Source organism: Plecotus auritus, assembly GCF_963455305.1.
Source record: "Plecotus auritus genome assembly, chromosome: 4".
NCBI classification, from domain to species: domain Eukaryota; kingdom Metazoa; phylum Chordata; class Mammalia; order Chiroptera; family Vespertilionidae; genus Plecotus; species Plecotus auritus.
The window spans coordinates 147,933,851-148,062,214 of NC_137775.1; the positions used below are offsets into that span (position 1 = coordinate 147,933,851).

The following is a 128,364-nucleotide window of genomic DNA, read 5'->3' on the forward strand; positions in this document are numbered from 1 at the left end:
GTCTGTGTACTAGCTCTTCTTTCCTCCCAGAAAGCTCTTTACCTGTGCTTCCACAACCAGATGTCACTCAGATTTCTTCTTCGCCAGGCTGTATCTCTTTTTCCTGTTATTATTTATTTATTTATTTATTTATTATCTGTGTGTCTCTCCTAGACTATAAGTTTCCAAGAAAATTCCTTCTGTTTTGTTATCCATTACTTAAAACAGAGTCTGGACCAGCCGGCATGGCTCAGTGGTTGAGTGTTGACCTATGAACCAGCAGGTAATGGTTCAATTCCTGGTCAGGGCACATGCCCAGGTTGTGGGCTCAGTCCCCAGTGTGGGGCATGCCGGTCAATGACTCTCTCTCTTCATTAATGTTTCTATCTCTTTCTCCCTTCCCCTTCCTCTCTGAAATCAATAAAAATGTATTTTAAAAAAACAACAACAACACAGAGTCTTACCCTAAATTGGTCCTCCAAAAATATTTGTTGAATGACTGAAGGACTGAACCAATGGGCTCTGGCACTTAAGGGTCAGTGTATGTTCTCTATAAATTGACCTTATTTGAAGTCAAGGGCACAAACTAGGACTGTGCTGTTTTCTGGAGTATACATCTTTATACTCTCTTTTCTTATCCATTTTCCACTCCCAACTTCCAAACCCTAATTCCAGTTTAATGTCTTTGAGTGAGTAATACTAAGCCCCTGGACACTTACCTCACCCGTGTGAAAGTCCATTTTGTCCACACCCTTCCTGCTGCCCTGCCCATAAACGGAGAGCCTGGGGCTTTGAAGTGGGGAAGTGAATTGAAAGGTGGCAAAGTCAAGCACCACAGTACCTGGGGCCTGTGGGATAAGTCTGGAGTGAAATGAAGCAAATCTTCCTCCCAGAGTCACATTTCATTACAGTCCTGCATTGGTGCAAGGCTGGCTCCTAGCTGTGATAGGCTGAGGAAGTCATTGGGTCGGAAACACCGGAAGCCATTGAACAAGTCTCCATTCTAGATTCTGCTGCCGGACAATGAGGCCTTCAACACTGGCATGCTTGCGTCCCCGGAGCCCTGCATGACCACGCCTGGGGCTCCACTGCCGCAGAGGCACCTGGGAGCTGGGGGCTGGCTCTGGGAGACCTAGGGATCAAAGAGCTCTCTGTTATTGGGCAATATTTCTGTCCATTGATCTTAGCCCTTTAAGTTTCACTGGCAGAAAGTTGCTGTTATTAATCCAAATGATCACAATCCTCAGGTAGCCTTTGTAAGGTCAAAGACATAGATTCAACCCGGCATCTGTGATAAGTGGTAGGCGAGATGAGTGAGAAATAACATTTATTTTGTACAGTATACCTTTTTCTGACCAAGGGGCTTTACTTGGCCTCATTTAATTTGCGTATGATCTTTACTTCTTTAACCACAGACTACAAATCATCTCTAGGCTGTCATTGCGGCGGCGGCGGGGGGGGGAGGGTGGGGGGGGGCGGAAGAATTCAAATGCAAATGCATCACTCTTGGAAAAACTACTCAAGGTACAGTTTGAAAGAACAAATTGACAATAAAATCTATATATCTTTATTAGAGTAGTAAAAGAATGGTACATGAAGAAAATAATATGCATTTTTGGATGATTTTTCCCTCAAGTGTGGGCAAAATGAATGAATTTACTCACCTATGCCTCTTCCCATAACTGCCACCTCTCCGCCCTGCCTCTTCTTTGTTTTCTCCATTAATCAGGTTGCTGTGACTCTCAAAAGAAGTAGGAACTCTTTGGAAGTTTTGCTAAAGTAGTTGAAGAGAACAAAAACAATTTAATTTGCTGAACATAAAGGCAAGCATTGCTATACCTCCTCACCTCTCCAGCTGAGCCTTGTCCACTTCTGTCATCTGGGGGATTACATTCTCCAATGACAGTCACCTGAGTCCCCTCAAGTGCAATACCAATGGGAACAGCTCGCTGCTCAGTTCTCAGTTTTAAAAAATAGCGCAAGTGTGTGCAGAGGCGCGCGCGCGCACGCACAGAAATTGTACCTAGTAGTTGTGTTGCACATATGACGGGCTGTTGCATGACGAGTGTTTCCACCTCCTCTGGGAAGACATAGAAAACAAGACAACACATCTTTGAGTTTCCTATATTTTGACTCGAGTGGCCTACGAGTTTGTCTTTCAAACATTATTTCAAGTGGATATAGCTTAATTATTTCAATAATTGTTATTAAAATAATGTTATTTACATGTAAATGTTAAAAAATGACCCATTTGAAATTTCTCTAATAAGAGTTGTTGAGTTAAAAATATCAGTTAATTATGAATACTTGGGTATGATTCTCATTTTTTGATTAGTACATAGGCTATAGATACTTATATCTTCTATATACGTGTGTGTGTGTGTGTGTGTCCTCTCTTCTCATATTTAGTTTTCCATTTGAATGTATTTTGAAGTTACTGGTGTGGTAGTCAGAATAATGACCCCCAGCCTGGTCGATTGAGCATTGACCCATGAACCAGGAGGTCGCAGTTCGATTCCTGATCAGGGCACATGTCCTAGTTGCAGACTCGATCCCCAGTAGGGGGCATGTAGGAGGCAGCCAATCAATGATTTTCTCTCATCATTGGTGTTTCTATCCCTCTCTCCCTCTCCCTTACTCTCTTTAATATCAATAAAAACATATTTTTAAAAAAGAATAATGACCCCCAAAGATATCCACACCTTAATCCCTAGGACCTGTAAAGATGTTACCTTACATGGCAGAGGGACTTTGCAGAAGTGATTAAATTAAAAAAATAAAACTTGGGAGGAGATGATCCTTGATTATCCAAGTGGGGCCAATTTAATTGCATGAGTCCTTAAAAGTGGGAGAAAAGTGGATCAGAAAGATGTTATATGAGAAGGACTCAACTCATCATTGCTGGCTTTTGAGGATGGAGAAAGGGGCCATGAGTCAAGGAATGTAGACAGCCTCTAAAAGGTGGCAACGGCAAGAAAACAGGTTCTCTTTAGAGCCTCCAGAAAGGAACAAAGCCCTGTCACCTTGATTTTTGCCCAGTGAGACCCACATGTAACTTCTGACTCACAGGACTGTAAGATAATTAAATTTGTGTCATTTTAAGCCACTAACTTTGTGGTAATTTGTATAGCACAAACATAAAACTAATATAGTTGGTAATTTCAGTAATGGCATTCCAGCCATTTTCAGCTGTCAGATTGGAGGAATAAGTAGAAAATATAGACATTTCAATAGTGCGAAAGAAATCCTCTGTATTTTTGGCCTCTACATCAGTTTGAAATGTTATATTTCCTTCTCCGTACATCTATAGAAGAAAGGAAATGATCATAATAATCACTATAATTCACTGAGGTCTGGATTGTTTCATCATGTAATTAGCATTACAAATATTGTCTCATTTAATGTTCACATCAACCCCATGAAGAAATGGAGGCTTTAGAATGTTAAAAAATTTACCTGGTATCACACTGTTAGAGATGGACAGAACCAGGATTGTGGCACAAGTTCCTCTAACTCCAGAACTTGATCATAACTCTGGCACTTTGTCCATTTCTCCTAATCCCATCCTTGCTATGAAAGTAGCAGGACAAGTGGCTCCACACTGGTCTGTAGGGCAAGCATACATTTGGATTTTCTAGGACCATGCTACTAGTTTTATTTATTATTTTTTAAAAATATTTTTATTGATTTCAGAGAGCAAGGGAGAGGGAAAGAGAGACAGAAACATCAATGACGAGAGAAAAATCATTGAATGGCTGCCTCCTGCACACCCCCTGTTGGGGATCAAGCCCGCAACCCAGGCACGTGCCCCAACTGGGAATTGAACTGTGACTTCCTAGTTCATAGGCTGATGCTAAACCACTGAGCCACACCTGCTGGGCACACACTGCTAATTTTAAATATTTTGTCACCTTGTCTTCAAAAGTCACCCAAATGTCCCAGAAATTATAATGTTTCTTTAACAGTGGATAAAATAAAATACACAGGAGTCTCCCCAAATCTTCTATCATATCGTATTTCCTTATTTGGGATTCAGAAAATACGACCCATGTACCACCGTGCCACTTAGTCCCTCAGACAAATCATGGAGATTTGATGTCTATTGTATTTGTTCAATTTCACCCTTCCCAAATAAGCTGGCTTATGTAGCATTAAGTGAAGGGTAGGTTGGGTCATAGTTCTGGCCATTTGATCAGAAGGATGCCTCAAACTGGATGACAACTCCAGATGCACAATTTAGAAGACAGGGAAGGACATTCCATTTGTGACCAGAGCCACATGTTTGTCATTTTAGAGACTCCCAAACAGCACAGCTGAGTTCTACAGCTCCCAGGATCTTCTCCTCAATCGTGGGTACTTATGCAGGATCCATAATGTCAAATTCCAGTCTCTGGGGCAGTGTGATTTATCCAAGTTGGTCTGACCCTGAGCCCTGCAGCTGGAGCAGCCTAGGGTATCACCTGCCAGGATGGCATCCAAACCTACTATAAACCAGGCCAGCTTTGAGAATGACCTGAGATAGAAGCAGGGACTGTTGGCTCCTTCCATAAAATTTAAGTGGAACCAAATTGTGTCTATATGTGCTCACAATATCCTTGCCCTGTGCAATGCCACGAAGTGAACAAAAATGCCTCTAAAAGAGGAAAGAATCAGGTTTGATCAATACATTATGCAAGACCTTCTCACAGTAAATTATTAATTAATAAGTTAAAGCTTTTCCTAATGTGGATGCAACTTAAAAAGACAATTTTTTTTTTACTTAAACCATAGTCCAAGATTCAAATATTGATTTCTTCCCTGGTAGTTATAGGCCAAAAGTTTAAACTGCAGGCTTATATTAATTAAGTATTAATCCTCCTTAATCAAAACCACTGTCTGCAGGAAGCACCGAACCACATTTCTTACTCAGGATTTTCTTAACCATATGTTACTAATTTTTTTGTAGCAGACTCTGCTATTCCCTCTGCCTGGATCACTCCTACCCTATATCTCATGACTTACTCCTTCACCTCTCTAGGGAGGTAGGTGGCTCAAAGTTCACCATATTGATAGGTTTATCCCTGACCACCCAATTTAACATTATATCCATCATTCTCTCCACCCCATACTCTGAATTCAACTTTTCTCCAGAGCACTTATCTCTACCTGCAACTCTGTAAATATTATTTGTTTTATTTATTCCATGTCTCTCCTTACAAGAATATAAGCTCAACGAGAACAGAAATTGTTACTCTTTTATTTACTACTAGAGGCCCAGTGCATGAATTTTGTGCACTGGTAAGGTCCCTAGCAGCTGCTGGCTGCCGACCGGGGTCTCCCTCCCTTCCCCTGGCTGGCCCTGTCCCCTGGTCAAACTCCCAGACAAACTCCCAGTCAAGGGGACAATTTGCATACTATGCTTTTATTATATAGGACTAGAGGCCTGACTTGCACAAAGATTCATGCAAGAATAGACCTTTCTTCCCCTGGCTGCCAGCACTGCCTTTGCTCAGGCCAGAGCCGCCTTCCGCCTCTTGCCTTGTAGCATCAAGTTGCATATTCCCTCTTTATTGGCTGCGGGTGCTACCATCTTTGTCACGGAGTTATGATCAATTTGCATATTCTGTCTTTATTATATAGGATTATATCTTCAGGATCTGGAATAGTGCCTGACACATAGTAGGTGATCAATAAATATATGTTAAATGAATATTAGATAGATTGATGTAATTTATAATATTAACTTCCCATTTCCCTTGTGGACAGTATATGTTTGTTTTCTCAGTTGGAGGTTATTGGCACATGCGGGTTCTTGACTCAGGAGCTGTAAACCATAGGGCATAAGGGGATCTTACATTTCTCATGTACTTGAACTATGAGCACCCACCAGGCATTTCTCTGGAATTCTCAGCATAAACAAAGTAAGTCTCAGTTGGAAGCTATGTAAGGGAAAGACCACTGTCCAGGAGCTGTGGTGTCAGGAAAGTCACTTAACCTCTGAGCCTCAATTGGCTCAACTATTTATTCTGACTCCCTCATCAGACTAAAGTTGGTGAAATGAGAACTGTCTCCTCCCTGCCCCCACTTCCCCATGACTCACTGCTTACATTACCCTCTTGGCCCTATTCTATTGGAGAAATCTGATAAAATAACCAAAGATAATGTATTAATGGGATAATGTGCCTAGATTTTAAAAAATTATTTTGAATGGAGGCTTTAAGAAGTCCATGGGCCCTAACCAGTTTGGCTCAGTGGATGGAGTGTCGGCCTGCAGACTGAAGGGTCCCAGGTTCGATTCCGGTCAAGGGCATGTACCTTGGTTGCGGGCACATCCCCAGTGGGGAGTGTGCAGGAGGCAGCTGATCGATGTTTCTCTCTCATTGATGTTTCTAACTCTCTATCCCTCTTCCTTCCTCTCTGTAAAAAAATCAATAAAATATATATTTTTAAAAAGAAGTCCATGGCTTTGCCCAGCCAGTGTTGCTCAGTGGTTGAACATCAACCTATGAACCAGGAGGTCACAGTTCAATTCTGATCAGGGCACACACCCAGGTTGCAGGCTTGATCCCCAGTGTGGGGTGTGCGGGAGGCAGCCGATCAATGATTCTCTCATCATTGATGCTTCTATCTCTCTCTTCCTTTCCCTTCCTTTCGGAAATAAATAAAAATATATTCTTTTTTTTTTTAAGTCCATGGCTTTAATCTGGAAGAACAATTTCAGATTGAACCAAAAAGGGAAATTTTTCAAATAGGGTGCAGGGGTGGTGTTTTAGGACCACTTGGGCACACCCTGAATTAAACTTCAAAATGATCCAGAAAATAGTAACTGCAGACTCTGGAGAATTATTTATTGGATTCTGCAATTCACAACATATCCTAAACACCTTTATGTACCTGGGATTCTGTGAACAAAAGGCTTTGCCGAATTATCCTACCTTAGCCATACATGTGCATTTGGGCCATGTCCTAGGGTTTACAATCTAGTGTTTTCTGCTGAAAAGTAGCAAATCACAGGACTCCTAGGGAGAAGACCCCTTCCCTGCCCTCAGCAAACCCTCAGCATGATCTTTAGATTGATAGACAGTCTATCTCCAATCCTGAGGAATGTCACTACTGTTCTCATACATCTGAAGATACAGTGGCTAAAATTTGCTTAAGCTTCAACATTCTTTTTATATACATACTATAGGCCTGGTGCATGAAATTCGTGCATGGAGCGGGGGGGGCCCTCAGCCAGGCCTGCACCCTCTTGCAATCCGGTACTCCTTGGGGGATGTCCAACTGCCGGTTTAGGCCTGATCCCACAGACATCCCTGCGGGATTGGGCCTAAACCGGCAGTAGGACATCCCTCTCGCAATCTGGGACCACTGGCTCCTAACTGCTCGCCTGCCTGCCTGCCTGCCTGATCACTCCTAACCCCTCTGCCTCAGCCCCTGCTGCAGCAGCTTCCTCTGGAAGGATGTCTGGAAGGTTGTTTTGCTGTCTGGTCTAATTAGCATATTACGCTTTTATTATTATAGATATTTTTATTGATTTCAGAGAGGGAGAGAGAGATAGAAACATCAATGGTGAGAATCATTGATCAGCTGCCTCCTGCACGCCCTCTACTGGGGATTGAGCTGGAAACCTGGGCATGTGCCCTTGACTGGATTTGAACCCAGGACCCTTAAGTCCACAGGCCAATGCTCTATCCACTGCCCCAAACCAGCCAGGGCAAGCTTCAACATTCTTATATTTTATGTCATTCCTCTTTCCTACTGTGTGTTTTTCTTCTCATGTGTTTGAATCCAGGTTGGTGGTTGATTTATGCTGGGAAGAGTGAGTTGTGCTTTATTAATCCTCCACTAGTTAGGACCAAATTTACCAAGATTTAATCTGAAAGAAAGGTTTAGGGGGGGAAATTTATCTCCTCTCTGGACTTCTAAGACTTTGCTTTAGGAGAAAAAAAATTTCTTTTAGCTGTAAACCTCACTCTATTCAGACTTTCTGGCTGGTACACACACTCACAAATGTAATCTTAATATACAGAGCCTCAAAAGCCAAGTTCTTTCATCCATTCAACAAAAATTAATTGAGGTCTTTCTATGCACCTGCAGATAAGAGTGAATAAGACAGAATAAAGACCAGGACGGGGACAGTTGTGGCTGGAGTGGGCAGAACAAGGTCAGGTGGGGCTGTGTAGGCAGGCTCTCCAAAGCCCCCAACAAAACTGACTTCCTCCCAGTGCTTTTAGGTAAAGGCAAGTATAATAAGACACAGAGGAAGCCCCACCCCCATTTTTTTAGGACAACATTGATCTCTTCCCTCCAAATAAAGTTCTCAAGCTAACTCATTGATTTGGTGAAGATAAAGAAGGAGTACAGGGCACAGACATATGAGAGATGTATAAGAGACATTTTGATGTATAAAGCTGCTTCATCAGTTCAATTCCAATTTAATCCCATTTAAACCAAAAGTGCAAAAGTAGTGATCCATACTTGAGACCACTATGTATCGCCTGGATTTTCCCCTTTCTGCTCTCCTCTGCTCATTCCACACCTCCAACAAATACATTTTTCTCTGACTATATCTTAATTGTGGTGTCAGGAGTACATGTAGAAGTTGGTGTTCCTTGCTGAGATCAAAACCCTAAAGACATGACAATCCTTCCCTCTCTTCGTCCACGTGACCGTGGGATATCACCAGGAGAGAAGCGGAAAACAACTTTAAGAGAGAGGAGATGTTCCCCATCTGGGTGGCAGAAATGTAAGAGTGACTGCCTAACACCCTGCCATCTCCCACACCAAGTCTGCACTTGGCAAGTGTTAGCAATCCTCCTCCCTGGAGTTTATCTCCAGAATACGTTCATCAGGATTCCTCACACACCCTTGGGCAGCTTAGGGTTCCACATAAAAGGAGGAAGAGGCAAATATTTCGCAATAATGTTTAATCAGTAATTTCAAGTCAATTGTCAAGTGACCTAGACAGCAATTCATGAAGGATAACGCAGAACACAGTAAACACTTTATAAAGGTAGCCTCATCCTGATAAAGTCGATGTGATTAACACATTGCTGCATTTATGACAAATTTGATTTCTCCTGTTCAGCCATTCCAGGGAGGGCAAAAGATTTTCTCCGCAATTGGCTTGGTATTTGACCTTAACCTCGAGCTATTGAAAATAGTAGCCACTATGTACTGACTGCTAAGCATGAGACACAGCCTGGGCTAACCACTTTATAGCATCTAATCATCTAATTCGATCCTCACAGCACCCCTAGGTGGTCAGTTCTATCTCCATCTCTATTTTAGGGATGAGAAAAATGAGGCAAGGAGAAGATATGAAACTTGTGTAATTTATAACTCTAGTAAGTGATGAGTGTGGGAATCAAACTCAGATATTTTGATTCCAGATCCATCTTCTCATCACCCTTAAACTATTTTGCATCATCTACATTTGCTGGCACCAAAGGGGATCTGTCATGGTTTCTTACAGTCCCCTGAGCAGGGAAGTAGACAGCAGATGGAAAATCACAGGGGAGTAGAGGTGATCTGGAGGCTGAGAAGAAGGTGGAGGGGATGGGGTGGGAGAGGGACGTCTTTTGTGCTCCCCTTACTGCAGGAATAAAGTTGCCATATAGAGCTCCCCACATTCATTCATGGATGCTTCTCCATTCAGGATTTATTTCTGTCCAACTTTTTTTTAACTTTTGGGTTGCAAGAATTGTGCGAAATATGAAAAGTATGGCTTTAAAAAAATAATAAGGTTTGATTTAATGCAGCTTAATGAATTCTGTGAAAAATTAGTGTGTTCTGGCCAGGTAGCTCAGTTGGTTAGAGCATCCTCCCAGAATGCCAAGTTTGTGGATGCGATCCCCAGTCAGGGCACATACAAGAATCAGCCAATGAATGCATAAATAAGTGGAACAATAAATTGGTGTTTCTCTCTCTCCTTTTCCCTCTTTCTGTAAAATCAATCAATAAACATTTTTATTTATGTTTTTAAAATATGTTTTTACGGATTTTTTGAGAGAGGAAGGAGAAGGATAGAGCGACAGAAACATTGATGAGAGAGGAATGTCATCAGTTGGCTGACTCCAGCATAGCCCCTACTGGGGATCAAGCCTGCAACCCAGGCTTGTGCCCTGACTGGGAAGTGAACCTGCGACCTCTTGGTTCCTGGGTTAAGGCTCAGCAGCTGAGCCACACTGACCAGGCAATAAAAAATTGTTTTTGAAAAGAGAACCTCTTGCCCCAACCAGTTTGGCTCAGTGGATAGAGCACTGGCCTATGGACCAAAGGGTCCCGGGTACAATTCAGTCAAGGGCACTTACCTTGGTTGCAGGCTTCTCCCCAGCCTGGGCCCTGGTCGGGGCTCTTGCAGGAGGCAACCAATCAATATGTTTCTATCACATCGATGTTTCTCTCTGTCTTTCCCTTTCTCTTCCACTCTCCCTAAAAATCAATGGGAAAATATCCTTGGGTGAGGATTAACCAAAAATAAATAAATCCTCTTGTTTAGAAAGAAAAGGAAGTATGGTGTGACCTAGTGGTCAGTGTGAGATACCAGATTTCAACTCCTCACATCCATAAGTGACACATTCAAGAGGCAGACTCAGTGAGCACCAAAGCCCCAATGAAACAAGTCCTGCACCATAAGTGTGTCTCCAGGGCAGCAGTTCTTCCATTACAGACACAGCGGGTCCTCACAGCCAATTGGCCTGGAGGTCAATTCCTCCCAGTGTACCAACAGCAATCAAGGCTTAACTGTGGGGGGGGGGGGGGTATATGCCACCATTATTTAGGAAAGACAAAAATACTTGCTTCACTCTTTTACTTCATGTTCTGCACTCCAAAGGATGAACACTGAGTGACTTCCCAGTTGTTGAGCTTTACCAGTATTCTGTCCTCTTAGATGTCTTTCTTATTGTTTTAATCAGCATACCATGCATATGCCACACCCATGCTCCACAAGTCTTGAGCTTTGGAAGCTGTTGCAAAATTAACCCTGAAATTGCTAGACCATTTGTAACTACTCTTAAGATGACGTTGGAAAAGAGCAACCTTTTAAAATCTTCCTCCCAGGAGGTGCTCCATCAGTATGTCCCAGAACCCAAAAAGACCAAGCTATGTATGGGGGGTTCGGAGGTCCTGGTCCAAGTGGACTTGGATGTGGCCTGATGGAGAAGTTTCTTCTAACTTTGGCTCCATCTGGGGCATCTGAGGCTTTGAGACAAGGGAAGGTGGTTCACAGTCGATGAGAGTCTCCACAGGCCAGGCGCTGGGCTAGGAGCTTTTTATTTTTTATTTTTTTTTAATATATTTTATTGATTTTTTACAGAGAGGAAGGGAGAGGGATAGAGAGTTAGAAACATCGATGAGAGAGAAACATCGATCAGCTGCCTCCTGCACACCCCCTACTGGGGATGTGCCCGCAACCAAGGTACATGCCCTTGACCGGAATCGAACCTGGGACCTTTCAGTCTGCAGGACGACGCTCCATCCACTGAGCCAAACAGGTTAGGGCTAGGAGCTTTTTAAAAAAAACTATGTTTTTATTGATTTCATAGAGGAAGGGAGAGATAGAAACATCAATGATGAGAGAGAATCATTGATTGGCCGCCTGCTGCACGCCCCCTACTGGGGATCGAGCCCACAACCCGGGCATGTGCCCTTAACCAGAATCAAACCTGGGACCCTTCAGTCCGCAGGCCAACACTCTATCCACTGAGCCAAACTGGCTAGGGCTGGGCTAGGAGCTTTTACAAATAGTTTACAATCTAATTATTACAATTTATAGCTAATAGTTAACATTATCAAGCACACTTTCGTAAGTGCTTTACAAGTATTAAGTCATTCAAGAGTCACAACATCTAGATAAAGCAGATTTTATTATTCTACCCACCTTAAAACATCAGAAAACTGAGTCATTAGGGGTTAACAAACTTTCGCAAGATCATGCAGCTGGCATATGTCAGAATCAGGATTTAAACCCAGCCCCAGAAACATGGTTCTTCACCTCTCTACCAAGCTATCTCTCAGGAGGAGGGACATGAAGCTCAGAGAGGTTACCTGGCTCAAGGTCACATGAATAGAATGGCAGAGCCAGGGCTCAGAGCCCAGGTTTGTCTGGCATCATAATGCATGCTTCCTACTTCACCTCACTTAATCTTGTGATCGCTGAAATATTTCATCCTACCCTTCAGGAACAAATTCAGATAAACTTCCTTTTCTGTTTCTGTCTTCTCTCTCTCTCTTTCCATTTCTCACTCGACTCTTCCCTCTCCCCTTTTCTCTCCCTCTCCTGTATTCTTTTCTTTCCTGTTTTCTTTCCTTCTTTTCTCCTCCTTTGCTCATGCCTCAAGTCTGTCAGAAACCCTCAGAAAGGGCAATGAAAGTGCAAGAGGTTTCTGAGCGCTGACCTCATTCATTTAAGCGTGAGTGACAGCTTAAGAGTCATTGCCATCTAACAGGAAGTCTGTTAATAACTGAAAAATTAAATGCTTTATCTCAAGAAATGTCTACATGATAAATTGGTGCAACTGTTTCAAAGGGGCATTTTGATTTTCATTACGGTCAGCCTATTGACCAATTAGATTGGATCATTAAGTGCTTACAAGATTAATTGTTTAATGATTTGATCAAGGGTTTGGCTATTGACTTGGGTGTTCAGGTTAACCAAATTACAAGGCCTTATCCTTAGGCTGGATCCCAGCATGCACAGAAGTGTAGGCGGTCAACCAAGTTCCCAGTTGTTAGCTTGGGACAACTTGAGTTTCTAAGAGATTCAAGGTTCTTTCAAATAAAGGCATTTACAGAAGTCATAGACCAGAATACTTATTCATATCTACAGCCCTTTTGGTACACTGCACAGTTTGTACTTCTCCTATCCAAGCACTAGTACTGTCAGTACTGTCCACGGCTCTGATCTTGATTCTCTTCTCTTATCTTTCTGTCTGCCCATCGTCTTTCATAGCTTCAAGTCCCATCTCTTGCTGATGATGTCCAGATTTGTGTCTCTAGACTCTCAACCAATATTTCTAACATCTCCCCAAAGTTTCTACTTGGCTATCCCTCAGGCATCTTAAATTCAATTAGAACTATATCCCTAGACCTTTCTCTATACAATTCTGTTAGTGGTATTTCTCAGCCACACAAGCTAATAAAATTCTTGATTCATCCTTGCGACTTCCCTCTCCTACTCTCCATAATTGTAGATCTCCAAGTTCTGTTAGTGTATATACCTAGAGATGTCTTCCAAATATCTTTATTTCTCTACCCCCCCTGCAACTGCCTTAGTCTACCATCTCTTACAGGATTATGGCCACAGCCTTATAACAAACCTCTGGGATAAATTACACATATGCCTCCATTTTTGTTTCCCCCTCTTAGTCTCTAAGCTACTGAAGGCAAGAACTGTCTCATTCATCTTTAAATACAGTTACTAGCAGAACTGAGCTGGTCTCACTGCTCTTTTGTCCACTATTCATGTCGCTGCAGAACTTCATTCTCTACCAATCAGCCATCCCTGTATTTCCAGTAGTTCCCTATCACTTACAGAACAAAGGTGTAGCACATTAACGCTTCACAGTTTGGCCACAATTTAATTCTCTACCTCCTTATTTCCACCATTCTTCTTCGTGCTCCAGCTGAAACCAGATGTTGCGGTTTCCTGAACACACCATGCTCTGTATGTCCCCATGCCTTTACATGTGCTGCTGTTTCTGCCAAGAATGATGTGCCTTGTCTGGAAAATGGTTGCTTATCTTTCAAACCCAGTCCAATGTCTCCTCCTCTGGCACACTGTCTCAAACACCTCCCATACAGCTCTTTCAAATACACCACCTTAATTCTTATCTTCATGTACGATATTGTTTTGCAAGGACTTACTTGCTGTGTCATTGTATTCGTTTCCTGTGGCTGCTGTAACAAATTACACAGACTGGATGGTTTAAAACAGTAGAAATTTACTCTCTCACAGTTCTGGGGGCCAGAAGTCCAAAGTCAGCATCATTGGGCTCATATCAAAATGTCAGCAGGGCCACGCCCCCTCCAGAAGTTCTAGGAAGAATCTGCTCCTCGCCTCTTCCAGCTTCTGGTGGCTGCCGGCATTCCTCGGCTTGAGCCACCTCATCCCAACATCTGTCACATCACCTTATCTTCTCTGTGTGTTGTAAAAGCTACCTTTTATAAGAATACGTATAATGGCTTCTTAGTTTCCCAAAGTCAAAACAAAACTCCTAAGCACTCTCCCGTGCCTTATCTGAAATTGTTTGTAAACAATTTGTGAATTGAAGAGCAAGAAACTACAGAAAAGATCCAGTCTTCAGTGGACACCCTGCCAAGACTCTCCATTCCCCAGAGTGGACCCAGCACCATCCCAAGGAGAAAGCCTTTTCAAATGAGATAGGAGAGTTGCCGGACTTTCCACCACAGAAATGTATTTGTGTTGTTGGCACCAGCTTCCCCCATTGCTGTTACCGTTATGTGAATCCTCTCCAAAGAAAGAAAACTGTAGCAAGTAAGGCATAGAGAACACGTACTCCTTTTTTTCCCAAATTGAATTAATCAGGGTGCAGGTTTCAAGTGTACAATTCATTAAAACATCATCTGTGACCTAGCTGGTTTACTCCATGGATAGAGCATCGGCCTGCGGACAGAAGGGTCTCAGGTTTAATTCCAGTCAAGGGCACCTATCTCAGTTAGGGTGCATGCAGGAGGCAACCAATGGATGTGTTTCCCTCACATCAATATTTCTCTCTGTCTTTCCCTCTCCTTCTACTCCCTCTCTAAAAATCAATGGAAAAATATCCTCAGGTGAGAATTAAAAAAAAAAAAAAGCAAAACATCATCTGCACACTACAGTGTGCACCCATTGCCCCAAGCAAAGGTCTCTTTTCAGGCCCATTCCCCTGCCCCTTTGCCTACCTCCACCTACCCTTTAACTTGCTCATATACCTTAGTGGTGGTGGTCAAGCTAACAAGTGTGAAAATGCCTCTGGCATTTTTTAAAAAGTGCAGTCTTCAAAGCAGAGTTCTGTCAAGAATGAGTAAGTTGAAGATGGCGGCATAGGTAAATACCTAAACTGCTGCCTCGCACAACAATTTCAAAACTACAACTAAAAGACAAAACGTCTGTCACCCAGAACCACGGGAAAGCTGGCTGAGTGGAAGTTCTACAACTAGAAGGAAAGAGAAAAGAGCAGTGAGATGTTTACAAGTGCTGAAAAGCTGAGGTACGGAGGCGCGCGGGTATCGGGCTGGAGGCGGGCGACTGGGAGCGCTGCTTTTTTCAACCTGAAGGGAGATAAGCTCCCGATTACTCCGAACTCCAGCTTCTGGGGAGACGCGGGGGACGCAAACTCCTACAGGGAGAAGCTGGGCTGTCTGCCATCGGGTCGGAAAGTGAGAATGGCTTGCTTGCAGGGCTGCGCAGGAATAATTGTTTACTGCACTGGGGCGCGAGACACGGGGACACAGTTGGAGACGCAGAGCCGGCTTACAGGCAGCCATTGCTGTTTGCCATCCCTAGCCTAGTGACTCCCTGAGACCCTGCCCTGCACAATCTACAAACCCACCCAAGCTCCAAGCAGCGGCTTTAGCATATGAATGGCCTGCCCTATTGCAGCTTAACATAGCAAAGTTGCAGCCCTGGTCAGACAGCTCCAAAACCTCCATACCCCAAGCAAAGAGGAGAAAACTGTAGTTCTCACTGTAGCTCCTGCTGGGTGGCCTCAGACAGTAGCTGACCTGCACCCCATTGGAGATCCAGAAGTCAGTGTACCTAGTGGTCAGTGTGAGATACCAGATTTCAACTCCTCACATCCATAAGTGACACATTCAAGAGGCAGACTCAGTGAGCACCAAAGCCCCAATGAAACAAGTCCTGCACCATAAGCGTGTCTCCAGGGCAGCAGTTCTTCCATTACAGACACAGCGGGTCCTCACAGCCAATTGGCCTGGAGGTCAATTCCTCCCAGTGTACCAACAGCAATCAAGGCTTAACTACACCAAAACTTTGCACTCAGCCCACAAAGGGGTTTACCAAGAGCGTCCACCACAAGGTGATTGGGGAGGCTGAGCTATTGGCCCCTATAGGTCACCTACCACACAAAGCCACTCCATCAACATAAGGAAGCAGCAAAATGCGGAGACAAAGAAACATGTCAAGAATGAAAGAAATGGAGGAAAACAAACTACTGGATGACATAGAGTTCAGAACCACATTTATAAGGTTACTCAAGAATCTTCTAAAAACTGCTGAGGAACTTAGTGAGACCTTTAAGAATCTTAATGAGAATGGCAAAAAAATGGAAAAGGACCAGTCAGAAATTAAGCATACACTGTCTGAAATAAAGAATATACAGAAATTCAACTGTAGATCAAAGGACCCCAAGAATCAAACCAAAGATCTGAAATATGAGGAAACAAAAAACACCCAACCACCCAGCAAACAAAAGCCCGGGGCCAGATGGCTTCACAGGGGAGTTTTACCAAACATTCAAGGAAGAACTAAAACCTATCCTCCTCAGACTATTTCAGAAAATTCAAGAGGAAGGAACACTTCCAAGCTCCTTCTATGAAGCCAGTATCACCCTAATACCAAAACCAGATAAAGATAACACAATGAAAGAGAATTACAGGCCAATTTCCCTCATGAATATAGATGCCAAAATCCTCAACAAAATTCTAGCAAATCGAATCCAACAGTACATCAGAAAGATCATACACCATGACCAAGTAGGATTTATCCTGGGGATGCAAGGATGGTACAATATTCGCAAATCAATAAACGTGATACATCACATAAACAAATTGACAGATAAAAACCACATAGTCATATCAATTGATGCAGAAAAAGCATTTGACAAAATCCAACACCCTTTCTTGATAAAAACTCTCAGCAAGGTGGGAATAGAAGGATCAGACCTGAACATAATAAAAGCCATATATGACAAACCCACAGCCAACATCATACTCAATGGGCAAAAACTAAAACCATTTCCCCTAAGAACAGGAACAAGACAGGGATGCCCACTCTCACCACTCCTGTTCAATATAGTGCTGGAAGTACTAGCCATTGCAATCAGACAAGAAGAAGAAATAAAAGGCATCCAAATTGGAAAAGAAGTAAAACTGTCCTTATTTGCAGATGACATGATACTGTACATAGAAAACACTAAAGACTCCATCAAAAAATTACTAGACTTAATAAATGAATTCGGCAATGTAGCAGGATACAAAATTAACGCCAAGAAATCTATGGCATTTCTATATACCAATAATGATCTTACAGAAAGAGAGACTAAAAAAGCAATCCCATTTACCATCGCACCAAAAAAATTAAGATACCTAGGAATAAACTTAACTAAGGAGGTAAAAGACCTATATGTGGAAAACTATAGGACACTGAAAAAAGAGATAGAGGAAGACATAAACAGATGGAAGAACATATCATGTTCATGGATTGGTAGAATCAACATCATCAAAATGTCCATACTACCCAAAGCAATCTATAAATTCAATGCACTGCCCATTAAAATACCAAAGACATATTTCACAGACCTAGAGCGAACTTTCCAAAAATTTATCTGGAATAAAAAAAAAGACCCCGAATAGCTGCAGCAATCCTGAGAAAGAAGAAGAAAGTAGGTGGGATCTCAACACCAGATATCAAGCTGTATTACAAAGCCACTGTTCTTAAAACAGCCTGGTACTGGCACAAGAACAGACATATAGATCAATGGAATAGAATAGAGAACCCAGAAATTGACCCAAATCTCTATGCTCAATTAATTTTTGACAAAGGAGGCACGAACATACAATGGAGTCAAGACAGTCTCTTCAATAAATGGTGTTGGGAAAATTGGACAGACACATGCAAAAAAATGAAGCTAGATCACCAACTTACACCATACACAAAAATAAACTCAAAATGGATAAAGGACTTAAACATAAGACGGGAAACCATAAAAATACTAGAGGAATCCACAGGCAGAAAAATCTCAGACATATGCCAAAGGAACTTCTTCACTGATACTGCTCCTTGGGCAATGGAAGCCAAAGAGAAAATAAACAAATGGGACTACATCAAAATTAAAAGCTTTTGCACAGCAAAGGAAACCATCAATAAAACAACAAGAAAGCCCACTGCATGGGAGAACATATTTGCCAATGATATCAACGATAAGGGTTTAATCTCCAACATTTACAGGGAACTCATGCAACTCAACAAAAAGAAGATAAACAACCCAATCAAAAAATGGGCAACTGATTTAAATAGACACTTTTCGAAAGAAGACAGAAGGAAGGCCAAGAGACATATGAAAACCTGCTCAAAGTCGCTAATCATCAGAGAGATGCAAATCAAAACAACAATGCGGTACCATCTCACACCTGTCAGAATGGCTATCATCAACAAATCAACAAATGACAAGTGCTGGCGTGGATGTGGAGAAAAAGGAACCCTCGTGCACTGCTGGTGGGAATGCAGACTGGTGCAGCCACTGTGGAGAACAGTATGGAGTTTCCTCAAAAAACTAAAAATGGAACTCCCTTTTGACCCAGTGATCCCACTTCTAGGAATATATCCCAAGAAACTAGAAACACGAATCAGAAAGGATATATGCACCCCTATGTTCATAGCAGCACAATTCACCATAGCTAAGATTTGGAAACAGCCTAAATGCCCATCAGCAGATGAGTGGATTAAAAAACTGTGGTATATCTACACAATGGAATACTACGCTGCGGTAAAAAAGAAGGAGTTCCTACCATTTGCAACAACATGGATGGAGATGGAGAGTATTATGTTAAGTGAAATAAGCCATGCAGAAAAAGATAAGTATCACATGATCTCACTCATTTGTGGAATATAATGAACGGCATAAACTGATGAACAAGAACAAATCCAGAGACTGAGAAACGTCAAACAGCACGTCATACCACAGGGAAGGTAGGGGAGGGTGGGGGTAAGGGGGAGAGATCAACCAAGGGACTTGTGTGCATGCATATGAGCCTAATCAATGGACACAGACAACAAGGGGGTGGGACATAAGTAGGGGGTGGGGGGTTATGGGGAAATAATTTGTGTTTTTGCCTTCCTGACAAAATTTATATAAGGTTACAAAAAGAAATTGACAGCCAGTTTGAAATTGAATAGCCATGGCCTAGAGCAAAGAATATCCTTACATGATATTATTCTACAATGTTATTAAAATTTTAGATATTTTACAACAGCATATTGTACAATTATCCCAAATAAACTTACAAACTAATTCTTGGAATGTTTGGCAGCAATTAAAAAAAAAAAAAAAAAGACATGAAAGGATATAATCCCTTTCAGAAGGAATTAAGGCATTGGGAAGGCACTTGAGCATTCTATATTGGCCCCTCTTGCTTTTTGTGCCAAGAGGGACCCTCTTCTCACAATCCAATTGCCCACAGCTGTTGCCTGAGCTTTCTGTTCATGCTGAGCATGAAGCCTCGTGGTGGCTGGTACCATGGATCTGTCTCTCGCCCAATCGTGTGAGCTGGGCCCTCCCTGGAGAAGAAACCTGAGTTCCCCGAGATATGTGATCAGTGCTGAGGCCCCGCCAGTAGGCCAGGGGATCCCAAGGCAGGTACTGGGCGTGGAGGCCACGGGGGCATAGGCTACCAAGGAGACAGAACTGAACCTCACATCACCCTGCTTGGCCCCGGAGGATGACTGGTTAGCCAGAGACGGGTAAGATTCCTCAGGGAAGGAACAACCTAAGACAGGCACAGTCGCAGAGGGGCCATCAGGAGAGAACTTGGGGATCAACAGAGGTGGGGCACAGATCCTCACCCCCCCAACCTTGCAGGGGCCTGAACCCTCACCCCGTCTGAGGGAGGTCTCCTGCCCCCATGGCTGCTTTGCTTCCCACGCCCAGCTCAGATCGGGACACAGGTGACAGACAGTGACTTGGCCCAGCTCAGATTGGGACCCAGGTAACAGACAGAGACTTGGCCGACAGCAGCTGCCCTATATCTAAATCCAGCCTAGCACCAGGAATGCTCAGGGCCTACTCAAGAATGCAAATAATCCTTTCCACTAATATTTACAGGGTAAATTAAGATTGTTGGTAGAGTATTAAATTTGACAGTAAAATAATAATCAAGTTTTCAGATTAATTTAAATAGGCTAATTGAAATAAGTGAATATTCAAGAAAATTTAATTGTACTGGACAAAAAGCTGTTCCTAATGTGGTAACTAAAATTTCTATTGGTAGTTCATCTCATGGTAAAATTCCTGAACATGCAATGAAACTAAAGCAGTCATATTGTTGTCAAAAAATTAAAATTTAAAGTCATCAAGACTGCATTATAAAAGTTACAAAAGCCTCCATTAATCAAAAAAGGGGGGATAGAAGGGTAATATCATGTAAGGAAAAATATCCTATAAGTAAATTACACCTAGAAAATTTTTACTTTACAAAATTAGTTTTCATTTGTAATGCTAACAGCAAGACACCCATGAAAAACACACATGGTGTCTAAATAAGACAGGAAAATCGTTTGGGCAAAAATAAAAAGGATCCCAAATCAATTATATAGAAAAGATTCCTTTATTAACTTTTGGTCGAGAATATGTTTGTATATTTTCAGAAAACAACTCCAAGACCATGTGGATTCCTGCAACAGAGAGGAATTGACAGGTCTGCTCCAACCACGAAGACAAGAGGAGAAACAGTCCAGAGATGGAAGACTCTGATGACGCCTTGCCACGCTAGCAGTCAGCAGCTGTGCGACGCAGCAAGTTGCCTAGGACCAAACCAGAGAGGGTCGGACCTGCATTGCCACCATGTGCCCACCATCCAGATATCATTGCTGACATGTACACATAAGGAACTGTTTGACATTGAAATGGGGACTCAGAACTGTTGGACATGGAAATTGGGACTCAAACATTTTTTGTTATTATATGTTTATTTCTAGTCTGCAGAGGCAAGATTTTTTAAAGGAATGAAATGGGGAAAAAATAGATACAGAGGCAAAGAAGCATTGAACAGACTGTCAAACTACAGTGGGAAGGCAGAGGAGGTTGCGGGGGGTGGGGGTGGGCCTGTAAGAGATCAACCGAAGGACTTGTACACATGCATATAAGCATAACCAATGGATAAAAAACACTGGGGGGAGGGGGCAGGTAAAGGCATGTACTGGGGGGAAGGGGAGGCCGGGGAAAGGTCAATGGGGAAGGAAAAAAAAAAGGAGACATATGTACTACTATTTGTAATACTTCAAACAATTAAAAAAATAAAAAATAAAAAATAAAAAATAAAACACCCAACCAGAAAAACAAAAAGAAAAAAAGAATCCAAAAATATGAAGATAGTGTTAGGAGCCTCTGGGATAACTTTAAGCGTACCAACATCCAAATTTTTGGGGTTCCAGAAGAAGAGAGAGAGCAAAATATTGAAAACCTATTAGAAGAAATAATGACAGAAAACTTTCCCTACGTGGTGAAAGATATAGACTTACAAGTCCAGGAAGCGCACAGAACCCCGTACAAGAGGAATCCAAAGAAGACCACACCAAGACACATCATAATTAAAATGCCAAGGGCAAAAGACAAAGAGAGAATCTTGAAAGCAGCAAGAGAAAAACAGTTAGTTACCTACAAGGGAGTATCCATACGATTGTCAGCTGATTTCTCAACAGAAACTATGCAGGCCAGAAGGGAGTGGCAAGAAATATTCAAAGTGATGAACAGCAAGAACCTACAACCAAGATTACTCTACCCAGCAAAGCTATCATTCAGAGTTGAAGGTCAGATAAAGAGCTTCACAGAAAAGAAAAAGCTAAAGGAGTTCATCACCACCAAACCAGGATTACATGAAATGCTGAAGGGTATTCTTTAAGAAGAGGAAGAAGAATAAAAGGTAAAGATAAAAATTATGAACAACAAAATGACATCAAATACATACCTACCAACAAGTGAATCTAAAAATCAAGTGAATAAAAAAATCTGAAGAACAGAATGGACTGGTGAATATAATAGAATCAGGGACATAGAAAGGGAGTGGACTGACAGTTCTCAGGGGGAAGGGGATGTGAGGGGTGCGGGAAGAGACTGGACAAAAATCTTACACCTATGGATGAAGACAGTGGCGGGGGGTAAGGGCATGGGGTGGGGTGGGGTGGGGAATCAGGTGGAGGGGAGCTATGGGGGAAAAAAAAGAGGAACACCTGTAATAATCTGAACAATAAAGATTTATTAAAAAATAAAAATAAAAAAATAAATGGTGATGGGAAAAATAAAATAATGTTAAAGTATGCAAAAACAGTACATAAATGAATGATGTATGTTTCAATAAACTATATTTACAGAGGTTTAAAAAAAAAAGAATGAGTCTTAGGCGACCCTGCTAGCGGTTCTCAATCTGTAAATGTAAATGTAAATATCTGTGTTTTCTGATGGTCTTAGGCGACCCTGCTAGCGGTTCTCAACCTGTAGGTTGCTGCTGTAGAGCCTAAGACCATCGGAAAACACAGATATTTACATTACGATTCATAACAGTAGCAAAATTACAGTTATGAAGTAGCAACGAAAATAATTTTATGGTTGGGGGTCACCACAACATGAGGAACTGTATTAAAGAGTCACAGCATTAGAAAGGTTGAGAACCACTGGAGGGACCTAGGAGGGGTACTGGCAAGGCAAATAATGAGGCTTTGTCATCACATTATTGATTTTGAATTTTATCCTTGACACGATAGGAATTTAGGAAGATCTTTGGTGGGCCTTTATCCAACCTACAACAGTATTATTATAAAAATAGAATGACTGCCCTTGCCCTGTGGCTCAGTTGGTTGGAGCATCGTTCCATACACCAAAAGGTTTTTGTTTTTTTTAAAATATATTTTATTGATTTTTTACAGAGAGGAAGGGAAAGGGAGAGAGAGTTAGAAACATCGACGAGAGAGAAACATCGATCAGCTGCCTCCTGCACACTCCCTACTGGGGATGTGCCTGCAACCAAGGTACATGACCTTGACCAGAATCAAACCTGGGACCCTTCAGTCCGCAGGCCGACGCTCTATCCACTGAGCCAAACCGGTCAGGGCCACCAAAAGGTTTTGGGTTCAATTCACAGTCTAGGCACAAATCAAGGCTGCAGGTTCAATCCCCAGTCAAGGTAGGTATGGGAGGCAACCAATCAGGGCCCCTCTCCCCTTTCCTCTCTCTCTCTAAAATTAATAAACATATCCTCGGGTGAGGATAAAAAAAAATAGACTTAACCTCAGAAATCCATTAATAGGGTCTTGGGGACCCCAGAGATTCTAGTGGGCTGCTCTATAAAGATCCAGAATAATAGTGGTTTAAACAAAACAGGAGTCTTTTTTTTTCCTATATAGAGTTAAAGCATCAGCAGTTCAAGGCTACCATGGCAGTTTCACAGTGTCAGAGACCCAGAATCCTTTCTCTTTGTTTGCCTTAATTTGTAGGATTCAAGATGGGTTTGTCTTCAAAAGAGTTACCTTTACCTGTATAATTACCATGTCACAAGGCTATTCAAGGGGAAGAAGGAAAAGGAAGGAGTGCATGACTCGTCTTTCTAAGAACAAGACTCAGAAATTGCATTCATGTCTTCTGCTCATATCCTATTGACCAGATCTGGTCACGTGGTCACACCCAGCTGCAAGGGTGCTTAGAAAGGTAGACTTTAGCTGGGCCATCATAAATTCAGCTAAAAATTCTTCTGGAATTGAGTAGTCTCACCTCAGTTCTCATTAAAAAAAAAAAATCTAACATGATGATAGAGTTCACTAAGGCCAGCAGAGCCAAGAAATTCTCAAAGGAATGAAGCCAGACCAAATCTTACTCAAAGCCTTTTTAAAAATATTAAAATCTATTTGATTTGGGGTTTCAGTTACTTGCAGCCAAAAGCTATCTGGTTCAGTAATGATACAGTATTTCCCCAACCCAAAAGTGAGAATACTGGATTTTACAAGTTCACATGCATACAGGGAATGATTTAAAACTGGATCCCTGACAAATAAATTAGGGGGAAATGGTCACTAGTGTTAATATAAGCTCCTTATTACTGAAAATTCAATCACACAAAAAAATTTAGAAGCCTTGAACACTATGGATGAATGAGTCTAACAAGCCATTAGGTATAACTCAACACAAAACTAAGAATGTCTTACTGGCACAGAGTCTTCATGGTATCAGGAACCGTGGCTCCTTCCATCTTGTTCTGCTTTTCCTAGAGTGGTTGCCTGTATCCACATGATCCCAAATAACTTGACACCGCATCTGAAGTCTCCTCAGCAGGAAAAAAAAATGAAAGAAAGATCATTTCATGGTCCTCTAAAGGGCATGAATTTTTATCAAGAAAAATAATCTGTTACTGATCCCTTGGGTTTTACTAAAAAGAAGAAAAAAGAAGAGAAACAAGGGTAATTGTTTACATAGTTTATACTGAATTTTAAAACAATCTTTTATTCCCAAAGCTATGAAATCATTGAATTATCATAGGGTGTGGGAAAAAGTTGAGGTGGACACACATTTTAGCAGCCCATGTTGAATGTATAGACAAGAGAAAAATCCCAGCAAATTTCTTAGAAAGTCACATAAAAAATGTGAGATGCTGATTTCTGTTATATGAACCAGGGATCTTACAATCACTATCTTAAAACTTCAAGTAGATAGGGAAATGTCCAATTCACACTCTTGGATGTCAAATTTCCCCCTTTACGGACACAGAAAAAACATCTAATAACTTGAATGTGAGAAAATGATTTTTTCAAATTAACAGAAAAAAAATGATAAGGACAAAAATGAACACTTGCAAGCAGGTGTTCAAGGGGGTCTTAGGCTACATTGCTGAGGCTGGTCTACTAATACCTTAATAGATGCTTTGGAAGAGGAACTATGTAGTCAAATCTCTATTTACCACAACATTGCTTTGGTTGGTGAACAAAAAGACTAGCCAATGTGTGAAGCTGGGGATGTTAGAGCCGCCCGCCCCACCCACCCCACCTGCCCCACCCGCAGAATCTGGCCTACTCTCCTCTTGCCCTTGCTGCCTCTTGCTAGAAACAGGGATTTGCTGAGAGAAACAGGCAGTTTCCCTTTTATCCCTACACACACACACACACACACACACACACACACACACACACACACTCACACACACCAGGGTTGAGAACCTTATGGATGGCAAGAAGACAAGAGGCTGCTGAAACTAAGAGCAAATATTAAAAATGACCCACAGGACCTCCCCCACCGCCCCAACCCTAACATCTACTAAGAGGATGAAGACCAACTTCAGCAATCAGACTGTTGACATTCCAGAAAATGTCAATCTCACTCTGGAGGGAAGCACAGTTATTGTGACGTGTCCCAGAGGTACCCGGAGGAGGGACTTCAATCACATCAACATAGAACTCCGTTTCCTTGGAAAGAAAAGAGATGCTCCAGATTGAGAAACAGTGGGAAAATAGCAAGGAACTGGCTACCATTCGCATCATCTGTAGTCATGTACAGAACATGACCAAGGGTGTTACACTGGACTTCCTTACAAAATGAGGCCTCTGTATGCTCATTTCCTATCAGGAGAACTGTTTTCTTGTTGAAATCAGAAATTTCTTGGGTGAAAAATACACCTGAAGGGTTTGGATGAGGTCAGGCATTGCCTATTCAGTATATCAAGCCTACAAAGATGAGTTAATTCTTGAAGGAAATGACATTGAACTTGGATTCAGCTGTTTTGATTCAGCAAGGCATGGCAGTTGAAAATGAGGATATCATAAAATTTTTGGAGGATATCTATGTTTCTAAAAAAGGAACAGTAAGCAGGCTGATGAATAAGATCTAAGTTGTCTAGCTACAGAAACAGCAAGAGGCCAGATGATTCCTCAGACTTATTTGTGGTATTTTAAAGATGTAATATAAGCCATGTGTTGAAAAAAAAAAGTTCCACAGGGGAGAAAGAAAAAACAAGCCATTGGATGGAACACTCTTTGGAAATTTTTCAGAGCTCTATAAATGTGCAAAGAAGTAGAAGATAACATGTAGGGTTGGTAAGTAATCTAATTAAATTTAAAATAATGAGTTTTTGAGCTAGCAATTAGGTTTCTACGGTATGTAGAATTCACACTAGCCTGTCACCTGATCTTGGCTGCCTTTTCTTGCTGAGTTAGCTTGGATCAGATAGGTGTTGTAGTAAAAGATCTTTTAATGTTACTGGAAGTTTAGAGAACAATGGCAATCCTGTTTCCGTTTGTTTGTTTGTTTGTTTGTTTGTTTGTTTGTTTGTTTTAATAGAGCAATGAAGCACTAACTGCAAATACCTAAAAGTCAATTATTAATTTGTTTTAGTGAATTTTGTCAAGAAAACTCCTTCTTTTTCCGGGAAGGGAGTCATTTTTCTTTCCCTTTCATACCCAACTGCCCATGACTTATGTGTTCTCCCCATTCTGTTCCTCAAATTTTGATTATATGGTATTAAAGTTGGCAGAACTAACCTAATCTCTTCATAATGAATTCAATAAAGATCCAATGATTACAAAGAGTAATACTAGTACAAGAAGTTCCTAAACTTACAATAGGTTGACTTACTCAAAAAGGTATAATAAATCAAAAGATTGTTTATCAACTCTGATTTTCTCATAGGAACAATGCTGCAATAACAGGTCTATACTTTTTCTTTCTAGAACTGACCACAGCATCACATAACCAATTCTAAATTATATGCCTACATACTATACAATAACACACTTTCTAATGTGTACACAAATCAACTGCCAATGCAGTCTAATGGTCAAAGTATAAGAATTGCATTTGTTTAAGAGGGCCTCTGGAGAATTTTGGCAAGATGAGCAGTGAGGCACTGAGGGAACAGTTGAGCACTCCTAGAAATGATCGTGCCCAGGGCTCAGGAGACAGAGTGCTTCCTGGGACACGATCTCTGCCAAGTGAGATAAGATAAGCTCACCATTCAGCATCACACACCAGAACCGGGAGGGCCTGAGGGTTGGTCATGAGGAAAGAAGCAAGAATCTGAGGTACCAGATGGTATCTCCTTTTATCCAAGCTTTCGTTGATTCTGGGAACCTTTTATGCAAGGCATATCTGCTGTGCTCATTTTAAACTACTATTTGCTTCTAGTTTCTCTCTTTTTGGCAATTGGAGTAGCAGTGTCTGCCCACCCTAGGAGCACATACAGAAGAAAAATGGAATTGTCACCTGTTCCCACCAAAACCTTTAAAAATTTTCAAAGGCCAGTGTTTTTTAAACAGATACAAAATGGTAAAAAGGTTACTATAGTTTTTCTTTTTAACTAAATCTATTGACAAAACCAAAAATTTTATCTTAGTTATTTATTGATTAGCCTTGCTTGTTGACAAGTAACATTGGAGTAATAAAAGGGGGCTTCATTATTATTCTTTATATTTCCATAAAATGTAATACTTTTTCTTTTACAATAAGCATATGTAACTTTTGTGCCAAAAGAAGTAAAAATAGAATATGAACAAGGTAGCTTGGATGTTGTTGCTGCTATTGTTTGCAATTACAAAACATTGCTGCAGGGGTTCGATCAAGATGGCTAAATAGGTAAACATGGTGCTCAGAACCTCCCACTATCACATCAAAATTACAACTAAATTACAGAATAACCACCATTCAGAACTGCCTGACAACTAGCTGAACAGAAGTCCTATAAGGAAGGATACACTAGTAAAGAAGAAGCCAGAGACTGATAGGAGTGGCCGAGACTTAGAACAAGCTGGTTCCACACTCATGTGTGGCAATTAAAAATCGGGAGGTATATCTCTGAGACAAAGGTGCCCCTGAGGAGCAATGGGTCCTGGGTGCACACCAAAACCCCTAATCCAGGATTCCAGTGCCAAAACTGCCTTTAAAAAACAGCCGAGATAGTGGCTGAGACGGAGTGCTGCTAGAGTTTCAGGCGTTCCTCTTCAAGGCCCTCTTCAATGGACTTAGTTGGACTCCCTCCCTCTGAGCTACAGCGCTGGGGCAGCAGCTTGAAAGGCACCAGGGACAAATGGGAAGGAACTTAATTGTCTGACATCAGGACAGGGCTGGGAGGGGCAGCTTTCTCTCAGACAGAAGTGCTGGCAGAGGTCACTCACTGTTCCTTTTCTGAGTCCTCACCCCACAGAGCTGGCAGGTGGGCACCATATCTGAGTCTCCATAAACCTGGCTAACACTGTTTGCCCTGCCCTGGTGATTCCCTGAAACCCTGCCCCACCCAACTTACAGCTGTTTTCATGGCTTTTCCTTACAAATGGCCTCTCTTGGCTCATGCTGTGGATTTTCATATAAACCTCTCAGACAAGCAGCATCTAGCCTCTGCGTGCCCCATACCTCCTGCTAAGTGGCTTAGGCCTGGCACTAATGGCAGCCAGCCTTAGTTCGCAGCTCGGCCTCACCTGGGCACCTCCAAGCCCAGCACAAGTAGCAGCCACCTGCAGATCACTCTGTAGCTCATGCCAAGTGGCCCCAGGCAGGTCACAGGTGGTGGCTGACCTTGCACTTCCTGGGAGGCCCCAAAGCCAGTGTACTGGGTGGACAGCTTCAGACATCACCAATAATCATATGTAACTTTTGTGCCAAAAGTTACAGCCCAATGACCTCCATGAGTGACATACTCAAGGGACAGACTCAGTGGGCACCAAAGTTTCACTGAAGCAAATCCTGCTCTGTGGGGTCGGCTTCTGCACGGCAGCTCTTGTGCTGTAGTTGCAGACAGTATTTGCAGCTGATGGGCCTGGAGATCAGTCCCTCTCAGTGACATACCAACAACAATCAAGGCTCAACTACAACAGGAGGGTGCACACAACCCACACAGGGGTTGCACCTGGAGTGCCCAACTTGGGTGACTCAGGAGGCTGTGCCACAGGGCCCTACAGGACACTTACTACTTAAGGGCACGCTACCAAATCTGGGAGACATCACAGCTCTAATACATAGAAACAAACACAGGGAAGCAGCTAAAATAAGAAGACAAAAAAAAAAAAAATAGTTCCCAAATGAAAGAATAGGAGAAATCTCCAGAAAAAGAACTAAATGAAATGAAGGCAAGCAAACTACCAGATACAGAGCCCAAAACAATGTTTATAAGGATGCTCAAGGCACTTAGTGAGAACTTCAACAGCGTAAGAAAGGACATAGAAACCATAAAAAGAATCAGTCAGTAATGAAAGATGCACTAACCAAAATGAAGAATAAGTTACAGGGAATCGCAGTAGAGTAGATGAAGCAGAGAATCAAATCCATGATTATGAATACAAGGAAGCAAAAAACACCCAATCAGAACAGAAAAAAAATATCCAAAAATTTTAGAATAGTGTAAGGAGCCTCTGGGACAACTTCAAGTATACCAACATTTGCATCATGGGTGTGCTGGAAAGAGAAGAGAGTGAACAAGGAATTGAAAACCTATTTGAAAAAATAATGCTGGAAATTTTACCTAACCTGGTGAAGGAAATAGACATACAAGTCCAGGAAGCACAGGGTCCCAAGCAAGATGAACTGAAAGAGGCCCACACCAAGACGCATTATAATTAAAATGCAAAAGGTTAAAGATAAAAAGAGAATCATAAAAGTAGCAAGAGAAAAGCAGTTAGTTACCCATAAGACTGTCAGCAGATTTCTCAGCAGACACTTTGCAGGCCAAAGGGAATTGGCACAGAATATTAAAAGTGAAGAAAAGCAAGGACCTACAACCAAGATTACTACCCGGTAAGGCTATCATTTAGAATCAAAGCACGGATAAAGAGCTTCCCTGACAACAACAACAAAAGCTAAAGGAGTTCATCACCGCTAAACAAGCACTACAAAAAATGTTGAAGGGTCTTCTTTGAGAAGAAAAAAAAATACCAAAAGAATGAAAAACAAAATGGCAAGAAATACATATCAATGATTACTTTAAATACAAATGGATTTAATGTTCCAATCAAAAGACATACAATGATTGAATGGATAACAAAACAAGACCTTTATATTAGCCATCTATAAGAGATTCACTTCAGATCAAAAGACATACACACAGGCTGAAAGTGAAGGAATGAAAAATATATTTCATGAAAATGGAAACAAAACAAAAAGCTCAGGTGGCAAACAAAATAGACTTTTAAAACTAACTCTGCTTCTGGGTATTTATCTGAAGAAACCCGAGCCACCAAATCAAAAAAATATATACATCCATATGTTTACTGCAGCATTATTTACAATAGCCAAGATATGGAAGCAACCTAAGTGTTCATAAATACATGAATGGATAAAGAAATGATGCATATATACAATGGAATATGATTCAACCATAAAAAATAATGAAATCTTGCCATCCGCAACAACATGGATGGACCTAGGCCAGGTCCTAGGGAATATTATGCTAAGTGAAATAAGTCAGACAGAGAAAGACAAATGCCAGATGATTTCACTTATATGTGGAATCTAAAAACCAAAATAAACAAACAAGCAGAACAGTAGACTCATAGATACAGAGAATATTTTTATGGTTGCCAGATGGGAGAGGGATTAAGGAATGGGTGAAAAAGGTGAAGGGATTACAAGGAAGGAAGTACATATAGGTAGTTACAGAATAGTCATGGGAATGTAAAGTACAGCTTAGGAAATATAGTCAATAATCCTATATAATAAAGAGCTAATATGCTAATTAGACTGAACAGCAGAACAACTGTCCAGATGACCTTCTGGACTAAGCCCCGTGCATGAATTTCGTGCATTGGGCCTCTAGTCTATAATAATCCTATCTAATAAAAGAGTAATATGCAAAATAACCACCACTCTGCTACACCCACAAGCCACGCCCACCAGCCAATCAGGAGCAAATATGCAAATAAACCCAACCAGATGCCTAGGCCACAGAGAGCAGGAGGGAGGCTTGGGTTTCCCTGGCAATGGAGGAAGCCAAGCTTTCTGCACACCCTGGACGGCCCAGGCCTCCACTCAAGGCTACAAAGTTTCAATGATAGAAGATACATAAATCCAAAAAAAATGGCTGCCACCACAGAGCAAGCAGAAGGCTTGGCTCCACTCCAGGCTACAAAGTTTCAATTGTAGAAGATAAATAAACCCCAGATACCAGGGCCTCCGCTTGGGTCACCAGGGGGTGTGGCCAGCCTGCAAACCACCATAGGCCCCTCACCCAGGCTGCCCCACGCCCCAAGGGAACCCCCACCCTGATCCGGGACACCCTTCAGGGCAAACCAGCTGGCCCCCACCCTTGCACCAGGCCTCTATCCTATCTAATAAAAGAGTAATATGCAGATTGACCATCACTCCAACACACAAGATGGCTGCCCCCATGTGGTCAAAGATGGCTGCCCCCATATGGACACAAGATGGCCACCACAAGATAGCCAGCAAGGGAGGGCAGTTGGGAGGGACCAGGCCTGCAAGGGAGGGCAGTTGGGGCAATCAAGCCTGCAGGGGAGGGCAGTTATTGGTGACCAAGCCAGCAGAGGAGGGAAGTTGGGGGCAACCAGGCCTGCAGGGAAAGGCAGTTGGGAGGGACCCAGGACTGCAGGGGAGAGCAGTTGGGGGGACCAGGCCTGCAGGGGAGGGCAGTTAGGGGTGACCAGGCCTGTAGGGAAGGGCAGTTGGGGGAGATCCAGGCCTGTAGGGGAGGGCAGTTAGGGGTGACCAGGCCTGCAGGGGAGGGCAGTTAGGGGCAAACAGGCTGGCAGGGGAGCAGTTAGGCATCAATCAGGCTGGCTAACACTGTTTGCCCTGCCCTGGTGATTCCCTGAAACCCTGCCCCACCCAACTTACAGCTGTTTTCATGGCTGAGTGGTTAGGGGGTGATCAGGCTGGCAGGCAGGCGAGCAGTTGGGAGCCAGCAGTCCTGGATTGTGAGAGGGATGTATGACTGCCCGGTGGGATCGGGCCTAAACGGGCAGTCGGACATCCCTCGAGGGGTCCCAGATTGGAGAGGGTGCAGGCTGGGCTGAGGGACACCCCCCTCCGTGCACTGGGCCTCTAGTAAAAGTATAATATGCTAATTAGACCGGACGTCCTTCCGGACGACTTTCCAGACAAAGCCGGGGCTGCGAGGGAAGCTGGGGTCCAGGTGCCAGAGGGAAGCTGGTGCCAGGAGCCGGGGGAAAGAAGGCCTACTCTTGCAGGAATTTCCTGCATCAGGCCTCTAGTATTCTAATAACTATGTATGGTGTCAGATAGGTACTAGATTTATCAAGGCAATAACTTCATAAGTTATATAAATGTCTAATCATAGGGTTGTACACCTAAAACTAATATAATATTGTATGTCAACTGTAATTTTAAAAGGAAAAATGTTTTTTTAAAAACATTGCTGCAATGCAAATTCTTGTATGCATCTTTTTACATATTTGTGAACATGTATCTCTAAGATAAATTCTTAGAGAAGTAGAATATTAGGCCAAATAGTAAGTGTTGTTAAATTTTTTAAAAAATATATTTTATTGATTTTTACAGAGAGGAAGGGAGAGGGAGAGAGAGCTAGAAACATTGATGAGAGAGAAACATCTATCAGCTGCCTCCTGCACACCCCCTACCAGGTATGTGCCCGCAACCAGGGCACATGCCCTTGACTGGAATTGAACCTGGGACCCTTCAGTCCACAGGCTGACACTCTATCCATTGAGCCAAACCGGTTAGGGCGAGTGTTGTTAAATTTTAATAAATGTCTTTTAAATGTTGATAAATATTGCCAAATAAATAATGTATACTAGTAAACACCTGTACTCACAGAACACAAGGGATCCTCTCATTAGAACAAATATTTTCAAACTGTTTCATCTTGCAAGGCTGACAGATGGATAATGTTACTGTATTACAATTTTAAGTTGATGCATGAAATTTTAGACATTCTGAGTTTGAGGAGCCCCAGGGTAGCTTAAAGGGAGCATTCCTGTGGGCGGTTAAAAGTATAAGGTCTGCATTTGAATGAAGGGGAGGAGTAGAGATGCTGATTTTGGAATCATGACCATAGAGAGAAGCAAGTTCTCTCAAAGAGTGAATGTAGAAGTAGAAAAGCAGAACAAAACTGAGCCCTTGGGACAGAAGTGATGGCAAAAAGAAGAACCTGCTATAGGGAGACTGATAAAAGACCAAGAATCAAAAATAGTCAATTAAAATTATAGAAAGCAAAGAATGAGAGTTCCAGGAAGGAAGTAAAAAGTGTAACATGTTGTAGTAAGAACTATAAAAATGGCCAACAGAGACCCTTTGGTTTGGCAGAGATATAAAAATGGATTAATTTAGTCTTATTATTATCCAGATGTTAGAACTCTTGTGGACAATATCTATGTTGGAAACCTTTACTGTTTACTAGAAAATTCGACCATGATAAGGCTGGTGCAAAACCCAGCCAGCTCTTTAAACTCCCTCAAATATGGATTTGACTCACTTCCAAAATATTAAGTAATGTTGGCAATAAAGTGAAAGGTAGTTTCAAATGACCAGTCTGGCCATCCCATCCCAAAGTACTGGCACACCCATGATTTTACTGGGAGTCCTAAATCTAAAATGAAGACTAGCAATGGGAGGGAGGCCGGGAATGATGAGGACCAAAGATTATAATGTTAAATTTAAATTTAAAATGCAATTCTTGCCCTGACTGGTTTGGCTCAGTGGATAGAGCATTGGCCTGCGGACTGAAGGGTCTCGGGCTTGATTCCAGTCAAGGGCATGTACCTTGGTTGTGGGCACTTCCCCAGTGGAAGGTGTGCAGGAGGCAGCTGAACGATGTTTCTCTCTCATAGATGTTTCTAACTCTTATCCCTCTCTATCTCTCCCTTCCTCTCTGTAAAAAATCAATAATATATATATATTTTTAAAAATGCAATTCTTCAATGTTGCTGTAGGAAGGTTTTTTGGGTTTTGTTTTTTAAATCCTCACCAGAGGATAATTTTTCCATTGAGCTTTTTTTTTTTTTTTTTTTTTTTTTTTTTTTTTTTTGAGAGAGTAGAGGGAAGGGAAGAGGGGGAGAGAGAGCGAGAGAAACATCAATGTAAGAGAGACACATCAATTGGTTGCCTCACGCACATGCCCCACCTGGGGCTGGGGATCCAGCCTGAACCAAGGTACGTGCCCTTGACTGGGAATCCAACTCGCAACCCTTTGGTCCTCAGCTGACTCTCTAACCACTGAGAAAACTGGCCAGGGCTATAAGAAGTTTTATCATACAACTACATACAATAAAACAAACAAAAAAAAATAAGCAATAAAAGAAATGTAATTTATGTTTGGAACAAGAGTCATGAGCACCAGGTGACTGTTTTCAAGTTTGTACAAAGTGTACTTCCTGTAAAAGTTTCAGCATTACCATCCACTCCCTTCCTCAACTACCCCTCACCCCCAGATATATCTGAGGATGACTGTGACTCCACTAGATCACTCTAATCCAAGAGCTTCTCTTAGATTATATTCTCTAGGATCATTTCTTCTTTTTCCTTTTCTACTCTTTTCTAAATCGTTTCAAGTTTGATCAAAATAAAAGACATCAGAAAGTTTAATTTGCTTTGGATTGGTGATTACTGGTTGGTTTTACTCTTTTCTCTCCATTCTGAGTTTTCATCTGGTGTCTGGTCTCATCTTGACACTCAGAGGGGTTAATTGAAACTCATATTAAACTGGGAATTATCTTCTTTGATGGGTTGGGATCCTTTTGGGGTCAGCCTTTACGAAGTACAAAAGAATAACTGCCTCATTTCCTAACTCCTTAAGGAAACAGAAGAAGATACTCTGTGTGGGCAAAGTGAGCCTTTGAAAAGGCAGCCTGGGCTCTAGTAGAAAAATCAGTGTAATTTTAAGTCTAGACATAACAGTAAATCTAGGGGAGGTGAACTTTTGTTTTTCTCTCCATGACAAGAAATTTGCGTCCTGGTGTAATTCCTGCCAATTTTGTTAGTGAAGTCTGGGGATGCACCTGCATTATGCCAGGAAATTTGTTTTGATCTTTTCAACCAAACACTTGAAAGGTAACTCAGAAGAAGAAAAATCAAGTTAATTCTTTAAACAAGTCCCGTAATTGTTATACACAAATTGACATCACTGACAAATCAGGGTAGCCAAAATATTAAATCTGTTTACTCTATAATTTTTCCTATTTCTTGATTTTTGAAAATCTGATGGAAACTATGGACCATCTTTCCTGAAAATTTCACACTTGCACACTCACACACACACACACACACACACACACACACACACATTTTTGCAGAGCTTTAATAGAGTTCCTGATTTCTAACCACAGATTCTTGGCACCCAGATAGGCACTTCTGTTACATTTAAATTAAATTTGACTCATGGAAATGTTATCCAGGGACTTTTACTTGGGGCAAATATCTTGCCCAGTCTGGACAAGATCATTTAAATGTCCCTTTATGATATGCACATTTTTGTGATTTATATAAGAAATACTGCTATTCAAGGCTATAATGGAATTCTTTTTTCTTCTAAAAGTTTTAAATTTTTGCTTTTTACATTTAGGTCTCTAGGTAACTTGAAAAAAAATTTGTGTGTATGGTGTGAAGTTGGGATCTAAATTTTATTTGTCCCATGTGGCTAGCCAGTTGTCTCAGCACCATTTACTGAATAGTTAGTTCATCCTTTCTCTGCTATAATGTAGCACAGATAGAGCACTGTCCTAATTACTATAGCTTTGTAATAAGTCTTTATACCTGACAGAGTAAGTCTCCCCATTTTTACGTTTTCATTGCAATAGCATCCTATATAATAAAAGGCTAATATGCAAATAGACCAAATGGCAGAACAACCGAACAACCGGTCGCTATGATGTGCACTGACTACTAGGGGGCATGCGTGGAACATGGCAGGCATTGGCAACAGGTGGCAGAGTGTGGAACATAGTGGGCGTCGGCCACAGTGGGATGGTGGAGCAGGTGAGCGGGGACACCAGACCAAGGCGGGGTGAGGGTCACTGTCATTGAGGCAAGCCTCTTGTGGTTACTGAAAATTCTTTGCTCCTGCATGCTACGGTCCCCCCCGGTGCTCACACCTGCTGCCGGCACCCGGAGCCAGCCTAGATCATTCGGCACCATCAGCGGGTGTGAGCAGCGGCTGCCAGCCCCAATCACTCCCCCTGCTCCTGAGAGGCAATCGGGTACGGCAGCCGCCTCTCGCACCCACTGCCGGTGACAGCCCCACTCGCACCCACTGCCGGCACCCGGCGCTGGTCCCAATAGCTCGGCACCATCAGCAGGTGTGAGCGGCAGCTGCTGGCCCCGATTGCCCCTGAGGGCTTCTCCACCTCCCCCTGCTCCTGAGGGGCGATTGGGGCAGCAGCCGCTGCTCGCACCCACTGCTGACACTGGCTCCAATCGCTCCAAGCCATCAGCAGGTGCGAGCAGGGCCAGCGCTGTCAGCACGTGGGAGCGGTGGCAGCGGGAGCAGAGCTGCCAGCGGACAGGGGACCAGGGGCCGTGGCGGGAGGGGCTGGGCGGGATGCAGAGAATGGGCCGAGACCCGCCCCTGTGCCCACCACAGCCTCCGGCCCACAGTTCCTTTCAAGGTGCACGAATTCGTGCACTGGGCCCCTAGTTTAATATATTAGATTAATTTGAGGGACATGTCTTTATGATATTGAGCCCTCACATCCATGAAGATGTATGGCTGTATGTTTTCCTTTTTATCCTTAATGATATTTTGCAGTTTTCTCCATAAAGTTCTAGTATGTCTTTGGAAAAAATTTATTTCTTACTTACCTTTGGAGGTTTTGTTGCTATTCCCAATGCTATCTTTCTTTCTATTACATTTTCCATTTGGTTATTGTTAGTATATAGGAATGCTTTTGATTTGTCTTTGTTCCTCTTGTATTCTATTAACTTTGCAAAACTCTCTTATGTGTCCTAAAATAAATCACTTTTAATCTGATGAGTGAGATTCTATCTTATATGCATTATTTTCCAGTGTTTTCAGCAACAATTTGATCAATGCATAGTAGTTCTGAATAAGTGCTGTACATTTGTTAAGATAATTAAAAGCAATATTCTATGCTTTAAATGATGCCACAGCTAATTCAATTACAACTTGGTTTAAGTTGGAGCCAAATTTAATAATACAGGTTAGATTATTTTAGAACAAACTAATGTCTTGTCTAAATTCTTTTGGAATTGTGTTATATTGAATGTGATTCATTCATGTAACTGTCATTCGACCAGTTCCGTAATAGATTCATTCTAGGTACTGGGCATACAGGATTGAATAGGACAAGCAAGGTCCCTGCTTACCCGAAGCTTTCATTCTAATAAGGGAGCCAACCACTAAACAAGTAGTTAAAAAAATAATAGTTTATTTTGAAATTATGATGCTATGTTGGAAAAGTACAGGGTGTTATGAGGGAATACCACAAGAGGAGCTCATTTAGATTTGGGGATGGGAGAAAGTGACACTGAAACTAAGTAATAGCCAGAAAGAGAGGGAAGGAGGAGAGCATTTAAGCAGAGGACACACTGCCTGAACAGAGCTGGCAAAGTCAGAGGGCTCCAAAGCATGACAGGGGCTGGAATAGAGAAAACAATGGGGAGGAAGGGGCCAGATGAGGTAGGAGAGTTGGGCAGGGGGATCTCATGCACGACTTTGGAGGCCTTGTATTGTAAGGATTAACATTGGCTCCTTGAAGAGGACTAGCATGAAAAGATCATTCAGACTATTAAGATAGCGAAGAGACTGGAAGCGTTAAAAGAGGAAGCAGGAAGTGAGGCAAGAGGCTATTGTGAGAGGTGGTGGTGGCTTAGGCTAAGGAGGCAAGAGTGGAGATGAAAAACAGTGGCTTTGTAATATGTTTTGGAGGTAGATTCAATGGGACTTGGTGATGATGGTTGGCTGGGGTGGGCAGAGTGTTCATAAGAGGAAGTGCAAGGATGATTCCCAGGTCTCTGACATGCCTAGAGGCCGGCATTTTGTACCAGAATGACAACAACTAGAACTGACACACATTTGGGGCTAACGATCAAGAGTTCAGATTTGGATGTGTCAAGATTGAGATGCCTCTGGAGTTAGAGACTTGAAGGTCACTGGGAACCAATGGACTCCTACCTACAGCATGAGGGTAGAAAGAGAGGAGAGAACGGAGTCCAGGTTTGGATAGAGGACGAGTTGGTGGAGAAGCACGAGATGAAAAATAAAGAGAAGTGGGGCAAAAAAATGTTAAACATTTAAAAAATATTTCCAAGAAGAGTCTTCAGCAGGTTAAACGCTAAGAGGGTAAGTAAGATGGGGATGCAAAGTATTCATTGGCTTCAGAAGCGAAAGGTTTACTGCTCTTAGAGGGAACAGTGGAGGGCAGAAGGGCAGGAATTAGAGTCCAAACAGAGGCTTGTTGCCTGGAGTTGGGAGAGCTTCCTAACAAGGGCCTTTATCATACCAGGCGTTAGCCTGCACAGCAGCTCGAGAGAGTTCCATGGAGTCATCCAGCCAAGAAGCAACATCTCTGAAATCCCTCCTAAACTGGTAGGTAAAATGTCAGAAAGATCGGCTTTGCTGGGATATTTTTCTTTTTATTTCTACATGCACACCTGCTGTACAAATCTCTGCAAACCAATGAAACACACACGTGCAATGAGTGGTATAAACCTCACAAGGAACTTGAGGAAGCTGTTATCATCCCTGCTGCTGATCATAGTCTCAAAGGTCAAGACCACACTGGAGTCTTTCCATTGTTGTAAAAGTTAATGAAAGTTAGTTATTAAAGCTGACAGAAAGGTAATTCCCCACTCACTTACATATTCTACATATAGACATCCTTGTACATATGGATGCATTCGAAGGCTATAGATCTAAGTGAATGGACACTTGCCCTTGGAGTGGGGTTACTTTAACTCAGAAATGGTCCACTGTTGCTGAAGTGCTTCGCTGACTGTGTATCAGGTAGGAACCAAATTTATGATAACCTTACTCAAACTGGTTTTCTGTTTCTTGAAAATGGTATATTTTCTGATCAAAACCTATTTAGAACAATAGGCTAAAAATGTATGTATGGAACCTTGGCAACGTGAAGCAAATATTTGAGTAGAATTTGATTTGACCAAGCAAATGATTATATGTATTGTTAAGGCTTTAATAGCTTTTTTCGAAGATAGCAGAGGTTTGTGCCTTAAGTGTTTATGTAATTTCTTTAATTCTGCACCCAAATCTGACTTTATAGTAGACCATTTGTTCCGAGGCCTGGCAAATAGACCAAACTTTTAGGAAAGGTTTTTCTAGTAAATAGAATAATCTGTTAGAAGGTATTGAAAAGAGCCTTTTGGTCCAGAAGTGAGGGATTTATCTACCAGACACCCCAAAAAGTCCAAGAAGGAAAAGAGTGGGAGGAGAAAAGGGAATAGAAGCAAGTAGGATAGACAGTGAAAAAGAAGAAAAAAATGTCATTGGAAAGTAGCTGAGTGCCACATGCCATGAGTAATATTAGAGTTGACCCTTGAATAATACAGGTTTGAATTGTATAGGTCCACTTTCTATGCGAATTTTTTCAATAAATACTGTACATGTATTTTCTTTTTCTTATTATTCTCATAATATATTTTCCTTTCTCTAGCTTACTTTATTATAAGAATATAGTTTTTAATACATACACAAAATATGTTAATTGACTTTATGTCATTGGTAAGGCTCCTGATCAACAGTAGTGCATTAGTAGTTAAGTTTTGGGGAACCAAAGTTATACACAGATTTGATGCCCTTAACCCTCATGTTGTTCAAGAGTCAACTGTATATCGTGCAAAGGTATTTATCCCACAGATTACCAGTCCTAATAAGATGAAATGTATTTCATTCTTTCAAATGTCAGGAAAAGATCACACAACATACTTTAAATGTGAAAGTGAGGAAAAAAAAACTTACTAAATCATTGGAGTAAATCATTATTTTTTCCCCAAAGTAAATTTGTCATTCAGTAAAACAGTGTAGTGAATGTTGGCCACATAAAGATAATTTCTACTAAGAAATTAAGAAGCAACTATTTGATTTCAGAAACAAGTAGTTTACAGTGGGTTAATAAATGCTTTGCCTGCTCCATCTGGACAAATGAATAAGTATATAAATAAATGAACAAATGTATCAATATCTACAAACTAACTCCTAGTCAAGTAGGAAACAAAACAATTAAAAAATGAGATTGAATATCTTTAAATTACTACAATAACTAAGTAATAACTTAGTCCAGCTTCTCTTCATAGCGGAAGTCTTTGGTTCTCTAAAGAAAGAAGAAGACCCTCATCCAGCCTTTGTTTCACTTTGTTAGGGACCAAAGGGGAGAATGAGCTCATGTACTTCAAGAAGACTGAGCTCCAGGCTACCCAGGCTCACATTTTGTTCGTGGGATGTGACTAGTACGGGCATGGGGGCAGGCTCTTAAGCTCAAGGGCAAGGGCACTGAGGTGCCTCACTGGAGTTCTCTTCTCTTGCCTTGTCTCTCTTGGGATCAGATTAGGGCTAATACACACACACACACACACACACACACACACACACACACACACACTGACATGGCAGAAAAGAGTGTATATTGGAGAGAATCATTCACAAGAACTAGCTCATTGTCCCAGTTCTGTCCCTTGCTAGCTATGCAACTTGGGAAAGGTATTTGTCATTTCTGATCTCAGTTTCTTCATCTGTAAGTTGAGATAACAATGCCTACCTTCTCTGTCTATTGCACATGCCCTGACTGGGGCCAGGAATAGCACCTGCTACCAAGGTAAGCGCCCTTGACAGGGAATCAAACCCTGGACCCTTAATTAGTAGGCCGAAGATCTAACCACTAAGAACACTGGCCAGGGAAGCAAACATTTTTTTTATAAGTAGAAAGAATACATTCTTTTTTTTTTTTTCTACATAAATTTTTTTTATTTTTTTTTTATTTTTATTTTTTTAAAATAAATCTTTATTCAGATTATTACAATTATTTCTCCTTTTTTCCCCCATAGCTCCCCTCCACCCATTTCCCACCCCACCTTCTGCCCTTACCTACCCCCCACTGTCCTCATCCATAGGTGTATGATTTTTGTCCAGTCTCTTTATGAGCCCCCCCATACCCCTTTCCCCCTGAGAATTATCAGTCCACTCCCTTTCTATGCCCCTGATTCTATTATATTCACCAGATTATTCTGTTCCTCAGGTTTTTAATTCACTTGATCTTTAGGTTCACTTGTTGATAGATATGTATTTGTTGTTCATAATTTTTATCTTTCCTTTTTTCTTCTTCCTCTTCTTTAAGAATACCTTTCAGCATTTCATATAATACTGGTTTGGTGGTGATGAACTCCTTTAGCTTTTTCTTGTCTGTGAAACTCTTTATCTGCCCTTCAATTCTGAATGATAGCTTTGCTGGGTAGAGTAATCTTGGTTGTAGGTTCTTGCTATTCATCACATTGAAAATTTCTTGCCACTCCCGTCTGGCCTGCATAGTTTCTATTGAAAAGTCAGCTGACAGTCGTATGGGTGCTCCCTTGTAGGTAACTAACTGTTTTTCTCTTGCTGCTTTTAATATTCTCTCTTTGTCTTTTGCTCTTGGCATTTTAATTATGATGTGTCTTGGTGTAGTCCTCTTTGGATTCCTTTTGTTTGGGGTTCTGTGGGCTTCCTGGACTTGTAAGTCTATTTCTTTCACCAGGTGGGGGAAGTTTTCGGTCATTATTTCTTCAAATAGGTTTTCAGTATCTTGCTCTCTCTCTTCTTCTGGCACCCCCATAATTCTGATGTTGGTACGCTTGAAGTTGTCCCAGAGTCTTCTTACATTATCTTCAACTTTTTGGATTTTTTTTTTTGCTTTTTGCTTTTTCGGTTGAGTGTTTTTTGCTTCTTTGTATTTCAATTCTTTGACTTGATTTTTGTGTTCCTCTTGTCTGTTTTTGGGTCTCTGTATAATATTTTTTATTTCAGTCAGTGTATGTTTAATTTCTAGTTGGTCCTTTTTCATCTCTTCGAGGGTCTCGTTATATTTATCGGCCTTTTCTAGGATATTCTTAAAAAGCCTTATAACCGTGGTTTTGAATTCTATATCCAGTCGTTTGTTTTCCTCCATTTCTTTTGTTTGTGATCTGATTCTTAGACGCCGCATTTTCACTGCTTCCCTGAGTTGGTAAGGTAGATTTGTGTGTTAGGTTTCCAATTTGGCCCAGTGGGTCTGCCTCCCCAGTTAACCTGAGGTGGACACTCTTGGTGCACCCCTTTGTGAACTGTGTGTACAGCCTTGTTGTAATTAAGTCTTTATTGTTGTTGGTATCACTGGGAAGAATTGACCTCCAGGCCAGTTGGCTGTAAGGATCAGCTGTGTCTATGCTGGAAGAAGTCCGGTGCTGGAGACAGCCTAATAGGATTAGACTTGCCAAATTGCAATAGCCTCTGTGCTCAGCTTGGATGGGGTGGGGTCTCAGTCTTGGCTTCCCGTCAGCGTTGCCCTTGCGCGCACGTGTGTGCCTTCAGTCCTCTGCCTTCCCGGCTCCCGATTCTCCGCCCGAGAGTCCAGACTCCCCCCACAAGAGTGTGGGTCCCCAGGGGCTCGCCTGGAACTGGGGTTCACTGCAGTCAGAACTGGGGCTCACTTCAGTCAGAACTGAGGTTCAGTGCCATCAGGAGCCTCTCACTCCCTTCCGCTAGGGAAAGCCTGTGGCAGCCTCCGCAGCCTTTGTGCGCACTGGCGCGAGCGGACTTTCAGTCCTCCGCCTTCCCCGGCTCCTGAGTCTCCGCCCGAGAGTCCAGACTCCCCCCACAAGAGCGTGGGTCCCCAGGGGCTCGCCTGGAACTGGGGTTCATTGCAGTCAGAACTGGGGCTCACTTCAGTCAGAACTGAGGTTCAGTGCCGTCAGGAGCCTCTCACTCCCTTCCGCTAGGGAAAGCCTGTGGCAGCCTCCGCAGCCTTTGTGCGCACTGGTGCGAGCGGACTTTCAGTCCTCCGCCTTCCCCGGCTCCCGAGTGTCCGCCTGAGAGTCCAGACTCCCCCCACAAGAGCGTGGGTCCCCAGGGGCTCGCCCGGAACAGGGGTTCAGTGCAGTCAGAACTGGGGTTCAGTGCGGTCGGGGGCTCCCTTCCCCCTTCCGCCAGAGAAAGTCAGCCAGGCTCTCAGCCGCCCTTCCTCTCCGCGCGCACAAAGACCCTTTGCCGTACCTCCAATTCTCTGTGAGCTTTTCTCTATCCTTCTAGTTGTAGAATTTTCACTCAGTCAGCTTTCCTGTGGTTCTGGATGGTGTCCGTTCTGTCTTTTAGTTGTAGTTTTGAAATTGTTGTGCGAGGCAGCAGTTTAGGTGTTTACCTATGCCGCCATCTTGGTTTTCCTCTCAGAAAGAATACATTCTAAAATAATAATAAAGTCCACCATCCAGAACTGAAATATCATTGCTGACATGTACACATAAGGAACTGTTTGACATTGAAATTGGGACTCAAAAGAACTGTTGGCCCAGAAAGAAACTCACTACAGACTGATTCATTTGCCTCTCACCATAACCATTATTGCTTGTCTCATTTTCAGTTCTTATAAGTGTATTTCTAGCATCACATGATCTTACTCATCTAGGGGAAATAATGAACAACATAAACTGATGAACAAAAACAGACCCGGAGACAGGGAAGCATCAATCAGACTGTCAAACCTCAGAGGGAAGGTAGGGGAGGGTGGGCGTAAGGGGGAGAGATCAACCAAAAGACTTGTATGCATGCATATAAGCCTAACCAATGGTCACGGACAACAGGGGGGTGGGGGCATGCGTGGGGAGGGGTTTGGGATGGGAATGGGGGGATGAGGACAAATATGTGATGCCTTAATCAATAAAGAAATTAATAATAAAATAAAATAAAATAATAATAAAAAGTATAGTTTAGTGCCCTGGCCAGGTGGCTCAGTTGGTGGGAGTGTCATCCCATAAACCAAAATGTTACAGGTTTGCTTCTCAGTCAGGGCACATACCTAGTTTGATCAATTCCCAGTCAGAGGGTGTACAGGAGGCAACCGATCGATGTTTCTCTCTCCCATCAATGTCTCTTTCTCTCTCTCCCTTTCTCTTTCTCTAAACAATCAATAAAAACATATCAAGTGAGGATTTAAAAGAAAGTATAGTATAGTGAATATATAAACCAGTATCATTAGCATTATCAAGTATTATGTACTGTACATAACTGTATGTGCTGTACTTTTATACAGTGGGCAGTAGGTTTGTTTATACCAGCATCGCCACAAACACGTGAGTAAATGCACTGTGCTACAACATTAAGGCCATGACATCATTAGATGATGGGAATTTTTCAGGTCTATTATAATCTTACTAGAGGCCCAGTGCATGGATTCATGCACCAGTGGGGTCCCTCGGCCTAGCCTGTGGGGATCGGGCCAAAAGTGGCTCTCCAATATCCCCCAAGGAGTCCTGGATTGCGAGAGGGCGGGTCTCAGTTCTCGGGTGACGCACCCTGGAATCAGGCTCCCTTCTCTCTGGTTCCAGGTGTATCACTCAAGAACTGCAGCTGCCAAGTCACTGCTGAGTATCTGCCCCCTGGTGGTCATTGCATGTCATAGCTACTGGTCGAATGGTCGGATGGTCACTTAGGCTTTTACATATATAGATGGGACCATCATCGTACATGCGTTCCATCATTGACCTAAATGTTGTTATGTGGTGCATGACAGTCCAAGATATGCATAAGAAAAAACTAGTTAACTCTTCTTGAAGAATCCCACAAAGACTTCATAACATCTTTTTATCTTATACAACTACTAGAGGCCCGATGCACAAAATTCTTGCACTCGGGGGCGGGGGGGGCACGGCGTTACTCAGCCTGGCCTGCACCCTCTCACAGTCCAGGAGCCCTTGGGGGATATCTGACTGATGGCCATCAGTTGGACATCCTTAGCTCTTCCACGGAGGTGGGAGAGGCTTCTACCACCACCGCTGCGCTTGCCAGTCGTGATCCCAGCTTCTAGCTGAGCACAACTTCCCCTGTGGGAGTGCACTGACCACCAGGGAGCAGCTTCTACATTGAGCGTCAGCCCTCTGGTGGTCAGTGCTCGTCATAGTGACCAGTCGTTCCGCCGTTTGGTCGACTTGCATATTAGCCTTTTATTATATAGGATATTAGGAAAGAATTCCTGACAAACAATAGGCCAATAAATGCTTGTTGAAGGAACAAATCATCGTCAGGGACAGCTGAGTGTTTTTCAGGATGAACTGGAATTTCCCAGGTGTTGGAGGAGAAGAACATAGATGAAGAAAGCAGTGTGTGCAAAGGCATGGAGATGCTAAAGGCATGGTGTGCTAGGAAACTGCTCTAATTGCAAAGGAGGAGGAGTGAAGAAGTTTGAAAGATAGGCCAGAGCCAAAATGTCAAAGTCTTTGTATGCCATAGACAGGTAGATGCTTTATAATTAAGTTAAAATAAATGGGTGAGAGTGGAAAACTGCTAATTCTGGAAAAGCTCGGAGTAAACAGGAAGTCACAGAAAAGGTTGCAGCACTAATATTGTCAGACAGGTTCCAATTGACTTTTGTCGTATAAGTACAGTTGTAAATTGGGTTTGCACTAAGTCAATATTAAACTCAAATCTGAGGCCTTTACCTATGAAATGAAAGCTAAATAGTTTCTCCTTACATACTTACTTTCAGTCTTGACAACAGCCCTACAAAGAAGGTAATGGCATCTCCTTTTACCATTAGATAAACTAAAGTTTAAAGTGCTTGCCCACAGCAACACAGTTAAGCAATGGCAAAGCAAGGATGCGAAGCCAGGTCTACTTAGCTGCCATATTCTCACTCTTTTCTGCTGTACCTCCTAAGTAAATTAGGTATGACTTAGTTTTTCAGCAGCATGGCCAATAATAATAATTGCCAATAAAAACAATTGTTGCCTGGCCAGTGTGGCTCAGTGGTTGAGCATTGACCTATGAACCGGGAGGTCACAACTCGATTCCTAGTCAGGGCACATGACCAGGTTGTGGGCTCAATCCCCTGTAGGGGGCATGCAGGAGGCAGCTGATCAATGATTGTCTCTCATCATTGATGTTTCTATCTCTTTCTCCCTCTCTCTTCCTCTCTGAAATCAATTTTTAAAAATTGACAATAATAATAATTAAGTTTAGTGTCTGAACTAAGATAAAGGTAAAACTAAGTTTCTAGTAGATGTTATAAGACCATTACAAATCAAGTCACATAAACAGACTTCTTGAATAAGCAATGCAAGACACATGTCACGTTCTTGCCCACTATGGACACTGAACTGGAGTTGTGTGAATTATCCATATGATTTTGGTTTTAAAAAATCCAAACCTTGCCCTGGCTGGTTTGGCTCAGTGGATAGAGCATCGGCCTGCGGACTGAAGGGTCCCAGGTTCGATTCCGGTCAAGGGCATGTACCTGGGTTGCGGGCACATCCCCAGTAGGGGGCGTGCAGGAGGCAGCTGATCGATGTCTCTCTCTCATCGATGTTTCTAACTCTCTATTCCTCTCTCTCTTCCTCTCTGTAAAAAATCAATAAAATATATTAAAAAAAAAAAATCCAAACCTTTTCCTTTAGTTATCCTGCCTTGGGACTCTCTGGGGGAACTGACTATACACCCTCAGGATCCTCACCTCAGTCCCATCACCTTTAATCACCTTCCATGTCAGCTTCTCCCCTTTCTCCAGGGGAAGACTATGGCTTCAGAAATCACCTAGAAGGGTTTGTGAGATGATGATTGTTTTCAAAGGATCATCACTAAAGGATAGGGAAAAACAGCATGTTTTTTATGTTCTAAATGACAATTTATTTCTCCCAAGAAAATAGCTACTCAGTTCAGGTTTACATCTATAACTTAGCTTAATTAATTACTTAACCTGCTGTGTTTCAAAAGTGACTGAGGCACACTGGAATCACAGGATTTAATTAAGAAAGTATTGCCTGCCCCAGCCCTGACCCCTTCTGACCTCTCTTCATCCACATCTACACTGATATCCTTTTCACACACCCCACCCTTAGCCCAGTTACTCCTCATCACCACCTGGCCCTCTCCAGTTTTGCTTCCTCTGCTTCCATCTTGCTGGGCACCAACCAGAATGTGGCATTTATGTGCCCTTGATTTCTGGCTCCCCATCAGCTGCCGACTGGGGTTCCTCTCAAGGTGCTCACTGGAGCAATTATTCTGCTTATTCCCTACCTCTCCTCCAAGTATAGCTAGCAAGACAGCATGGATGGACCTGGAGAGTATTAAGCTAAGCAAGTCAGAGAAAGACAAGTATCACATGATCTCACTCATATGTGGAATCTAATGAACAAAATAAGCGGATGAACAAAAATAGAACCAGAGACATAGAAGCATGAACAGTCTGTCGAAACTCAGAGGTAAGGCAGGGAGGGTGGGTGGAAATAGATTAACCAATGAACTTGTATGCATATATGCATAACCTATAGACACAGACAACAGGGTGATGGGGGCCTGGGGGAGTGGGGAGGGGTGGAATGGAAACGGGCTGGAAGAGGTCAATGGGGTAAAAGGGGGGACTTGTGTAATACTTTCAACAATAAAGATTAAAAAATAAAATAAAATGTGATGTCTTAAAAAAAAAACAACATTGATGTATTTTCCATTCCCCGAGGATCAACTCATGAAATAAGGCTGGCTTACTTCTGGTTTTCCACTGACTGGCACAGGGGAATTTTCAGATCCTACTGAGGGGTGGGGGAACTAAGTGAGAGTGGTAACTGAGTAGAGGGGGAACTAAGTGAGAGTGGTAACTGAGTGAGAGGGGGAACTAAGTGAGAGTGGTAACTGAGTGAGAGGGGGAACTAAGAAGTGAGAGTGGTAACTGAGTGAGAGGGGGAACTAAGTGAGAGTGGTGGAGGTCACTTGTGTGACTGGGGATGGGCTGGGAAACACCTGCTTGCCTCCTGGTTTCAAGTTACCACTCGTGAAAGAAAACTGCCAGCACTGCTTCTGAGCATGTTGGCTCAAAGTTGTTCTCCAGCAGAAAGGGGAGGCCTCTGCAGGACTAGAACACTGCGTAGATCAATGCTGAGCAGTGGACAGGTCAGGGCCAAAAGATGCTTCCTAGTGGAGCGGGGCAGCAGAGCGGAGGTCACTTGAAGCCAGGCAGTGTTCGCCTACTGGTTGGCCTGCAGGTTGGAGATGGGTGGATCTGGAGATGGGTGGAACTGCACATGACCATCTTCATTGCTGGAAATACCAACTTATTCATAAACCAGAATAGTTAAAACGGAAAAATCTGAACTTCAGAAACTAATCCCAGGATTCAATTTTTGTTCAGAAAAAAAAAAAAAGGAAAGTGTGTATGACTAAGCCCCAGGACCAAGATTATATAAAATGAAGGCAAAAAAATTAAGAAGAACACAGGTAGGAAAGGAAATAATCGTGGAAATCTATACAAACAAAGCTTAGAATTCTAAAATTATTAGAAGGAAAAGTCCCTGAGGATGAGTTTCAATCCCCCAAAAGCCACTGACACCGTAAGGAACCCAGAGAGAAATTTGAGGCACAAAGATAAAACAGAACATGAACGGGTATACATTAATATGGTTCTGATATTTGAAACTGGAATTGTGATTCTAGGAACCAAGGAAAATTTTTTCAAGTATTTCTGGGGAAAAGGTAACTTGTTCAGGTTTGTTTGTGTTTTTTTAAGTTAAGAAATTCATTTTTTTTGCCTGGCTTGTGTGGCTTGGTGGTTGAGTGTCGACCTATGAGTGTCACGGTTCGATTCCTGGTCAGGGCACATGTCTGGGTTGCAGGTTCAATCCCCAGTAGGGGGCATGCAGGAGGCAGCAGATCAATGATTCTCACTCATTATCATTATTTCTATCTCTCTCTCTCCCTTCCTCTCTCTGCAATCAATAAAAACATATTTTTTTAAAAAAAATTCATTTTTGAATTCCTAAGTAAATGTAGGTCATTCTCAAGAATCCTTGAAATGATGAAATGGAGAATGACATTAATTTGTGACTCCCTGCAGTTCTTTCAGCAGGAACACAATTGTGTGGTTGATTCAGTAGCTCAGATTGTTGATTACATGTGGAATATGAGTCAGCAGCTTTGGGAACAAGATTGGCAACAGGTGGAAAATCCACAAGACTGGCATGTGGCCATTAAGCGCGCGCGCTCTCTCTCTCTCTCTCTTTTTCTCTCTCTCTCTCTCCCCCATTTCTGAAAAGATTTTGTAAGCTGCCCTGATTCCTGTTCTGAGCACTCACCTGTTATTCAGCTCCTGGTGTGATGAGGAGGAGGCATTTTTCAGTCTGTGGCAGGATGCTCAGCTGGAGGTATGATGGAGCCCACTACAGAGCCCACTACAGTCATACTCAGGGAAGGAAGCTTAATAGAAATGAAGTTGCTTCTGCCATCATTGTCATTGGCAAAACAATTAGACCATGACTTAGGCGAGAGAAAACATGCAGCAGCAAAAAGGAAGAAAAGAAGTACGTTCAGGGTCTTTCTTAAGGAAGAGAACACATTTTCATAAACTTGGTGAAAATGTGAGTAAAGCAACAAAATAGTAGAAGCACTTTTTTTCTGTTCATGGCGGCATCTGACAGAAATAAAATGCACAGTACCTGAGTTTTCGTCATCTTAAGGTTGTCTAGGTTGGATACCTCAAAAGATTAAAGCTGTTCTTGAAAGACACTCCAGACAACCTTGCAAGAGAGCTTGAAAAGATGGGAGAGGAGATAGAGATAAGAAGCAGGGAGAACAAGCAGCTTGGGGTGGGAGGAGGGTCAGAAAGAATAGGTAAGGGAGTTTAATAGTCATAACAAAGCTCAAAGGGACTCAAGTTCTGGAAGTCAAGCCAGAGGGTGAGCAAGAAAGTCTATATTGTGGTCAGAGAAGGTCAGTAGAGAGGACTTTAAAGAGGCCAGGGTGGGGGAGAGAAATGGGTGGTCAAAAAGAGGTCAGATGGGGCCAGAAGTTGAGGCTAGCATCTGATTCCTGGTTATAACTTGAGCTCTGCAAACATGCTGAAAATCCCTGAGCTATGAGAGAGCACTGTGTAACAAGGTACAATCTAATTTGAGATCATTCTCCCAGCCAGTGTGGCTCAACGGTTGAGCGTCGACCTATGAACCAGGAGGAGTCATGGTTCCATTCCCAGTCAGGGCACATGCTCAGGTTGGGGGCTCCATTCCCAGTAGAGGGTGTGCAGGAAGCAGCCGATCAGTGATTCTCTCTCATCATTGATGCTTCTATCCCTTTTTCCCTCTCCCTTCCTCTCTGAAATCAACAAAAATATATTTAAAAAATAATAATTTGAGATCATTAAATTAATAATTGTGATCATGTCAGGGAAGAAAACTCTGGGTAGTAATAGATAACCAAGATAAGAGGGGGGAAATGTGAAGAGTTCATTAGAATGTTCTTTAATGATGTTCACATTAGACAGTAGAGAAGCTGCATGTTGAAGAAGAAATAGCAAAGAAGTCTGAAAACAGAAGCCACATTTTGACACTACTAACTGTATGGCCTGAGAAAAAGCACTTAGATTTTTGTGGGGAGGAGTATGCTATTATTCTTTCATTTGCAAGAAGAGAACAATAATAATAATTGTAAGTGCCTCAAAGAATTGTGAGGGCTAACTAGGTAATATGCATTAAAAGGTTTTGCAAAATTGATCTTTTAAATTAAATATAATAGTTGAGATAAGAACAAACAAATTAAACATCTTGTGCAGAAAATACAAATAGTTAGAATAATTATTTTCATTTAGTAAATGCCTATTGTGTGCTAGGAACAAGCTAGATGCTTTGAAAACATTCTCATTCAATATTCAAAAATCTCCCTGAAACTTGAGTTTTATTATCCCAATTACATCGCTAAGACTTGGAGAGGTTTGGTAAATTGCCCAAGATCTTTCCTTAAAAAGATCTCATCACGGGTGAACTAAGTAACCAAGTAATACTTTGTGCCAGTTTACAACTATAAATTGTAAAACTCTATTTAACCTCCAGAAACAATAGAAAAATAACTTGAATGGGCAATATTCTTGCATTTCACACATTAAAATGGAGAAGCCTTGACTGGAGTTAGGGGCTATGCGTAGACTTTAAATCTAATCTGTCCCAGTAATCCAAAGCCGTAACTTTGGCAACCTTTCTATGAAAAAAAAAAATTCCTTTTCTTGAGGAGATCTTACTTTACAAGTATAAAATGCACTCACTGATTAGTAAACTGAGTCAATTCTATTGCTCTTTGGTGGTCTTTTAAAAATAAATAAACGAGATCTTGTTTACTTACCCAAAGAAGCCGTGTCCAACTCATTGGAATATCACTGTCGCAAAACACAATCCAGGTCCCTTAATCCTGTTTCTTTTGATCTCAAAAGGTGGTAACATTCAGTCCAGAGCTCACTCATCTGTAAATTGCATCACATTATCTCCAAGTTATTTAAGAAGCAAGCTCCGTTTGGTTTCTGGCATTTTAACCTGTTAAAGGCAAGGAGAGGGTTTGCCACATCGTTCCAAAGGTCTCCCACTAACCACAGCCTTCAGAGGAAGCAAAATGATCGAACACATTGGGAATCGGTACATTGAGAACAGGCCGGTGTATTCTGCAAATGCCTTTAAGGAAGAACATAAGAAGAAACAGAGATATCACAAGACGTTTCTGGATCATCTCAAAGTGTGCTGTAGGTAAGATATTTTTAAAGATACTGGCATTAGAAATAAAGGAAACGCTTTCTCCTTAATTTTCAAACTTTCATTCTCTCCTTTCTGGCTCTAGCCCAGAGCTTTCAGAGTCTTCTTATCTTTGGTTTCCAAACTTCCCTGCCAGAGCTGGAAAGGTCGACTCTGAAATGAACACCGCCTCACCTCTCAACACAGTCTTTCCATATCAGAGGACTAATAGATGAGGACAGAGGGACATTCTCAAGTGAAATGTAGGACAATTCAAACGGAGGATGACAAATAAGCTCTATTACGGCTAAAGAAAAGCAGCATTTTTCTTCTTAAAAATCCTTTGGTGGTGGCCCAGGGGTAGCTGATATGGGCAAGGAGGTGACTGTTCGTGGGAAAGTTAGTGAAAGTACTAGTTTCTTCTTTAATATATTATCGTCTTTACCAATGTTCCACCTATAATGAGGTACTGAACTTAAAATTTGGTTTTAACTGACCTGTGGCTTTCCACTTTTTCAGCTGTTCCACACAAAAGGCCAAGAGAATTGCCCTCTCTTTACTCCCCATAGCATCTTGGTTACCAGCATACCGGATAAAGGAATGGCTACTCAGTGACATTGTTTCTGGAGTCAGCACAGGGCTAGTGTGTGTACTGCAAGGTAAATTTTTTTTGAGATGTAATTCATCTATCACAAAATCCATTCTTTTAATGTGTTTAATTCAGTGTTTCTTGGTATATTCACAAGGTCATGCAACCACCATATCTAATTCTAGAATATTTTCTCCATCACCCCAAAAATCTCTTACTCATTAGCAGTCACTTCCCATTCCCCCCTCCATCCATCCCCTTTGCAACAACTTTCTGTCTGTATGAATTTGCCTGTTCTGGGCATTTCCTATAAATAGATTCTTCTGTATCTGGTTTCTTTCACTTCACATAATGTTCTCAAGATTCATCCATGTTTCAGCATGTACGGGCATTTCATTCCTTTTAGTGGATGAATAATATTCTATTGTATGGGAAAACCACATTTTGTTTATGCACTCATGTGTTGATGGACATTTGGGTTGTTTTTGTTTCTACTTTGTGGCTATCAGGAATGATCACTGTGTACAAGTTTTTATAGAAACAATTCTCTTGGGCGTATAACTGCTGTGTCATATGGTAAAACACTAGCAATATATGAGGGTTCAAATTTCTTCATATCCTTGTGAACACTGGTTATTGTCTGCCTTTTTTATTTTAACTGTCCTAATGAGTATAAAATGGTATCTTAGTCCAGCCGGTGTAGCTCAGTGGTTGAGCATTGACCTATGAACCAGGAGGTTACGGTTCAATTCCCAGTTAGGCACATGCCCAGGTTGCGGCCTAGATCCCTAGTAGGGGGCGTGAAGGAGGCAGCCAATCAATGATTCTCTCTCATCATTGATGCTTCTATCTCTCTCTCCCTTCCCCTTCCTCCTGAAATCAATAAAAATATATTTTTAAATTAAATGGTATCTCATTGTGGTTTTGATTTGTATTTACTAAGTGACTAACAGTGGTTGAACATCTTTTCACATGCTTATTGGAGACTTGTATGTATATCTTTTGTGAGATATCTATTTAAATCTTTTGCACATTTTAGAATTAGGTTGTCTTTTTTATTGTTGAATTACAAGGGTCATTTGTATATTCTAGATATTAAGCCCTTATTCAAGATATGATTTGCAGATAATTTCTCCCATTTTATTGGTTGTCATTTCATTTTCTTTGAAGCACACACTTAAAATTTTTGATGAAGCCCATTTTATGTTTTTAATTTGATTGCTTATGCTGCCGGTGTCATTTCTAAGAAACCATTGCCTAATCCAAGATCACAAAGGTTTACAATTAGGGTTTTTCCTGAGTTTTATAGTTTTAGCTCTTATACTTACATCTTTGATACATTTGAGTTAGTAAAGTAACTTATATTTAGGGTCCACATTTAAATATTTAAAGAATCTAATGAGAACTTCTGTGATTCCCCTTGCATGAAATGTAAACCCTGATGTTTGTGTATTTACAGGTTTAGCATATGCTCTACTGGTCAACATCCCTCCAAGCTATGGATTATATGCAGCCTTTTTCCCAATCATAACCTACTTTTTCTTGGGCACTTCTAGACACATAGCTGTGGGTAAGTGAATTTCTGGGCTAATTAATGCTCCACTGCCTTCCCTTTATGAATTTTATTAGCCACACACTATCCATATCAAATTGTGCATAATTCAGAAGAAGAATCAGTTTCTTGTAAAAATTAGGACTGAAAGACAATCGTGCTTTAGGGAGACATTCACAATTCACCACAATTCACCCTCTGTTAATTAGGTCCGTTTCCAGTTCTGAGCATCATGGTGGGAGCAACAGTTATGAGACTAAGCCCAATGGACAATTCAGATGCTATGGATTCTTATAATAGCTCAATGAGTAATAACTCGTCACCAGGTGACTATAAGGTGATGGTGGCCGCCACAGTCACAGTTCTTTCTGGAATCGTCCAGGTGAGCACTTTCTCATATAAGCTACCCTCCCAATCTGCTTGTCCTGACCTGTACACGTTTTTCTGATTTTCCTCCTTCTTGCCACCCCTCCCCACTTTTCCATTTGATTTGTAGCCCTCCTTCCATAGCCTATAGGAAATAATTTTAAAAGGGCCACTCACCACAAACAGAGTGGAGAGGCAGATCCACATTGCAAAGATGTGTGAACGTGGGTCCAGAGAGAAAGAAAAGTGGGAACAGGAAGGGGTGAAGAGTGAAATGCTGAATTCAATGAAATATAGTCACTAAACATAACTACATGCAATCAATAGTGAAACTGGGAGCTTTGGAACTTTTTTCTTTATGATTCTTCAGGGACTATAATCTAGTTGGAAGGGTTTGTGGTTTCAGACTTTGAATTGGGAAAAGCTGAAGAGGTTAATGGTGGGGCCTAAAGCCTCTCTCCCAAGTAAAAATGTCATGGACTCCTTAAGATGTTGCCTAAGTTTGTGAATAGTGATATCATTGGTTACAACCTTTTTTTAAAGAAAGAGTCAATGTATACAAACACATAAGTGGTGTGTCCTATTGACAAACAGCTTGGTCAGGTCTTTCTAAGACATTTCTGAACCTAGTGCCTCTGTGTGTCCACAGTTCTGGCTCCACTCCAGGGACATGAATGGAAAGGCAGGCCAAGTATCCAAGGGAAGGAAAATCCATCCATTCACCTGATTGCAAAATACTGGTGCTTTGGGGCAATTTACCATTTTTGCCCCCAGTTAAAACCGAGCAATTCATATGTCCAATACACAGTTATGTAATTCCTACAAAAGTCAAGCAACTTGTTTGAGGGAATATGAATGGATGCTCATCTATGCATACTACAGCAGCTAGAATGTGTGAATTAAAGTTACATAAGAAAATTGATGAAGGCTGATGCTAGATAAGATTCTGCTATGAAAGGATTATAGGTGTATCTTCTAAAGATACTGCACCTTGCCGTAGCTGGTTTGGCTCTGTGGATATAGCGTCAGCCTGCGGACTGAAGGATCCCAGGTTCAATTCTGGTCAAGGGCACGTGCCTGGGTTGTGGGCTCTATCCCCAGTGTGGGGCATGCAGGAGGCACCTGATCAATGATTCTCTCTCATCATTAATGTTTCTATCTCTCTCTCCCTCTCCCTTCCTCTCTGAAATCAATATAGATAGATAGATAGATAGATAGATAGATAGATAGATAGATAGATAGATAGATAGATAGATACTGCACCTTTAAAAAGGGGGGTAGATAAGCCTGTTACTTTTGGAGTGAACTAGACTTGCATGCTATTTGAACAGCATGTAACATTCCACCTTGGGGTGTGGGGTGGGGAAAGGGGAGGTGTTCCAGGAGTCAGGGACTCATGCTACTTTAAGGCTTATAAGTACAGGCTGAACCTTTACATTTTGATCATTTCAGCCGCTGATCCCTCAGGTTGCTGAGGTGTACTCCTGATCTGCACTAACAAAGGCCTTTGCCCTTCTCCTTCCAGTTGCTCCTGGGGGTTCTGCAGGTTGGATTCATGGTGATATATCTATCTGAATCCCTCATCAGTGGCTTCACCACAGCTGCTGCTGTTCACGTTCTGGTTTCCCAACTCAAATTTATGCTACAATTGAGTGTCCCATCACACACTGATCCTTTTTCACTTTTCAAAGTAAGTATTACTTTTGCTTAAAAAACGTTTAAATACATGTAATTCACTGTCATGTTTCTGGAAGAGCTTCGCTTTAATGCCATGGGTCTTGCCTACAACATCCAAGAAACAAATGGGTTGTGAAATTTATTCACATTAAGAAAAAGCTAGTGACAATGAGAACAACATTGAAAACTAACCACACCTACTGTACAGCTAATGGGAACAACAGAAATAAAGTGCCACTTCTCTTGTATTTGACTGTTAAGTATTATTAAAAAGAAAAAATCTACACACATTATTAGAAGCTTTCATATTTTGTCCCAAATTTTTAAAAATTTCTCAAAATCTTATTTCGAAAGAAATGTGCTAATTGAGTGAAAATGCTTCCCCATTTCTAAAAAGCAGGTCTCATTCTTTTAGAGTTGAAGTTCTTCTTACTCTTTTATGCTTCTCTGTTTATAAAGCAAAAGGAAATTGGCCAATATGTAACTAGGACAGTGGTTCTTCCTCCTACAGAGGAAGTACTATAGAACAGTATTCTTTTTCGTTTTTTAATTTTTTCCCGTCACCATTTATTCCCTTATACCCTCTTCAACCTCCACCACGTCCCTCCCTCCCATAATCACTGCACTGTTGTTAGTGTCCATGAGTTCCTCCTCTTTTTTTTCTTCTTTTTTTGCTCAATCCCTCCACCCACCTTCATCCTCCCCTACCTCCATTCACAGGTGTCTACCTGCTATCTATCTATGAGTCTGTTTCTATTTTGCTTGGTAGTTCAATTTGTTCATTAGATTCCACATATGAGTGAAATCCTATGGTACTTGTCTTTGTCTGACTGGCTTATTTCACTTAGTATAAAGATCTCCAGGTCCATTCAAAGGGTTGAAAAGGGTAAAATTTTCTTTCTTTTTAGGGCAAAGTAGTATACCATTGTGTAAATGTACCATATCTGTTCTATCCATTCATCTACTGATGGACAATTGGGCTGCTTCCAAATCTTGGCTATCCTATATAATAAAGAGCTAATATGCTAATTAGACCAGTGGGTGGAGCGTGGGGCCAGCAAGCCTGCGCTGCCAGACCAGCCATGGTGGTCCCAGCACCACCCCTTCCACAGAGGCGGCAGGAGAGGTGGTGGCATGGGCCTGGTCCTGATGCTGCGCCTTCTGCAGAGGCGGCCACAGGGGAGCGGGCCTAAACTACAGTCGGACATCCCCCGAGGACTCCTGGGCTGCCAGAAGGATTTCTGACTGCCAGTTTAGGCCTGATGCCCCAGGGAGCTGGCTGGTGGACATCCCCCGAGGTGTCCCAGACTGCAAGAGGACGCAGGCCGGGATGAGGGACCCTCTGTGCACAAATTTTCATGTACCGGGCCTCTAGTTGTAAATAATGCTACAATGAACATAGGGGTGCATTTACCCTTTCAAATTAGTGTTTTGGGTTTCTTTGGATAAATTCCAGAAGTAGAATTCCTGGTCATAAGGCAGTTTCATTTTTTTTAAGTAGTTTCATAGTATTTTCCACAGTGACTACACCAATCTGCATTCCCACCAACAGTGCACAAGGATTCTCTTTATTCCACAACCTCACCAGTATTTGTTTGTTGATTTATTGATGCTAGCCATTCTATTCTGACATGTGTGAGGTGATATCTAATTGGTTTTTATTTGCATTTCTCTGATGATTAGTGATGTTGAGCATCTTTTCATATGTCTATTGGCCATCTGTGTGTCCTCTTTTGAGAAGTTTCTATTAATGTCTTTGGCCCATTTTTTAATTGGATTGTTTGGTGGTGTTGTTGTTGTTTGGGTGTTGAGTTGTATAAATTCTTGATAATTATCCTCTTATCTGATGTATTGGTGAATATTTCTCCCATTCAATGTGTTTGTCTTTTCATTTTGTTGATGGTTTCCTTTGCTGTGCCAAAACTTTTTAATTTGATGTAATCCCATTTATTTTTTCTTTTGTTTCCCTTGCCTGAGGAGATATATCAAAAAAAAAAAAATACTGCCACAAGAAATGCTGAGATTTTACTTCCTATGCTTTTTTTCCTAGGATTTTTATGGTTTCAAGTCTAACATTTAAGTCTTTAACCCATTTAAAAAAGCTTATTCTTTTGTGCAATTTAAGAAAGTGGTCTAGTTTCATTTTTTTGCACATATCTGTCAAATTTTCCCAAAACCATTTACTGAATAGACTATATTTAGCCCATTGTATGTTTTTGCCTTCTTTGTCAAATATAAAGACATGGGTTTATTTCTGGGCTCTCTATTCTGTTCAATATAGAGAACAGTAAAGATTCCATAAAAAAAAACTACTAGAACTGATAAATGAATTCAGTAAAGGAATAGGATACAAAATAAATATCCAGAAATCAATTGCATTTTTATACACCAATAATGAACTACCAGAAAGGGAGACTTAAAAAAATCCCATTCACAATTGCTTCAAAAAGAATGAAATACCTAGGAATAAACTTAACCAAGGATGTGAAAGACCTGTACTGAAAATGATTAGACACTGAAGAAAGAAATCGAAGAAGATACAAATAAGTGGAAGTATATACCATGTTCATGGATAGGAAGAATTTAACATCATTAAAATGTCCATACTACCCAAAACAATCTGCAAATTCAATGCAATTCCTATCAAGATACCAATTTTGTATTTCACAGTAGAACAAATATCCCAAAAATTTATATGAAACCACAAAATACCTCGAATAGCAACAGCAGTGTTGAGAAAGAGAAACAAGATTGAAGGACTCATGTTACCTGATATCGAACTATACTACAGGGGCATACTAATCAAAACAGCATGGCACTGGCCTGGCTGTGGTTAGAGCGTCGGCCTGCACACCAAAGGGTCACAGGTTAGATTCCCTGTCAAGGGCATGTATCTGATCTGGGTTGCAGGTTTGATCCCTGGCCCCAGTCAGGGTGCATGTGGGAGGCAACCAAGCAATGTGTCTCTTTCACTCGCTATCAATCTTTGTCAGTTCTTTTGTTTCAATGCTTATTTTTATGTATTTGGAAATAATTGAGTGTCATAATGAAATTATACATTAATATAGTACTTGGGTGTTTTTGTTTTTATAATTTTAGATCCTAAATTCCATATTCACACAAATAGAGAAGACTAATATTGCAGACCTTGTGACATCTTTGATTATCCTCTTCATTTTATTTGTGGTTAAAGAAATAAATCAGCGCTACAAAGCCAAACTTCCAGTGCCCATCCCAATTGAACTCATCATGGTAATTGATCACCTTAAGACTTTCTCTCATAAGTCATGAGTCTCACAGTTGTTTGTTGAAAGCCCTTCACCATCTGTAGATCAGGAGGATTTGGTGGGGCAGATGCCATCTCTGCAGTTTCTAGGCCTAAAGTTTAGTACAGTTTTATCTTTATTTAGAATTAATAATTTCCTCTTATGATTTTGGGTTTATTCTGTCCATTTAAGACATGGCTGGTGCAGAGGGCAAGATCTCTAAGAAGCTGATAGGTCCATTTGAATTAATGCCTCAACTCTGGTGGGACATTAGAATTGCCTCGGGACTTCTTAAAAAGTAGCAAAGCCTGGGCTTGAGATTCGTATCTAAGAGGTCAAAGGATGGTTTTTGGCATTTTTTGTAAAGCAGGACTCTTAGGTATGTCTCACGTTTCTAACTTGGGCAATTTGCAACTTTGCAGACTGTGATCGCTACAGGGGTATCCTATGGCTTTGATTTCGAAAGAAGGTTTAATGTGACTGTGATTGGGACAATGCAAACCGGGTAAGTGTGTCTTTTAGGATGACATCTCCAAGCACTCATTAGAGAGTAAGCAGAAGTTACTAAAGACAACCAGCTGAAGTGCATTAATCCAGGCCAGAATCCTCCCTGCATGTGGCATTTATGAGGAAGACTCACTGCTCTCCTTCCAGGAAGGAGCCACAAAGTACACATGGGTCTGCAGTTCTTAATATCAGGAAATGTCTCCTTGTGGAAGAACTCCCAAACCAGACGAACAGGGACTCAAACACAAGTAAAAATGAAGTAGTAAAAGTAGAAAAATAGGCACTTAAACCTGCTTCTCCTCATAAAAAAAGAAAAAAAAGAAAAAGAAAGGAAGAAAGAAAACCAAATGAAACCAGATTTCCTTGTCCATAAATTACTACAAACAATATGTAGTGCTTTGTTTGTGTTACTGGAGCCAAGAGCCGACAGTTCAAAAGAGACACTGAAGGAATACCTAGCACACTGCTTGAGCAATCCAGTTAGGCACACCCTGTCCTTTCTTGTGATCAAATTCAAAACAAGGCCAGAGCAACTCCTGCCGCTGCCAAAGGATGGGAGGTCCAATTCGTAGGAGGGATTTGAAAATCGATCTCCTTGCATTTATTGGATTGAGAAGAGAGATCCAAATTTGTGCTCTCTTTCCTTTTGCTGCCCTCTGACCATAACAGCAATTTCTTTCAACTTGCTTACAATGATAGGTTGTATTCCTGTATATAAAAAAACAAAACAAAACCATGCTTAAGGTGTACTTGAGAATTCCAGGAATCAGCATTTATATGCATTGCTGACTTTAAAATAGCCAACTTCTTTTAAAAGTGTATATATATATATGGTTTCTCTCCATTCTGCAGTTTTCAAGTAATTAAATTTTAATAAATGAAAGATCTTGTCAGAGGGTTTTAGAAATAAAGGATAAACTTAACGTCACTGAGTTACAATCTTAGAGACTCTACTTTGTGACTATATTTCAGATGTCAATGGGCCTTTCTCCTCAGTGTGCATGAGGTGGGAGGGGGAAGAATTCACATTTATTAATTGTTACATTCTACAGTGAGGCAGTGTAACTTAGTAGGCAACCTCAGGTGTTCTAGAGGTACGGTGCCTGGGGTTTAGCTCTGACTCACTTTGTGTGGCCTTGGGCTCAAGGAGCTAGGTAAATAATAGCGCCAAGAAATGAACTTAAGTCTTTGGACCACTCTGTCTATGGTGTTTGGAGGCTAGAACAAAAGATTAATAGCTGACTTCTGGTTATTTTGATATACAATGCAAATTTTAATTGTATCACTGATTTTAGATTTATTTAATCAATAAATAATATTCCAAGATAACTTTCTGATTCATGATAGCTGCAGAATGTGAGATAATAGTACTTCTTCAAATTAGAGCTGAAAAAATTTTAACATAGATATTCACAAATCATTAAGAAAGTTGAATGGAGCCTACCTAACCCATCACCAATAAGTTTTAGATGTTTATAGGAGCTGGGCATTTGAGTAAATTGCTGTTGCGTTTGAGATATTTGTACTGTTTAGAATACAATTAGTAAATATCATTTAACTGCTCTAAGTTCATGAGGCATAAGCACAAAAGTATCCTCTATGAGTTGAACGTTTTCCTGGCACATCACTCTAAATGGAAACCCTCTGTCTGCTTCGGGGCCACAGTTGGCTCTAGCAGTTCTGTGGAGTCCGGTACAGAGTCCAAGGCCCATCTGTTTGCTAAGGGTTTTCCATGAAAGGCTATGTTATCAATGGAAAGAAGACTTTCTTGCTGGCCTTGCCTCTGAATTGTGTTTCCTCAAAAGCCTCTACCCATGGATAACTAGTGGAAGCATTGTAGGTGATGCTTTGCATCCTTTGCAACAATGCAAGTGGGACCTAAGGTATTTTGCATGAAGCTTATGGGGATATAAATATACATTATGATATGCTCCTACTAGCAAAATCATATCAGATGTACCACTGCCATTGGGCTGTATTTACAATCTTGTATCAAATTCAAGCAGCATTGCTTTTCAACAATAATATAACAGATTCCAAAGTTGGCAATGATACTAAATTCTTGCTAGTCATGCTCCAAAGTGAGGCACCATTCATCCTAGATTGCATTTATTCATTGATTTGCCCCAAAATTATGGACCACTTGATCTATGCCATGAAGACTGGTCAGTTCTGGTCACAGAATAGTGAATCAGTCACAGTTTCTGGTCAATATCTGGGGTGGGGAGTTGGCAGGGGCGGCGGGAGGTATCAAGAGTTAGGGAAACACAGAGAAGCTCTCCTAACCCTTGATGGTGAGAGAAGACGTGCTAGAGCAAGCATGTCAAACTCAAATGCTAACACAGGCCAAATAAACAAGGTTTAAGTTTATGTGGGCCACAAAAAAACAAAAGCTTCAATTTTCATAGAAAAGTAGATTTATTTCAATAGAGACATGTTGTATGAAAAGGGCTGGCATAAATGAGTAACCATTAACATAAAATAATAGAACATTTTAATAAAAATTAATTTTTTTCTTGAACATTAACTTACCAGACACTGAATAACTGCACAAATTAATAAGCATAATGCAAATAAACCTATTTTTTCTGTTCTCCGAAAGTGAAATATTTCCTGATGCGCACACCAAACAAGTCAGTCCAAGATTAATGACATGGCAATCAGCTGCTAAAATATTCACTGCTAGTATTAGTGGAGAAAAATGGTGCACCTGCATGTAAGGTGCGTAAGGGAAATGAATGCAACACAATTATAGTAATCAGTCATTAGCAAATGTTGTTGTTTGTTATTAATAACTAGAGGCCTGGTGCACGAAATTCATGCACAGGTAGGGTCCCTAAGCCTGACCGGCGATCAGGGCCGATCTGTGGGGTGACCGGTGGGGTGACTGTGGGGCCCCTGCTGGCACCTGCCTTGGCTGGCCTGGGGCCTGTGGGCTGGGGGCAGCTCCTGCATCGAGCATCTGCCCCCTGGTGGTCAGTGCGCATCATAGTGACCGGTTGTTCCGTTGTTCGGTCGATTTGCATATTGGGCTTTTATTATATAGGATTATGTATAACAGGATATTATAAAAATTAAGTTACGAAATTTTTATTAAAATGTTTCTTACATAACATTATATTGTCTGGGCCACAAAAATAATTGTTATGGGGCCATGGGCCGAGAGTTTGACATGCTTGTGCTAGAAGGACAGGGATGAGGGGAATGGTTCAGGCACAGGGAACAGCAAATTAGAGGCTTCCAAGGTGAGAGAATGGGTGGCCCCTTTGAGAAACAAACAAACAAAAAAGCTGGGTATGGGTGGAGCATAAATTCTGGGAAATTGTAGCAATTAAGCAGGAATGAAGGGAGGGGGTAGATGGGGGGGGCGGGACTTGCTAAAAAATTTGGACTTTTTTCTGAGCACAAATGGATGCCATTGAAGATGTCTAAGCAGGCTGGTGACCTTCAGACTGGTTTACTTCAATTTCAGATTTCAGCCACCTATCGCGTATGACTTGGAAATTATCAAAGGAACCATCGGAGACAGCTTCAGCATTGCAATCGTTGGCTTCGCAGTGGCCTTTTCGGTTGCCAGCGTTTATTCCCTCAAACACGATTATGCGATTGATGGCAATCAGGTAAGTTTACAGCCGATGCTGGGTCCAATTCAGCATCTTTAAACAATGTTTCATGTACACAATATCCATGGCGCTGCTCCTAAGGAAGATCCCTTCTTGTTCTCTTGTCAGGAGTTAATAGCCTTGGGAGTGAGTAACATATTCACTGGATCATTCAAAGGATTTGCCGCAAGTACCGCCCTCTCCAGATCTGCAATTCAAGAAAGTACTGGAGGCAAAACGCAGGTATTTCTGGACCTTTGTGTGGAAGGCCATCCTAGCTTAGTCCCCGGGGAATGCCAGACAGGGGGGCCATGGGGGGGGGGCGAGGGCGGGGAGTTGATTTTGTGGTGGGATTGTTTTCATCTACACAGGTTGCTGGGATTCTCTCTGCTCTCATCGTGCTGATTTTCATTGAAAACCTGTCATTTCTTCTGGCGCCACTACAAAAGGTACCAACCCTCCCTCCTTGGATGCTATCTCTCTCCTTGGGGTGATGGATCAAGGACCCTGGTTTCTAAACTCTAGAAACATAAACCAAACGGGAAAATAAGGTAACTGCAAACTCTCAAGCACTCTTCTCAGCCAATACTCTGCGGGCCATGATATTTCTTTTTCCCCTGGTAGCATTTTGTGAATGCTAGGAATGCACATGCCCAAAACACCTTATCTACTCTACTCTTCCCGTGTTCGTAGCCCGGAATATACTTGATGTTTAGACAGAAAGACACCCTGGTACAGCAGCTTCAGTAGGAACTGACTGAGGTGAAGATTTTCTTCAAGGTTGAGGTAATCAGGGCGTCGATCTAAGTCAGAGAGAATGGTGCTGCCAGCCACACAACCTGTTCTTAGGCATCCGCCCTGCAGCTCCCAGGGTTTGGTTTGACTCCAAGACCAAAGCTGTCAGATTGCAGGATGGAAGCAAACAGCCAAATACACTGGGGAGTGTGCCTCACGCTCCTCTGCCCAGCTCTCCTGAACTGTAATTTTTGAGTGTTTAGCTGGAGGCTTTGTAAACTACTGCAGCGCCCAGATGGAAAACATAACGGCCGACTCCGGAAAGCACGGGCTCTCTAGGAAGCCAGATGATGGTAAATATGCAGCTCTTTATGGTGTGCATAGGGTTGTGAGGGAGAGTATGGGAGCACGGGCTCCAGAGTCCTGTAGACCTGCTTCTCATCCTGGCTCTGCCACTTGTTGTCTGTGTGCTTCGGGGCAAATTACTTAACTTCTCTCAACCTCAAGTTCCCCCCGCAAAAATATCCTCAGGTGAGGATTAACAAAAATACTAAATAAATGAATGAATGAATAAATAAATAAATAAATACACACACAGCCCCCTACATAGAGAATTCTGCCCTTTGTGCTTCTTCCGGGTGCATTTTTGGGCTTTCCCTCACCCACATCAACTTGGAGAATTAAAGAAACAATTGCCATATAAAATCATAGTTCTCCAGTGAATAAACAATGCCCAAAGACGTTGTTCAGGATGAATCAGAACTCCTGCTATAAAGGATTCACGTGGCAAGTTCTTAGACCACTGTGTCTGTAATGTCCTTGTTTCACCCGAGTAGCTGCTTTGCTTCTTTTTATCACAGGAGGACAAAAGAACCCACAGTGATGGCTAGTAATCAATGTTTCTTGGGTGCTAAGTATCGGCAGAATTTTATGCATTTTACATGTATTTCGTCCTTTTTATCAATTACACTGTGGATACCAGATAAAATTCCCCTCTGCGGCCCCTCAGTGCTCTGCAGGCTTTATTATTTAAGGGCTCTGTTATGGGTGTAATTCATTTCACATGGTTTTTCCTTGGAATTCTGTCCAGGTGGGAAATAATGCCTAATGAAAATAAAACTATGTCTCTTCTGCAGGTGGCACTGGACATGCTTAATGCTAAAGTCCCCCAAACAATAAGCAGGAGGCTTATTACAGAGAGTCTTATGGAACCCTCCCCCAGCTACCATGGTGATGACATATTTTTTTCCTAAAATATATCTTTATTGATTTCAGAGAGGAAGGGAGAAGAAGAGGTAGAAACATCAATGATGAAAGAGAACCATTGATCGGCTGCCTCCTGCACACCCCACACAGGGGCTCGAGCCCACAACCCAGGCATGTGCCCTAACCGGGAATCAAACCATGACCTCCTGGTTGGTAGGTCGACGTCAGCATGCAAATTCCATAGCCCATTCGGAATGGGGGTGAGGGCTAGGGGCACACATCTACCATTGTGTTAAAATGTAAATAAGAGTCTGACCAACATGGCTCAGTGGTTGAGCGTCATCGACCTATGAACCAGGAGGTCACGGTTCGATTCCCGGTCAAGGCACATGACGGGGTTGCAGGCTCGATCCCCAGTAGGGGGTGTGCAGGAGGCAGCTGATCAATGATTCTCTCTCATCATAGATGTTTCTCTAACTCTGTCCCTTCCTCTCTGAAATCAATAAAATATATGTAAAGAAAAATCTAAATAAGAAAGGGAGCAAACTTGGCTAATCAGCATTTTTCACCTTAACTGGCATCATTCCCCGTAAGACGAGTGATCTCACTTGGGCATGTGAAGGAAGAATCAGGAGCCTGAAGTGCTGCCGTAGCAGAGCTGAGTTCTCTACCCAGAGCTCCTAGCAAATCTACTATTCAGTGGTATCTACATCAGGACTTTTTAAAAGAGGCTGTGCTCCTGGGTGGTTAGTACTGGCTTTGGAAATAGTAACTCATTAGCTCATCCGCTCGCTCACTGAATAATTATTAAGCCTCTCCTGGATATATTCACCATGGTCGGTTCTGGGGATACAGCAGGGAACATGAGAGATGTGGCACACGCTGTTCCAGAGAGTCTGCCTCAAAGATTTGTTCACCTCTGCAACCTTCAGCTTCCTATTTCAAAATGGCATGATTGCTGAGCATCGTTAGAGTTTTGAATTCTTATTCCAGGACCTCAAGCTCCCCAAACTTGTTTTTAAACAAAGAGCAACCCCCCTCTCCCACCTTCAATAAATAGACACACAGTAGCCTCTCTCTGATTGAGAAGAATTTACATCTGTCATAGGTCTTAGGACCTGCCTTTCTCTGTGCCTGTGGTATAGGCTAGGTGCTGTCAGGTCATCGATGCCACTGTCACTGTGGTGGGGAAGGTCTGGTGTGTCTTGCATGGCACAGCACACCAGACAAGGGTGTACACTTTGCTTTGAGGCCCTTTAAAGGACTCACTTATCTACAGCCTTCACCTTTGCTTCTGTGTGGCTTATTTATTTATCTGAAAGTACATCTGCAGCTTATGTCTCTCACAGTCTGTCCTGGCAGCTCTAGCACTTGGAAACTTAAAGGGAATGCTGATGCAGTTTACAGAAATACGAAGACTGTGGCGAAAGGATAAGTATGATTGTGTAAGTAGAGGCAACAGCATTTGAGAGGAAAATCAGGATGGCACTTAATGCTGATGTAAAATGCCTATTTATATTGTAAACTCTGAGAAATTTTGTTCCTATATATCTGTTAAAATGACTTTAGTTTGTTTTATTTGCTATCTTTAAACAGCCTACTCTAATGATCATTCTCTGGGATTTTAATTTAAAAGGATGAGCTTCTTGCAAGTAGGAAATGCTCCAGGAAACACTAGTAGATAACTTCCTTAGATCTGCCCTAAAAATCCCTGCAGTCCTCCCAAATGCCACAGAAACTCTCTGAAGTTCAGGGTGTGCATTGCTTTTGTTCTTCATTACATCATATGTTAGTTACCAGAGGATCGTGAAAAACTTAAATTCTGAACATTCCTTTTGGAAGTGCTCTATAAAAGCTCCCCTTTCTCTCGGCATGCCTTGTTGTGAGAAGCAGAGTCCATAATTATATCAGGGTCAAAGTCTGTGGCATAAAAACGCTTAACATATCCTGTAGTACTTTACAAGCAAAAAGTAATAAACTACACCTGGTTTACTTTTTTTTTTTTTTTGCTAATCTCCTCTGTATCGTTCTAATTTTAGTATATGTGCTAACGAAGCGAGCACTACACTTGGTTTACTTTTGTTCCGGTTACATAATTGTTGGGGATTTTCACAGCCCTTTGGCCTACTGATTCTGATTCTTTTTTTTTTTTTCTTTGTTGATTTAAGAGAGGAAGGGAGAGAGAGATAAAAACATCAATGATGAGAGAGAATAATTGATCCGCTGCCTCCTGCACACCCCACACTGGGGATCGAGCCCACAACTTGGGCATGTGCCCTGACAGGGAATCGAACCATGACCTCCTGGTTCATAGGTCGACGCTCAACCACTGAGCCACGCCGGCTGGGCCATACTAAGATTCTTGGAGAGATCATCACTATTAATAAAATTAGCAGACCAAAAGTATAATATACCCAGTAATCTGCTAATTTTAAGGAACAGCAGCTGGTTCTGGAATTTTAGCTGTGACTGGTAGACTCAGTCATTTCCTTGACCAGGCCAGGGATGGGATTAGGGATGGATACACTCTCTTTGGATTTTTAAAAATATCTGCTTGTGTTTCTATGGTTCAGAACCTGAGCCAGTAGACATGACCTCTGGAGGCAGGTCCCTTCGCCTGTATACTTCCAACTTCTGCTGTGTTCCCTGGAAGTTCATGCTTTCTCATAGCAATGAACATAACACATTGTACTTGAATCAGAGTCAATTGTAGTGTGTGGTGTACATGTTGCCTTCCTTTTGCAGCTCATTTGGATCGTGACCTTCATCTTTGTCACTGTCCTGGGACTTGCATTAGGCCTGGCAGCTAGTGTGGCGTTTCAACTTCTGACCATCGTGTTCAGGACCCAATTGTGAGTGACTGCCGCACTCTGTATCCTTGCAGACTTTGGCCTGCCAGTGTCGGAAGAAAAAAAAAACTTGTCACTGATTAAAGGGAAAGTAGTTTAATGGATAGGCATGCAAATCTATCAAGATTGGCCAGTCTGTTCTTCCTCAGGTTGCTCACCCCAAAGGGCAATAGAATGGCCCAAATTAAAGCAGTAGCCTAGGTCTCTCCAGCTATTGGTCTGCTCTCTGCCTGCACTCAAATTCAAAGAAATCATAGAAATTTATATGCCTTAGACTATTTAAATTGGGGAAATATGTTACTGAGAAGATTGTGAGATTCTCCATGTCTAGTGGAGTATTCTTCCTCTTTATAGGTTGTTAGATTGTATTCCCACCTGAAAAACATGGAGCTGAACTAAGAGAATTTCTGAAAGGCCCTGCTCATCCTAGAATTCCACAAAAACAACAACACTTTGAATGATTGATTCTTAAGGGTCATCCAGTCCAAGCATCTTTTTTATTCCACTCAGCCTAAGTTGGATTATATTGTGACAGAGACATAAGACTTCTTAGCAGCTAAGGAGTTCTAGATCACAGTGTTATCATAGTTAAAGTTAACCCATGACTGATGGAATGCATCTATACAACTGGGTAAACATATCTGTCTTTTTCACCAAATAACTGTGATATTCAGAATCAAAACAGCAAACACAAATAGAACGTCTTTGTAAACTGGAATATGGTAGGTGGGAGGTACTGCCTTAGGAGCTGTGGCAGAATAAGGAAAAGAAGGTGTTGGCCCTCCATGGTCTCTAAGGACATAGTGAATCTTTTACATTTTTAAAATGAGCATGCTTTGGTATGCTAGCAAAACATCAATGTTAGCCTTCTAGGCCTCCCAAATATGTATGCATGATGTATGTGGTGTTCATTTTCCCTACAGTCCGAAATGCAGCACACTGGCTAGTGTTGGAAGGAGCAACATCTACAAGAATAAGAAAGATTACTCTGATGTGAGGAAGATTCATTTTTTACTTTGATTTGCTAAATTATATTAATATGAATCCTCTGGGCACCATCTAATATTACTTCTCTGCCTTACAGATTTATGAACCAGAAGGAGTGAAAATTTTCAGATGTCCATCTCCTATTTACTTCGCAAACATTAATTTCTTTAAGCAGAAACTTATTGATGCTGTAAGTTTAGGGGTTGTTAATTTTTTTTGTAATTCCACTGAATATCTAGAAATGAAATGTTTGTTTTGTAACAAGAGAAGGTCATTGACTTCACCTTTGTTGAGGCTGGGTTTTGTTAGTGTTTTTGTATCCCATGTCTTAGAGCAAGTGGAAAACTGCCTTGTAAAGGGCCTATTAATATGTTGGAAAATAAGATTCTTTGAACAACTTCCAATATACAGTCATCTTTTATTAAATTCTGATGTAGAGTAAAAAGATCACAATGAGATTTGGGGCTGCTGGTTTTTCATAGATATTGTCCTACAGATTTTCCTGAGGAATCAACTTCAGAAAGAGAAAAAGAGTGATATTTAATATTTGGCTGTATCATTGAAGAGAGTCAGAATAGCAAACAAATATTTATAATATAAATGAAATTAATAAACATAACATATATGAATATTTAACATGAAATAACAGCTGAGTGTCCCTGGTGGACTGGAGAGAAGATGACAAAGAAGCAGTCTTTAAGGTTAAGAAACAAAAGCTTAGCACTTACTCTTGAACCTGCCTTTTGACCTACTCTGTACTTTGCATAGAGTTTCTGCCTTAGCCCTCGCAATTATTACTAAACTAGAGGCCTGGTGCATGAAATGCATGCAAGGGGCTCCAAGGGCCGAGGCAGCAGCCCTGGCCGCCACTCCGGCCCTCACAGCAGTAGCAGCCCTGGCCGCTGCCCTGGAAGGATGTACGGAAGGTCATCCAGTCTAATTAGCATATTACATTTTTATTATTATAGATTGGTGTGCATCAAATATTTTTCTACCAAATTTTTTTACAATACTGAATCATATTGTGTATATGGCTTTATATACTGTCCTTTTCACTTAATCTAGTATCTTTCCATCTAACCACATTTTTTTGTCAACTTTTTTCTTTAATTACATAATTTGACTCTCCTTACCTATTCTCTAGAGCTATACGTTGCCACAATAAAAACACATTTGTTTTGAAAAGGGGAAAATGAAGGTTATCCTCTGGTTATTATAAAATAATACAATTATAAGATAAATAAATTATAAAATCTCATAATAATAGATATTATAAAATGTAATCATACACTTTTTAAAAATATATTTTATTGATTTTTTACAGAGAGGGAGAGGGATAGAGAGTTAGAAACATCAATGAGAGAGAAACATTGATTAGCTGCTTCTGCACACCCCCTACTGGGGATGTGCCCGCAACCAAGGTAAATTCCCTTGACAGGAATCGAACCTGGGACCCTTCAGTCCGCAGGCCAATGCTCTATCCACTGAGCCAAACCGGTTAGGGCATATACATTTTAATAGAATAAAATTATATAGAAGCAGAATACTAATTAGATGCCACCCATATTCAATAAATAGAAAATAAATAAAATAAAATCCTTTAAGAGTTGTGTGGACCAAAAATACAAACAGATTCAAATTAGAGTTTAGACCCCATTCATGGATCATTTATGGACATATCCTGGATGGTACACGGGTTTTTAAACATTAATCATTGCATACAGGCTGAGCAGACCATCAGTCTGACACAATGCTCTCACTGATGTTGTTTGAACCACTTACATTTTATTACTAATATATGTCTCAATTCCTTAACCTACCCTACTTAAAATCATTAGAAATATGCTATGTAAGTAGCAGAATATTCAACACTGTTGTAACACAACAATGCGTTTTTCAGGTTGGCTTTAGTCCACTTCGAATTCTACGCAAGCGCAATAAAGCTTTGAAGAAAATCCGAAAACTGCAGAAGCAAGGCCTGTTACAAGTGACACCAGTAAGTTTCTTGACCGCATTTCTGTGTATTATAGCTAAAAGCTCAGTAAAACATAGGTCAAGATGTTGGTTCCATTTTTTTATTAAAAATGCCAGATAAACAAGCTATTTCATGTGTCAATTAATGTATTTTTAAATAGTATCTTTGAGGCTCTCTCTAAAATTTTATCCTCCTAGGACAATTTTTATTATCCAAAGAAAAGAGTTTATTTACAATCTCATTTGCTTGATCCAACTTTAAATCTGTGCTTCAGCAAGTCCCTGGCTATCTCTGACACACAGAACGTATTTCTTGGTCGGAATTTCCATGCATATTACCATCTTCTCTTGCAGAAAGGATTCATATGCACCGTTGATGGCTTGAAAGATTCTGACGAAGAGCTGGACAACAATCAAGTAGAAGAACTGAACCAGCCAATCAATACCACAGACCTGCCCTTCCAGATAGACTGGAATGCTAATCTTCCTCTCAACATTGCCGTGCCTAAAATTGAACTGCATAGCCTCATCCTGGATTTTTCAGCGGTGTCGTTTCTTGATGTTTCTTCAATGAGGGGTCTCAAAGCGGTAATTTCTTTTTTCTTAATGGAAATAACCAATCAGGTGAAAAATTGTATTTGTGGAAGGATGCTCCTTTAGACAATACACATTTAAATAGAAGTAAATTATAATCTTAGAACATTCCATGGAGTGAGTGGGAGGGCGGGTGGGGCACGTTCAGTGACCTCTTTAAGAGTGCATGTCCCATGAGACTGGCATAAAATTTTGAAGGCAACCAAACCTACATTTCTAATCTATGTTGAACCTGCTAGGAGACGACTCTGCTCTCACACCTATGAAATTTCAGGCCTGTGGCACCTTCCTATCCTTATGGACATTGGATCTAAAATGTCCTAAAATGCAGAAGATTTGAAAAGTTCTTGGGAACAAATGAGATAGGGGCTCCTTTGGTTTTGATCTGCATTCATTATAAGCTGATGGAATTTCACTTGGCTGAATAGCAATCTGTTTTTTAAAAAGGAGATGTGTGAAAGAATAAATATGGCAAGTGATTTGTATTTAAAAGCAGGACTGAAACAATCAGGTTGCTGTCTGTTTTCTTTCCACCGTTTTGTGGGCATTTCTAAAATAAGTTAGTTTTTAACAGAATTGCAGAAATAGGTAAAGAAAATTAAGAAATTCCAAATTTTCCTCTTCTTTTGCTTGGTTTTTCACAAAAATCTGCCTACATAAGAACAGAGCTAAGATAAGATCTATTTAATAGGGTGAACTGCAGAAAAATTAGAAAATAGGATAATTTCATTTTGTTCAAACTTCTCTTAAAAAAAAATCTTAAGTCTGCAGACTGCTTGCTTTTTCTTTTCTTTTTTTGTGTGTGTTTGTTTGTGTCAGCTTTGGAGGAAAAAATATGCACACATCATATTGCTTTTTTTTTTATACTAGCATATTGATTTTTTTTTTTTTTAGGATAGCACAAAGGACAGGAACTCTGCCTTACATTTCATTAAAGCCCAACTTTTTAGCTCACTGTCCCATAGATCAACTGTATACGCTACTTCTCTCGCCTTATATGATCTTAATGATATATCTATTGGTATTTGCTCTTAGCCTAGAGACCAAGAAATTTAATAAAGATTGTTGGTGCTGGGCATATCTGGTCACCGTGGACAGGAATAATGAACAACTTATGAGTCCCAGGACTTTCTTATGTGTGTGTATATAGAAAGCTCTAGCTGATATCATCTCACAGAAAAAAAAAAAAAACTTTTACAATTAGGGAATGACATCAGCATCATGGCATGTTGACTCCTTTGTTTCTCCCTAAGTTTAAAATTAAATCAGAGTTTACCTGGTGAGTTACAGCAGGACAGTTCCCCAGCACACTTCCCAGAAGAATGATCACTTTGAACTTCCTCCTTCCGGGGAGAATTCTTTCCTGTGGATTTATCTCTTTCTGTCACAGAGCCTTGTTTTGAATTTGAGTGTCTCTTGACACTATTGTCTCTTTTCAAAATGTAACAGGTTCTGAAAGCGTTATGTCACCCATACACTATAATTATGACAGTTTTCTTTACATTTCTGACAAGTGAAACTGTTCCCCAAGGAAGATCTACTTTCTTTTTAACAGATTTTGCAAGATTTCATCAGGATCAAGGTAGACGTGTATATTGTTGGAACTGACGGTAAGTTGTTTTATTTTTAAATTCCGACAATCACTTCAGGTTCATTGCCAACTCTCAATCTCTCCAAGAATAGTTATTTTTTTATGATCACCAAGAAGGAAGTCTAATTTTTAGCTGAGCCTATAGAAATCCCTCTGGAAATAGCGTCTTTACGTTTCAGTTCTGTCGATATGTAATTAACTGTGCAATTTGAATCCTAGTTTAATAGGCAGCAAAAAAAAAAAAAAGTGGCTATGTAACCATTTTTTACTCTACTCGTCCTGGAAAAGTAGATTTGTCTTCTCTTTTCTTGCCTCCCTTGATTCCACAGCCCATAATAATCTGGTTTCTGCTTCATCTCACTGATGAGGTCATCAGTAATCCAGGTTGTCAAGATCAACTGCCTCCCTCCTAGCTTCATTCTCATGGAGCTTACTTTAGCATTTGGCCCTTTCTTTAGCATTTGTCTTTTCTTTCTTTTTTTAACTTGATTTCAGAGAGGAAAGGAGAGGGAGAGGGAGAGCTAGAAACATCAATGATGAGAAAGAATCATTGTCAGCTGCCTCCTGCACACCCCACACTGGGGATCAAACCCGCCACCTGAGCATGTGCCCTGGCGGAATCAAACCATGACCTCCTGGTTCGTAGATCGATGCCCAACCGCTGAGCCATGCCGGCCGGGCAGCATTTGTCTTTGAAACGCTGTCCATGACTTCTGCCAGACCTTTCTTCTGATTCACTGCTCACACGCTCAGAGCGCCTCAGTGTCTGACACTGGCTCCTCTCCCACTCCTGACAGCCCGTCTTTCCCAGGCTTCACCCTTAACCCTACAGGTCTAATTCCATGACCTCTTTCAGGTCAGTCTTTTACATGCTTGTGACTGCAAGTGTATCTTGTTAATGAATTCCCAAACTGGACCTCCAGCCCAGACCTTTCTTCTGAGCTGCAGATCCATGTATGCAATTGTTCAAAACTAAATATATTATCCTCCTTCCCAAAACCATTCCTTCTCTTTTCCTATCTCAGTCACTCCATCACCACTCACTCAGTTGCCCAAAGTAGAAACCCTGGAGCCACCTTTAATTTCTCCCCCTCCCCTTCCCTCTGCATTCAGTGAATCACCTGTAGGTAACTCCTCTTGAATCAGTCTCTTGCTTGCCACTTCCACAACCTCAGTCCACACCTCTATCATTTCTCATCTAGGCCCTAGGAAAGAAGTTTCTAGCTAGTGTCCTGTCTCTAGAACGTTCTCCTACCCCATTTTCTGACTAGGAAACTCTTTCATGGCCCTAGCCTGTTTGGCTCAGTGGATAGAGCATTGGCCTTCAGACTGAAGGGTCCTGGGTTCGATTCTGGTCAAGGACATGTACCTTGGTTGTAGGCTCCATTCCCGGCCCTGGTTGGGGCGCATGCAGAAGGCGACCAATCAATATGTCTCTCTCACATTGATGTTTATCTTTCTCTGTCTCTCCCTCTTCCTTCCACTCTCTCTAAAAATCAATGGAAAAATATCCTCCAGTGAGGATTAACAACAACAACAAAGAATTTATCCCTCAGGCCCTGGCCGACATGCTCAGTGGTTAGAGCATTGACCTGAGCACTGAAGGGACACGGGTTTGATTCCCAAAGGCATGTACCTGGGTTGCAGGTTGATCCCCAGTGCATGTGGAGAGGTGATGTGGGGTGATCAGAAAAGATGTTTTCTGATAGAACTCAGCAGCTTTGGGAAAATGGGCTATAGTAAGTAACTGGTAAATAATAGGCCTGGCCATCCGAACTACAGCATACCATTGGTTCATAAGCAGATGCTCTATTTTAGCAGAATCCCAATTTGTAAAAATAAGCCACACTTGATGCATCAATCATTTACTAAGGAGATTAACTCATAGGCTCCTGCCTAAAAGGAAGTGGATTGATTTTCTTCAAAGAACTACTAAAAGTTTTTCTAGTTTGTTGTTGTTGTTGTTAATTCTCACCCTAGGATTTTTTCCCCCATTGATTTTTAGAGAGAGTGAAAGGGAGGGGGAGAGACACAGAGAGAGGAACATCGCTGTGAGAGAGACACATCAATTGAGCCTGCAACCGGGGATTGAGCCTGGAACCGAGACCAGAATCGAACCTGCGACCCTTCAGCCCATAGGCCGACGCTCTAACCACTGAGAAAAACCGGCTAGGGCAGTTTTACTCATTTGAACCTTTTCCTTCAGTCTTTTTGTCTTAGGGCATTAAATATGTACTTTTATTGAGAGGTATCCTCTAGTTCCAGAAGACACTGTACTGATGGTACGCTGGCGTCATACCACTGCAAACCCCAAACACTTAACCAAACACCTATGAAATGTAAGTAAAGTTTAAAATTAATTTACACTAAAATTTAAAATTATTCTTTCTTCTCTCTCTTCAGATGATTTCATTGAGAAGCTTGCACGGTGTGAGTTTTTTGATGATGAAGTCAAGGACTCAATATTCTTCTTAACAATCCATGATGCTGTTTTGCATATTTTGATGAAAAAGGATGATAGTACTTCAAAGTTTAATTTCAATCAGGTACTAGCTCTTGGTGACTTTGACGTTTGTATAACCAATCAGAGAGCCTCACCAGCAACCCTCTGCCCAGGAGCTGGATTGAGAATTGTCACCAAGTTTTCGAGGGTAAAGTATAGGAACAGAATTTAAACCTGAGGCCTGACCAAAGCTTTATTTATTTATTTATTTTCAAATTTTTATTAAGGTATTATATGTGTACATATCTTACCATTGCCCCCCACCCCCACCCCACTCCCATACATGCCCTCACCCCCCAATGTTTTGCATCCGTTGGTTACTCTTATATGCATGCATACAAGTCCTTCAGTTGATCTCTTATTTCCCCCACCTCTCCCTAACCTTACCGCTGTAATTTGACAGTCTGTTTGATGCTTTACTGCCTCTGTAACTATCTTTTTGTTCATCAGTTTATAATGTTTTTCATTATCCCCAAATGAGTGGGATCATGTGGTATTTTTCTTTCATTAACTGGCTTATTTCACTTAGCATAATGTTCTCTAATTCCATCCAAGTGCCTACAAATGGTAGTAATTCCTTCTTTTTTATGGCAGCATAGTATTCCATTGTGTAGATGTACCATAGTTTTCTGATCCAGTCATCTGCTGATGGGCACCTAGGCTGTTTCCAAATCTTAGCTATTGTAAATTGTGCTGCTATGAACATAGGGGTGCATATATCCTTTCTGATTGGTGTTTCTGGTTTCTTAGGATATATTCCTAGGAGTGGGATTACTGGGTCAAATGGGAGTTCCATTTTCAGTTTTTTGAGGAAACTCCATACTGTTCTCCACAGTGGCTGCACCAGTCTGCATTCCCACCAGCAGTGCATGAGGGTTCCTTTTTCTCCGCATCCTCGCCAACACTTGTCGTTTGTTGATTTGCTGATGATAGCCATTCTGACAGGTGTGAGATGGTATCGCATTGTTGTTTTGATTTGCATCTCTCGGATAATTAGTGACTTTGAGCATGTTTTCATGTGTCTCTTGGCCTTCCTTCTGTCTTCTTTCGAAAAGATTCTATTTAGGTCCATTGCCCATTTTTTTATTGGATCCTTTATCTTCCTTTTATTAAGTTGTATAAGCTGCCTGTAGATGTTGGAAATTAAACCTTTATCAGTGATACCATTTGCAAATATGTTCTCCCATACAGTGGGGTTTCTTGTTGTTTTGTTAATGGTTTCTTTTGCTGTGCAAAAGCTTTTTATTTTGATGTAGTCCCATTTCTTTATTTTCTCTTTGGCTTCCATTGCCCTAGGGGCAGTATCACTGAAAAAGTTCTTTTGGCATATGTCTGAGATTTTGCTGCCTGTGGATTCCTCTAGTATTTTTATGGTTTCCCATCTTATATTTAAGTCCTGAATCCATTTTGAGTTTATTTTTGTGTATGGTGTAAGTTGGTGATCTAGTTTCATTTTTTTGCATGTATCTGTCCAATTTTCCCAACACCATTTATTGAAGAGACTGTCTTGACTCCATTGTATGCTCATGCCTCCTTTGTCAAATATTAATTGTGCATATTGGTTTGGGTCGATATCTGGATTCTCTATTCTATTCCATTGATCTATATGTCTGTTCTTGTGCCAGTACCAGGCTGTTTTGAGAACAGTTGCTTTGTAATACAGCTTGAAATCTGGTATTGAGATCCCTCCTACTTTATTCTTGTTTCTCAGGATTGCTGTGGCTATTCGGGGTCTTTTTTTATTCCAGATGAATTTTTGGAGAGTTCTTTCTAGGTCTGTGAAATATGCTGTTGGTATTTTAATGGGGAGTGCATTAAATCTATAGATTGCTTTGGGTAGTATGGACATTTTGATGATGTTGATTCTACCAATCCATGAACATGGTATGTTCTTCCATCTGTTTACATCTTCCTCTATCTCTTTTTTCAGTGTCCTGTAGTTTTCCGCATATAGGTCTTTTACCTCCTTGGTTAGATTTATTCCTAAGTATCTTAATTTTTTTGGTGCGATGGAGAATGGGATTGCTTTTTTAGTCTCTCTTTCTGTAAGTTCACTGTTGGTGTATAGAAATGCCATAGATTTCTTGGCGTTAATTTTATATCCAGCTACATTGCCGAATTCATTTATTAAGTCTGTTAGTTTTTTGATGGAGTCTTTCGGGTTTTTTATGTACAATATCATGTCATCTGCAAATAAGGACAGCTTTACTTCTTCTTTTCCAATTTGGATGCCTTTTATTTCTTCTTCTTGTCTAATTGCAATGGCTAATACTTCCAGTACTATGTCAAACAGGAGTGGTGAGAGTGGGCATCCTTGTCTTGTTCCTGTTCTTAAGGGAAATGGTTTTAGTTTTTGCCCATTGGGTATGATGTTAGCTGTGGGTTTATCATATATAGCTTTTATTATGTTGAGGTATGATTCCTCTATTCCCACCTTGTTGAGAGTTTTTATCAAGAAAGGATGTTGGATTTTGTCAAATGCTTTTTCTGCATCAATTGATATGACTATGTGATTTTTATCTTTCAATTTGTTTATGTGATGTATCACATTTATTGATTTTCGGATATTGTACCATCCTTGCATTCCTGGAATAAACCCTACTTGGTCATGGTGTATGATCTTTCTGATGTACTGCTGGATCCGATTTGCTAGAATTTTGTTGAGGATTTTGGCATCTACATTCATGAGGGATATTGGCCTGTAATTCTCCTTCATTGTGTTGTCTTTATCTGGTTTTGGTATTAGGGTGATGCTGGCTTCATAGAAAGAGCTTGGAAATGTTCCTTCCTCTTGAATTTTCTGGAATAGTCTGAGGAGGATAGGTTTTAGTTCTTCCTTGAATGTTTGATAAAACTCTCCTGTGAAGCCGTCTGGCCTCGGGCTTTTGTTTGCCGGAAGCTCTTTGATGACTGCTTCAATTTCTTCCATAGTTACTGGCATATTGAGCTGTTTAGATTCTTCTTGATTGAGTTTTGGAAGGTTATATTTTTCTAGGAATCTGTCCATTTCCTCCAGGTTGTCCAGTTTGTTGGAATAGAGTTGTTCGTAGTATTTTTTAACAATCCTTTGTATTTCGGCGGGATCTGTTGTTATTTCACCTCTTTCATTTCTGATCTTGTTTATTTGGGTCCTCTCTCTTTGCTTCTTGGTGAGCCTGGCTAGAGGTTCATCAATCTTGTTTATCCTTTCAAAGAACCAGCTCTTGGTTTTGTTGATCTTTTGTATTGTTTCTTTGGTCTCTATGTCGTTTATCTCTGCTCTAATCTTTATTATTTCCTTCCTTCTGCTTACACTGGGCTTTTCTTGTTGCTCTTTTTCTAACTCTTTGAGTTGTTGGGTTAGGTAATTTATTACCATTGTTTCTTGTTTTTTGCAGTAGGCTTGTAGAGCTATGAACTTCCCTCTCAAGACTGCTTTCGCTGTGTCCCATAGATTTTGGATGGTAGTGTTTTCATTGTCATTTGTTGCCATGATGTTTTTTATTTCTTCTTTGATCTCTCTGGTAACCCAGTCATGGTTTAATAGCATGCTGTTTAGCCTCCATGTGTTTGATTTCTTTGGGTTGTTTTTATTGTAGTTGATTTCCAGTTTTATGCCACTGTGGTCTGAGAAGATGCTTGATATGATTTCTATCTTCTTGAATTTGAAGAGACTTTGCCTATGACCCAATATATGGTCTATCTTTGAAAATGACCCATTATGCACTTGAGAAGAATGTATATTCTGTGGCTTTGGGGTGAAATGTTCTGAAGATGTCAATTAATTCCATCTGGTCTAGTGAGTGATTTAGGATTGATGTTTCTTTGCTGATTTTTTGTTTAGAGGATTTGTCCAATGGTGATAGTGGGGTATTAAAGTCTCCTACTATGATTGTATTGCTGTCAATCTCTCCCTTGATATCCTCCAGGAGTTTTTTTATGTATTTGGGTGCTCCTGTATTGGGTGCATATATGTTTACCAGAGTTATTTCTTCTTGTTGGATTGCTCCCTTTAGTATTATGAAGTGGCCTTCCTTATCTCTTGTTATGTCCTTCACTTTGAGATCTAATTTGTCAGATATAAGTATTGCTACCCCAGCTTTTTTTTCAGTTCCATTTGCCTGGAAAACCTTTTTCCATCCCTTCACCCTCAGTCTGTGTGCGTCTTTTTTTCTGAGGTGGGTTTCTTGTAGACAGCAGATATATGGGTCATGTTTTCTTATCCAATCCATTACCCTATGTCTTTTGATTGGGGCATTTAATCCATTTACATTTAAAGTTATTATTGATAGGTACTTATTTGTTGCCATTCCTATTCTTTACACCTGTGTTCCTTCTTCGCTTCCTATTTCTTTTTTTTTTTTACAGCAGACCCTTTAGCATTTCTTGCATTGCTGGTTTGGTGGTAATAAATTCCCTTAGTCCTTTTTTGTCTGTGAAGCTCCTGATTTTACCTTCAATTTTGATTGATAGCCTTGCTGGGTACAGTATTCTTGGATTCAGACCCTTCCTTTGCATGACTTTGTATATTTCATTCCATTCCCTTCTGGCCTGATGAGTTTCTGTTGAGAAATCAGTTCCTAGTCTGATGGGGGTTCCTTTGTATGTAACTTTCTGTCTCTCTCTTGCCGCTTTTAAGATTCTTACTTTGTCGTTGGTGTTTGCCAATTTAATTATAATGTGCCTTGGCGTCGGTCTTTTGGGGTTCATTTTGCTTGGGACTCTGTGAGCTTCTTGGATTTGTGTGGGTTTTTTCTTCTCTATATCAGGGAAATTTTCTGTCATTATTTCTTCAAAGAGGTTTTCTATTCCTTGCTCAACTTCCTTTCCTTCTGGAACCCCTATTATGCGGATGTTGTTTTGTTTTGTGTTGTCCCAAAGTTCCCTTAGGCTCTCCTCCTGCCTTCTAATTTTTTTTTCTAGAAGTTGCTCTACTTGGGTATTTTTTCCCATCTTGTCTTCTAGCTCACTGATGCGGTCCTCTGCTTCTTCTAGTCTACTCTTGATGCTTTCTATTGAGTTCTTTACAGCAGCGATGTCATTTTTCATTTCTTCTTTGTTCTTCTTCATTTCCTCTTGGTTCTTGCTCATATTGTCGAATTTGTCTTCCATTCTTTTCAGCCACCTTATGACCATTTCTCTGAATTCTTTTTCTGGAAGGTTGCTTGCCTCCATTTCGTTTACTTCCTTTTCTGGTGATGCCTGCTTTTCTTTCATATGTGGGCTGTGTCTTTGTCTCCCCATGGTCGCTCTTCTCTTGGTGTCTGGTTATGTAGTTCTCTCTCTCCTGCGTTGATTTAAAGGCACAAAATACAGCACTACCAGGTACAACACACAAGGCACTGAACAGAAATGTATTCACGATATTAATAACCTCCACTAAAGGTGACCACCAGAGAAAGGCAAATTAGGGGATAGGAGAGAAATAAGAAGAGGAAAAAGAAAGAAAGAAGAAGAAAAAAAAAAGGAGTGTCAAAATGAAATTGGGAAAAGGGAAAAAAAGAAGAAAAAAAAAAAGTAAGAGAGACAAGAAAGAGACTAAGAGAGAAAGGGAAACATACTATATATATTGGGGATAAAACTCCTATAGAACAATCACTAATCCCACCAAATGCCAGCAACAAGTTCCTGGGGATTAATACAAACTACAACACCAACTAATATTGAGTGAGGCAAGGGAAAACAGAAGCACTAAACAAACAAAAAAATAAACAAAAGAAGAATAAGCAAAACAATCTCACAAAAAAGCATAAAAATTCGATATCATCTACATTCAAGCGAACAACAACAAAAGGACAGAGAGAAAAACAATTTTTTGGATAGTTAAGGCAGCGAAGAGAGAGGTGTGTATGGACTTGGAGCAGAGGATTGAAGATTAGATATATAAGTAGGGTGAAATTTTAACAGGGGTTAATCAGAAAGAATAGGGAAAATCTAAAGCAGGAAAGGGGTAAGATAAACAGGACACCGAAAAGGAAAAAGTGAGGAAGAGAGTGATGGCATAAAGGTAGAGTTGAGATACAGTAAAATGATGCTAAAGGAAAGATAAAAATAGAATGTAGAACATTAATCCCAAAACAAAATGAAGAGAAAATAAAATGACTCTTAAAAAAAAAAAAGATAAAATAGCAGTAGTAATAATACGGATTGAAAATAAAAATGTAATAATTAAAAAGGTAAAATCAAGTGAGGAAAAAAGAAAAAAAATAGTTTCTTGAGTAAAAGATGCAAAAAATGAAAATAAAAAAATAAAAAATAAAAATAAAATGTGGAGTAGTGAAGGTCATTCACTTCCTCTGTTGTTCTGTTTGGCACACCTGTTTCTCAGTCCGGACAGTATTGCAGTTCCCTGCGTTCCACTGCTCTTCAGTGATGTAAGCCAGTCCTGATTTTAAGCAGGTGGTGTGTCTTAATTCGTATTCCTTTATTTATGATTACACAAGAGTCAATTTGTGATTCAGCCCCTGGGTGGCAGTGTTTCTGGATTGACTTCCGGGTTTATCTATGGCCTCTCTAGGGAGTGTTAGAGCCTTCTTTCCCTGTGGCACTCACTACCGGTTTGTGGGAGTGGGCTGCCTCAGAGCTGGCTCTCCGATGGTCACTCCCCACTCCAATCCCCAGGCTCCAGAAAAACAACTTTCCCCTGCAGTCTCTCAGGGTGTCCCCAACTGGGTGATCCTATGTATTGGGCTTAGTAATCAGAAGCAAGAATTTCAAGAGGAAAAAGCCCAAGTGTGCGCACTCCGTGGCTGCGCGTAAGTCTAGCACACCCCTGAAATTCTTAGCGTGTCTCTGCACTTCAGATCAAAATGGATTGCTTTTTAGAGAGCCCTTCTGTTAGCAGCTCTGAGGACCCCCTTCCACATTCACAGATCACGCCAGCCCCAACAGCCACGGATTTTTCTAGGCACAGACTTCCCTGGTCCTCCAGCTCCCGCAAAACGCGCGTTCCTCTCTCGCGCTGGGACCAGAGACCTCACCTTATCCCAGGCGAAATCTGACCTTTCCGTGGTGGAGTGTAGAGCTCCTCTGAACCCGTGTGTTTGCGCCAATTGGGGAGCGTTGTTCTGGAGCTCGCAGCTGTTCCGTGGGTGCCGCAGTTGTGGATTCTCAGGCTTCCGATAAGCTCCACTTTCCGGTTCCAGATGGCGGCGACTCCACGTCCAAGCCTGCAGCTCCGGGAGGGGACCCAGCTGCAGTGGGGGCTGCCAGGTCAGGGGAACCCCATCTAGCAGTCTCCCACCTTCTTCTGGAGTTCAGCTGTCTTCCAACTTGCCAACAAACACTCCTAGTGCGACCCTCAGCTGTTCTTTCTTTCTGCTCCTGGAAAAGGCTCAGAACACGTCTGTCTATTCCGCCGCCATTTTTTTCTCCTCCTGACCAAAGCTTTAGAACCAACATCAGCTCCTTGCGTTATAGACAGGGGTCGGCCTCCAGGGGTGATTTATGTAAAAGCTGAGTGTGCTTGGCCAACAAACACACGTAGCCCCTTGGAGTTTGTGTGTCCCCTGAAACAAATGTGAAGAAATACATTGACAAGTTGTATTGTTTACTTTAAGTTAAATCAGGCCTTTGAAAGATACTTACGTTACAACCTGGTGTCACATGTTTTTTTATGTTAACCAAGTAGCAATGAAAGGTAGTTGATTATTAAAATTCAAGACAAAAAATGTGATGATTCTGTCAAATTCTAGCTCTAATCCTAACCCTAATTTTATCAGATTGACTACATTTTAAATACAAGACCTGATTATTGAAAGGGATAGAACTTAAGTTTTTTTAAAAAACAAAACAAAAACAACAAGAACTTTCTGTCTTCTTCCAGGTACCAGTTGAAACGAAATTCTAATCAAAATATGATCCAGAGGGCTACTCACCTGACCGTCACATACAGAACAACTTTATACCCAGAAAGTTATTGATGTATTCATACATTGTATGAAGAATATTGTTATTTGACACAATTATGTTTCAAACTTTGGAACAAGATTGTTCTAGCTTGGTATATTTTTCACATATGTCGTATAAAATTATGTAAATACTCTTAATTTTATAAGCTTGTAGATTTATCAAAGGAAGAAAATTTTTGTGTTTATATGTATTTTTGTAGCACTAACAGATTTCTATCCAAATCGCTACTTTCATGCATGTTTTATTACACCACTGCTTTGAATCTTGTAATTTATACTGTTCATACAGTATGTAATTAATACAGCTCCACTTAAAAAAATCCACTTATACAGTAGGTGTGTCGTTTTATTAAATTTATTGTTTGCTTTCTGAAATACCCCTGCTGCGAGCCCCCTTTATAATGGTCTGGCTAAAAGCTTGCTACATGAGAATCTTCTAAAGCCCCTGTAATGATACCTCTTTGTCCAGATTTTATGATTATCACTATAGCTTTTTAAAGCATCCAACCTCCTATCCGGATTTAGACACAACCTTTTCATAACTAGCTTTTGAAGCAAATCCTTTTTTTTTCCTTCACCTCTTAATATGAAAATTGTGTCAGCTAATGGAAGATAAACACTGAAAAGGCAAGAAGGTAAAAAGGAAAGAGAAAACTTGATGGGTAGCCCCTCCTTCCTGGTCTTCCTGGGAGGAAAGAAAAGATAGCAGAGGAAAGTCTGACTCTCCCTTCACTGCTGGTCATTTTTTGCAACTCACAGGGCAGAATGACAGCTCTGCAGCTCCGTTTAGCTGGTGAATGAGAGTCAGCACACACATACTTCTCTTTTTCACTGGCACTGTTCTTGGGGCAAACAATGTTTATGTAACCGTGAGAAATTAAACATCAGCACAACAGAAAGAAGATTCAGTGCCCTCTGTTCAACATCAAACCACTTTGTCAATGGGAGATGCTTTCTCAGTGATTTTAGATCTCGCCTTTAAATATTTGTTCTCAAAGTACCTTGTATCCTTTATTAGTGTCTTTACTGCACGGGCTTGTCTATTGGACTTTAAAACCAATTACAGAAAGGTAAAACAAAGGTTTATTTACATAGCTACTCTTTAAAAACTAGAATATCGACACTTTTTATAACAATGTTTCTTAAATTTTGAGTCATGGACACCTTTTAGAGCCTCATTGCACCCTTCGGGCTTAAGGAAAAAAGATATACATACACATATACATTTATATATAATGTCCAATGAATCTCAGGCTAAGAGCTCTTTCTTTATGGAAGGCAGGAATGAAAATAAAAGCATGGGTCTATTTACTTGGTCATTTCTGCTAGGGAATGGGGCAAAAGCCTTATTTATATAGGGCTGTCACTGATGCCTGCATCTTCCCAAGCAAAGGTGCCCTCTGTACACTTATTATCAAATAAAATATCATAGAGCTGGAACAAGCACTCCCGTGAGCACGCTCCCATCACAGGCCATTCAGCCTCAACAACGTTCACTTATCCTCACCCTTACATGCTTTATGTGTGAGGCCTCTGAGATGGATATGCATTGAGCTATGGAAATACATGGGACTGAGCCTCTACTTGCCTGGCTCAGAGCGAATATTGGGGGAGGGGAGGAATTTGACTAGTACAAAAACCTGATCCCTGATTTAGGAAGAGGCCAAGAGACCATGTTGAAAGATAAAAAAATGAAATGTACATAACCCAGAGAAAGATGGAAGGGGAGAGGAGATCCAGTAATTCAATGAAGAGACAGAAAAGCTTGTGAAGAGACAGACACATTACTGAAATTAACAGTTTGAAGCTAATACATGTTAAGCAGTTTATCTTTAAAATAATTTTCTCTAAATATTTTAACTGCGAATTTATGTACATTTTCAGTTTATTTGCTGAACATCCCATCTAATAAAGAGGGAATATGCTAATTGACCCTCACACTGTCGCAAAGATGGCGGTGCCCACAGCCAATAAGGAGGGAATATGCTAATTGACCCTCACACTGTCGCAAAGATGGCGGTGCCCACAGCCAATAAGGAGGGAATATGCTAATTGACTGCCCTACCCTCAAAGATGGCAGCGCCCACCACCAATAAGGAGGGAATATGCTAATTGACTGTCACGTCCTCAAAAATGGTGGTGCCCACAGCCACAAGATGGCGGCACCCAGTCCCCTCAGCCCTGTCGGGGAAGCCGGCATGCGGCATGGCTGGGCCTGCCCCCAGGTGGGCCTGGCCGCTCTGTGCGCCTGCCTCCAGAGACCCCCAGTCCCCTTACCCCCCCAGCCACCCAGGGCCAGCCCGAGGCGCAGGCAAGCCTTGGATGGCAGCAGCCCAGCCACCCAGGGCCACACGAGGCTCAGGTAAACAGGGCCGGCCGAGGCTTGTGCTGCTGGCAGTGGCAGCTGCAGAGGTGTGATAGGGCGTCGCCTTCCCCTGATCGCTGGGTCGCCTCCTACTCCTGAGGGCTCCCGGACTGTGAGAGGGGGCAGGCTGGGCTGAGGGACCCCCTGTCCAGTGCATGAAGTTTCATGCACTGGGCCTCTAGTATGAAAATAAAAAATAACATGAATTAAAGTGGAAAATAATGCTTTAAAAAATAATATCATTTTCTAATAATTTAAGCATTTGATATCTTGTTTAAGCACAGTAACTTCCCACAGAAATATAAATGAAGTGTTTTAAATGCAAGCCTGGCTTTACACTGCATACTAGTAAACAAGAACAGAGAAGTGGAATATTTCATTCATTTTTCTGCCATCTTCATCTGGACATCTACATATCAAAAGTGACCTACTGCTCTTCTCCCCTAACCTGCCATGCTAGTGCCTTTTCCACCTCAGTTAGTGCCAAATCTATCCTTCCAGATGCTCAGGCTAAGAATTCTGTCAGGAAATTCTACTGACCCCACCTTTAAAGTATATCTAGGATCAATTCATTTGATTCTCAAAATAGGCCCCATAAGATGGGTACTATGTTTATCCTCACTTTTTAGAAAAGCAAAATGAATCAAGCCTCAAAGAGGATAAGTAATTAGTCTAAGTTATATAGTTACAGATATTAGAGCCAGAATTTAGTCCAGAGCCCAGGCTCTGAACTATTAGAAACATTACCTCCCAAAAGAAATTAAAACCTGTCTGAAAAAGAAAATTAAAATCTGACTAAAGCTGACATAGTACAAGGCAGGACTAAACTCAGGAACAATATAGGTGCACTCTACAGATTTGTTCCAAAGTCACTAATTTAGCATTGTACAAGTAAGTGTACCCAGAAAAGCTATTAGGAAACACATTAATGCCCAGAATTAATTAATATTTTCCTCTCATTATAGTGTGTGTGTGTGTGTGTGTGTGTGTGTGTGTGTGTTGGTAATACATTTTAAAAATATTTTTTCCTGGCTACTATACTTTGAAAAAGAATATAAAAAAATTTTTAAGGAAATTTAGGGATGACTACCACAAATAATTCCTACATAAGTAAGAATGTAAGCTCCTAAAGAGCAGGGGCTATACCTATTTTGTTCATCATTATATATCCATGTCTAGCATCTATATATATAAAAGCCTAAGCAACTGTTTTGACCAGACGACCAGATGACTGGCCAGTAGCTATGACACTCACTGACCACCAGGGGGCAGACACTCAATGCAGGAGCTGCGCCCTGGTGGTTAGTGCACTCCCACAGCCAACCTCTCACAGCCGGCCAACTTCCCACGGTCATTCCTCCCCCTCGGCCAATCGGGATTGAGCGAGACGGCCCCAATCGGCCCCTATCACCAGCCAGGCCGAGGGACCCCACCCGTGCTCGAATTCGTGCACTGGGCCTCTAGTATATATATAATTTACATTTCACATATTTTCTTATATATTTATGCAATTCATATATATACTAGAGGCCCAATACACAGATTCGTGCATGGGTGGGGTCCCTCAGCCTGGCCTGCACCCTCTTGCAATCCGGGACCCCTCGGGGGATGTTGGACTGCTGGTTTTGGCCCAATCCCCAAGGGATCTAGCAGTGCCGAAGTGGCAGGTGGCCAGGGAGAAGCCCGAGCTGGGGCCAGGCACTCCACTGCTCTTGCTCCCCATTGTGCCTGCCGCTGCTGCTGCCGCCGCCATCAGTAGCACTGCTGTAGAGGTGGGAGAGGCTCTTGCAGCGGCAGCTGAGCTCACCAGCCATGAGCCTGGCTTCTTGCTGAGCAGCACTCCCACTGTAGGAGCGCACTGACCACCAGGGGGCACCTCCTGTGTTGAGTGTCTGCCCCCTGGTGGTCAGTGCATGTCATAGCGACTGGTCGTTCCGGTCAACTAGTCATATTGGTTGCTTAGGCTTTTATATATATACTAGTGACCTGTTGCGCGAAATTGCGCAAGACCTGGGACCCCTCTTCCCCACCCCCCGCGCCATGGGACCGCCCCGAGTCCCAGAGTCCCACCCCGCGTGGCTGGCGCGCTGCAGGATGGCCCCGAGTCCTGGAGTGCCAACCTGATGCCCCGCCTCCAGGCCGCGCACAGTGGCCGCCGGGCCCTGCCTCCACAGGGCTGCAGGAACCCTGGCGGGAGCCGCGCAGAGTAGCCACCAGCCCCACCCCCGCTGCCCCGCCCCCATTGTGTACGCCACCATCTTGTGATGGCGTTACGATGTAAGGGTCAATTTGCATATTGCCTCTTTATTATATAGGATAGATTATACATGTGTATGTATACATATACATCCTTCCACCAGTCACCCACTTCTTGATACCTACAATGCTAATCTTGTGTAAATTTTTAAAGCAAACTTTTGACTGACCTATCTTTGTCTCCCTCATCTTTTCTCAACAAAAGACAAAATACTTTTATTTTTTATTTTTTTAAAATATTTTTATTGATTTCACAGAGGGAGAGGGAGAGAGATAAACATTAATGATGAGAATCATTGATCGGCTGCCTCCTGAATGCCTCACACTGGGGATCAAGCCCGCCACCCAGGCATGTGCTCCAACCAGGAATCGAACCATGACCTCCTGGACCATGGTTTGATGCTCAACCACTGAACCATGCCAGCTGGACCCAAAATAATCCTTTTAAAAGAGCCAGATATTTCACTCCTTTGATCAGAACCTCACAATGTCTTCCCATATTAGAGGAAGGTCCAAGTCCTACCCATGGCCTAGAAAGCCTATGATCTCCCCATTCTATTACCTCTGACCTCCTACCACTCATCTCACCCACCCCACTCCAATCTCCTTACTGCTCCTCAAATATGTCAGTGCAATCCTCCTTTTACTAGTAAGACCCTTACATGCTGGAAAGTTATGCCCCATGTTATGTGCATGGGTCTCACCTACTTATATCTTTGCCCAAATTTAGAGTTCTACCCAAACCACTCTAATATATAAAGTAGCAAATCTACCTACCACCACCTAATTATCTGGACTTTTTTTATGCCATAGGATTTTACCATACTTATATATTAGTCGTCTGTCTCTAGAGACTTGTGCAACCAAAGTGTAGAATAGCATCTAGCATATAAATACCTGAATGATGAATCTTTATATCCCAGAGAGTAGGTACTCAGTATATATTATTGAATAGACATCATGAAATACTACATTTACCATGGATTAGGATGCTTAACCGGAGCATGGAGCCTATTTAGATGTCAGCTCTGTAACTAAATTTATTAGCTAGGTAGACACATAAGTTATAATAGTACTTATCTCTGGAAGGGAAATGTTCATTGTATCAGTGGTAAAGGGGTTCTTTAGCTTTACTTCCCCCCAAAGATGTATCACACATGTAATTGAAACGAGTACAAATTTTATTTATTTTTTAAAAATATTTTTATTGTTTTCAGAGAGGAAGGGAGAGGGAGAGAAACATCAATGATGAGAATCATTGATCAGCTGCCTCCTGTGTGGCCCCTACTGGGGATCAAGCCTGCAAACCAGGCATGCGCCCTTGACTGGAATCGAACCCAGGACCCTTCAGTCCACAGGCTGACACTCTATCCAGAGCTAAAACCAGCTAGGGTGAAATAAGTATAAATTTTAAAACAAACAATTAGAGGTTTTGAAAGTAACAGCAAGAAAAGAGAGCAGGATTTTTCAATCTGAAGGCAAAGGGAGAACAATTTTTAAAAAGTAGATTAGTAAGAAATGGACTTAAATGCAATATGAGACTTGGTGCCTACAACAACTTAGAATAGAAATGGGGTATCCTGGGGTTAATAGATTAACATTTCAAAACACTAGATTTTTAAAAAGACATGGTCCTGTCCAATTGTGAGCGCTAAGCCCATGACCTATCATTGTTCATTTCAATCCTGTGATCCAATAATGCCTAAAAATTCTTAAAGATAGACGAAACTTTAACACTAAATTGTTCCTTTAAGAATTCTACTTTAACACTCTTTCCCTCAATGCTGGGAAATTAAAAGGAGCATAAATCAAAACAAAATCCAAATGTTTTTAGTATCATTACCAAGTATTTTAACTGGCTTAACTCCCTCTCCCCTTAAGTCTAAGATATCCAATACTGCTTTATTAGATTGTGCATAAATTGCAATAAGTAAATTCTGCTTAGATTCAAGGCCACGAGAGATTATACTTACAAACCAGTGAAAAATTCATCCACTTCAGGAAATGTCTGAATATGATTGTCACACTTCAACATCAATATATCAATTTGATGGCTTATCTATTAGAATGCATACTTTTGTTTTAGATATTTGTGAGTTTTCCCCATGTACTTATAGGGCTTTCACGAAATTTTTTATGAGATAGGACTACAGAGCTTTTCCAAAAAGGTGTATGAAAGACACTCTTCTAGTACAAAGCCTAAAGCAGCTCTGTATACTATACTTCACATGGTATGTTCCCTATGTGAGTTTAAAAATATGTGCAAATATCTTTTCCATTTATATTTCAGTGTTACCTAGCTAGTATTTACACAATAATTTTGAGCCAGTGCTTTTTACAGGGCAAAACGGATATAAAGGTGTTTTGTTTTTTTTATGGCCTTTGCAACTACTTCCCCAAATACTACATATTCTCAACAAACATGCCACTGAAGAAATTTAACATTCAACTTGCTGGTTTTAATCTCCAAAAGTGAATCTAATTTTACTGTAAAAGTCCTATCAATAAAAACATGAAAGATTCTGCATTCTCCCAAATGTGTCATCATTAGGTAAGAATTCATTTAGGCAAAATAGTATTTATGCTTCCATTTTATTGTTTTTAAGAATTAAACTGCCACCTCAGTAGTCTTAAGAGCAATATAATGAAACATACATACATTTAATTTAGAATTATGTCCATTATAGTTTCAAAGGCTTCCCTGAAATAAAGCTGGAATTCACATCTTTTTTCTTTAAGGAAAGAAATACTAACAGTAATTTTGTTATCCTTCTACTACCCCCCTCCCCCAACCCCCCGTTCAAACAATAACTGGATGAATTCAAGTCTAACACATTTAAAATTTGTCTGCTAGGACACATTCATCTGATCTGCCTCCCTGCATAACATATTTATTAAACCTAACTGAAAATAAATCACTTTTAAATGCCTATGAGAATTCTTAACGTGTACTTTTATCATGATACTAATTTTTTGTCCAGTACATAGGCTAAGTGGTTTCATAACCACATTCAACTCAAGCGAATTTCAATAAAAACAGAAGAGTTCTTCATAAATAATTGAGCTCTAAAAAATTTGGATATTCTCTTATTACATGAAACAAATAGTATAGGATTTTTAATGGCTACTAAATAGAGGCATGAAAGGGAATCAAGTTTGCACCAGTCCAAGTACCTACAGTAATATGATAGAAGCACTTCCCACCAACTTTTCACACTATTTCACTCCCATGCTTCCAATAACAAAATTTTCTCACTAGAAATATTACATTAACATTGGATTCTCTAATTGATAGGTGTGGAAAAGTCAGTTAAAAGAAAAGTGTATTCATTATTTTCAACTGGTCATGGTTGAAATGGCCATTTGTATTATTTCTAACTTCAACTCTTAAGTTCATAGATGACTTTGCATCTGATTATCCAAAATGAGAAACTGTTTTGCCTGTATCTGACAGAATTAAGTGGTAAATAGCAATGAGTTCACCCTTTGTCAAAAAGAAATGTTCTAAATGTATATACTACAAACTATTCAATAAATGATATCTGCACACTACACAGTTCATGTTTATATTATGCACCATTTTAGGGGGAAGGAAATACTTCACAGGGGTTTACTCAAAGGATATATAATGATATATCCTAAAAATAATGAAGTGTACATGAGTTCTGTAGAAACTGAGTGGTTACCTTACCTGGACTATAATAAGCCCCTACAATGCAAAGGCTGACTCTAAAGGCACCTTATAAAGCACTGAGATTCACAATTTAGTTATTCTTTTTCTCCAATAAAAAATCATCTGATAGTCTTCACTGTTGACTCCATGCTAAAATATCCCAAGTTTTAGACCACTTAATCAATAAAAGAAAAAGGAAATCATTAATAGTTTTTAAATTTCAAGTTAGAGAAAGAAATATTATCACACAGTAATGAAACCTGAGCAACACAAGTTTGTAACTACAAGAATGTCCTTCATTAATACAGTATTCAAATTCCTCCATGGCATTCAAACTGTGATTTAAACCCCAATAAACAAGACCACACTTAAGCACAAGTTCAAACTCTATCATGAACTGAGGAATTACATAAAGCCTATTCAACCCTAAATATTTAAAGACAATGAGCAGAATAGAACACCCTTCATCTAAACAACACCATTTAAACAGTTATATAATGTTACTTAAGATTAAAAAGTGTGGTGAATTATGTGATTCCAACCATTCAGTAAAATGCATTAATGAATAACAACATCCCCTAACAGTTTGGAGACTGTAGTCCGTTACTTTGGCCATATCTTTCCAAATAATTAGTAATGCCTTTAATATTTCAAAATAAATATATCTCAATACTGGAATTTCAACATATTTTGGATCTCCTGTACTGCCTAAAATGAAAAGGCATCCAAGTGAAGTGCATTATATACTTAATATACCTCAAAATTTCAGTGCCTAAAATGTGAAGTAATTCTCTATCATTTAACAGTCTGCCTTACAGTAAATTCTAGTAGATTTTTACTTTTAGGATTTTATTGTAACTTTGGGAAATTAGTGGTAAAACATATGGTTTTAAAAAACAGTATGTGGTTGCACTTAAATTCACATAAAAATAGCATTTTTACAACCATATTGAAATTTAATCCTTTTACACAGGTTAACAAAATGTGTCACAAGAAAAACAAAACTGGGTTTAACAAAAGCAACACCTTTTCAAGTGGAATAAAAATTTTCAATTTTTTTTACAAATGGTCACCTGTGGGTCAATTTACCACACTAGGAGAACAAAGTTGTTAAAATATAGCTGTGGTCCACTGAGCCACTTATCTGCACTACAGTATAGTACTTGGAATCAATCCTAAGGTGAAGATTTAAAACCATTTTAAGAGATAAGACCCTAAGTGTTTTATAGCCACCTCAATAAGAGGCGTTTTTCCTTCCCAGAACAGTCAAAGCTTAATTAAAAGATTGACTACACATTTTTTCATATCTTCAGTTCAAAATACTCTTATCATTGATAATATGGTCTATATCTTGTCTGATCTGGATGATGTGGTCCAGGAAGTGGGGTTTGAGAAGGTGGACCCTGCATTCGTGGAGGAGGAGGTGGCCCTCTTGGTGCAGGCCATATACCAGGACTCATTCCTCCTGGTTGTGTAAATGGAGGGCTCAGAGTTCCTTGATCTTCAGTGAACTGGGGTAAAGAGTTAGGATTATAATGATGAGGAGGGGGTGCAGTAACAGGTGGACCACCATGTTGAGGTGGGGGAGGTCCTGGAGGAGGATGATTCATATAAGGTGGCATCTGGGCAATGATATGTCCAGGGGGAGGGGTTATTGGTGGTGGAGCAGAGGTCATTGGAGGAGGAGGAGCTTGGCTATAAACCAAGTGAGGAGTACCTGCAGCCTGGGGAGGATGTGGCATTGGATGGCTTATTGGTGGTGGAGGAGGTGGGGGTGGTGCATAATGTTGCTGTGGAGGCATAATATGATGAGGGTGCGATACCACTGGTTGACCCTGATATTCAGGATGATGGTGAGCAGGTGCTGGGGCAGGAGGTGGTGGTTCTCTAGCACCTGAATTTGAGTCATCCTGAATAGGGACAGTTATTAAATTGCTGTGTTTTCTTGTTGAAATACGAAAGGTTTCCTGACTGACCGAACGAGGTGGAGGTGGAGCCATGGACAATTCTGCTGGAGGAGCACGAATATCCTCATGTGGCTGATTATAGTGCTCATGTGAAACATGTTGCAAAGGAGGTGGTGGCATCATGATGTGCTGCTTTGGCGGAATATGGCTCATACTATGGTGCTTGTCTGGCGGCATTATAAAACGATCAGGGATTTCAGCTGGTGGTGGGGCAATAGGAGGATGAACATTTTCAAGTGAAGCTCGGGTAACAGGTTTTCCAGCTCTCATATGGCGGTGGTTGATATGAGCCTGTAAGTCTCTCTGAGACAAATACGTTCTCTTGCACCCTTGAACAATGCTACACATGAAGAGAGAACCACGTGTACACTGCTCAATTCGCTGCACAGGATCACTACACCTAAATTAGAAGAAAAAAACTGATTTACTAAAACAGACTTTAAAAATAATGCACTTAATTTCAAAGATATGCTTTATTTTTTAAATTTATGGGAAACTTGCGAAAGTTCACAATTAAAAATTATACTGTAAGTGAACCTTTAACCTTTCCCACTTTGTTTTTTGTTCACTATTAAGCATCAGCATTTCTATCAACTTCAGAACTCTCAATACAAGAAAAAACTGAAGATGTATCAAATAGAATGTTTTAAGAAAAGACCTGATTCTACCCAAGACCTAGAATTTACCTGATTTTATCTAACACATCTATGCTTTCTATCCACTTACCAAAAAAAAAGGGGGTGGGGACCAAACCAAATGTCATAATCATGGATTCAAACTTGTACTACATACTGAGCAACAAGAATTTGCTGAGGAAATAATACTAAGTGGAAGACACTACATAGAGAGGCTACAAGGACTACAAAAACAAGTAAGATCATCTTAATTCTCAGGGTTCTTAACATTAAACAACACAAAATTTAAATTCAAACTCTGGCTATCAAGTCTCTTAAGGAAGGGATCTTTCTGGATGGTCAAATTTACTACTAAAAAGTTATTACATACTCCTGCCTTTCTAAATTGTAAGCACTAATTTAAACTCAATATTTTAACAACTCGGGGTCAAAATTATAACTATTCTTCATTCTCTATATTTAACCCATTCTTGCCTTTAGAGTCTTCTGAAATAGTGGAGAGAGGACTAAACTAGGAATCAGAAGAATTAGGATCCAGTACTGGCTCTGTAATTTTGGAGAAGTCATTTAATGTCTGTTTCTTCATCTATAAAATGGGTTAAAGCATCTATTCTACCTAACTCAATGTTTTTATATATACTTAGTCTGCGATAGCCTTAAGATCTATGGAACAATGAAAATGACAGTATTTAATCACTGAACACTACATATGTATAACTATAAGCTATTATCATTGAATATGTATGCCAGGTAATTTGACACTCTATCAAATGGCTTTATATTCTTGATTTTTGAGTTTAGTCTATATTTCCATACTTGCTGTAAGGCTAGCACTCCTTCTTGATACTAATAGGCTTCCTTTTAATGGTCTTTTGACACACTTCTCAGATCTGGGTCTGTTAATCTAGAGAGGCATATGTTCTAAGTAGCTAAGGACAAACCGGTGAGGTGCTTACTGGAGTTACATTATACACTTGTAATTGTATAATTCTTCTGAATTATAATTCTAGGGAAGAAATATTCTTTACACTCATACTACAGATTCCACAATCTGTGACTTTAAAGAGCTAAATAAAAATATGCCAAGAAAATCAGTTTTAATGACTTGACAATGAATCATCCTTTCTCTCTCAGTAATGCCAAACTTCCTACACCACAAAAGGAAATCATCCCTTACAACTGTCCAGGGCTTTGCTATCAACCAATAAAAGTGTAACTCTTAGGACAGCTTCTAAAACATTTAGAAGGAATCTAGGACAAAGAAGTTTCTCTCAAAGCTTTCCTCAATTCCTCAAGCCTTTTATCAGGGATTCCATATTAATATCAAATTCCTAATTTAATCTGGATCCTTCAACACCATTCCAGTATAGATCAGTATGAACCAATACCTCTAGCTCTTCATAACTTAGATCTGAGTCTATGTCATGATGGTGTTCTAAGATACACTCAAGACATAATAATCAGATTTGAAGGTAATAAATAAGAGCTTATATTTACATATGTACTTACTATATGCTAGGTACCATATATATATACTCACTTAATTCTAATAATAATCCAAGGATGCAGGTGCTATTATTAGCTCTATTTTATAAAGAAACAGTCTATATCACATAGCTAACAAATGGCAGAAAAGAAATTTGAACCCAAGAATTATAATTTCAAATTCTTTGCTACTCTCAATTGCTACTATGCAATACTACCTCTCTATTGTCCCATCAAGACAATAAAATAACTATTTTTGGCTTATAACAAATTTTGTGATGACAAATATATTGTCATTTTGGCCAATCTGAATTAATTGACAACAGCTACCTAGCCCTATCCTAAGGAGAAGGATAAGGCCAACTCTGGGCTCACAGAGAAAGAGTAGCCAACTGATATGCTGCCGCTGACCTTTAATCAAGATTATAAATTTACAGCACAAGCTTTATTATTTAAAAATTTAATGATGATCTTACCCTGGACACATCTTATCTCCCTTTTTTTCATGTAAAATAGCACAGTCATAGCAAAAAACATGCTTGCATGGAATCTGTAAACAGAGATATAGTGACACATTTTAGAACAAATTAAAATATTTTTAAAAATAACAGTTAAGAATAGTAACCTAGACATAGACACTTGAGAACTGTTTGTTAAAATGAGCATTTATTAAGTACTAATTATACAAAAGCAATAGCCTTTTCAGTCACAAGGCCTTTGAGAATGTGATGAAAACTCTGGCCCAATAAATGTATACATGCACATTCACTTATACTTCCTGAAGGTATAAACCCTCTAAATTTCATCATGGTCCCTATGGGTTAAAAGCTCCTGAAAAGTAATGTTGTAACCATGTTTTATCTTATCCTGTTCCTCCTGATACTATTCCAAAGCACTAAGATAACAAATACCTCCTACATTTAACATAAGTAGCAGTTTTTCCTGTTAGCCTTACTATAATCTATAATAAAAGGGTAATATGCTAATTAGACCGGACGTCATTCCAGACGTCCTTCCTGACAAAGCTGGGGCTGGAGGGAGCCTGGGGGCGGCCCAAGGGAAGCCTGTGCCAGCCGCCGGGAGAAGGAAGGCCTACTCTTGCATGAATTTTTATGCATCAGGCTTCTAGTAAACTTATAAAAATCTAAAAATAAATCAGGATGTAGAAAAACGATGTTAGGCCATTTTAAAACTCACAGCCCATTACGGTTATTTAGCTATATCACACAGCAAAGCAACAGTGCACAATCAGTGCTCTCTACCATCACAAATATATTATTGAATTCAATTTTTTTCCCAAACACAAACGTAAAACTACCTTTTTAAAAAGGAGACTATGTCAAAAATACTATAAAATTACAATCAGGGTTATAATTTATTTTAATTATTAGAATTAAATTCTCAGAAATAAAAATATAATTGATTCAGTTTTACATTAAAAATTATAGCCTTCCAAAATGAGTAACTGATTTTATTGTTTCAAATTTTATTGTACCAAGAAAAAAAAAAGCATTTTTCCTTAATAAACAGAATAAATATAAACTAACAGGTATCAAACAGTCCAAAGAAATTATTTCGTTTTCAGAAGTTAGTTCCCTTAATTAGTACTTTACAAGCAATTCTAGAGTTGGTAAAAATAATTATATTAAAATGCATTATTATCCCAAAATTTCCCTTAGCTAAATATCACTGTTTTAAAAATTATTTTATTTTATTGATTTTAGAGAGGAAAAGAAAAGGAGGTAGTGGGAGGGGGCATGAGGGAGGGGGGAGAAAGGAAGAGAAGAGGAGGAGGAAGAGAGAGAAAAATATCGATTTGTTGTTCCACTTATTTATGCATTCATTGGTTGTTTCTTGTATGTGCCCTGACCTGACTGGGTATCAAACCCACAACCTTGACGTATCAGGACAACACTCTAACCAACTGAGCTACCCAGCCAGAACCTCACATTTATTTTAAATGTCACAAACTGGTTATTAAACAGCGAAAAACCTATCTACTTAAATTTCAGAATCTTGCCTCTACAAAAATGTTCACATTTACAAAATAGAATTCAATTTAATTATACTTACCATTCGCCCATAGATCTTAATAGGCAATCCACATTTGTCACAGAAATGAACTGGGGTATCATCCTTTTCACCTAGGATGTTTATCTGTTGAAATGATATAATTACAATTTCATTTTTAAGCATTTGTAAAAAAATCATACCTATAATTTACACAATGAATTTAAATTTTATAAATATTGTTAAGACAATCAAAAATAAGTTTCTTGATATCCTCACATATTCCGCACTATTGGCTGTGCTACCAGTTTTTTGTTGTTTCTTTTTTCTTAGTGTTAACGTGTGTTTTTTTATTTTACTTGACTTTAGTAAAAAATGTTTCAAATTATTTTTGGAAATGGTGGAAATAGGACATTAATAAATAAATGAGTTGTGTGCTGAAAGATACAGCTATAATAAAAGTTCATGCCATTCTTTATGTATCCTCCATTGCTCTAATAAAATAGTTAAAGTATCTTATTGCTCTAATAAATGCTTTTATTTTGGTCGTACCTGAAAGTCCCAAAAAAGGTGTCCAGGAAATCTTCGTTGATTTCCAAACAGTTCGCCACCTTTACAGTCATACCGTTCTTTTTCATTATAATCAAATCCTTCTGAGAAAAGAAAGGGTTACTTATTAACTTTTCATATCTCAAAATTTCATTACGAGGTAAAATAGGCCTGTTCCCTGATTCTTTTCAAAGCTCTTCTATGAACAAGATAATCAAGACTAGTTTCAACATCCACTAGAAATTATCTTAGTGATCATGCAGTCCAACTCTCTTACTTCATAATAGAAAATATTGTATTAAGGGGACTGTAACAACACAGAGAAGGTAAGTGGCAGAGCTAGGAACAGACCTCAGATCTCTTCATTCCCATTCAAGTGCTCTTATTACTGACCCAACTATTTCTAGTATAAAACTTTACTAATTACTGTCATGTTTATCACACAAATTTTCAAGATATACTAGTATATCATTTACTTTGATCTACTACAAAAGTATCATGTACAAGAGGATAAAAGGATATAATGAAACACAAAAAATTCTGCAAATTTTCTTCTTATGACTTAGTAAATTAGGTATCTTCTTCTTCAGCCTTAAACTGAGCCTGATTTTAGAAACATCAACATATTGATACCTCATCCTTCAAATTAAAACCACTCCTTGGTTAATCACCCAAACAGAAAAAGCCATATCTTATCTATTCACAAGTATACTCTCCTATACTGCATAGCAATATGAAGATTGTATGAACTCAATTTTTCTGACCTAATAAAAAGGTTGATGGTAATCCTCTCATCTCATACAAAAGAACCAAATGAACAGTCTGATAGGGATTCTAGGTAGAATCCAATTAACTAAAGCAAGTCGGCAAACTCATTAGTCAACAGAGCCACATATCAACAGTACAACGGTTGAAATTTCTTTTGAGAGCCAAATTTTTTAAACTTAAACTTCTTCTAACGCCACTTCTTCAAAATAGACTCGCCCAGGCCATGGTATTTTGTGGAAGAGCCACACTCAAGGGACCAAAGAGCCGCATGTGGCTCGCGAGCCGCAGTTTGCCAACCACTGAACTAAAGTAAAACTAAGAAGACAAATCTATCCCTCCAAAGTGCTAGGCTTCTCACAACTCTTTTGGCCCTAGAACTGGTAAACAGAGTAGACAGAAACACAAGTTTTTAACTTTACCCATATGGCTAAATTACAGCATCTGTATACAAACACACAAGGACAAACCAGGATAGGACAGACAGATGGACACACACACACACAGCGATGCAAAAAATTTTTAAAGCTAATATAGACACTCCAGTGTACTGCTATCTAATTATCTCCAACCAAATGTAAAGTTCAAAGAGTGTCCCTGAAAGTTACAACTGCGTGAACTTAGGCTCTTATATGGCCCTTTTATACCTTATAAAAACCAGTGTCATCTAAAACTCAAAATAAAAAAATCAATTTTTCTTATTTATCTAAAACTCAAAAAATTATTGAGAACAACAGCCAATGAAATTAGGAGTACATTATCATTTTTCAGAGTAGTTCAACCGACACTGCCATCTATCATTAAACCATATATATATTTGTATATTTGTACCATACTGGCCCCCAAAACTCCTTATTTTGAACAATGCCTGGGAGGACGTGAGGAGGTGTGGTGGGGGGAGAGGAGACTGAACAATTTTTACCCCAAATAGGTGAATCGAATGTATCCAAAAATTATCTTCAGCCTCAGTTTGCTCTATTAAGAGAGAGACTGGTAATGGTAGTTCCCCCTAAAAAGGGATGTGGGCTTGATGGAGAGGGAAAGATGAAGGGATACCTGAGAGGAAAAGGGTAGAAGGGAGATTTTAGCTTTTTTGTATTGTTTGGATTACAAGATATGTACATTACTGTGTAGTTTTTAAAAAAACAAAAAGGCCAAAGGGGGAGAATCTAGTTACTGATAATGCAGCAGTAGCCCTAAGTTCTACTACCAGGATTTATAACATTTGACTTCAAATACTTGTTCAGATAGGGAGAGAAATTCTATAATAAAGGGAACCATAATAAAGGTACAATTAAAACAATTTGATTCTAAAAAAGGAATATAGACAAATGTCTAGAATAGAAAATCTAGAAAGAGATACAAATACTAATAGAACTTTAACATATGATAACAGCGGGATTCCAATTCAACAAGGAAAAGACAGATTTTTTAATAGTTGGGACACATAGCTGGCTGTTTTATAGAGAAAATAATAAACCCAGGTTCCACTTTTTTATTTTAAGTAACAAAATACATATCATCCATAATATTCCAAAGCAGGGGTCAACAAACTTTCTGTAAAATTCCATATAAGTAAACACTTATTTATGCAATTACTCAGCTATGCCAATATACTGTGAAAGAAGCCATAAACAATACTTAAATGAATGCACTTGGCTATGCTCCAATAAAACTTTATTTAGCCCACAGGCCATAGTTAGCTGACCCTGTATAAGGGTAAAAGGGAAAACTATTTTATATTCATGGAATATGGGAAAAGCCTTTCTAAGAAAGTCATAAAACCTAGAAGTCATAACAGAAAAGACTAGATATCTGCTACCTAGAATCTTCTATAACAAAAATCTATATATATAAAAGCGTCAGCAACTGTCCAACCGGTAGCCATGATGTGCAATGACCACCAGGGGGCAGACGCTCTGACCACCAGGGGGCAGATGCTCAACGCAGGAGCTGCTGAACGACAGCAACTTTTCAGAGTGTCCTCTCGCACTCCAGGACCCCTCAGGGGATGTTGGACTGCCGGTTTTGGCCCGATCCCCGCAGGCATGGCCAAGGGACCCCACCTGCTGGAGGGACTCTCCTCACTCCGCAGATGCCCTTCGAGTCCGGCACCGCCCCAAGTGCCACCAGCCCGGCCCATCTCACCCAGTCCCGCCCCGCCACCTTCTAATTAATTTACTTTCAATGTGCACGAATCCGTGCACCAGGCCTCTAGTTTTATATATAAAATTCAAGACAGATGGTGAATATACGTAATACAGACAAAGGGCCAATTTTATTAATTTACAATGAACTCATAAAAATCAAGAGAAAGGCAACCAAACAGAAAATAAAATTGGAAAAGGATATAAACAGGTAAATCTCCTAAGTAAAAGAAATGACCAATACTATGAAGAGAGATAGAATCCCACTCATACTTTTAAAAATGCATAAAAAAACCAAAATTTTTGAAAGGTTAATAGTATGTACTAATATTGGTGTGTGAAAGTATAAAATGATGTACTGTTTTTGAAAAGCCACTTGAAAATATATGTCAAGTTCTAAAATGCACAGTATCCATCAAGTTCTAAAATGCCCAAATCATGCAAAGTTTAAATTCTACAAAGTATACATACTAAGGTATATGTACAATAATAATTATGGCAACACTGTTTTTAACAGCAAAAATTTGGAAAAATTGTTAAATAAGTTACTGATAAATGAAATATCTAAACCTATTTTGTTAAATGAGGTATATCTGTATGTACTAAGAAGACAAAAGAATATGAAAAAAGGGGCAGTTCTATATGAAAAAAGTAAATATAAAAATGTCATAGCAGATCATTTTGGGGGAGACAAGTTATGGGAGAGACTAGTTGTGGGGGGGAGAGAGGGACAATTTTAATTTTAATATTACTTTACTTTTATTTTTATTGTATTATTATTTATTAATTATTGCATTATTTTCCATACGAACCATCACAGACTTACTTTTGCCCTACCTGAATTTATAAAGGGACAGAAAAATACAACATGCCACAATGAGACATCAGTAAGACTGAGGAGTGAAGAGAGTATGTAAGATTTTTAAAAGGTATGTATAAACAAGCAAAATCACGTGACTTATTTGGTGGAAATGGATACAACAAAAAGACTTCTGGACCTGTTAGTTTAACCAAATTACCTTCATCACCAGGTGGAGCCTTTGCAGGCATTCTGTTTATAGTCCTTGGCGTGCGAGGTGCAGCTTTGGCTTTGTTCCCTTGTTTGGAGATGAGCTTTATAGGAATTCTTCTTCGAACATCAAGACCACCCAATGATCCAGAACTATTAGTGCCTTGTAACTCATTGTCTATGTTAGGGGGGAAAAGTTGTAATTTCAGTTAGTTTTTCTTTTTGAAGATTATTTTGAAGATTATTCTACTACAGGTATTAAAGCGGCATACCCAACATTATCAAGGTTTGAATATCTGGGTTCAGATTTTAAATATTTTGTTATATAAGTTTAAGTGCTAATTTTCTCTATTTTGGATAAACCCTTAAAGAAATGCTTTTTGAGACATGGAACCTTTCAAAAAGTTGACAGAAATTATAGAACTCTCCCTAAAAATGTAGACAATAAAATTTTTCATATAATGCCAGAGGAGTTTATAGAAACATAAAATTCTTCATAAGCCCAAGATAAGAACTTCTGTCTTAAAGTAACTATAAGAGATATTTTAAAAGAAAAAGTAAGAGAAAGGAGAAATAAAAAAGCATCCCCATCTCCATCAAGCATGCAAAGTAAGCACTCAATAAATTTAGTAAACTGAATCTACATCAGGGCGATCAAGAAAACTGAAAACACAAAACTAACACTGACAATGGTAAAAGTAAATAAATAATGCATTGAATTGAAGTTTAGTTTAAGGCCGATGATTATTACCTTAAGTGTAAAATAGTTTTTCTAAAACGCATTTGGAAACATAGTAAAAATTGTCATACCATTTACTAGTAGAAAGATGCAATAATGTATCCGCACCGTAACATTTCTTTATGTTCACATATGACTCTTAATCAGCATTGTAATGGAAAATTAGTTTAGGAAGATGCAAGGTTTCTGCACTTCAACTACATCTAAACAACTGACACTTTCTAAGTGCCTACTTGACATTGACTAAGAAATAAATTAACTCATCCCATGAGTAACAGTAGCATTATTTCATAGAACTGACTCCATTTGGAAGCTTGAAAGTCACCTTTTCAAGTCTATGACAAGGTATTACAATACAAAAAATATCTCTACCTACTAAAGACAGGAAGGGAAATACCACAAAGTAGGAAATGAAAGGGGTCCTTAATAATTTAAATATCTTTCATTCTCCTTTCTACTATTACTTACAAAATTCATGGAAAAGGAATTACATGGACAGCTAAAATCCTGAGTTCAGATAAACTCAACTTTCAACACTTCACTAAATGTATTGAGTTGAATAATGTATTTCATCTGCTTTCACACTAGTTGCTTATTTAAGTATAACTACCTACAAGCAATGCAATAGCCAAAAGACAGATATGACAGATAAATTTTTTTTTTTGCTCAAAGATATTCCTAATTTTCCAATAATTAAAAAGCAAGTTGTAGACAGTTAACAGTTCAAATTTTCCCTTCAGATATTAAAAGGACTCTTAATGGTTTTACCTTGGTGAATGATCAAAATACCAACATTCCAAGTCCTTTTTACATCATCACCCTGAACACTTGAAGTCACTACTGATACTTGCTTAGCCTACCAATACTTTCAAGAGCCTGCTGCCTCAGCAGGTTGCCTAGGACCAAACCAGAGAGGGTCAGACCTGCATTGCCACCATGTGCCCACCTTCCAGATATCATTGCTGACATGAACACATAAGGAACTGTTTGACATTGAAACAGGGACTCAGAACTGTTGGACATTGAAATTGGGACTCAAACATTTTTTGTTATTATATGTTTATTTCTAGTGTGCAGAGGCAAGATTTTTTAAAGGAAAGAAATGGGGGGGAAAATAGATACAGAGGCAAAGAAGCATTGAACAGACTGTCAAACTACAGCGGGAAGGCAGGGGAGGCTGTGGGGGGTGGGCTGTAAGAGATCAACCAAAAGACTTGTACGCAAGCATATAAGCATAACCAATGGATACAAGACACTGCGGGGGGCGCGGGGGGGGGGCAGGTAAAGGCATGTACTGGGGGGGAGGGGAGGCGGGGGGGGGAGGTCAATGGAGAAAAAAAAAAGGAGACATATGTACTACTATTTGTAATACTTCAAACAATTAAAAAAAATAAAAATTAAAAAAAAGAAAATAGAAAAAAAAAAAGAGCCTGCTGCCTCTTAATATATCACTGCCTGCTCTTTCTGGATCTGTCTTGGTCTTTTGGTTTATTAAGAATCAGAACATACAGCCAAATTCCTTTTGAATATAACTAAAAACACAAAGCCCATAATAGCAAAAGTCTTTGGGTATTACAAAGAAAGTGAGAACTAAGGATATAACTGGCCATTTAAGGTAAATCCACTTTGACAAAGAATAACTGTTTTATATTATATAGTTTTTTTAAGTATATTTAGAATTTTAAAGGAACCAAGAAATATTTTACAAAATTTAGGCTACACTTACAACTAAGTGCTAATTCTTAGAATGAGGAAAGAATGAATCAAGTGTTAACTACAAGTTTCTTAGAGTAATTTTTCCAGCAAAATTCTATTAGGGCACCAAAGGGTAGCTAGCCTTCATTTATGTTTGACTTTTTTTAGCGTGATCATAAAAATCTCATTTCTGTATAACATTCGAGGGTTTCATCCATTTCAAGGGCATCTCTTAATCCTATATTATTAAAATCATTCTTCTAAGATGCCTATCATATCATAATGTCTTCAATTAATCGACTACCAAGCATTTCCTCACTTGCCAATGATTTTATTTGTGACTCAAATAGTTTATGAATTTCATGAAAACCTGATTCTTTTGTAAGCTTTGTAAGCACAATCTATATAAGCATTTGATACTGCTGCCTGATATGAAACATCAAGGATATAACTATAATAACTAAAAGAATAGAAAAGAAGCTAGTGTTAAGCAGCAGGGATTATCTAGTAGGAACTAATTTTTTAAGTGGTCAGCTCATCGGTGAATATTTTCATGTTAGGTTGACATTCACTTTCTTAGGCAACTTTTTCATTTAGGAGAATTAGGATACCAAATAATCAGTACACACCCACCCATATTATAACTTAACATAATATTCTCTAAACTGTGGATGGGGTTTGACTTCCATTTCCAGTAATAGGTTCAAATGAGAAATATTTTACTAACATTAGATGTTTACTACTCTAACATCAAGATTCCAGACTTTCAATTCTATATTTCCAAACTAGTATGAGAGTTCCTCAGAGCCTGGGGTCTAGGACCTTGTCTCTTCTGTATTCTCTTTCCTTAAGTAATCTTGTCCATCCTCATAACTTAAAATATCAACTATGCAGTACAAGTCCCAAATACGTGCTATTCAGCTCAAATCTTTCTTTTTACATCTCCCTTTGCATGACTCTCAACGTGTATCTCTTATTTAGCAGTCCAAAATATTGTTCCCAAATTCCCACGAATCACCTCTACCCCTTAAAAAAGTTTTTCTCCCAAGTTTTTCCCAACTCAAACCAAACACACAGGCATCTCTCCTTTCTCTCACATATATCCAAACCAATCCATCAGTACGTGTTTAAGTACTATCACCGAAATATTATTAAATCTACCCATTTCAATTTTTACTAAACAGAGCAACCTTTACTAAGCCAAGCCTCCTTCTAGTTTGCTGCAATCAACTCCTAAATTGTCTATTTTCTATTATTCTTACCTCCCTCTCTTATACCATTCTCCATAGAACCTATTATATTTTTTAAAGATTATGTTTCTCCTCACTTCTGTTCAATGGCTTCATATTGCACTTAAAATTCAAATCTTTGCAATGGCCTTCAAAGTCTTGCACAGCCTGACTCCTACCTACCCTCCTTTCCAATCTCAGCCTAGAGCTCTTTCCCTCTTGCTAATAACTAAGCTGCAGCCAACTGGTCTTCTCTGTTTTTTCCCATTTGTCTTTGTACTTGCTTTCCTCCACAGATTTATTCCACAGCTGGCTTCGTCTCACCCATAAGATCTGAAATTATAAATGTAACCCTTACAGAAAGACCTTCCCTGACCACCCTGTCGGAAGGGCCCTCCCAGTTAATCTTTACTACAGCATCCGTTTATTGTCTTCAAAGAACTTATGATCTGTAAATTGGGGATCTTTAAAATTTGTGTCTTCCCCAATAGAATGTAATCTCTATGACAGCAATAACTTACTCCGTCTTGTTTACCATTCTATCATTCTATCCCCAGGCCTACAGGTATCTGCATATAAATATATTTGTTTGATCATTGAAGACATCCCAACCAACACTTAGTACAGGGAAAAGCCCATTTTCCCTCCTAGCCATATGGCTGACACAACTATATGGAGCACTTTTTAACTCCAAACCAAAAGCCACAAGGAAGCAAAAGCCAGAAAAACACATAACGAGGAGTGGAATCATTACTTGGAGAAAGGGACGTGAATGTCTTGATTTTAAGCTCTCCTTTGTAAATGTACCCAAATGATGAGGACCACAGGCGACGCACGGAGCATGCTTTGGGTTTAGGTGGAAAAGCTGATACGAGTATCGTTCCGAAAGCCACATCTGATTCCCTTCTCCCACCTCTAGTCCACGAAGGACCGGAGATGCAATTAACGACAGGCGAAGACCACGGGAGCAGCCGCCCAAAGCGGACTGAGACAGCAGGAAGTCTCCAACCCTCTCGCGCATCGACTCCCCAGCATACCAAGGCTTCCCCGACTCTGAGATTGGAATCTACCCGCCAGTCCCCATAATGCAAGGCAGAGCACCCAGCGCTCTCTCCTCCCCACAGGGCTCGCACCGCCCGCAGTTCGGGCTCGGAGCTCAGCAGAACCAGATAAACAGCGGCTACTGCCGGCACTGAGGCTGTGGGTACCACACCGGAGAGTAGGCCGGGAAGCAGCAGGCGCTTGCCGGGCACGGGGAGGGTTCTGTGAGATTCCTTTCTCACCGCCACACCCCAGTGCTGTAGGGCGACCACAACGCCCCTGTGCCCGCTAGGCGACCAGTCCCAGGCCGGCCAAGGGGGCTTGGTACCGGGACCCCTCACTGCCTCCGCCTCCTTACCAGTGTGATCCATGATTCGGCTCGCAGAGCACAGTGGGAGCGGAAGTCAACTGCGCCGGAGTCGCAGGGAGCGCGTGCGCTCTACCTTCCGGAGCACGGGAGGCGGAAGTGCGACCAGGTTGCCCCGGCTTTGGCTTCCGAGGGCTACGTTCTCTCGCGTACGCTACCCAACTCCGGTAAGGGAGTCAGGCATAGTTCAGGCGAGGAAGAGCGAGCGAGTACGCGAAGAGCTTCGAGGTTGAGGTTGCTAGGGCTTCTGCTCACGTGCTTCTAGAGAAAGTAACCTTTAACTGTGGAAAGGAGGCCGACGGGAACAGGGGAGGGAGAGGGCGGCAGTAACCGGTAGAGTAAGCTCGCGGCAGGTAAGGCGGAAACCCGCCTCCGCGCTGCGTTGCATTCTGGGACTTATAGTACGCCAGAGCCCTTGAGCCAGCCAGGCCCACTGCGCAGGCTCGGCCGTTGGGCTGGCCCCACCCCGCGGGCGGAGCAACGGTTTGGAATCCCCCAGAGTCCTTGAGCGCCTGTCTCCTCCCTCAGGTCTAGGAAAAGTGTAAACACGCGCGCTTTGGAAGGCGTCCTCCGTGCGCAGGTAGTTGCCCAGAGGATGGCTGAGCTGTGTGAGGCGCCCAGCGAGAGAGAAGGGCTCCATGCTTATTGTCTAAAGGTCGCTTTGGCGTGAGAAGCTGCACTGCCCCGGTTCCCACCTCTTAAGTTTCTAACCATTGCAACACATTTATAATGCTCGCCTAGCATTCATTCTCCAGCGGAAAAACGCTCGTGCCGCTAGGAAGCCCCAGAGCGCGTATCCGAAGGACTGGACGCAGGCTCAGGCAAAAGGCGCGTGCAGCGCTGCCGCCGGTAGGGGACACCCGCAGTGAGTGCGGAGGGGCCGAAGGGGCGGACAGACACGGGGCGAGTCGGGGGAGCGTTTAGGGCTGGCGGGAAGGGAGAGGTTAAAAAGGAAAGGCCTGAAAATGAGGAAGAGAGAGTTACCACAACTGGTAGTACCTAGTTCCAGTTCTTGGTCCCAGGGGTTTATGGTTGCTGCTGCTTTCATCTTTCTCGGCCAAAACAAAGGGAAGTGCCAAAGAGTGGTTCCTGGGGAACTTCAACGCAGCCTCCACCTCGCGGACCTGGCTTATTTGTGTCCACTCCCTTCTCCGACCCTTTACACTTGATGCCCTTGAATGAATAGAAAGGAGCACAATTAGTGGAAAACACAGGCTGGGGAGTCAAGGGATTTGGGTTCTATTCTTGTCCTCCCTTGGTGACGACATCATTACTGGGTTATTCACGCTTTCAGTGCCAGACTTCCTAGAGAAGTAAGATTATAGTGACCTCTTTACAGAAATGTTTTTCGTGGCAGTGAATTCCGAATAGCGTATGTGTAGCAATGAGCTCTATCTGTATAGTTACTCAGTAACAGCCTTCAATAATAATATGATCATCAGTACCATCAGTGTTCCGTTATTCGGTTTCACTGGGATCTTTTAAAAGACACTCCCATTCTGTCTGCAGCTTTATAAACAAATTATTAAGTACATTCACACTAAGGGCAATTATGAATCAAAGTTATCTCTGCCTAAAGGTAACTTTTAAAATGTAAGTTTCTGAATTACTGAGTGGTTTACAAGATGCTTTCAATTGCTGGGCTTGTTTTTTGTTTTGGAGGTTATACAGTACTGATGTGATCAGACATTTCACCAATTTGGGGTATAAAAGAAGGTAGTTTTCACCTAGAAAGAGCTCTTTTTATTTTTCCTATTCTCATATTTAACCTATGGGCCATGCTTCAGATTGATGCAAATCCAGGTTCTGAATAATATCAGTGCCCGCTGATGCTAATATTTAAAGAATTACAATGAAAAAGAACCTTCAAACTGCATTTTACATAATCAGTAAATCAGAAGTTTTGTCAGCGTTGTATGGTCCATCAAGTTACGAAAATTTACTGAGAGAAGACTCACTTATTTTAGATTCCCTGTAGATAAAATGTTAGATAAACATTTGTTGACTGATTTGGCATCTGTTGTTTTCATGCATTGCTTTAGCATCCGTGCTTTATATTCATTTCTCCCTTAATTCTAGTTGCCTCATTTACCAGTGCAGTAATAGTGTGACAAATTATTTTCTTTACCTAAATTGATAAGTGAAACTATACACAGACTTATATTTTACTACTACACTCTGGTATCTATTGTTGATGACCTGCATGCTATAATCAGTCGCAGTTGCTTTATTGAAAATTGACATTCACATTTATTTTATAGCATGGTACTATCCTAAGCTTTATAAAAACAAAACATCATCATGATAGACAATCTGAAACACAGAGGTGCATATTTTCATCTTAGTAACACACCTTCTGCTATCTCATGAATTACAAGCCAATGTTCTTCAAGATGTTTTGCTAGCTTTCCATTTACGTAGCACTATTTATGCCATGAGAAATATAGGATGGTATCAGAGAGCTTGTTTTCCCAAGAACTTGTTCAAAACTCCTCAATACACGGTCAGGACATTAACCTTCATCTCCTCCATGCTCTTTCAGTTGTGCCTAAGACTGCAGAAAGTAAGAACTGTATAAATAGTATTCCCTAACTCAAGTACCACACAGGCTAGCATTTGTAGAAATGATTAAAAACACATAATTAAATTCTGTGTGTTTTGAGGGAATGCAGTGCTACCTGCATTCAGAGAAAATAATGAGCAGTAGGACTGAGGATAGTTAAGTAAGCTTTATGGGGGGATTTAAGCTGAGCCTTCATTAACAGGTAGGATTTAAAGAGGAGAGCAATGCCCTAACCAGTTTGGCTCAGTGGATAGAGCGTCAGCCTGCGGACTGAAGGGTCCCAGGTTCAATTCCAGTCAGGGCATGTACCTTGGTTGCAGGCACATCCCCAGTAGGGGCTGTGCAGGAGGCAGCTGATAGATTTTTCTCTCTCATCGATGTTTCTAACTCTCTAACCCTCTCCCTTCCTCTCTGTAAAAACATCAATAAAATATATATATTAAAAAAAATAAAGAGGAGAGCAATGAAAGAGGCATCTCTAACAGGAAAGAGTAACAGCACAGACATGAAAGTCGTTATAGCTTCTAGAGAGGACATCGATCAGCTTGCGTTGTACTGTTGATCCATGCTTTGAAGTACTGAAAAATAGAAGGTATAATTGTAAAGAACCTTGAAAAGTAAGATTTCAAAGTAACAGTACGGAACATATGAACAAAATCTAGCATGATATATAAATGACATAATTTAGAGTGATATATTAAAAAGCAATGAGAAAATCTTAAATGGGGGGGGGGAGGTGAATTAATACTGTTATATGTAAGAGAAAAGCAATTGACTGAAAAGCCAGAGTTCCTTTCATTTTGTTTATGTAATGTATCACATTTATTGATTTGCAGATATTATACTAGCCTTGCATCCTGGAATAAATCCCACTTGGCCATGGTATATGATCTCTTTAATGTGTTGCTGGGTCTGATTTGCTAATATTTTGTTGAGGATTTTAGCATCTATGCTCATCAGGGATACAGGCCTGTAACTTTCTTTGTAGTTTCTTTGTCTGGTTTTGGAATTAGCATAACGCTGGCTTGTAAAAAGACCTTGTAAATCTTCCCTCCTCTTGAATTTTTGTAATAGTTTGAGAAGGATAGGTATTCTTCTTTGAATGTTTGATAAAACTCACCTGTGAAGCCATTTGTTCCAGGACTTTTGTTTGTTTGCTGGGAGTCTTTTGATTTCTGCTTCCATTTCATTAGTTGTTATCAGCCTATTCAGGTTTTCTGACTCTTCTTTATTGAGTATTAGAAGATTGTTTGTTTCAAGGAATTTGTCCATTTCACCCAGGTTGTCCAAGTTGTTGTCATATAGTTGTTCATAGTATTTTCTTACAATCCTTTGTATTTCTGTGACATCAATTGTTACTTCTCTCATTTCTGATTTTATTTATATGGGTCTTCTCTCTTTGTTTCTTAGTGAGTGTGGTTGAAAGTTCATCATTGATCTTTTATATTGTTTTTTTAGTCTTTGTGTCATTTATTTCTGCTTTGATCTTTATTAATTCCTTCTGTCTACTTAACGCTGGGCTTTTCTTGTTGTTCCCTTTCTAATTCTTTTAGTTGTAGGGTTAGATTGTTTATTTGAGATTTTTCTTGTTTCTTGAGGTAGGTCTTTAATGCTATGAACTTCCTTCTCAGGACTCCTTTTACTGTGCCCAATAGATTTTGGGTTCTTTTGTGCTCATTTTCATTTGTTTCCAGGAAGTTTTTATTTCTTCATTGATCTTATTGTTAACCCATTCATCCTATATAATAAAGATATAATATGCAAATGGTTGTTACGCCTTGACATGTAATGACCGACAGCGTAACGACCAGATCACAAATCAGCAGGAGGGTGGGGCAGCGAGCTACAAGTGGGCTGCAGAGAGCTACAGGAGGGGGCAGGGCAGCAAGCTATGAGGGGGGGGCAGGGGTAGGGGGGTAGAGGAAGCTACAGGAGGGCGAGGCAGTGGGTGGAGAGCTACTGGAGGGTGGCAGCGAGCTATTGGCTCACATATTCATGCACAAGGCTACTAGTTGTTTAATAACATGCTATTTAGCCTCCAGGTGTTGGAATGTTTTTCAATTTTTTAATTGTAGTTGATTTATAGTTTCAGACGAATGTGATCAGAGAAGATGCTTGATATGATTTCAGTCTTCAGGAATTTATTAAGACTTATATTGTGTCCTAACAAATGTGATTTATATTTGAGAATGTTCCATGTGTGCTTGAGAAGAATGTATATTCTGTTCCTTTGGGATGAAATGTTCTGTAAATATCAATTATATTCATCTGATCTAGTGTAGTGTTTAGGGTTGCTGTTCCCTGTAGATTTTTTTGTCTGGAAGATCTCTCCATTGATATCAGTGGAGTGTTAAAATTCCCTACTATGCTCTCAATGTCTATATGTCCATGAATATTTTCTTTATATATTTAGTGCTCCTATGTTGGGTGCATATGTGTAGAAGAGTCATAGACTCTTGTTGGATCAATCCCTTTATTATTATGTAGTGACCTTTTCTGTCTCTTGTTATGGCCTTAAGATTCTCTCTTTGTGTTTAACCTTTGGTATTTTAATTATGATGTGTCTTGATGTGGGTGTCTTCTTGATTGGGACTCTCTTTGCTTCCTGAATTTATGTGCCTTTTTCCTTCACCAGTTTAGGGAAGTTTTCAGCCATTATTTCTTCAAACAGGTACTCTGTGCCTTGCTTACTCTCTTTTTCTTCTGATACCCCTGTGATGTGGATGTTGGTACTTTTTTAAAAAATATATTTTTATTGATTTCAGAGAGGAAGGGTTTTGTAGCCGAGATATCCCTCGAGCTTCTCACCTGCCACGTGGATTCTGGGGCCAGTCCTTTCTGCATCTCCACCCTTCTTACCAGTGTCTATGTGGCTTCTGTAAATCCTTATAATATTTCATTTCAGCTAGCTTTCAGTTGGTTATTCAAGTGGATTGCTCTATAATTTAGCTGTAAATCCAGTTTGGAACTGGAGCAGGTGAGTGTAGCTTCCACCTATTCTGCAGCCATCTTGGATTCTCTCTAAAATGATTTCTTGATAGTAGATTTAATACCAACCAGTCCTTCAGCTGAGGAAAATACCAGGCATGGATTTGTGATTCCCATCTTAAATCTACCTATCTAACAAGACACTTGTTCATATGCCACTTTCTCCATCAATTCTTCTCTAACTCATTCTTTTTTTTTAATTGATTTCAGAGAGTAAGGAAGAGGGAGAGAGAGATAGAAACATCAATGATGAGAATCATTGATTGGCTGCCTCCTGCACGCCCCCTACTGGGGATCGAGCACACAACCCCGGGCATATGCCCTTGACCAGAATCGAACCTGGGACCCTTCCGTCTGCAGACTGATGCTCTATCCACCGAGCCAAACTGGCTAGGGCTCTCTAACTCATTCTTGCAAGAGGTAATATATATAGTAGAGAAAGAGCTTTGGAATTAGGCAGAACTGAGTTCAAATGTCAACTTTTTCTGTGTGATAATTTGTCAATTACTTAAGCTTAATTTTTGTATCAATAAAATGAAGATAATAATTTTCCTTACAAACTTGTCCTGATGATCAAAGGCAATAATGTCTGTGAAAGCTCTTTATTGCTTGCCAAATAACAGGCTTTTAATAAATGTTTATTTGCTTCATTCTTTTAGTAATTATTGCTCATTCAGAACATCTAGGCACTGTGTTTCTTTTAAGACATCACACTCTACTTCATATTGTAGCAACATACTTATTCTATTTACTGTACAAGACAGGCTCCTTGAGGATAGGGTTCATTGGCCATCCATCTGTCCTATCTAATAAAGAGTGAATATGCTAATTGACCATCACTGCGCCACAAAGATGGCTGCACCCACAGTTGAGACCAAGTTCCCATAAGAAGCCTTAACGAGCAATCAGCAGGGACCTGAGGCTACGCCCTCCCCTGCCCCGTGGCGCTTGACAGGGGATCTCAGGCCACACCCCCCACCCGGCAGGGCTGGACAGGGGATCTCAGGCCACACCCCCCACCCGGCAGGGCTGGACAGGGGACCTCAAGGTGCGCTTCCCGTCCTGGTGCTATGCTAGGGGACCTCAGGCTGCTCCCCCTGCCCCAGCACCAGGCCAGGGGACCTCAGGCCACGCCCCCCACCCTGGCACCAGGCAGGGGATCTCAGGCCGCACCCCCCACCCCAGCACCAGGCCAGGGAACCTGAGGCTGTGCCCCCCTGCCTGGCTGGGCTTGATAGGGGACCTCAGGCCGTGCCCCCCACTTAGCGGGGCTTGGTGGGGGACCTCAAGGTGCACCCCCCAGTGCTGGGTTGGGGGAACTCAGGCTGCACTCCCGCCCAACAGGGCTTGATGGAAGACCTGAGGCTGCACCCCCCTGCAAGTGGGGCTTGACAGGGGACCTCAGGCCATGCCCCCCACCCAGCGGGGCTTGACAGGGGATCTCAGGCCGTGTCCCCCACCTGGCAGGGCTTGACAGAGGACCTCAAGGCATGCCTCCCCCCGCCCCAGTCTGGGCTGGGGGACCTCAGGCCATGCCTCCTGTCCTGGCGCTGGGCCAGGGGACCTGAGGCTATGCCCACTGCCCAGCAGGGCTTGACAAGGGTGGGACTGGCCGGGTCTAGATCTAGCCCAATGGTGGGGGGGGGCCTGCCGGGTCTGGTTCTCACGCGATTTTGAGGTGCATGTGGGTGGGTGGGGACTTGACTCTGGGTCCCGTGGTAAGCCCCAGACTCTGACAGGAGGAAGGTTTTCATATACATTTTTCTAATTTTCTTTCATCTCTGACACTTCTATTATAGAGAAAGGGCAAATAGCAATATTAAATTATTTCCTCTAATTAATCGCCTTTTAATGTGCACGAATTTTGTGCACCGGGTCACTAGTAATGTATAAAAGCCTAAGTGACCATTACGACCAGTCGACCAGTCGCTATGACGTGCACTGACCACCAGGGGGCAGACGCTCAAAGCAGGAGCTGCCCCCTGGTGGTCAATGCGCTCCCACAGGGGGAGCGCCGCTCAGCCAGAAGCCAGGCTCATGGCTGGCGAGCACAGTGGTGGCGGCAAGTGGTTCTCCCGACTCAGCAACAGCACTACAGAGCAGCGGCAGCAGGCACAGCAGGCCAGGATGAGCACAAGCAGCGCCCAGCCCCCGCTTGGGCTCCTCCCTGGCTGCCTGCTGCTTGGCACATTGCTATATCCCTCGGGGGTTGTCCAACTGCTGGTTTAGGTCCGATCCCTGCCTGGCCTGCAGGGATCAGCCCTAAACCGGAAGTCGGACATCCCCCAAGGGGTCCCAGATTGCAAGAGGGCACAGGCCAGGCTGAGGGACCCGCCACCCCCACCTTGTACAAATTCGTGCACCAGGTCTCTAGTATTTATATAATACACACTTTTTAGCAGAAGGTGCTCACAAAATACTTGTTGACTTACTGAAGAATTTATCATCAGAGATACTAGTAAATGGCCTATCAAAATAAAAATTTAACTTTTACTCACAAATAAATGTGGCAAACAAATGAATAAAAGCTCACAATAAAAAATAGCTAATTAGCCCACCAGCATGGCTTAGTGGTTGAGTGTTGACCTATGAACCAGGAGGTCATGGTTCGATTCCTGGTCAGGGCATATGCCTGGGTTGTGGGCTCTATCACCAGTGTGGGGTGTATAGGATATAGTGGATCAATGATGTTTCTATCTCTCTCTCCCTTCCTCTCTGTAGTCAATAAAAGTATGTTTTAAAAAAATAGCTAATTAGCCCTGGCTGGTGTGGCTCAGTTGTTTGGAGCATTGTCCCATAAACTGAAAGGTGGCAGGTTCAGTTCCTGATCAGGGCACGTAGTTGGGTGCAAGTGGGAGACAGACAATCATTGTTTCTCACATCAATGTTTTTCTCTCTCTTCCCCAATTCCTCTCACTAAAATCATTTTTTAAAGCTACTTATGATAGGAGGTCACTGACCACTAGGATTATAAAGAATTAGTGACCATTTATTACACCAATATTCAGAGTTCACTGATAAAACGAGAAAAGAATATCTAATGCCAGAAGATAATTCACGTCTTCAAACAGAAGGAACTCAAGCAGCATAGCATGTCTGAGCTTTTCTTGCGGGAGAAAAAACCCTATAGTGTGTGTTTGTTTATACATATACACATATACAACAGTGAAATCCAGCCAATTAGAAGAGAAATTAAAATTTTAAAATAAGATTGAATAACCGTGGTAAATAATTTATTCAACAAGTACTTATTAGTGCCAAATACTCTTCTAGTAATTTTAATATATCAGTGAACAGAGCAAATAACCCATCTTGCCTCTGTGAAACTTACATTCTAGTGAAATATAACTGGTTTAGATATATAACTTTACCAATACTAAACAATTATGGTTACAGAACAAAATGTGAACGATATAAACCTGAAAATAAATATGCAATGAAAAATTATGGACAGGTGACAGAAAGCATGTGAGTATTAATTTTTCATGGGTTGTCTACCTTTAATGTCTAAAATTAAAAAGTAGTTTAAAATATTAATAATAACTCCTGAAAGGTTTTCATAATTTCTTAACCCAGAAAGAGCTCTTACAAAGTAATATTCCTCATATTAAAGGAAAATGTTTTTACCTCTTGTTCTTTTGTTGTATCAAATTCAAGTAAAATGAATTAAAATTAGAATATTTCAATTAAAATAGCATCTATCATAGAGCATTGTACTAAATCATCAATAGAATTGACTCAGTGTTTTATGTTAATTAAGGACTCTGGAATTTTAGCTTTGCCACTTCTGAGTGACCTTAGGCAACTCAAGGTTTCCTTGTCTCACTTAACATATTCTGCAAAATAGGGATAGTTGTTCCCACCTCCTAGTGTTGTTTTGGAGGTTAAGTTAGACAATGAATTTAAATAGATTAACATGACATCTAACACAATGCCTAATAAATAATAAGCACTTAATGAAGGTTAGTCACCTTCATCTTTAATCACAAGCAGGGAAAAAATCCTGGACTCAAAGCTGTTTAGGAGATGATGTCCACTAGGTGGCACCAGCTCCCACTTTAATACGCTATGCTGTATTCCACCAAAAGTTTGGAAGTCATATGAAGAGGCAGAAATAGAACTGCAGTGGTAACAAGACAATGTGCATTTATAGATATAAATATATTGTGACCCACAAACTAAGTATTTGATCCATAATAATTATTAAAAGCATATCTAAAGCAATTACCAGTCAAACGTGTTCTGGTTTGATTCCCAGATCGGAGGAGATTTCTCTGCAGAGAGACTTTGAGAAGCCCTCCTGTTTTGCATTGGGGTGTGGTGGCGTGATGCTTGGTCAGGTTTGACTAATAACTGGGGCTTTTGTTTTCCAGAAATGTGTTCCTCCTGCTTTGTTTTGCAGAGCAGGGTGTGACTTGGAGAGGGGCCTTGCAGAAGGCTAGAGATTTTTATGTACTGTGGGACGAAACTTTTGCAGGGATGGACTGAGAAACAGGCAGCTGACATAGGGACAGAAACTTGGAAGTGCAGAAAAGTTCAGATAGGGAAGAGTTTTAGCAAGTTTTTTATGTGGTAAGGAAAATCAATAGTGTGTTTGCTAATATACTTTTCTGACATCTGAAAAAATGATCTTAAGATAGAGCAGGAACAAAATGGGCTGGACATTTCAATACTTTTTTTTACTTTTTTTTCTTGTCATCCCTTTCTATTATCCCTAAATCTTCGACCTATGAACCAGGAGGTCACAGTTTGATTCCCAGTCAGGGCACATGCCTGGGTTGTGGGCTAGATCCCCACTGTGGAGCATGCAGAAGGCAGCTGATCAATGATTATCTCTCATCATTGATGTTTTTATCTCTCCCTCTCCCTTTCTAAAATCAACCAAAAAAAATATTTTTTAAAATCTTGTTTAAAATATGTTCTGTTTTAGGGAGTTACAGGAGAAGTTTGTTTCCATCTTTGGGCTGGATTATTACACCAATTGGAACCAAATTACAGAAGTAAGGTGATGAAGTGTGTGAAATGTGAGAAGATTCTGTGGGAATCCTCATTAATACTTAGAAAAATCAGATAAAAGCCTGGAAATACTACAGTTTCACAGGATGGAAGACTCTGTCATTTGGTATCAAAGGTCAGGGCAGTTCCAGAAGACTGGCCATGTTAATACACTAGTCCAGAGAAGGTCTAGGGCAGGGGTGGGCAAACTTTTTGACTCGAGGGCCACAATGGGTTCTTAAACTGGACCGGAGGGCCGGAACAAAAGCATGGATGGAGTGTTTGTGTGAACTAATATAAATTCAAAGTAAAGGAGCAGAGGGGAGAGCAAGAGAACTCTCCACTCTTTTGGCTCCGCGGGCCGGATCTGGCCCGCGGGCCGTAGTTTGCCCACGGCTGAGGGGCTTTAGGTGGATACAGAACAGGGAGGAGTTGACAGACAAAGCATAACAGGGCAAAAGTGAAGTGGAGATGGAACAAATGTGGAGCAGAATTAAGTTGGTTAAGAGGAGAAATTGAAAAGAACAATTATTTCTGAGGTCGGGTTTCTGAGCTTTCTGTTAAGAAAGAAAATAAAGGCTAGTGGCATTCCCATTCCTTCAGCTTCCTACTCCTCACCCCAACCTATCCTTACTTCTTTGCTATACCAGAGGAAAGGGAATTCTTTGTCTTATATGTGCTAACTTTGCTCTTGTCTACACACCATCAGTTATCTATTCCCTTCCATACATCTTTCATTCTTTCATTACTGGTTCTATTCTCATGAAATATTTTTAAAAAGTTGAAGTTGCTACCTTTTAAACCAAACAAAACTCTCTCTTGTCATTTGGCATCTTATAATTACTGTCCTGTTCTTTTTTCCTTTGCAACCAAGCTTCTATACAGAGCAGTCTCCCTGGCTTCACTTCCTCTCTTCTCTTCCTATTCCCTCCCTGCACTCTGGCCATTTTGCCAATACCCAACTGCAAATGGCCCCACTGAGGTTACCAGTGAACTTCTTCATGTTAAAATCGTGTGGTTTTTCAGCCTGAATCTAAGCTCTCTGCAGCATGTGCAACCGTTAATGTTTATTCAATAATTATTGAGCACCTACTATGTGTTTGACACTGTTCTAGGCACTGTGACATATAGATAGATGAGGTCCTGCCTCAGAGGTGTAGCCAGGTTATGACATCAGAGTTATCGGGCCTGGGCCAGAGCAAGGGGGATGTTGAGCCCCACAACTTTGATTGGGGGGCAGCAAGCACTTATAAAAATCCAACCTTTGATTAGCTTCCCTGCTTGCATTGCAACTGAATTTCGGACTGCTTGCTCATATGTTACTTACATCATATTATTAACAACTCTGCTATCAACATACTATCTTACAACTGCTGAAAATGTAATACTTTAGGAGGAAATGACCACTCCTTATGCTCCTAAACTCCACCTCTCCCCCAATTAAGCTTTCCTTATATCCTCTTGTAGCTTTCTTTGTAGTCGGGAGGAGACTCACAGTGTACATGTAAGGAACCTTTTACAGATCCCTTGCCCACTTCCACCATGTAAAGACACAGTGAAAATGCATCTTCTGTGAACCAGAAAGTAGATCCTCACCGGATACCCAATCTGTCAGAGCCATAGTCTTTGACTTTCCAGCCCCCATAACTGTGAGAAATAAATGTTTGTTGTTTATAAGCCACTGAGCTTATGGCATTTTTGTTATAGCAGCCTGAATGGACTAAGACAAGCACCCATGGCACCAGTTGGGGATGGAGAAGTGCTTTACATAGTGTGATCAAAGAAGGCCTCTTTGGGAAGATGACTTTTAAGCTGAGACTTATAAAGAGATAATTGTTAGAAAAACTTGGGGGGAAGCCTGCCAGGCAGAAGGAAGAGTAAGTGCAAAGGCACTGAGGACTTGGGATGTTGGAGTCATGAAAGGACACCCGTGTGCCTAAAGCTGTGTAATATGACCGTGGTTAGAAAGGCCACCCAAGAGAGTGGAACTGAGACACAAAAGGGGCCGGATCCAGAGCACAGGTACAGGGGTTTGCTCTGATAAGAGCAGAAACACACATACCGTTTAAAGCTCTTTTCCCTTAGTTTTAACAATGTCACTCTCTCTTAATTCTCCCCCTTCCTCTCTGTTCCTCTTCAGTCTCCTTTTCAGAACCCCTCCCCTTCATTTTGGTTGTCAGCAGGGTTCTGTCCACATCTGCCTTCTAATTATCCTCTCCATATTTTCTTATCCCTAACCATCAGGCTGGACCACTCTCTTGGGCTTCACACTCTCATATCCAACTGTAGATATGCATTTTAGTCTCCCAGATTAAATCTCCAGCCCAGGCCTGTCCTCTGACCTTCTGATTTACCTACTTATTTGACACTCCACTTAGATGGACGTATCTTGACTTTGACATGTCTGAACTCGGGATTTTTTTAACTCCACCTCCCCCAACATACAAAACACAACATGAATGGAAGCAGGGCAGGGAGAGGTGTTTGCTTATTGGTGGCCCAAGTTCCACTTCTGTTCATAACTTCTGCCCCATTCTTTGATACAGATTTGAAGTTTTTTTATGTTTTATTTTTTAAATTGATTTTAGAGAGGGAGGGAGGGGAAGAGAGAGAGAAACATCAACGTGAGAGAGAAACACGGATGGGTTGACTCCCACACGTGCAACCTTTTGGTGTATGGAACAGCGCTCCAACCAACTGAGCCACATCAGCCAGTACTGAAGTTTTTAATTATTTTTAAAATTTAAATTATTTATTGTTGAAAGTATTACATATGTCTCCCTTTCCCCCCCATTGACCTCTCCCCAGCCACTCCTACCCCCACACACACACCTGTCAGAGTGGCTATCATCAACAAATCAACAAACAACAAGTACTGGTGAGGATGTGGGAAAAAAGGAACCCTCATGCACTGCTGGTCGGAATGCAGACTGGTTCAGCCACTGTGGAGAACAGTATGGCATTTCCTCAAAAAATTAAAAATAGAATTGCCATTTGACTCAGTAATCCCACTTCTAGGAATATATAACAAGAAATCAGAAACACCAATCAGAAAGGATATATGCACCCCTATGTTCATAGAGCACAATTTACAATAGCTAAGATTTGGAAACAGCCTAAGTTCCGATCAGCAGATGAGTGGATTAAAATACTGTGGTACATCTACACAATGGAATACTACATGGCTGTAAAAAGAAAGAACTCTTACCATTCGAAACAGCATGGATGGACCTGGAGAGCATTATGCTAAGCAAAATAAGCCAGTCAGAGAAGGATAAGTATCACGTGATCTCACTCATTTGTGGAATATAATGAACAACCTAAACTGATGAACAAAAATAGATCCAGAGACATAGAAACATTGAACAGACCCGTCAAACCTCAGAGGGAAGGCAGCTGAGGGTGAGGGGGGCAGGGAGAGTAAGAGCAACCAAAGGACTTGTATGTATGCATATAAGCATAAGAGTGGACACAGACAGTAGGGGCTTGAGGGCATGACATTTTTTATTCTTCTGTAAAATAGCATTGTAAACATTGGAGCTCACCAATACTTGCAGCACTCCTTTCTGACCTAGACATTTGAGAGGACTTTGTCCACATCCTTGAAGTTAGGCATGGCTATTGCACTTACTTTGGCCTCTGAAATGTGAGTGAAAGTTACATGTATTGCTTCTGGATGGAAATATCTAAGAGAAGGCACACAATTCTCCTTGTTACCTTTTTTTTTTTTTTTTTTTTTAACTTTGTTCCTGGTTATCATTTGTTGAGGTGTAGATGTCTAAGATAAAAGAGCCTGGAATGCTGAGCCTTCATATGGAAGAAAACTGCCCAGAGAGTCATTTAGACCCACAGCAAACTCTGAGCAAGGAAGAAAATAGAAGAAAAAGAGCTTTGTTTTATAAGTCACTGAGGCTTTGCTTTTTTAGTTTTCAGGTGTGTGTATTTTTGGTTAGTGTTGTGTAATCAAACGCTATGCAATTAGATACTTAAGACAAATCTCTCCCAGCTCTTACTTCCAAGTAGCTGGTCCCCTCTAAGCATCAACTAAATAGAAATTCTGGAGCTGCCAGGACCCCCAAACAGCCCCTCTTCAAATCTCCCCAGTTTCAGTTCTCCTCACCATTCACTTAGTTGCTCAATCATGAATCCAAAAACAGGATCATCTTTTTTGTTGTTTTGTTAATCTCACCTGAGGATATTTTTCCATTGATTTTTTGAGAGAGTGGAAGGGAGGGGGAGAGACACATTGATTGGTTGCCTTCCACATGTGGCCCTGCCAGCGATCAAGACTGCAACTGAGGCACATGCCCTTGACCAGAATTGAACCCAGGACCCTTCTGTCCATAGAACGATGCTCTATCCACTGAGCCAAACCGGCTAGGGGAGGGATCATCTTAATTCCTCCCTCTTGCTCACTCCCACAATCTGATCACCAAGTTTTCCTGAGTATGTCTCAGATTTGTCCTGGACATATGCAATTGCCTTCTTCTTGTTCCTGCTTCCAGTCTTGGAATATACATAATGCCTTCAAAATCAGGTTCATAAAGAGTCTCCCGTAAAACTTCTCCCTCCTGCCCATCCCAGCCACCGGGTTCCTTTTACTATAGGCGGCTCAAATGACCAGATACTTACGTATCCCTGGAGAGCTACTCTGCAGATAGACACAAACAGATGTAGGTCTCTTTCAGAGTAATCTTCCCAAAACAAAACCGGCCATGTTTTTCCCCAGCCTAAAGCCTTTCAACACCTTCCCATTACAAACTCGAGTTTTAGGACCCTGTGTTGGCAACCTCCCAGTCCTGCTGATCTTTCCATTGCAGACAACCCCCTTTTCAGCTGAGATCTTTGCTATCTTGGGACTTTTACTATGCTGTTCCCTCTGCTTGGACAATTCTCCCCCAGGTCTGAGTTTGCTAATTCTTTCCTTAAATACTACCTCCTCATAGGGGAGTGCAGAGCCTTTCCACCCTGTGATTATCTGTAACAGAAGGCCCTCCATTTGTTACTTTGAAGCCCCTACCACAAGGAGATGTCATTTATTTTTTGGGATGTTTTATTACCATCTCCCATACGTTTCATGAGAACAGAGATTGTCTGTTTTGTTTACCACTCATTGTATAGCCAGCTCTTAGTTCTGTGCCTATTACAAAATAGGTGCACTGTTAACAATGAATGAATAAGGAACTGATGAGAAAACTTAACGTCCTAAAAAGGGGTGTGTGTGCAAATGATACTAAAAAGAAACTAGCCTGGCTGGCATGGCTCAGTGATTGAGCGTTGACCTGTGACCCAGGAGGTCATGGTTCGATTCCCAATCAGAGCACATGCCTGGGTTGCAGGCTCCATCCCCAATGTAGGATGTGCAGGAGGCAGCCGATCAATGATTCTCTCATCATTTTTATCTCTCTCTCTCCCTTCTTGTCTGAAATTAATAAAAAAAAAATGTTTTTAAAGAGAGAAACTAGCCTTAGCTATTTAAGCAGGCAATTTGGCCTTCATGTGGTTTCTCCTCTGAATACAGATTTTTATCCTGAGCTTCCTCACACTGTGTGGCTGACTATGTCTCTGTTTAGGCCAACCACTGACTGTAGAGAGGAGGAACTGCAGTAAATAAGAGCGGAGCGTCACTCCCAAGGGTTCAAGACCTTGAATTCTTTGGGAGAAAGTGACAGCAAGCACAGAGCTTTCCTTTGCCAGACCTTGTATTTTGTCACAGACATCTAATAACTGGTTTAAACAGAAATATTAAGCAATCACTTCTTCCTTTGTTTTTGGAACCAAAAATTCTTTTTGTTTACAAGCAAGTAAAACCAGAGAAGACAATGACTCTTACTATAGAAACAGCATGTTTATAAGGAAATGTTAACTCTACAATCTCAAATCAGTATCTGTTTCTGCCCTAAGTGCTTTAATATAGCACATATTTTTCTAATTATGAAAGTAATGCCTCATATCATTATAGATAATAGAATATTAAAATTGTATTTAAAAGGATAAAAGTAGGGAAATAAAATCACATCCATGGAATAGGCTTGTTTTTTCTAAATCACAAAAGCTAATATGTCCATGTCCATCTGTTACTCTCTCCTTGGAAACTAAACAACAAAAGCTTCATTCATTTCTACTTTAATTACACCTTCTGAATTTATTTCTAGGTATCCAGGTCAGTTGACTGGATTAGCTAAGTAATGTAACCCAGCCATTTTGCCCTTATCTCTTACCAGAGTTGAGGATAAAATTCAAGATCCTTAATGTGGTATACAAGGCCCCTCATAATCTGGCTCCAGTCCACCTCCCAGCCTCATTTCTCACCACTTCCTTCCCTTACCCACTTAATTAGGAGCTTACCAGAGAAAGGTCATGAGCTCCCCAGTGTGTTTGAATGGTCCAGACCTCTCCTATTCACCTCAGTAGTTCTTTGCAGGGGATAGAAGGATGACCAGGCCTTTTTTGTGTATGGTATAGGTGTGGGGGAATGGGTTACACGATCCTGATGTGCTAGATTTACCACAAACTGATGAGCTGGTAAGTGAATTCATCTGGAAGGGATAAGGTTGACTACTTTGATCAATTCGCAGAGATCAGAGTCTGTCCTCATGTGTGGCAGTGCCACCTAGATCACAGGCATCTCGAAGAGAGCAGCAATGACCCAAATGTGTCCCCCTCCAAAATTTCTATGTCAAAGTCATAATCCCAAAGTGATGGTGTTTGGAGGTGGGGGTGATCAGGAGAGTGGAGCCCTCATGATGGGATTAGTGCTCTTACAAGAAGAGGCCAGAGAGCCAGCTATGTGAGAGGACAGCCCTCTCAAACCCGGAGGAGGGCACTCACCAAGAGCTGACTGCTAGGCTCCAGAACTGAGAGGAATAAATGTGTGTTGTTTCAGCCCCCAGTCTTTGGTAATGTGTTACAGCAGCGTGAACTAAGACAAAAGCCATGCCTGGTCTCCCTTCCAAAGAGTCTCCACCAACTTGCAGGGCTGGTTGTCAAGGACTTGTGACCTTCAGATGCTCCTCCTGAATGGCCTAGAGCCCCTCCATGACTGGGCTGGTAATGAATACAAATGCAAATCACAAACAAATTCTAAAATAGAATAGTAGGTGGTCAACTCTTCCTGCTCATAGGAAGTATAATCTGAGAGGTGCTCCTCCAACTCCAGCCATAGGCTGGGATGCTGGGGTGTGAACAGGTGCATCTGCCCTCGCAGTGCTTTTTAAAAAGGGCCCTCAGAAGGAGTCTTATGCTGATGGTACAGTTAAGCATCTTGATTGTGGTGGTGTTTACATGAAACTATAGTTGGCATAAAATTGCATAGACACACACACACAAATGAGTATATGTGTAACTGGTGAAATATGAATAAGATCTATGGTGTGTACCAATGCCAATTTCCTGGGTTTTATGTTGCACTGCAGTTATGCCAGATGTTAACATTGGGGGAGGCTGGGTGAAGGGTGCATGGGAATCTTGCTGTACAGTTCTTTGCAAATTCCTGTGAATCTGTATTTCAAAATACAAATTTTTTACGGGGGGAGGGACTCAGAATACTGTAGTACTTGATCTAAGATATAAAATAGTGAATTAGAGATGGCCTTGAAGCTAGAAGATCCTGTTCCTCTGTGTCCAGGTCCAAAGATGTTCCTGAAGAAAAGAATGAAGGGGACAACTTAGCAGATTCACAATGAATAGAGGCTGGGAGTGCTAGAGTAGGCCTGAGAAGCCTAGGAAACTCTGAATGTCGTATATGCTCAGGTGACTGCCATCCACCATGTTGGCCTTATTCAGCATCACTGCAGCTTATTTTGGTCTTCCAACAGTATTTATTAAGCACCTACTGTGTGCCTGGCATTCTTCACTCTTCTAGTGCTTGGAATATGTCCAAGAATAAAACAAAGAATCCTGCCCTAGTGAAGCCTATGTTCTAACAAGGGGAGGAGGCCGGGAAAGAAAATAAGCAGTAACAAGTGAATCCTAGAGCATTCTAGCAGGTGATAACTATTATGTGGGAAGAAAATAGAGCCAGGTAAGGGGGACCAAGAATCAGAAGGTAGTATGGGAAGAATGTTGCTAAATTATCAGAGTTCTTAAATGATTATATTAAAATTAATCCTCTATTTGAATTTCTTTGCCCACTACCAAATTCTATTATTCCTATTCCTGATTTCTTCTCTCCGTCTTTTATTTTAACCTTCCTTTTTTCTGTTTCTTCAATTAATTCCTTTTTTATTTATCTCCCTTCCTTAATGCCATCAGTGGTTTTTTTTACCTGAGTGATAAGAGTAATTGCAAACTTAAAATTTAGCATTTTTAATTATATTTAATAGTTTTGTTCAGAAGAGCCACAGTCGAGTATTTAAAAGATAACTTTACATTTAATTTAAGAAATATGTGCAGTAATTTCCAAATGTACAATTTGATATCTTTATTTATTGAAATTCATATACAACACTGGACTCATATAGGTTAAAAACATAACAAAAAATTTTAATTTCAAGTAAAATTTCCATTGGCAATACAGAATTAAAATATGTATATTATTTAAAAATGCATGGAAGAGACAGTATTCCTATTGCTTGGGAAACTAGTCAAATATCCTGGTCTTATATAGTCACAAATGGAACCAGGATTTCACAAAACTCTAGCCTTACTGTAAAGGATTACTTTGGTTATTTCCTTCAACTAATAAAAAAATAAGCAGTGCATATTTCCTCTATTGAACAGAGGTATTCATTCATTTTCTGCAAGACTTTTATATTCACTCTTTAGAGAGATGATTTATTGCCATTATAAGCAGGTATTACTGTGAAAATGAGATAACATTATAATCCTGGTTATACTGTACCCAGCATGGGGAGAAATCTGTTCTAAATCAATTAAAGACAGAATAACGCATGAGCATGAAAGAATATTGTAACATCACAATCCATTACAACTCACTCAAATTCCAGTGTGCAGAATGGGGGTGGGGATGGCAATGATGATTCTTTTAACCAATTTGGTATGATCACTGATGATATTCCTTCAGAAGTAGAGACCTTGTTTCTCATTGTTTATAAGAAAAAACAGGTAAGACATGCTGCCTTTGGATTTGGGAATTTCCTACATCTGTGCCAAAGGTAGAATGTAATTCTCAACCAGGCAAGACATTGTGTCCGTTGGGGACCTGAGTGTTTATTTTTCCCTAGAAATGAAGTACAACTTCATTTACTTGAGTGTGAAATGTAGGGTGTTCCCCCAAAATGTATACACACACTTTGAATAATTATAAAGGCAGTGTTTATTAAAACACATTTCATTTTCAAAATTGAACTATCAGCTGCTAAAGTGTGTATACATTTTTGGGGGGACACCCTGTATATGGGAATATACCCCAGGACCACAGCCCATCTACACTAATAAAAGAGAAACATGCAAATTAACCATCACTCCACTACTCCCACAAGCCACGCCCACCAGCCAATCAGGAGTGAGTATGCAAATTAACCCAACCAAGATGGCGGCTGGCCACAGAGCTGGAGCAAGCAGGAGGCTTGGGTTGCCCCGGCGATGGAGGAAGCCAAGCTTCCCGCCCGCCCTGGCCACCGCTCAAGGCTACAAAGTTTCAATTATAGAAGATAAATAAATCCTAGATACTTGCTTCCAGCCAGCCCTGGCCTCTGCTCAAGGAGGTGCTGAAAAAAAAAAAAAAAAGGAGGGGCTGGTGGGATCTTGGGTCACGGGGGGGGGTGATCAGGCCAGGATGGGACGGCAGGGGCCATTGGAGGTAAGCAGATCAGCAGGGGGGCCAGTTGGAGGTGAGCAGGCCATCAGTGGGGGGTCAGTTGGAGGTGATCAGGACAGCAGGGGGGGGCAGTTTGGAGTGAGCAGGCCAGCAGGGGGGGGGCAGTTGGGGGTGAGCAGGCCAGTGGGAAGGGAAGGCGGGGGCGAGCAGGCCAGCAGGGGGGGCAGTTGGGGGTGAGCAGGCTGGCACAGGGGCAGTTGGGGGTGAGCAGGCCTGCAGGCAGAGTGGTTAGGGCAGCCGTGGGCAAACTACGGCCCGCGGGCCGGATCCAGCTGTTCTATCCAGTTCTCTTGCTCTCCCTTCCGCTCCTTTACTTTGAATTTATATTAGTTCACACAAACACTCCATGCTTTTGTTCCGGCCCTCCGGTCCAGTTTAAGAACCCATTGTGGCCCTTGAGTCAAAAAGTTTGCCCACCCCTGGGTTAGGGGCAATCAGGCAGGAAGGCAGGCAGGTTGAGCGGCTGGAGCCAGCAGTCTCAGATTGTGAGAGGGATGTCTGACTGCCGGTTTAGGCCAGATCCCTGTAAACTGGCAGTAGGACATCCTTTGAGGGGTCCCAGATTGGAGAGGGTGCAGGCTGGGCTGAGGAACACCCCCCCACCCGTGCACGAATTTCATGCATTGGGCCACTAGTGTATTATATATATTACCTAGAAATCATTGGCAGTCAGAAAAGA

At 40.8% G+C, this 128,364-nt stretch overlaps 2 protein-coding genes across 3 annotated transcripts; one reads left to right on the forward strand and one right to left on the reverse strand.

Annotated features, from left to right (window-relative positions):
• Window positions 1-51,423: 51,423 nt before the first annotated feature.
• Window positions 51,424-83,759, forward strand: SLC26A3 (solute carrier family 26 member 3; the record flags this gene model as incomplete). The annotated part of the gene is made up of 19 exons (XM_080665065.1): window positions 51,424-51,554; window positions 52,059-52,198; window positions 53,588-53,698; window positions 53,890-54,062; window positions 55,572-55,736; window positions 58,823-58,975; window positions 59,412-59,494; window positions 62,969-63,116; window positions 63,228-63,341; window positions 63,470-63,547; window positions 66,389-66,484; window positions 67,785-67,891; window positions 68,812-68,881; window positions 68,973-69,065; window positions 70,776-70,871; window positions 71,204-71,437; window positions 72,999-73,053; window positions 75,438-75,580; window positions 83,342-83,759. 19 exons carry the CDS (start codon window positions 51,424-51,426, stop codon window positions 83,363-83,365), a joined length of 2,214 nt encoding a protein of 737 aa, XP_080521191.1. The 3' UTR covers window positions 83,366-83,759.
• A 5,487-nt stretch (window positions 83,760-89,246) lies between these two features.
• On the reverse strand, window positions 89,247-107,462 carry CBLL1 (Cbl proto-oncogene like 1). 2 transcript variants are annotated; one of them, XM_080664885.1, is made up of 6 exons: window positions 107,350-107,462; window positions 102,298-102,465; window positions 98,370-98,467; window positions 97,881-97,964; window positions 96,284-96,357; window positions 89,247-94,087 (listed from the first exon to the last, which is right to left on the reverse strand). In XM_080664885.1, the coding sequence occupies exons 1-6, from the start codon at window positions 107,360-107,362 to the stop codon at window positions 93,049-93,051; spliced, it is 1,476 nt and encodes a 491-aa protein (XP_080521011.1). In that variant the 5' UTR covers window positions 107,363-107,462; the 3' UTR covers window positions 89,247-93,048. The 2 variants fall into 2 exon arrangements, with proteins under 2 accessions (XP_080521011.1, XP_080521010.1); XM_080664884.1 differs by having other exon boundaries at window positions 98,370-98,470.
• Between the last annotated feature and the right edge of the window lie 20,902 nt (window positions 107,463-128,364).

Bases quoted from the DNA above. Each gene is read 5' to 3' on its own strand.
- CBLL1 (XM_080664884.1), bottom strand. The intron at 96,358-97,880 runs GTAAGTATAATT...CTCTGTTTACAG, and splicing joins TTAAGATCTATGGGCGAATG to ATTCCATGCAAGCATGTTTT. The intron at 94,088-96,283 runs GTAAGATCATCA...CTTCTAATTTAG, and splicing joins GGAGATAAGATGTGTCCAGG to GTGTAGTGATCCTGTGCAGC.